We start from the raw sequence: 144,179 nt of genomic DNA on the forward strand, positions 1-144,179 counted from the left end.
GGGAGCTCCCAAGAGGGTACTCTCTCTCTGTGCTTGCCGCCCCATTCACCTGCCCTCTGGGTTGGGCTAACCCGCTATTGTCCTGTTGTTCAGACTGCTAGCTAAGGGACAGCAAGAATGTCCTCATCACTTCCCTCATAATTACTGGAAGAGGAGTTATTGAATGGGATTCCTCCAACTGAAAAATCACTCCAAGAGTTTGCGCCATTGTCCTACCCCTCAGATGCTGTCTTAGTATCTACTGTCTCAGTCTCCGAGCCGATGTCAGAGCTGTCCTCTATAACATGAGTGAGGGTGTAAGCAGCAGTCATCCAACAAGATGCCATCTCTGCTACTGGCTAAACTGTTGCTCTAAAACACTAGCCTACATAGACAGTCACAAAATTGCGGTGTGTGTGTGATACATGCAACAGTAGAGATCACCTTACCTGCGCTTCTTCCCTCAATCAGCACATTCTTTCAAGACACTCAAAAAACACCTTGTCACATATCAATCATCATAGTCTTTAGCACCTCTAGCGCCCAGTCCAACAATCATTATTGGTGCTCCCACTCCCATGTCCTCCTCCTCGGACTCCCGCCCAGCAAAAGTGCGTTTCATCTCTCCATAGCCGCCCCGCACATACATTTAATTTGTATGATAGCGCAGGTAATAGCTGACTTTTCTAATGTACTCAGCTGTTTATATAAAATACAGATTTGCTCTTTGCAGTAGGCATATAAACCTTCTCCGCTACTTTATGGCACCAAAACTGCCACTAGACAAAAGGCTGATCCTTTGCAGCAGAAACATAATCAGAAGATTTACTTGCCTTTTTTACTGCTGCCTAAAAGCTACAGTTGAAATGCGTCAGTTGAAGTATGTGCATTGCCTTGAAGACCTAAGCTGCAACTGCAAGACAACTGGTGGTAAATATATATATATATATATATATATATATATATATATATATAAATATATATTTGTAGATCACTTTTATATGTGGGTTTGGTTTTCCTGGGGGCCTGTTTGGGAAGGCCTTGTTTGAAAGGGAGGAGTCTCCCCTTTCAAATGAGGCCTTCCCGAACATCTGGAAGGCCGTTTGGGGCCGTTTTACCCTTTGGAGCAGGAAGTGGCTGCAAGGCCACTTACTGCTCTGATAGTGAAAACATAACAGTGATATCACAAAGGGGCGGGTGGGGCACCAGGGGAAGACACAGAAGATCTTCTGTGTCTCCCGTGGATTTTTTGGAAAAAGAAAAAATCCACCCCCTCCCTGGTGTCGGCCACTGGTCATGACTTGCACCAGGGAGGTAGTGGACGACGCCCGCACCAAATAGGTTAAGACCGAAGAATCCCTGCTTTGTCACTGCACAATTATAACACTGCATTAATTTTAAGTTCTATTATCAAAATAGTCCAAACAATGGGCGACCTTAAAAAAAGCCCACTTCCAAGTATTTTTCCCCTGTCTACTATCACTTTCTTTAAACATTATGGAGCATATTTATTTACATTTCACACAAACACAGCAAGACAAGTAGCTGTCTTGTGTTGTGTGAAGAGAACAAGTTCCAGACTGATTTGCAAGTGGCTGGGTCCAAACTGGGGTGGCATGGTGAGCAAAATAATTGATGGATTAAACCCAGATCTTTGACTGGGGGTGAATGTTTGATTGGTTCCACATTCCGTACATCGTTTGTGTTTGTTTGAGTTGTGTGAATGGGGCAGAGATAAAAAGCACAATATCTACTAAGATATGGTGCTCTTCAGCTCTGTCATAGTGCATTGCAAACTTGAAGCCACCTAGCACCAATGCAGGCACCCTTGCACAATAGTGCAAGGGTGCCTGCCTTAAAGGCAGGACTAGTTTTGTGCTGCAAAGGACACCTTCTTGCACAAAAACAGTCCTTAAAGGCATTTTCCTCTTTCTATGTGAGCTGCAGAATGAAACATGTGAAAAAAGATTGTAATGAGGAGAAATAAAAATATTTCTCCTCATTACTCCTGCTTCAAGTAGGCATAGCGTTGTGGTGCATTCCCAGGTGTTTAAGTCTTTGAGGATCTGGGAATGCACTAAAATCCATGAGTGGATCCGTTGTAACACCTATGCTCCACCCGTGGAACACTATCCCTTTAAGCTGCCTCACATTACTTTGTATTTCCTATACGTCACAAAGTCATGCAAGGCATGGCTTATTAAATGTCATATAGGCTTTGCGTTGAGGGTGCATCATAAATGTTATGCATACCTGATGCAGAACCCTAGTAAATGTCCCCTATGTGTGAGGGTAAATGAAAACTGAGAATAAACAAAAATACTGGTTGCTGATCTGAGCACAAAGGCATCCTGTGTAACAAAATGAACCACTCTACCATCAGGTGTTCCTTTCAAGTAGTATGCAAGCCACAGTATTCAACTAAAAAATAACAAAATAAATGATTTGTTCTGTACTTATGTAATCAACTCATTCATATTACTTTTGCATCAAAGTATTATACCACGCTTCTGATGAGTTGCATTTTCACCTAAATACATTTGTGTTCATGTGTATACCTAGACCTGATTTTGTGGCCCAAGGGCATTTCGCCATAGGGATTTTAGTATTTTAACCTCTCCACCAGGAATGTTCCAGTGTGGGTCTTCCTTTTTACTCTGTTGTGATTTTGTTTTCAGGGTCAACTTTAGTGTTGGTAGCACTTGGTGCTTACATTTTTTCTCACAAGGCCACCACCCTTTTCCACCACTGGCATGGTTCAAGTCAGCCAGTGGTTCCTCAATTGACTGTCTGGACTATCACTAAATTCAGTTATAATACCTGATCTGATTTGCAGAGTTTAAGGGAACATGAAGATTCTGATGTAGTGTTTCCAAAAAATGTGTAGTAAATAGTTGATTTTATAGCACAAATTTCACTTGCATTTGCTGGAAAGCGATATACTATGAGCTGGCACACATGAAATGCTTTCATTGTATAAAATTAAATGCAAACAGGTTAATAATGCTAAACAAGATCACATAGAGCCAAGCATATTGCAAAGTCACTACAGATTGCACAAACATGAGTGAGTTGTCATTTTATGGGTGATATGTCCTCATTCCACAGTGAAAAGATTAGCAAATTGGCTTAAAAGAGTCAAAGTGTGCGACTCATCTCAGACCTGACCTACAGCACCTGCAGTACTGTTAGTCCTTAGGGTGGTCTTCCCCTATTCTTTTTGCCTCTACTGCTCTATTTTTCTGGACCTATTTCTGTTGGCTGTTGGACCCGGAGCACTTTACCACTGCTAACCAGTGCTAAAAAGCATGTGCACAAACCTTTAAAAATTGTAATATTGGCTTATTCACAATTAGAATACTTAATGTACCTATAAGTCCATAGTAAAGTACACTTCATGTGTTCAGGGTCTGTAAATTAAATGCTACTAGTGGGGCTGTAGCACTGGTTGTGCCACCCACTGAAGTATCTCTTTAAACATAGCCCAGGCCTGCCATTGCAGAGTCTGTGTGTGCTGTTTAAGCTGCCATTTCAACCTGGCAAAATAAATCTGTTGCCAGGTCCAAACCTTCCCCTTGTTATCAACATAAGCACTCCTCGGGGGGGGGCGGGGAACACCCGGAACGGCGACTCCTAAACCACAAAGTCGTGGAAAACGAAAGTGAAACAATGGTTTCATTTTCCATGACTTCCTGGTTTTCGTGCCTTAACCACGCATGTGTGAACCATGTACGTGCGTGGTTAAGGCACAGCAGAAGGGAATCAACGCAGTGAAGGAGGAGGTAAGTTGGGCTGGGACTGGTGCTGTTTTTTTGGGGTGGGTTGGGGTGGGGGTTCAGGCTGATTAGGGTTTAGGGGGGAGGGGGGTCAGAGTTTAGGTTTAGGGGTGGGTTGGGGGTTGGGGTGCTTTAGGTTTTAGGGGGTGGGGACTCAGGGTATTTTTAGTTTTTGCGGGTGGGGTGGGGGCTTGGGGTGATTAGGGTTTGGGGGGTCAGGCTTTAGGTTTAAGGGGTGGGTTGGGGGTTGGGATGCTTTAGGTTTTAGGGGAGAGTGGTTGGGGTTGGGGTAATTTTAGGGGTGGGGGGTCGCAGTAATTTTTAGGGGTGGGGGCTAGGGGTGAAGCATGCTGATCACTAATGCCTTTACCAGGAATGCCTTTACAACAAAACATCATTGTAAAGGCATTCTTGGTAAAGGCATTAGTGATACCAACAAGTTTGTTGTTCCGAACTCGTTGAGCCATGGGTGCTTAAAGGACTCGTGGTTTCAACATATAACCGTCAGGGGGCAGTGTATCTAAAAAGTAGGACATGTGCTGTTACCTTTTGCGTGCCCTGGTAGTGAAGCACTCTAAAATTAGTTTTTCACTACTTCAAGGACTATCTCTCCCATCTGTTAACATTGTAGTTCCCTTATTATTACATCTTATACGTATATCTTCCAAATGAGAAGAGATGACCCCTTAATGTTTGGTGTCACTGGAATCACAATTGAAAATCCTAACTTATGGTGAAAATAGATTTAAATTGTAATTCTGAAAATGCCACTTGTATGAAGATGGTATTTTCTTGCCTTAGCCATTTTGACTCTGATTCACAAATGTAAAAACTAGACCAAAAGTCTAACTTCACTACTTTTAGTATTCACAAAGGGACTTATGGGTCATATCTTTATGACTGCGGAGGGTCTTCACTCAGCTAGAATCTCCACACTTGGTGGAATCTTTGCAGTCTGGTGGAATAAGCGTAATTTCATGCACCAACAGACAATTAATGTCATTTACAACGCATGCACTATAACCATATAAAAGCAGCACACACACAGTTCTCTGGTTTTTCCACACCCACACTTCACCTGCCTGTACTGCATCTTGCCTTACCATCACCATGCTACATATGAGGAGGAAGAAGAACTACACTGAGGAGGAGACCAATATGATTGTATCATTTGTTGTGAGGAACTACAAAAAAACTGCATTGTGTACCCCATACTTCAGCAGTGCAACACAGAAGGTAACTCTATTACAGCAATTGGCTACTGCAGTCAATGCATTGGGGAAGGATGTCTGGTCCATCAAAGACATAAAAAAGAAGTGGCTGGATGATGGGAGGTGGATGAAGGGGAAGCTCAGAAGGATAGAGGTGGTCAGGGCTGTCCATGTGGGACACACTAGAATCTGTCTTTGTATTACCTCACTTGAGAAGAATGCCTTCCTCACCCTGCACCAGCCCCTGCTTGATGGGCTGCCTGTTAATGATGACCCTCTTGTCGTTCCAGGTAATATATGATGATTTACATAATTAATTCAAATGGTAAATGTGTACAATACACAGCAAATGTGACTATGTAAGTCACTTCAAATTTGTGCAAATGTTCATTGTGATTCACACTCTCACTTTGTCTATGTCACTGCAAGTCCCAGAACACTTTGTATTGGAAATATTAACTTTCAAATCTTAATTTGTCTCATTGTGTCTCATTTTACTTATTACACTACAGGTCCCAGAATAATTTGTGACAGAAATGTTAACTTCCAAATCTCAATTAGGGCCAGATGTAGTAAGCCGTTAGCATGTTGCAAACTGCAAAAATCGCAGTTTGCGGCATGCAAACGGCCGAACGCAATGCTCATTCCCAAATTGCGAGTCGGTACCGACTCGCAATTTGGGAATGCGACTCGCAAATAGGAAGGGGTGTTCCATTCCTATTTGCGACTCACATCGCAATTCAGAGTTGCTTTGTGACCGCGAATGCGGTCGCAAACCAATTCGCAGTTACCACCAGTGTCACACTGGTGGTAACTCATTCGCAAAAGGGAAGGGGTCCCCATGGGACCCCTTCCCCTTTGTGAATGTCGACAAAAATATTTATTCAGAGCAGGCAGTGGTCCTATGGACCACTGCCTGCTCTGAAAAAAACTAAACCAAATGGTTTCGGTTTATTTTTCATTTTGCAACTCGTTTTCCTTTAAGGAAAACGGGCTGCAAAAAGAAAAAAAAAACTGCTTTATTTATAAAGCAGTCACAGACATGGAGGTCTGCTGACTACAGCAGGCCACCATCCCTGTGAGTGCAGGGACTTGCTTTGGGGTCGCAAAATGCAACCCACCTCATGAATATTGATGACCCCATAGCGAGTCGCAGAAGGTGTCTGAGACGCCATTCTGCATCCGATTTTGCCACTTGCAAATTGGGAGTCGGTCAGACTCGCAATTTGCAAGTCGCAAAATTGGATTTTCCTACATCTGGCCCTTAGTCTCACTGTGATGAAGCAGAAAAAGAAAGGCTAACCAACATTCATATATCATGTAACAAAATCATATAAGACAATGTGATTTTAGCAAAGAAAAATAATGCATGTAGGAAAATGTGCCCACGAGGTAGTTCGCCATTATTATAAACGACCTTAATTGATCAAGAAGAATCGACAATGTAGTAATCCGTCATAATTGCAGATGTATTCTATGATTTTCTTGTTGAAACTGTTATATGCTTAGCTTAAATTTAGCAGAGGGTTTGGCCTAGTTGCCTGGTCTCCAATTTAACTGCGTGGTTTTCACTTGTATTAACAAAGACATGTTCAAGCTGTATTTTTCCAGTAGAATGACTAAGAGACTTATCTCAAGGTTTCGTGCTAAGCAAGTTTCATCCCCTTTGAAGCAAGGTCAGTTTCTGCAGGTGCAGACAATAAAGATACTGATACAGAAATAATTAGCAAACTTTGTTGCTACTTGCGTTCCAAAACTGCAAGGACACCTTATGCATAAATGAGTACTAAGAGAAAGACACTATTCATTGGTCAAAGAGAAACCACCCAATGGACCCTCCAATGGAAGACCCTGAAGAATTTGGAACGTTTCTTACTTAAACCCACCGGACAAAGAGAAGTCAGCCATTTTCTTTGATGCCATTTTTGAAGCAAGATTCAAGAAGCCATTTTGATGACCCATTGATGCTTTTTCTCTATCCCAGAGAGAGAGACTTTAAGAATTCTCACCCTAGAGACTTTAACTTTAACTTTACCCCGTCATGTCCATGCGATGACTTTTGCCCCATTTTCCTTGTCGCTGCAAGGAAAACTTGCCTTTAACTTTGCCCCCTTGACGTCTGCCCCATGCTGATCGAACCGGTACCTGAAGGACGAAGACTTACCTTGAATGCTGATTGTAATTGGTAATTATAAAAGGATAAAATGTATTTTGCATTGTGTTTTTCCTTCTTAGGTACCAACTGCTTAATTTTGACAGAGCCTAAGCTAGAAGTTTTTCTAAATTTATGTTGACTAAATCCATTTTGCATGAAGCCCCACATGCCAATGCTAATCAGAGGTTAGTTGAGGTATTCATTTGATGCACCATGCTGAATTGAAATCTTGTTATGCTGACGATGTATAAAATTAGTCAAATTCAGTTACTCTTATTAGTGATTTGCATTGCTATAACTGAGTGCATTATAATCCAGGTTTTGCGTAGATTGCATTTCTTCCGTCGCTATGGACAGCTAGTAATGTTCGTGTACGTATATCATTTGATTTTGAGACTTACTTACATTGTATTAGCTTTGTTAATATAGGGAAATAAACTCATTAACTTTTAATAAACAGGTGTGGTTATTCATGAATGAAAGGTCATGGTGTGTCAAATTACTGATTACTATTGATTCCTCATTGTTGTTTGATTACTAATTGAGTATTGGTCATTGATTATAAATGGTTATTGATTTGAGGGATCCGACTATTCTTGGATGAGGAGAACTCAACCCGGTTAAAAGGTTCACCGACCTCCGGCGTGTCCAAGTATAAGTAATTTATGAGGATTGGACGCGCTATCCCTGTGTCTCATTTTGTCTATTGCACTACAAGTAACAGCATCCTTTGTGATGGGAATGTTACCTTTCAAATCCTCATTCTCAAACAATGGCCCATCACTGCTGGTGATTTCATTTTACACTGGCATGTGTCCATAGAAAATGTGCCTGATTTAGTAACCATCACAGTTTTCTTCAAATGCAATTGAGTAAATATGAGAAAAGTTGTATATAATCATCATGTGTTTTTGTATTGTCTGTTGACTTCTTCTTTTTAGTGCCACAGACAACCAGAGTACATTCACCCACTGGAGCAGAGGCCACTGCACTTGCAGGGAGGCAATGTCATGGGGCACATCAATCCATACCACCAGCACAAACTGTTTCATCATTATGCCCTGAAGAAGTTCCATTTACTACATTGTGATGAGGCAAACCATATATTCTTTTTTTACATAGAATCTGTCAACAGCCTCAAACATGTGAACTGAATTAGGATATGTTGTTCATTACATGTCAACTAGAATGTAAACTAAATATACTATCATTTTAGCCCTGTGATATTGCCAGAAAAACATCTACTACAGTAGTCTCTGCTCCAAGTATGGGTATGACATATGGTCAGGCACTACACACAGGGTGGATGGTAGACCCTGGTAAGTACACTTAAAATACTTTATCAAAGGCTCATAAAAATATGATGACATGTCAGCAGTTTGTGGTATGTGTCCAATATCCCTGTTGTCACTTATATTCATAAGCTCAGATGTGGCTGATAAGAGTATATTACTTCATAATATATTGGCTAATGAAAGGATGGCTCTACTTTTATTTGTACTAGAGACAGTATGTACTGAATTGCCTATATTAAGCCACAACTGGGATGAAAGTCTATACCAGTGGTTCCCAACCTGTGGTCCGGAGACAACTTGGGGTCCGCAGAGGCTCCTCTGGGGGTCAGCGACGGCTTAGAAAATTTAATAATATTAACAGATTAATAAAGTGTATGTAAATGAAGTGGCTAAAAGTACAATTGAACATTTTAAGAAGTACTGTTCATGTCAAGGAATTTCAAATTGAATGCTAAAAATGAAATTAGAATCCTCAGATTAATTTTTGGGAACAGTGAAGGGGCATCAATCAGAAAACAGTGATGTGTGACTTTGATTGAATTTAGAAAAGCTCCACCATTTCTATTAAAATTATTTGTATTTATATTTGTTTACAAATTAAACAAAATGTGTCATCATTTGTGTATGTGTTTGATGAATGCTTGTTTCTGTATTGTTTATGTATTGTTTTTCAGTTTCAAATCATCAACAATGTTTAGGCCGGGGTCCCTGGCTTCCAGTAATGACTCCTTGGGGGCTCCCCAGATTCCTATAATGATTCAGTGGGGGTCCCTGGGTTCCAGTAATGATAAAGTGGGGGTCCACTGAAGTCAAAAGATTGGGAACCACTGGAATACCTCTGACATATACATGTAAAATGATTCACACCATCCTTTGTTTTGAAATATGGATATGTATCATACATTACAGCTGCTGTCAGGACATCCTCAGTAATCCAAAGTACCTTACCCAGTGATTTGAGAGACATTCTGGCTGCCACAGTCAGACTTACTACCATCCGTCCATCACGTAAATGTGGCATATAGGGGGTGATTCTAACCTTGGCGGACGGCGGAGGCCGTCCACCAAGGTACCGCCGTGAAATGACCGCACCGCGGTCAAAAGACCGCGGCGGCCATTTAAACATTTCCGAAAGAGCGCCCGCCGGCCCAGAGGAAATGCCCCTGCAACGAGGACGCCGGCTCAGAATTGAGCCGGCGTAGTTGCAGGGGTGCGACGGGTGCAGTTGCACCCGTCGCGTATTTCAGTGTCTGCAAGGCAGACACTGAAATACTTTGCGGTGCCCTCTTACGGGGGCCCCTGCCGTGCCCATGCCATTGGCATGGGCACGGCAGGGGCCCCCAGGGGCCCCGCGGCACCCCCTACCGCCATCCTGTTCATGGCGGGTTTCCCGCCATGAACAGGATGGCGGTAGGGGCTGTCAGAATCCTCATGGCGGCGGAGCGCGCTCCGCCGCCATGAAGGATTCCCCCGAGCAGCGGTAAGTCGGCGGGAGCCCGCCGACTTGCCGCTTCTGACCGCGGCTGAACCGCCGCGGTCAGAATGCTCGTGGGAGCACCGCCAGCCTGTTGGCGGTGCTCCCGTGGTCGGTGGCCCTGGCGGCCACCGGCCGCCAGGGTCAGAATGACCCCCATAGTGTTGTAAACTATTGATCCCCAAATAGTGCACAATAATCAATTCCTTGTGAAAGGATAGTAGCAGATATTGTCACTTTTTTAAGCATCTGATGTTGGTGTATGATATGTTCCTAACATAATCAGTGATATCTGTGTTACTTTTGCATGTTCACATATATTTCATGCCGAACATTAATTCTGGTGTCACATTGTTCTGAAGCTGCTGGATCGAGGACCATTTCTTCTGTCACACACTCAAGAAGCCAGATTCATTGGCTGACATCACAGGATCTCAATACCACACAGAGCTGTGGTTGGAGGTGGTGAGTTTGACTTTGCATTGCAGATTTGCATTGTACGCCTCAATGCTACTGTGTGAGCTGGCATGTGTACATTTACACAAACTAGGTCCCATGCAGATCACCAGATAGCTGCAAAGAATAATTCACCCAATCCTTGTGCTGTAGCACATGATATACAATTGAAAATACTTAGGGGGTCATTCTGACCCTGGCGGTCATGGACCGCCAGGGCCAACGACCGCGGGAGCACCGCCAACAGGCTGGCGGTGCTCCCATGGGCATTCTGACCGCGGCGGTACAGCCGCAGTCAGAAACGGGAAACCGGCGGTGTCCCGCCGGTTTCCCGCTGCCCAAGGGAATCCTCCATGGCGGCGCTGCAGGCAGCGCCGCCATGGGGATTCCGACCCCCTTACCGCCAGCCTGGCTCTGGCGGTTTTGACCGCCAGAACCTGGCTGGCGGTAACGGGTGTTGTGGGCCCCCTAACAGTGCCCCACCAAGATTTTCAGTGTCTGCCAAGCAGACACTGAAAATCGCGACGGGTGCAACTGCACCCATCGCACCCCTTCCACTCCGCCGGCTCCATTCGGAGCCGGCATCCTCATGGAAGGGGGTTTCCCGCTGGGCTGGCGGGCGGCCTTCTGGCAGTCGCCCGCCAGCCCAGCGGGAAACTCAGAATGACCGCCGCGGTCTTTCGACCGCGGTACGGTCTTCTGGTGGTTCCCGCCAGGCGGGCGGCTTCCGCCGCCCGCGGAGGTCAGAATGACCCCCTTAGTATGTTGCAACCTCTGTTTTTCAGGTACTGAGGACAATGAGTCACTTGATAAAGATGAACCATCTACCAATGGAGGGCGGTGGGCTCTACAAGGACAGAAACTAATCATCCTCCAAGCAGTAATGTCAGTGGCCAGCAATGCTGAAGAAGAGGAGATTCAGGAGGAAGAAGATGATGAGGTGCTAATCGTGGAGGAGGACCTGGATTATCAGAAGTGCATTGTTGGCCCACTGGGCAAAACAATGAAGCCTTCATCACGCCCAGTCAGCATTGTGCCTCCCACTTCACCTCTGATGATTGCCCAATCCCAGCAGTCAGCCAAACAGCCATAGCATTCACTTATCCCAACAAAACCATCAACTCTTCACAGTCCTCACATCCAAGCTAGGCTTGTTACTTCTCCTGCACACTCCTCCCATTAAACTGCATTCCTGGCCTTCTCTCAGGCATCTGAGGGACCTAACACCCTGGGTGAGGAGCAGGTATCTCCTAGACATCAATCAGCTCTCCACAGCCTCCCACATGCCACCTCTCCATATGCTCATGGACCCGGTGCTCATATCAGAGGTCGTCCCATGTGGAAGGGGCTGGCAGATGATCATTGTGGCCAGTGGGAGGATGCATGTTTCCAACAACAGACTGATGTGAGGTGGAACTTTTGTGGCATAAGGGCTACTCTGTCAAACAAGTTAGACTCACTACAGGACATTCCTCGGACAATTGAAAGACAGACCCATGTCTTAGACATGATTGATAAATCTTGCCAAGACATGTCAAATAGGCAAAATGTTGTCAGACCAATATTGGGAAAGAGAGTGCAAGATGCCATGTCTTGGCCATGAAGATGATGGAGGGCATGCTGCAACTGTTTAAAAGTTTTCTTTCACAATCAACAAATGAAGGGTACCCAACACACCTAACTCCACTATACCCCAACCAGCTACCAGTACCACAACCTGCAAAAGCACTGCCCTATGTACACAGGCATCACCCCTTGCACATGCCCCCTGCATAATAATACTCCCTCCTGCAACCTCACATCCCCCCTGCCCAGAAATGTCCACCGACCTGCCCAGGCATTGTCAACCCCTATACAGGCACCTTCCGTACCTGTACAGGCACCCTCACCCCCTGTAGTCGCACCTTTCCCACCTGTACAGGCATCCTTACCCTTGCACAGGTACCTCCTCCAACTATACAGACACCCTCACCCCCAGTACAGGCACACTCACAAACTGGACAGATACCCTCACCCCCTGTACAGGCATAATCACCTCCTGTACAGACTTTCTCACCCCCTATACAGGCACACCCACCAACTGTGCAGACACCCTCAGCCTCTGTACAGGCACACCCACCAACTGTACAGGCAGATGTGCCACATTCACCCACACATCTGCAATGACACAGTAAATGCACTTACTCACAGAAATCCTCACCACCACTATTGCAAATTTGCAAAAGAGATTCCTCATGATCACTATAAAATATATATATATACTACAAATATTTGTAACTGAAAATATTTTTTTTTCACATTTCAATACTGAGTAGAATAATAGTTGATGGCCAATTGGTTACTCTGTTTGTATGCTTTATATGCATGATAAATGTGAGTAAGACATTTAGATTTGTAGGACCATCGGTATACCTAGGAATTATACTAAAAACATACCTAAACACTTACCAGTGTTGACTTACATTCTTTGAATCCAGCATATATAATGAAAAACACAAGACAGAGATGATGTTCAAGAAAAATATATATATGATAGCAAATAAATAAAATAAAAAATCTGTCCATTGGAACGAGAAAAGGGAAATCAAAGAAAATCTTATGGCAAATTGGGCAAGGAAACTTGGATGGGGTGGGCAAAATCAATAAAGCACATAAAGAAGTTTCAGGGGACCCATTCTATTTACAATGGGTAAGAAAATTTTCACAGTCCAAGCAATGTCCAGTCATGTGTCATCCTCACTGTTCTCTTTGACCAAAATGTTCAAAACCTCTGCTCTTGTGGACTCACTCTGGCTGGCCAATGCAGGACCAGAAGGCCCATGGGAGCGGTAAGCATGAGGGATAAAAGGGATAGCAGGGGAAACAGAGAGGGAAGATGTACTGGGAGACACTACAACAGTGGTTTTTTCATTGACCCAACACGGCCAATATGGCTTCACCCAATGAAGTGATGAAGGCAGTGAGGTTGGCCATTTTAATGGAATGTGCCTCTCAGAACATACAAAATTCATCCCTGAAATCCTGTAAGATCCAAGAGGGCACATTCTGTTCATCCTAGATGCCCCCATCACTTCCTGTGATACATGGATTGAACATGAGGGGTGCATGGGATGCATGGGTTTAATGTGACGAGTGTGGAGGGTTGGTGGCAGATGTCTCCCTCAGCTCTTACACACAGACACTTGGAGGGGGAGTAGTGTCAGGGGCTGCAACTGTGGGCCCTGATGGAATAGGGGGCCCCAGGAGTTAGGGAAGGATCAGTGGTAGGCACAGATGGTGATGTGGCCAACCCTGGGGACACCATTTCAAAATCCAGGTTCTATGGGTGAGGGGGAGACCCACATTTTTCTCCCCCTGGCTGGTGGTGTCTATCGCAGTACCACCCTTTTAGTGTCTTTACCTGGACTGATGATGTTGCTGGTGTTGGCTTCTGTCCACTAAAACAGAATGCAAACAATTACTTAGTTGGTGTACAATTCATAACAAAGCTCAAGACAACATGAAGCAAGTTCTGACTTTCAACTACTTTTATCTCAATGACCACATATGTGTTTTTTAGACCCAAACGTATGTGTGTTATCACTGTAGTGTCCTGAAATTACTCACTCAATACCAGCTTTCTCAGGTTTGGCCAGTATACTCTTCAGTATTTAGTGACCCTCAACCTCAGTATTAGTGCAATTTGAGTTTCCTAACATTGAAACATAGTTATCTTCCAATGTAAGTTTAAGTGGAGATGGGACACAATCTGGATGGATATATCTACACCTAAAAGTGGTTCCAGGGTTATCCAGTAATGTGCAGTCTCAACAGTCTTACACTTACTATCAGATGTAGCCTGCTGTGTAACATATTAAAACACAACATACATGCACAATTGGGCGTGCATATACAAATGAGGCCTTGGATATGACCTTTACAAAGATGTGAATCAGAATATATGAATATCACTTGACAACATCAGACACTCTACATGGCAAGTGCCACATTTAGCATATCAAGACTGCTCGATTTGTGCTGTACCCTGGTAATCACATGTGCAGAGTTAGTACAGCTGCCCAAATATTAGAAATGACATACATGCCCCTGTTGAGAAGATGTATGGATTTCATCTCCCTTGGATATGTTTGTATCAATTTGTGTGAGAGAAGTGTCACAAAGTCTGTCTTTACTTCATGTTACAAAAATATAATATCCAACCAGGAAAGAATTCCCTGAAAAAGCATAAAGGGTACAGCATCCAACACCCAAAGCCTTCACATATCAACACTGGACATGTCATTCCTTCACCATTGAATACTTATCAGACCCTTAGTTGACTAGTCATGGTGTTGTAAGTGCATTTATTCATTAAAATGCACCTGAAAGTGTAATTTACCTAGTTATATTTAGAAAACTACAAGTCCTATAAAGGCTTCAGAAAAAAGCATTCCAGTTCTCCAAGAAAACAAGGACCTTATAAGTACTGCTGGCATTATACTGATAAGGTAAAAGGTAACAAAAACGCACAAAATAAAATCATGCATGATACAGCATCCAACACCCAAACCACAATTTTCTCTGCGTCTTTCCTTCTGCCTCCTTCTTCGTAGTACGCCCTCTTTACTTCCTGGTTGGCGTGCATGCTCTAGCAAATATCACTCTCCAGAGTGGCCCCGGGTGCTCGCCTGTCGGCCCAACCTCCGTAGTGGAGGTCATAGCAGTGGTGACTCTGTTACACACCCCCATTGTGCCTCCCATTCAAGCAGCCCTAGTAGACGTATCACAGACACGCCATATCAGCCTGTGCGATTCTTTTGCCAGATCCAAGCCTTCCTTTTTAATAAATATGTCATCCCATGAACAGCCCATAAGGAATGGTGTAATGGGTTTAAACATTTGGGCATGTACTTTAAACTTTTACATATCCTGGTAGTGAAAAACTGTTATATTCACTTTTTTCTACTGCAAGGACTATCTCTCCCATAGGTTAACATTGGATCATCGTATTACATTTAATAAGTGATAACTTTCGATTGGGTTCAGACAGGAATTTCAAATTGAGCTCTACAGAATTTTAATTTAAAACCCTCTTTTTCAAAAATGGCAACCTTGGTCAAGTTTTAAAAACAGTGGTAGATGTTTTAAGAGACCTGAATGATCTTGCACATCCCTAGTTTTGGTCCACATGTTTCAGCCATTTGAAATAGGTGCCCACTGGGTTACTCTGACTTTTGTCAGGACTGGTTCTACATGTGCACTAAGCCATCCGGTGCTACTAAAAATGATCATAACTTATGATAAACCGTATCACCTCCTTTTTTGTTGTATGGAATTACAACATGGTAGATCTAAGAGGGCGGACATTGTAGTCACAGTATCATCAAGGTATCTCACCCTTTGTGAACCTCATTCTTTCCTCATGAGCTGCAAATTTGTACATCATGATGTAGTACAGGGTATAAACTATCTACCTCTCAAATCACTTGTTGACTGTATCCTTGCCCTTCATTGTACTCAGTGCTGCACTACCTTCAGCTAGGTTTGTCCTATATGGATGCAACATAAATAAACACATGCATGTACATACATACACACAAAGGAGCCCGACGAGTGAGGACATAAAAGTATGACTTGTACCTTACCTTTCTGAAGATCTTTGTGAATCAGGCCAGTAAATACCACATCTTCCCTCTATACTCAGTTATGTTGCACCTAAATGTAATACAAAATTTTGTGTGACTTTGTAAGTAGTGTCAATTTTCACCTGAATTTGGTTGTGCAGCTAATTGTGATTTTGCTCCTATGTGTGATCTCCATATCAAAGTGTCTCCATTTGCTGAGGCTACTTGACGGATGCTTTTTTTATCTAAATGTGGTGTACACCTATAAGTGGTTTTGCACCTAAGTTTGTTTTTGCGCCTAAATGTGACTCGTGAGTTTTTCCACATTCCTGTTGATATGACACAGAAAGTAATTTTATAAATAAATTTAATTTTTGCTACTACATGTGTTTCAAAACTCCCGGAAGGGCAGAACAAATTCACTCCACTCACAGAGTTGCTGGAATTCGGGAACTCCACACTACATGTGTAACTCAGAGTTCTGATAAACTCCCCCATCTGACGCACCGCAGATTTGTTTTAGAGTTGTGTTGGCATTGACTGGCGAGTGTCACAATACTTTGAGACCACTTGCGAGCACATCCGAGTTTTCAAGCTCACTAGCACAGCTTGCGGCCACAACAGCGCCTTTAACGTTTTACTGGCAAGTGTGACCTACTACCAGCGACTGGGGCTGCACCTGCAATAGATTTTCTATTAAAAAAGTGGCTAAATGTACTTAAAAATACGTGTATATGTGGATATTCTACTCCAACGTTCAAGTTATTTTTTAGTGCAAGAAGCTTTTTTTTTGCTTTTTAAAAATTTTTTAAACAGGAAGTAAGTGTCTCAGAGACTCCACTTACTGGCTACTCCCAGTGCTTTGCCCATCTCCTGGTCACTTTTCAGTTAGATTTTGAGAAGGAATGGTCACTCTCTTTCTCTGATGCATATATACCATGAATTTAAGGACTTTGGGCCAAATGTAAGGAAAGTGATGCTGCATGCGACGCAGCACCACTTTTCTTGCACCCCCACCATGTGTGCGCAGTATTTAAGATATGGTGCACCATGGCGGTAGTTAGACAATAGCATCAAAATGTTTGACGCTATTGTGGCGCTTTGCTACACTAGCATGAAAAGTTTTGACGCTGTGTAGCAAATTGCAAGGAGGCCCATTGAGTTAAATGGGTATGCCATTTTAACCCCTGCTCTGAGCAGGCATTAAAAATGAAAAACTGGTGCAGTGAAAACTTTTAAATTTCATTGTACCATATTTCCGGGCCTTCCAATGGGGAAATGCCCCGCTTGCATACATTTTGCCTGCCACAGGCATAATGTGGCGCAAGTGGTTACAAAGTGGCACAATGCATGCATTGTGCCACTTTGTAAATATGGCACAGGGAAAAGACCACTTTAGCGCCACCTTACCGTAAAAAAAATTATACTAAGGCAGCGCTAAAGTGGCACATGGTGTTCTTAAATCTGCCCCTTTGTTTTTGTGATATCACAAGTAGGTTAAAAACTATTGTAGAAGGGTGTTGTATGTTTGATAGGTCATGCACCAGTATTTTGTTGTACATTTATTTGATTTTTAAATTTCATTGTGGTGGGTGACCCCGAGTTTCAGTAGGGGGCTTAGCTATTTTTTTGCATTTCATTTTTCATCTTTTGCAAAGGAAAAATGTTACACAGTTCAGTACCTATTCTCCATGTTTGTGACATTTGTATTATCAATTTATTTTACCTTGTGGCTGCCAACGGGCCATCCATCCAGTAGCCCCAGTGCTAGTCTTCAGTTCATGAAAGAACTATTACTGTGATATATGTGTTTTCAATTTAAAAAAACATCATTTAGAAGAGGATTGGCATTGAATTAATTGACAAAATGTGAGCTATTATTTGTATTTCGCATTTTGTTTCTGCAAAAAGTGTATACATGAAGCAATATTTGATGCCACAGGAGGATGGGTGTAAAATGTGTATAGCTTGGTTAATGTTTTGTTTGGCTTTGCTGAATTAACGGTAGATCTTTCTTCAGTTGTATAATGCATCCTCTGTCTGGCCGGTGTGTTTCTGAGTGTATTTGCCATAGACCATCATTTATCTTTTTACCCAATGCCATGTGGCCAGGGCTAATTTTTTGTGGTCAGTGTCCATAGGCCTAAATGTGGGTTTTCTTTTCCATGCCTCCTTGTGTGTTGCTTGGCCATGTGGCTGGTGTCCATTTTGTGTGTGCATAGGCTTGCATGTGTTCGTTGTTCTCCAAGCCTCCTTGCTTGCTGTTGTTGTTAGACCATGTGGCCGGCAACCATTTTGTGCAGCCATTCCGTGTGCTTGTGCCATAGGCTTGCATGTGTTCTTTGTTCTCCGAGCTTCCGTGCTTGTTGTTGTCAGTTTAACCATGTGGCCGGAGGCCATTTTGTGTAGCCAGCCAGTGTGCTTTGTCATAGACTTTGTTCTCTATGCCTCCTTGCTTGATATTATTGTTTGATGATGTTGCAGGCAGGCATTTTGTGTGATTAGTCAGTTTGCTTTTAAAATATTCTTCCATGTGTTTTTTGTTCTCCATGCTGCTTTGCATGCTGTTGTTGGCTGACAATGTGGCCAGGGGCCATTTTGTGCAGCCACTCCTTATTTATTCCAGTTTTCAAAGCCATTTTCTAGGGAAAATTGTAGGAGCGGTCTATGGCTTTTTTGTTTCAATACATTTTTAACTTTTCCCTGATTTTAATTTAATGACATGCTTGGGGTCATTGCAGTATATGTGTATTATGTATATGATTATGATGAATAGGTCTATATATAACATGCATCTTTTTGCATTTATCATCTGCACCTCCTTGCCTCCCAGTGGGTTTCTCCTTCTCCCCTAGTACTTCAGCTATTCATTTTCTTTTTTTCCTTTTCTTTTTTTTACATTATTAATTTGAACTTTTTTATTTTTAATTTATTTTCTCTTTTTTGGCTTTTTGCCTCCATCCATCCACCTCCTGACTGCCATAGGCAGACAGCTGCACAACAGTATTATGTTTCTTTGTATATTATTCCATTTCACCATAGGCCCTCCACCTACCATAGTAAGTGCACTGTCTTTTAGGGATTATTACTTTTCCCCTGGACCCTCTTGCCTGGCATAGGAGCACATCATCCTTCCTTTTTTAAGGATTATTACCTTTTCCTGTGCACCTCTCTGACTGCCACAGGTTTCTCCATTGGAATAGATGCACATAAAGCAAAGAGTTACGTCTACATGTTGTTATCTTGATTGGAAATGAAATTTTATTTTATGGTGGTGTGGTTCGACTTCAAAATGACTTAATGTATTGCTGTTAATTATTTAGGATAATAAATTAAGTAGGCAACCTCACTAAAAACAATGCCACATTTCACTAAATGTTTTTCTTGCATGTTTGCTTTTAGGTGCACAAGAGAAGAGACATCACCCTCAGTACTGCCAGACGGAAGGCATGTACAAAGCCATGTGACCAAACAACATGTGATGTCAGTCCTCGAATCTCATCCGCTTGTGCTGTACAGGGCCATTGCTAAATGACAGCTGTAAGATGGCCCCAAAGAAAGGTGCTGCCAAGAGAGGGCTAGTGAGGAGAAGCAGGTTTCCAAATCTATAGTGCAAACTACAACCTTTTTTTTAAAAATGGGTGACTGCTGCACCAGCCTCCAGGGAAGAAGTTGAGACCCTTCTATCAACGGCACTACCGCAACCTAAGACCAAGCCTCCATCTGTCAGCAGCGAAAAAAGCACGTCAATCATGGCGACGCCAATGAGCAGTGACAAATTGGATTTGTCCCTTTTGAAAAGTACTAACCAATCATTGCAGAGCAGACACATTCAGCAATAGTAGATTTTCCTGAATTTGGAGCAGAACAGGAGGCTGAGATTCTTGCTGAGCAAGAACCTCCTCTTTTACGGCCAGATGTACGAAGCCTGCTTGCATTTCTTAATGGTCTGAATAAGTATTTTGGGCCGTTAAGAAATGCAAACGGGGCTTTTAAGTACAAAGCCTTTAAGGATTTTCAAATAAGGATTTCATATTTGCCATTCCTATTCTGATGTACCATGCATTTTCTAAATGTGACTTGGGCATTTAGGAGATGCAATTAACATCGACTTGAAGTCGATGGTAATGAGGTGAAATTTCAAAAAAGAAATGTATTGCATTAGAGCACACACATGGCCCTTAGGTATATATGTGCCCCACAGGTGCACCCCTATTTGTGGGGTGCACCAAGGGAGGCCTTTGCCCATTGCCATCCTTAGTTCTGCCTTTGCTAAATAGCGATTTCCTAATAAGAAATTGCTATTTAGGAAATGCAAAACTGTCCCATTGACTCAAATGCAGTGGGGTTTCTTCATAGTGATTTCCTAATAACGTGTCCTACTTGGTAGGAATTGCTATTAGGAAATGGGTATCTTAGTACATTGCATTTTGCATTTCTTAAATATTGATTCCTATGAAGTCTTTATTTAAGAAATGCAAAATGGTATTCTCGTACATCAGGCCTAAGAAAAATTGACTACCAGATCTCCAGCAAGAAAAGGGTGGAGTACGCCACCATTTTCTCAAGAACCCCTTCTGATGATCTGGACATGGAGTTCACCACTGGCAGAACTAGAAACACACTAGGAGAGGAAAGGAAAAAGAAAAGTTCCTGAAAGCATTACAATTATGGAAGGGGATGAAGAGGATGACGAGCCAGTCAATGTCATGCAATCCTGCCCAGAAGAGAACAACATTACCTCTTCTATTTAACCTGCACAGAGAAATGTGGAACTGGTACCACCACTAGCACCAGCTCTTTTATTTGTAAGACCCACCCAGAGACCTGCATCAATCCCTACCTCAGCAGAAGTATGCACTGCAGAGAGGCAATTAACAATGTACCCCCCTACCTCCAGTTCTTCCTCAGGCATTGGCACTGTCACACTAAGAAAGTTCTCCTTTCCAGTTTGGACATTAACATTGCAATAGGCTCCACTTGCCACAGAAGCATTCGAGGTAAGCCTGGTTCATGCTATGGTACTGGAGGCTAAACAACCCATATTAAAAAACATCATGCAATCCAGTGGGAGGACCTACTTGAAAGAATTGCTGAAAGTGGTGGTGGTGAACCTGGGGAGTACAGGGAATCTGCTTCAATCATGGTGGGAGATGATGTGGGAGAAGAGGGTGACTCCTTTACACAAAGGAGCCCTGTCTGCAGAAGTGTGCCAGTATCATCCACCTCAGCAACATTGAAATGGCACAAGAGTCAGAAGGCGATACTACAGCATAAGCATTCAGTGACTCCCAAAGACGCACATAGAGTCTACCATCTCCTACATTTCAGAAGTCACCTGCATCAGTGGCCCCAAAAAAGAACAAAATCTAAGGCTACTTTTACAGGCATGTTAAGTGAGGAGTTGTCCTATGATGACAATCTCCCAATGGTACGTTTGTACCATGGGAAGTTGGCTATAGTTAGCCTGGACCTCCTCCCTTTATCATTTGTGCAAGGAGTGGGATTTTTGCCCAAAATGAAAGGTTCCCACCTGGACCTATTTTGCTAGAGTTACTGTTCCAGTGCTCCATTAAGATGTACTTCAATTGGTTGGACAAACTTTGCTGTTCACACTATCCACTGACAGATACGTGGACCAGTTGTCAACTGTGTGTTCAACCTGGCCCTTTTTGTAAGGTCATCCCCAAAATGTTTACTTCCTTCCTCCTATTTGTTCTGACCAGTTTATGTTGGTTTTAGGACTCTGGGCACTTTGCCACTGCTAACCAGTGCTAAAGTGCATATGCTCTCTGTCTAAATTGTATTGATGAATGGTTATCCCGATAGGTATAATTGATTTACTAGTAAGTCCCTAGTAAAGTGCATTATAGGTGCAGAGGGCCTGTAAATCAAATGCTATTAGTGGGCCTGCAGCACTGATTGTGCCACCCACATGAGTTTCCCTGTAAACATGGCTCAGACCTGCTACTGCAGTGTCTGTGTATGCAGATTTAAACTGCCAATTCAACCTGGCAAGTGTACCAGTTGCCAGGCCCAAACCTTCCCTTTTTGTACATGTAAGGCACCCCAAAGGTAAGCCCTAGGCAGCCCCATGGGCAGCGTGCAGTGTATTTAAAAGGTAGGACATGTACTGGTGTGTTTTACATGTCCTGATAGTGAAATACTGCCAAAGTTGGTGTTCACTATTGCAAGACTTATTCCTCCCATAGGTTAACATGGGTTCTGCCTTTAAATATCTTTTAAGTGTAGTCTCCAATTGGGAGCAGATAGAGATGTGGAGTTTGGGGTCTATGAACTCACAGTGTAAAAACACATCTTTTGGTAAAATTGGTTTTTAGATTGTCAGTTTGAAAATGCCACTTTTAGAAAGTGGGCATTTTCTTTCTAAACAATTCTGTGCCTCTGCCTGCCTCTGGAATCCATGGCTGGGTCACACTGACAGTTGGGCTGTTCGTGAATTCCCTCTAGACAGTGACACAAAAGGAGCTTGGGAATGTCCTACATATCCTGATAAGCCTCCTGGGCTAGAGTAGGAAGGGAGGAACTGTAACCTGCACCTGAAATTGCTGTGCCTGTCCTCACGCAATGCAGTCTCCGTCTCCCTGCTGTCTGTGTGTGGGGCCAGGCCTGGGCAAAGCAGAATCTTGTCAACAACAGAGAATTTCCTTTAAAGTTTGCCTACTTAAAGGCAGAAATGGGTATAAGTAGTGGACCCAAAACCCCAGACTTTTAGAACACTTCTGGATCAAGAGGAACCTCTGCCAAGGAGAAAATCTGGAGAGCTGGAAAAGGAGTAGGAGCACTGTGCCTTTGTTGTATGTGTGCTTTGCTGAGGTGGCCTGCAGTTGCTGCTTCTGCCTTAGAGAAGGCAAAGTCTGGACTTTGCTGTGTATCCTGCTTGTGAGGTTTCTCCAAGGGCTTGGATTGAGCTTGTCTCTTGTTAAGAATTTTCAGGGACAGCAAAGTCATCACCTACAAGCCTTTGGGTTCACTTGCTGTGGACTCTATCTCGTCAGGTTGTGTCTACTCCAGTTTCTGGGCCTTTGGGAGTGAAAGCTGGTTGAAAACCTAGGAAAATCAAGTGCACTGACTTCGGACGATGCCTGGACTGACGCCACTGCCTGACCCCATGATGCCACCTGCAACCAAATCTGTGGTTGCCACTGGAGAGCGATGACCCTGACTGACATCTCAGGCCTAACACTGCCACAGTCCCACTGACGTCCCATGACTTTGTGAGTCCTGAGTGCAGTGTTACTGACGTCCGTGACACCCGGCTATGCTGTGGTGCCTGAAGTCCCATGGTGTGACCAGAAGGTCGCTTCACCATGCTTGACCTGCCAGACATCAACCCTGCTAGAGCGTAAGGAACCTGTGCTTCGCACCGACACTGTCTCATCTCCACTGCTTCACAGCAAGGAACTGATGCTTCGCACTGATGCCGCCTCACCTCCACTGCTCTGCAGCAAAGAAACCAATGCCGTATCAGATCAAGTGATGTCTCACCTCCCTGACTCTGTGCACCAGCTTGTTTCCTGACTTTCACAAGGTACTATCTCTGGGGGGCCATGTGACTCTGTGACTGGTGCCATTGGCGTTGGATTGTTAGGAATTTCTCCATCATGATGCCATGATAACACTAAATTGAAGCATTTGCGTTTCTAAGTGCCATATTCAAGTTACATTTTTAAAAATGCATAGCTTTGCTCGTGTATGTTGGATTTTTGTTGTTTTGGTCTCAGTTTACTCAGATAAATAGTGGCTATTTGTCTAACCTGATGTTGAGTGATTGTGTGGTGTTTTCACTGTGTTACTGTGTATGTTTGTACATTTACTTTACAGATTGCCCCTGAGATAAGCCTGACTGATTCTGCCAATCTACCAATGGGGTGAGCATGGGTTTACTGAGCTGTGTACCTCCCTTACCTTGACTAAAGTGAGGTTCCCTGCTAGGACAGAGTGCAAACTGACTGCCAACCAGAGACTCCATTTCTTCCACTGTGTATCACTGAACACTAGATCTCTTTTGCGAGGGGTGGGCAGCAGCTTTCTACAGGTCTCAGCACTGAAGATACTCTTAAGGGCAGTTAGCGAAATGCAACAGCAGCCATGTTCGCAGTGCAGAAATCCCATACAGCTGCAAACATATTGAAAGACTTTAACAGCAAGGTGTTCGAATTAATGTGACCCAGAGGTCTCAGAATTGGAATTGTTGACACAGACTATGGCAATGATATAGACAAGAGCATGGCAGTTGTTGGCAGTTTCAGGGTCCTGCGTTGGGCACATTGCATCAACCTGGTTGTTCAGGAATTTCTCAAAAAGAAGACATAGCAACATACTGACCACCTGCAGAAGAATCAGCACTCATTTCAGCCATTCTCTTAAAGCACTAAAGCAATTGAGGATCATTCACCATGCTAACAGGCTACCAGGTAAAGCCCTGATGAAAGAGGTGTCACCACATTAGAAATCAACCTATTACATGTTGGAACGCGTGTTTGAGCACTACATACAGATTGATGACTCTGTCGTTCAAAAGGGAAGGGATTCTATTGGGAAAAGCATGACCTTACACAGATGCTGCTTCCCGTTGAGGTTTTCACACAGGAAGTCACCAAGAAGGAAAGTATGATGGGCCAAGCTATCCTGTTGTTGCATCTGCTACAGCTCCAGTAAAAAAAAGGTATCTTCAAGGTTTCCACTCACAGAAGTGCTGTTCAAAGAGTATATCTGTGCCACACTAATTCATCCAGAGTACTGAGACATTCTGTTCGCTTTCATTCCTTTTTTCTGAAGGGGATGTTTCAAAATACAAGATGTGGATTGTTGAGCAAGCCAGAGACCTAGGAGAAAAACGGCTGAAAATTAGAGACCCACTCTGAAGTTCTGGGGTGGCGCCTTCATCTTCCATAGATGGCAGTCTTATCTCACAGCAGCCAACACCAGCAACAAGAACACTGACAACAACCACAACAGCAGCAGCAGAAGAATTGGCCCCAACCTTTGCATTGGGTTGGTTTGAAGTGGCAGGTCTTAAGTCTAGTGCAGATGCAAATGCAAAAAAAGGTACAGCAAGTGACAACACCAATGACAATTCTGGTGATGTTCCAAGAGTATCTGGATGACCCAAAAGAGGTCTATGTGGATCAAAACCCATTGATTTATTAGTATGCAAAGATGTGCCAGTGGTCAGAGCTCAGCGGGCTGGCATTAAAGTATCTGGTTTGTCCAGTAGCCAGTGTATTTGGTGAGCATGTTTTCAGTGTAACTGGTGCAGTTGTCACAGTGAGAAGGACCAGTCTCTCTCCTCAAAACATGGGGAGATTGACCATGATCAAAATGAACCAATACTTCATACCACTCAATTACACAGGAGGAGGGTGATTGGTGAGACTCAAGTGTGTTGGCTGACCAACTTCTGGGTGAACCATCTGAGTTTTAGGGGAAACTATTCTTCCATGACTCAGTATGCCTTCATAGTACTTTTTAATTATTTATTGTCAAATTTCTTTCTTTACCAAAAAAAAGGCTATAGCAAGTGAAACATTATGTTTCTGTCTGGTTCATGCTGCCCCACCAGTTTTAGGCACATGTACTGCTGAATTGGAGTTGGACCAATGTACGGTGAAAAATACTCCCCATTTCACTTCAGGACATTGGAGGCAATGTGTTCCTCCCTACCATTCCTATCCTTTTTTCCATCACCTAGAAGGGCTGTCCCAAAAGAGCATTGATTTAAAAGGCTGCCAAATTCCAATGTGTCGCTTGCATCAATGAGGAGATACAAATGTGTACCTCCTACTGTGTTTGGGTTGGGAAAGGTAACTATTGCATCAACAAGTGATGATATATTATTGAGTGAATGATTGTGAGTGATGATTGATGATTTATGTTGTGGCAGACAGTGAGGGAGGGTGTTCATTTAATTTGTAAGCATGATTTTCATAAATTGCAATTTTTGAGGCCTGATGGGTGATTATTTTGTCCTGAAGATGATTGGCCCTTTCAAACTTAGCAAATTTTACTTGCAGTGTCCACTCCTTTTTTTCTAGTTCCAGACCAGTCACTTTAGTTAACAAACATAAATCAATAAAAAATACTCCAGTTCTGTTTCTCTACTCGTTCATCAACAGCAGTGGACTAGAGGCCTAGAAAAAAAAAAATTGTACATTTTAGGTTCCAGATACACCTATCCTCATTATTTTTTTACTAAATTCAGCACAACACATCCACAATATAGCACTACAGTTCTATCTTCTTCTACCACTCACTTTTGGGTTTTGTTGGCTAACTATATTAGAAAAGCCAGGGAAGCCAAGCCAAACAAAAACATTTCATAATAGAGGGTCAGAGCTATGATGACTCTGAGTCACTGAAGTGCAATGAAGCGGTGAAATAATTGTTTAATGAAGGACATATGGTGAGTTGGCAAATGCAATGGGACTGTCCTCATACTACTTTCCATCCATGCTGCACTGTCATCGAAACTGCTGGTATGGTACATGTTGGACCTGGCCCTTTTACAGGGTCATTCCCCAGACTTTTTTCTTTTGCCTCCTTATTTTTCTGACCTTTGTTGGCTGACATTTTGACTCAGAGCACTTTTTCACTGCTAACCAGTGCTAAAGTGCATGTGCTCTCTCTTACAAATTTGGTATCATTGGATTCTACCTGATTGGCATATTTAATTTACCTATAAGTCCCTTGTAAAGTGGTATCCCTATACCCAGGGCCTGTAAATTAAATGCTACTAGTGAGCCTGCAGCGCTACATGCGCCACCCACTGAAGTAGCCTGTCAAACCTATCTAAGGCCTGCTAGCGCAGAGCCTGTGTGCGCAGTTTCCTGCCATAGGGACCTGGCATCTAACTTTACTTGCCAGGCCCAGAACTCTCCTTTTACTAAATGTAAGTCACCCCTAAGGTACGCCCTAGCTAGCCCTTTGGGCAGGGTGCCATGTATGTAGAAATCAGGACATGTGCCATGTTGTGTGACCTGTCCTGGTAGTGACAAACAGCCTAACTTGGTATCTCACTGCTATGAGTGCTGCCCTCTCATAGGATTGCCTTGGAAATGCCCTGCCTTAGGTGTAAGGGGTATTGTCTGATTTATGAGGGGTAGCGTAGGCATGTTTGGTATGGTTGTGACAGTGGTAAGAAATGCTGCTTGCTAGTGTAGGTGTAGTTGTTATTACTATCACAGAAATGCCACTTCTAGAAAGTGCGTATTTATCTGTGCTTATAACTTTGGTGTTTTGCAGCTTGTCTCCAATCAACGTCTGGCAGACTGACAGTTGGGGATTTGTGCATACTTCTCAGACAGCCTGAACACAGGGAGGGTGGAGGTGACACAGAGGTGCATATACATATTGTAAAGCCTTCCTGGGCTGAGAGAAGGGAGAGGCGGGGCACACCTGCATTTGTAAAGACTGTGCCCTGGCCTCACACAATAGGGTTGTTAACCCCCCACTGATGTTTGGAGCCTGTGCTGAAAGGAGAGAGGGGGAACTACCAGAACCTCCTCTCCCTACCATTGTGAAACACTGTAAGAACTGACTATAAGTACAGGGGAATTTCCCCCACAATTTGAACATTCTTGGAACCGGAAACTGGACACAGAACGCTGATGAACGAACTCACCAGGAAACCACATTGGACTGCTGCTGTTGTGCTGACCTGTGACCTGCCTGGTCACTAGAAGGAACTGCCACCATCTGCACCCCTTGTGCTGGTCTGTAGTTGGGCCCCCCAGCCCTGTGCTCCTTGGGCTCCTGATTGCTCCCAGGGGCAGGGTGCTGTGCCCCTGACCCCTGCACCGATCTCTTCAGCGTTTTCTTAGCACTTTGGAAAAGCGCTTTTAACTTGAAATAACTGGGAAATCTCACCGCCGCAGCCAGGGCTTTAATTTTGCCCTGAGCGCTCTAAAAGCGCTTTGCCTTTGCCCAGGACACCACCGCAGCCCGGGGCTCAAAACTCCTTTCAGCGCTTTGGAAGCGCTTGATTTATTCCCCCCGAATCACCGCCACAGCCCAGGGACGTTATTTGGTAAAGCGCGAGTGGAGCGCGCTTACCGGTGCCCCCAGGGCATGAGGAAAACCTTCTTCTCTTAGAAAGGAGCGAGCCTGCTCCTATTTGTGCCCCCGGGGTGAGGACCGCTCCGTGGACCACCCCCGGGGCACCGGTAGGCCCTGCCTTGGGCCAGGACGTCGCAGACTGTCGGGGGGAGAGGAGGACGCCTCTCCCTCGCTTGTGGAAGTTCCCGAGGACTTTCCTTCGTTATGCGGGCCAGGCGGTAGCCTCACCGGAGGCTCACCCGGACCGCCGGCTCCTTGGTTGGCCCCCCTCGTGGGCCAGTAGTATTCTGACAGGGGCCCCTTCCCCCGTTAGGGCCATCAGAGGCCCAGGGAGACCCCAGGAGTTCGCGGGTCCCGGGAGGGGCCCGTTTTCAAATCGGAGGGGGTGCGTGGTGCCCCCCTCCTCCCTGAAAGGATTTCCCTGACTCAGGGGCCCCCCTCGTGAGGGCCGGTGAAGGCCTAGGGAGGCCCCCAGTAATCCTGGTCCCCAGAGGGGCCCGTGCACCGGATTGAGGAGGTGTGTGCCACCCTCTTCTCCCAAGGAAATCTGAGGCCCCCGTTTTGCGCATAGGATCGCCAGGGGCCCCATTGTTTGTCATTAGGCACTGGAAGTGCCTCTCCTACCAAAACCCAGGTACCGTTTAGGAAATCTAGGCTCTAGGAGCCTAATACAGACTTGTAGATGCTTGTTATTTCCTAAACTGTTTATTGGTTCTACATATATGTGCTAATGTTCCTTTTGTGGGCATGCCTAGCTGATATGTAATTATATGACTTGTGGTATATTTTCTAAGGTTCCTTTTATGGGTATTTAGGAATTGTTCATGACAAGTGCATATACCTTTTAATATAATTCCTGATTACTGCTTATGTTGCAGAATTCTGAGAACTTACGTGTTCTAATGTGACAACTGCATATTCTTGCAGAGTATTAGTAACTTGTGTAACCTTCTGACAACTGCTAAGTTAGCAGGGTATTACTTACGTGTTATGTTGGTCTAAGTATGTTTGGTGCAATACAGATTAATTTTACATAGCTCAGTGTTGTGTTTACTTTGTGGTTTATTTTTTGCGCCACGTGTGTTGTGTGTTGTGCAAACGCTTTACACATCGCCTCCAGGTTAAGCCTGACTGCTCGTGCCAAGCTACCAAGGGGGTGAGCAGAGGTTATCTTGGACGTGTAACTCCCAGGCCCTGACTAGAGTGGGTAGGTTCTAATGTAGCTACAAGGGTGATTTTGCACCTAAGTTTGATTTTACACTTAAATTTGATTTTGACATTTTTTGTATGATTTACACTGATGTGCAAATTGTACACCAAAGCCTTCATGTACTAAGTTATTTTACAGTTGTTACACCTGCAGTTCATTAAATCTGAGCTTTCTGATGACAAAATTGTATTTTTGAATTCACCAAACCCAGTGTGGGATTTGTTAAAATGCTACCAATTCTTACTAAATGGCACTTTGAGTTTGGGAATAAATACCAAATCAGTTTTTGGAAGGGATGCGTTGAGGCCGTCACTTCCAGATATCAATTCCTTCGGAATGTATTAGTGTTTTACACTGACATTTGGTTGCAAAACATGAATATTTTACCACCCCCTGAAAGGAGGTGGTAAGGCGTTAACAAACTGGAAGAGGGTCGCCAGGAGACTCCTTCCCATTTGTGAATGTTCATAATAACGTTTTTAGGAGCAGGAAGTGGTACATGGAAATACTGCCTGCTTAAAAAAAGGCTGGTGTAATTTGTCATTTTTTTTTTACATGTATCCTTTTCCTTTCAGGAAATCCGGCTGCATTTACAAAAAGAAGACTGCTTTATTTAAAAACAATTAAAGATGTTCATGATAATGAGGTAGATCTAATTGTGAATTGTGGTGTGCATTTACCAAATCCATTTTTGTAGGTTCCTCATAACAATGTAAATTGCAAATCTTTAAATGTTGCAATTTTCATTTTCGTAACAGGAATCTTTGTACATGATGGACCAACTGTTTTACAGTTTGGGATGTAACGTTTGTAATCATAGGCTGAAGATCAAAATAGTGATTCATAGAGGGTTGCAAATTGACCTACTTAATGTGCATCAATTAGGAACAGTCTATAAATGCAGTGTTGGTGGCCTGCAAAAGACAGTAGACCTCTATACCTGACTTTATTTTTCCTAAAAGGAAAACATTTTTAAACAAAGCGTCCATATCCCTTAAAGGAACAGCTGATACTTAAATAATATATTTCCTGCTTGGGAAGGCATGGGGGAACATGCAATTGTCCATGGCAGCAGTGCTTGTTCTCTGCAAGGCTGCCCAACATGATCCTTAAAGGGGATAGCGTCCCTTTTGAGAACGAGATACCACAAGGAATTGGGAGTCAATATTTGATAACTGGTTTACAACTGCACAAACAATTGACACATGTCATTGTGAACCACAGTTAGAAGAAAATGCCCCTTTAGTCACAATTTCTAATTGCTTTATGGAATGACTCACAAAACCCCTTTGACAAGTCGGAAAGTAATTTCTGACCCAAAAAGGGATATTGTAAGTCACAAAAGTTTGTAAATCACAAAATACTGCTCTGCAGTCATAAACCCCTGTAAGTTTTCAAATTGAAGGGTTATGAACTGCAAAACTGTTTCGAATCCCAGGCCTTTAGTTCCTAAATGTGCCACTGCAATCCTTCTTACTTCACATCCAAAGTGGGTTTGCAACTAACTGACCTTTCTCCTCAATGTGATGTCAGCCAAATTTATTGTCTTACTAATGCAGACGGTTTATATATAACGTGAAATCTCAACATCTCACTGAAATACTGTAATTCTCAGGATCATCATCCTGTAGCTGTGTCTATCTTAATCCGGTTCTTAAAATAAATGGCCCATAATATTCAGGTAATCTTATCATGGATACCAAATCTAAAACAAGGAGAGCTCCATACGAGAGCAAACTCTGTTATGCAGGTAAGACACCTCACTGATCCTACTTACACCTGACATATCCAAATTGCTCTAAGATACCACAAACCTTGATAGTCAACCTAAAAACATCACACTTACCCAGCTGTATACGCTATCTGTTCTTGCATTCATATGCATTAATCTGCTCCTTCACACTAATTCACTCTCAGCATTTCATCGATCAGTTCATCTCCAAGTGTCCATCATTCACCATCCTCCATGCAAAAAAATGTGCATTCATCCACACATGTAAGGAGCATTCGCATGTGTACTTGTACAGATGTTTGTTGCTTACTACATGTAAATTTCAGGGGTGTATATTTGGTTCTGGATGTGGTCTGTATCCACTTGGGAGCCTGTATGTATGATTTCTGTTTGTGCGGCAAAACATATCTCAAATCAATATATGGATTTCATTAATGAACAAATAGAATTTAAACAACAAGGACCTATTTGGCTATGCGAATACTTGTTTTGGTAGAGCGAGATCTACAAATGTAGCTATTCCCTGAAGGGTAAACAGTAGCAAATTTCTAATCAGCACTTGAGTGATACACAATGGTGCCATAGATAACTAGGCTGGTGCATCTTTTTTGCAGTCTCAAAAATATTAATTACACTTATGAAATTGGAGAAATTGGCCACTTTTGCATTAAGTGATATTATCAAACTTTACCATGCACAATTTTGCACCGTTTGTTGCTTATGCAGAATGGTACGAATTGTACAGAAAATGTCATTCAGAATTATATTTTCTGTAGAAAGTGTTCCTATATGCTGCGTGATTTTTTTTTAGCATGTGTGCCCTTGTGTGAACCTTTCACACAAGGTACTGGCAAAATATGAGGCATATTTACAAGGGATTGGCGTACGTCAGAGCCATAAGTCTTCTTGCTGTGCTGCCCTGCGTCAATGTGCAAGGGCAGAATGCACCTTATTCACAAAATGTGGTTCATTTCTGTCCTTTCCCCATGCTCTGGCACACAATTGGCTGCCTAACACTAACACAGGCACAATTGCACCATGGTGCAAGTATGCCTGTATTGCATGCAGTATTGGTTTTATGTTGTAGGGGGCACATTCTTGCACAAAAACAATCCTGAAAATATTTCTGCTTCTTAAACCTGCTCTGAGGAGGCGCAAGGATTTGTCACTGCCTCAGGTTGTAAATGCCCATGGAACTCACCCATGGCGCAGAGCAACACAACGCAGACACTTTCTCTTAATCCATATCTATGATGGATGAAAACCAGGTAAAGTGGCTTTTGTGGACTCATAGATATGGTTGAGAGGTTTGCGCTGCCAAACCATAAAAAAAGTGATACTCCTGCAGCACAATACACTAGTAAATATACACCAACATTTCATGCTGCTCATGCAATGTCGCAAAATATACAACAGAGGGGCATATTTACAAGCCCAGTGGTGCAGTGTGGAGCAACAAGTGACCTTGCTGTGCTTTCCTGCGCTACAGGGAAAAGGCAAAAATGCAATGTAAATGGTGCATTTCTGTCCGTTCACACTGTGCTGGTGCTCAAATTGCTGCCTAGTGCCAATGCAGGCACCCTTGCACAAGAATGTCTGCGTTGTCAGCAGGATTGTTTTTGAGCAGGAAGGGACACCTTCAATCAATCAATCAATCATTAGATTTATAAAGCGCGCTATGTACCCATCAGGGTTTCGAGGCACTAGGGGGAGGAGGGGGTAGCTGCTATTGTTCGAAGAGCCATGTATTGAGGAGTCTCCTGAAGGTGAGGAGGTCCTGGGTCTGGCGTAGCGAGGTCGGGAGTGAGTTCCAGGTCTTGGAGGTGAGGTAGGGGAAGGATCTGCCGCCAGAGGTTTTGCGCTGGATTCGGGGGACGATGGCGAGGGCGAGTTTGGCAGAGCATAGTTGGCGTGAGGGAACGTAGAAGTTGAGTCTGGTGTTCAGGTAGGTGGGTCCGGTGTTGTGTAGTGCCTTGTGTGCGTGGGTGAGGAGTTTAAAGGTGATCCTCTTGTCCACGGGAGCCAGTGGAGGTCCTTCAGGTGGTGGGAGATGTGACATCGGCGGGGTATATCGAGGATCAGGCGGGCGGATGCGTTCTGGATGCGTTGGAGTCGTTGGATGTCTTTAGTTGGGATGCCTGTGTGGAGTGCGTTGCCGTAGTCGAGTCTGCTACTGACGAGGGCTTGGGTCACTGTCTTTCTGGTTCCTGTTGGAATCCACTTGAAGATTCTGCGGAGCATGCGGAGGGTGTTGAAACAGGAGGAGGAGACTGCGTTGACCTGTTTGGACATGGTGAGAGCTGAGTCGAGGATGACGCCGAGGTTTCGTGCATGGCTGGCTGGGGTGGGTGCGGGGCCCAGGGTGGTGGGCCACCAAGAGTCGTTCCAGGCCGATGGGGAGCGGCCGAGGATGAGGACTTCCATCTTGTCGGAGTTTAGTTTCAGGCGGCTGTTGCTCATCCACTCGGCGATGGAGTTCAGTCCCTCGTGGAGGTTGGCTTTGGCGGTGTGAGGATTTTTGGTCAGGGAGAGGACGAGCTGGGTGTCGTCGGCGTAGGAGAGGATGCTGAGGTTGTGCTGATGGGCCAGTTGTGCGAGGGGGGCCATGTAGACGTTGAACAGCGTTGGGCTTAGTGAGGATCCTTGGGGGACGCCGCAGATGAAGTTGGTGGCTTCGGAGCGGAAGGGTGAGAGTCGGACTCTCTGGGTTCTGCCGGAGAGAAAAGAGGAGATCCAGTTGATGGCTTTGTCTTGGATACCGGCTTCGTGGAGGCGATTTAGTAGGGTGTGGTGGCAGACTGTGTCGAAGGCAGCAGAGAGGTCCAGGAGGATGAGGGCTGAAGTTTTGCCGTTGTCCATTTGTTGTCTGATGTCATCTGTGGCGGCGAGGAGTGCAGTCTCTGTGCTGTGGTTGCGTCTGAAACCGGATTGGGAAGGGTCTAGGATGGAGTTGTCTTCGAGGTAGTGGGAGAGCTGTGCGTTGACGATCTTCTCGATGACTTTCGCTGGGAAGGGGAGGAGGGAGATCGGACGGACGTTTTTGAGGTCGTTGAGGTCAGCCTTAGGTTTCTTGAGGAGGGGTTGGATTTCTGCGTGCTTCCAGCTGTCCGGTAAGGTAGTGGTGTTGAAGGAAAGGTTGATGATCTTGCGGAGTTTGGGGGCGATGGTGACGTCGGCTTTGTTGAAGACGTGATGTGGGCAGGGGTCTGAGGGAGATCCTGAGTGGATCGGAGTTCATGGTCTTTAGGGTTTAGGCGTCGTCTACGTGGGTCCAAGTGGTGAGGCGGTCGGCGTGGGAGGAGTTGTTGGGGGTGTGGTCGGGCGGAGGTGCGGTGTTGAAGCTGTCGTGGATGTCTGCGATTTTCTGGTAGAAGAAGGTGGAGAGATCGTCGCAGAGTTTCTGGGATGGTGGGACGTTGTTGACGCTGGCGTTGGGGTTGGAGAGCTCCTTCACGATGCAGAGGAGTTCCTTGCAGTCGTGTGCGTTGTTGTTACGGCGTTCTGTGAAGTGGGAGCGTTTGGCGAGTCGGATCAGATGGTGGTGTTCGCCGTTGGCTTCCTTGAGGGTAGCAAGGTAGTCGGGTGTTCGCTCGAGGATCCATTTTTTCTTGATTTTCTGGCAGGTGCTTCTGGAGGTGGTCAGTTCGTCTGTGAACCAGGCTGGTTTTTTCTTTTCTTGGTTGACAGTGGGTCTCTTGAGTGGTGCTAGGATGTTGGCACAGTTGATGATCCATTGTTGGAGGTTGATGGTGGCGGATTCCGGGTCGGTGGGGTCGGGTGGTGGGTTTTTTGCGAGGGTGCTGGCTAGTTGGTCTTTGGTGATTTTTCCCCAGCGGCGGTGAGGCGGTAGTGGGGTGCGGTGGTGTTCGGTGTTTTTCTTGAAGGAAAAATGGACGCAGTGGTGGTCGGTCCAGTGGAGTTCGGAGGTGTGGCTGAATGAGATGTGGTTGCTTGCAGTGAAGAGTGGGTCAAGGGTGTGGCCGGCGATGTGGGTGGGTGTGTTGACCAGTTGGCGGAGTCCGAGGTTGGAGAGGTTGGTGGTCAGTGATGCGGTGTTGGCGTCATTGTTGTTCTCCAGGTGGAAGTTGAGGTCTCCCAGGAGGATGTAGTCTGAAGAGGCGAGGGCGTGGGTGCTTGCGAGGTCGGAGATGGTGTCGCTGAAGGGGGCTCTTGGTCCTGGAGGATGGTATATGAGGGTTCCTCTGAGGGTAGTGTTGGGGTCCGTGTGGATCTGGAAGTGGAGGTGTTCGGCTGTCTTGAGGGTGTCGTCTGTGTGGGTGTGGATCTTGAGGGTGGATTTGTGGGCGATGGCTATTCCTCTGCCGATTCCGTTGGTGCGATCTCTTCTGGTGATCTTGTAGCCGTCAGGGATGGCTACAAAACGATCCTGAGAGGCATTTTCCTCTCTCTATATGTGCTGCAGAACTCATCACAAGTTGAAAGAGGAAACAATGAGGAGAAATAATGATATTTCTCCTTCATATGCCTACCCTGGGTTTGTCGCATTCCCAGGTTTACAGATTCTTGTGAATATGGGAATGTGCCAAAACCCATGAGCATTGCATGGGAACATCCACCGCAAAGCTCATGCTATGCGTCCCTGATGCAGTTCAAGGCAAAGCAATGACTTGCTCTGTGTTGCCTTACACCATATGTACAAGACCATGAAAAGCCATGCAAAGTGGTTTTGTGTGCCTTGTAGATATGAGTCTGCATTATGCACCTCTGGTGCATCACAAAAAGTGATGCACCGGCGGCACACAGGGCTTGTAAATAAACCCCAGAATGTCTAGCAACTTGGCTTTATACAACATTAGACCAGCCAGTGATGCAATGGTGACACAGTGAACTGACAAAGTCAATTTTAAAATAAAAGAGCAACATGTCACATTGGGTTCTGTTTTCTGTACTTTTTAGGATCAAGCCTGCGCTAGCATGTGCTTGCACATGCGTTTCGCTTGCGAGATGCTTTAGTAATTAGAAAAGGGCTCGGAGCCCAGTCCATGTCACGTCAGTGTCTTTCATTGGTTCGTGGGTTTGCCTTTTAAAATCTGCTTGCTTTCATTAGTGAAAGGCATGCAAAAGTCATGCCTTTTTACTGTGGTTAGCCCACCTCGAGCGCAGCGACCAAGTATTGAAAACATACGAGGCTAGCTGTTTTCCGTCCGGTTTGTGGACTACTTTTTATCTTTTTTCGCAGTGCGATCTCGCTTGGCAAAAATCAAGCGCTCTGCATGACATCGACCAAGTTACATAGTTAATTGCACTTTTGCCGGTTACGTAGATAATTGCACTTTTGCCAATAGGATTCCCTATGAGTGAACTGTAGCAGCGCGATCGCGCTCTTTTTTTCCATTTATTGTGGCAAGAAAAGTACGGTTGGGAGTTTGCAACTGCCGATAGCCCTAACTCGGAGAAATATGAGACCCTTTGCATTGCAAATGCTTGTTTTCTTTGTAGTTCTTTATTAAATTTATGAACAATAATATTACTGTGTGGAAGACAGCAAACATTTGTAGCACCATCGTATTGATCAAACAGATGTGCTGTCCGCATCCAACTCATCTATTTCTGATGGTTTTGAAGTCAACTTCAATGTACAGGAAAACCATTATTAACAATGAATCTATAACCCAATTGAGCACAGGGAGTCATTAATTGGATGTACTGTATGTCGCTAAGGGGCATCTCATATCAGTTTTAAAACAAACGAAAAGTTACACTAAAATGTGTTTTTACCCAAATATTTGCTATCAAATTTAGTAGAAGATGATTTGCATGTCTTACATTATTCATATATTTTGAGATACATGGAAACTTCAGAAAAGATGCTAGCAAAGGCTTTTGCTTCCCTGGAATTCAGAAGACTATTAGCAGACTGAGGGCCTGACTGATATCTAGCCCGCCTTATTGCAAGTGCCAGTGAATACAATGCACTTGTATTACAACAGACAGGTCTATCATGTTTGTGACAGTGTCCTATCTGCCATACTTTAAATTAGGCCCTATGTTACTGAAGTCGGCAGAAAACAAGTGCTGTCTTCTCCAGAAACCGCGTGCAACCACCAAAGGAACTGCTGTATGACACAGAAAAGATATGTGCCTGACACCAGCAAACTCTCAAAATGGCCTAAGATACTGCAGTCTGCTACAAAAGTATTTTTGCCTGACTCAAGGGATAGCAGAGGCTATCACAGAATGATGTGTAGCCTGCTGTTAACGTGTACGCTCCAGTTTGAACGTCAGACATGCAATTATGACTCCATCAACTGTGTTAACTATGTGCCCGAACAGAACATTCACTATATACAGTGCTTCAAAACGACACAACATAAATCACTATTAGAACTAATCATTGGGATGCCAATGAACTGGCAGTAAAGTGTCCCTGTTTGTGCTGCTATTCTCAGAGCAGATATGGAACCACAGCATACACTGCCTTGTGATCCAAAGTCATATTGCAGTGATTGGTGGGTGACAGTTCAAGCAAAGCCTCAGGGAAGTGGTTGATGCAGTGCTGGGGATTTTGAAGACTCAATCTGCACTTGGTAAAAGTGAAAAAAGGAGGATTTTATATGGGCCGACGGAGCCAGATAAAATAACTGGTTTGCAAATCCTTCGACAGATGCTTTTCATATCCACATCCCCACATTTGGATTCAGCGAGAGGAAAAATGTGCTGTAGGTAGAACAGTTCACTTCAGAGCTGACTACAATTGTTGAAGCTCTGGGTCCCCTGGCCAAGCTCCAGACCTAAGAGACACTTGAATCTCCAATGGTGGGCAATGATGTGATCATTGTAGTTATCATCTCAAGCAGACAGTGCTTTAGTGGGATGAAAAAGGTGTGGAGTCTGTGAAAGGAATATTGGCAAAGAAGCATGCCACCTGGCCAGTATCTGGGTGCCTCTCTGTAAGCTGATTTTATAGAATCCAGACATGTAACACAACGATGGACAAAACCTAAAGAAATAAGCTTTTTTTTTTTTCAACGCTTGCTAACAGTATCAAATTAATGTGCAGTAACAATGTTTTTGTTGTGAACAATTAGAACTAAACATATTTTATTCTAAAAAACTGAGACTGAATTAAATATTGCTAAGATATATGGAAGGGTAGGTGGTTTTCAATCACTTCTATTCCACTTTATGCTACTTTCTGCAGCTATCTCTCACTTTGTTGCAAGGTTTGCTTCTCCCTCAACATCTTATCTTGCTGACATCCATCACCTGCATATCTCACACATGAACATTTTCATCTTCACACCGCCTTTCACTTTTTCCTTCTGCTTATACTTCAGTTCATTTCCTCACTTCTCCATTTTCCCCACACAAAACCCACTAGGTCAATTTTAAGCACTGAATTGTGTTTCTTTTTGCACTGTGACTAATTTGATAGCTGTGAAACTCTTTCATGTGCGCGTCCATAAAATCACAATTTGCACATATGTGACTGTCGCTCTGGATGTTCTCCAGGGAGGCCAAGGTTCTCCATGCAAATGAGGTCTGCTCATTTTTATGAAACACTGAAAGTAATTGTGAGAAATTCAGATTACATTGACAGTCATCTCTAGAACTCTCAATACTACTCACCATGAATACTAACTTTGTGGGTGGGGGGCAGGTGCCTGACCTCAGCAAACCACGCACTTACCTGGGACTGATCTTCCAACCTGTCAAGGCCCTTTAAAACCTGGCCCTGCTCGTCGAGGCTCCCGCCTCACTCCTTCTGCTGCCTCTCTCTCTTTCATGCACTTTCCAATCCTTCTCTCTCTCATGCCTGTTTTCTGTTTCTGTTCACTTTCTGTGCTCTCCCACTTCAGGGCTTCTCTCTCATTGTTTGCCTCTTTTTGGGCTTTCTTCTCTCTTTTACACTTTAATACCTCTCTCTTCTCGCCTCTCAACAGGCTTTTCCAGCTTTATGCTATCTTTTCTCACTTCTTTGGCTCCTTCTAATATGCCTTTCCTGCCTTTTTCAGCACCTCCCTCCTCCACTTTTTGCTCTTTCTTCTTCCCTTGTCTTCTTTCTGCCTGAAGTAGCTCTGCCCACGACCCCCTGTGCTCCTCTCCCCTTCCAGGACCTACCTGGTGGCAGCTGCTGTGTGACAGTCCATGCCTCGATTGCGCCCAGTGCCATGACCCCTGTTCCGATCAACCCCTAATGCTACACAACACAAACCCTCCAATCACTTGACCTAGTCGCCTAGCCACCCACTGCTGCATCACCACACCCTACTCCACAGTAGGACCGTTCACCTGCATCCACTGCTGCTTTGCCTGTGGTGACTCACCAATACACACTCCCCATGCACCAACCCTCCTACCACCAATTCGGACTGTCACCACACCACACACCACACCAGCATCCCAGCAACATCTTGCATACATGCTTCTCACCATCTTGCTAGCAAACAAGCTTTGTAAACATGCCACTGAAATCTGGGATCCCCTCACTAGACCTCCTCTTCGGTGGCGAAGCATGATAGTGCCCGCATAGATTCTTCATTTTAGGATGAAAATTTTAGCTTGGCATCTTTTTCTAATGGTTACTTTTAACATGGATTTACACTTAAGCGACAATGTACTGGGAAGGCCCTGTACATATTCCTTGTAAGTATTGCTGCCATGTAGTTTGTACACATCGTCCAAAGCTAGGCACACAGAACGTGATGTCTTTGTATTGAGAGAGCGTAGTTTAAATATTACATATTATAGACGTGAAATGCTTATGTCTAACAATGCTGTATTAATAAAATATTCATTGAAGCGTATTCATAAATATGGAGAATTTTCATATGTATAAACTAATGTCGACTGTAAGAAATAATCGTTTATAGTTTGCCTAACTGAGCACATTAACACGTATTAAACTGCATTCATTGGAACCATATATCCTAAGTTAGCGTGAGTCGAGAACTAGCTGTGTAACTCTCATATTAAAGCATATTTTTCTGTTTCTCCAGTGTGCTGACTTGCAAAAGACCATGACCAAGCGATTGTTCTTTTCCCTTATTAGTTTGCAACATCACCCAACTCTCCCATCCGCATGCTAGCAGCTTTTAGGATAGAATTATGCGCTTTGAAACATTATTGGACACTTCCAAGGACAATGGAGCGAGGAGAAGAGAACTTTTGACCTGACGAGTGCCAAGGAGATGAAGTAACCCCGGATATGCCACCTACGAAATACGTCAATTATGATGACCAATTAGAACATGATAAAGTATCCAAATGACAAAATGCATTACTTAATGTATAATTTGATAGGTTGACAATGGTAGGGTGTATTGACTGACCAATAGAATTTTGGGGGAATGAATCACGAAAAAGGGGATAAAAACCCATGACACAGGAAATAGAGCGCATTAGGTAGGGAATGATATCGATTGCATCTCGAAACTCTGTCACTCTATTTGGTGACCTGAGACTTAGAGAAAACCATCTTTGCCCATTAGACTGCCCCTACACTTTTCTCCTTATGAGAAGAGTGTCTTTGTCTTTTAAACTTAGATAGACTGACGGCGATCTAACTGATGTCCTGATGACGAAGACTAATCCTGAATGCTGACCTAATCAGAGGAGGGTAATTATATGTTGCTAATGAAAAATTCTTTATTTGCCTTTTCTTTCTAGGTACCAACTGCTGTATGTTTTGATTAGAGACCTTAGTTAGATGTTTCCAAATTGGTGTTCAAAATAGTTTTGCATGACGCCCAACATGCTAATGCTAATTAGAGGTTAGACGAGGTATCCATTTTGACTGACAAACTGACGTGACTGACATGATGCTATGCTGAACTTGTATCTTAGAACATTCAATGTATTGTGATCTGGTTATACTCATCTGATTATCTATGCTTCTGATTTCTGCACTATTGAAAGCTTACTGTGGCTGTCATCTTGTAATTGTGCATACATGCTTCTTGAATGTGAGAGTGATGCTTTTGCTACTAGATTGTAATCAATAGGGAATAAAACTCATAAAAACTTCATTAAGGTGTGTTTATTCATGACTAAAGGTCATGATTGCGCCGCATGTTTATTAATGCCTAAAGCGAGATATATTTTGGTGTTAAATATTGACAATGTTATTGCCATATTGATTGGTGTTCTGATCAGTTATCTCGTCCTACGGTGTCTCACCACTGGGTCCAAAGATTCATTGGCCTAAAACGAGTCCTGATGTGTATAGATTAACATAGACGGACGCGTTAACAGTTCTGGTAGCAGAGTACGGTTTGGCCCTTGGGGGCCCTAGGACGGAGTTTCATTGCTTAATTTGTTTTCTTGTGATAATGCAATTTGGACAGATGATGAGTTGCTAGATTCGCCATGGGCTTTCCCGGGATCTCGGAGCCTGCCTAAATGAGTTGGGAATGTTCTCGGCGCCATAGTATGTGTGGTTAGGGTCTTTTGCGCTTAATAAATCTTATGCACTTTGCAGGTGATTGTGAATATTTGAGTGGGATTAGGCCAAATTAAGTGTTGTTTAGAAGTAGGCGTACTCCACAGTATGAGAGTAGGGAAGTCGGCGTACTTCATGTGAATGCAGCGCTTGTTGCTCAAAATTATCCACGTGGTTGGTTGTTGTATACGGACCTATTGAGGTCTAAGACTCCGGAGTATGATGTTAAAATGGTTTATGTCGTAATCTGTGCGGTTTAGTAGGTCAATCGGGCGTGGTTGACAAGTCGAGTTTAGAGTTATGATGCATGTGTGTAACCTTCGATGGAGATTTGACAAGTTCTAAAGTGCACTAGAAGGAGTCATTGACAAGTCGAGAGTAGGATTTGCAGGTCAAATTCTGCTTGCGTATGAGGGAACTGAGATGGAGAGAGTAGCGGCCGAGGCTTCAAGGGAAATCTCTGTAAAGTTCTGAAGCGAATGTGTTACCTTTCCTGTAGTAAACCGGCAGATTTGTGTTGTCATTTAAGTGCTAGCAATAATTCGCATTAGTTTGTATGAGTTGTAAGGAGTTAGCGAGGTGTGGACAAGCCGCAAGACTTTGTCAGCTGCAGTGTGTGTGAGTGTGACGTCAGTGGTGCCGCGCTGAGATAGGTCAGATGCCGAGAGGGGTCGCGCACGGATTGGCTGCTGTTCGTGAGAGGCAATGGGTTGAGTAAAGGGTAGGTGAAGAGTGTCCTGGGAACAAAGCCGTTTTCTGGTTAAATATCAAATAAAATGAATTTTGTTAAGGCATTTAAAAGCGCTTTGAAAGGAGATGTGTATATTGTTGCAACTGATGGGGACCAGCTTACACGGTTATGGAGGAAAAGGGTGTTGCACCATGTTTATGGATAAAACAATGGCGCAAATTAACTGAGAAAGAGGGGTGTCTAGCGTTTCCGGAACATGGAACGTTCAATCAAAAGGTGTTAGAAAATCTGAGGTGGATGTTAAGTACGCAGAAACCACCTCCTCGACCAGCACAATATGAGGCTTTGGCAATTTGGGACCTGATGGCTCTTAAACATAGACAAGAAAGATTTCACAGAAGATTGACAAGGGCAGAAAAATCCTATGCAGAGGCCAGGTGGGATAATGAGAACAAAATGTGGAGACGAGGAATAGTGGATGGGTTAAAGCTGTTTCCGGCAATAACCCAGGGAGAGGAGACACAGGGAAAGAAAGCTTCCTGCAAAACTGACAAAGAATTAGGCAAACACAAAGAGAATAAAAGATCCTGGGAAGAGGAGGATGATTCAGATGAAGATACAGAGGCGTTTATGGATAGATTGTTACATGATCGTCCGCCACCATACGCGGTGAACGACAGTGCTCCAAGTACTAGCTTGGATCCTGGGAACCAGACGAAGGAGAAGGGTGTTACTGATACAGTGCAGACTAGCGATACAGCTTTGATACAGAATGGTGTCAGTGTACCCACTGCACCAGACTCGCCGATACAGTTACAGCCTCCACCACAGATAAAAATAATTTATCCCGATGTTCCAGTACTCGAGACTACTACAAACTTGGTGGTGCCGCCAGACCCAATATATACAAAGCCAAGGTTAATACAGATCGAGTCAACTCCACAGTTAGTGTCACAACCGCCACAACTGATACCTGGGTACAACCCAGTAGCGGGCCCTTTGAAAGAACCTGCACCAGGATTATTAGAGCAGACTTATGGTGTTAAAGCTCCAAGAAGCTTGGGAGCAGGCCAGACACCTGCCGCTATATCACTACCCATTACGGTTGGTCCCCCGGTGCCGTTATATGCACAGGAGAAAACAAGGACGTGTGAACAGGGAGTTATGACTCATGAAATGATAAGAGGAGGGCCTATTAGAACTCCACAAATAATGGCCCAGGGAGAACAGGTTTGCGAACAATCAAGACCCTTAATGGACCTCAGTCCAATAGGGGCACCTCTTGAGGCAATGCGACAAGCAGGGTTGGGAGTCCTGACTCCCCAAACTATGAGTACAAATACCTCATACACTCCAATGATACATGCAGGGAACATTTCACTGCAGGGTTTCACAGTACAACAGTTAAATGAGTGGTTAGAGAAAACTTGTACATCACAAAAGACTACAGCGATTACAATCGAACCTGAAAAAGAAAAACAAGATGAATACCTAAATCTAGTACGACTAGGAGCAGAAGTTGCTGAATTGGTGGATGGAACAATGGGAGTAAATAGGTTGGAGTCTTACACTGAGGCAGAATTAAGATACTTATGCTCTAAAATTACCAAAGAGGTAGGCAAAGTACACCAGACAAATACAATATCGACATTGGAAACACGAAACATTTGAAACGAAGTTATAGGTTAGATTTTTACACGAAAGATTTCGTACACATGAGATCCGCAGGCATGAAGACACATTTGAAAGAGTTGCTGCAAAGCGCACAAATTTGGGGAGCACTAGAGAAATGGGAAGGCCGATGGATGAAGAAAAGAGATAAGGGAAAAAGAGATAGTTCGAGATCTAATGAAACAACAATCACACCTAATTTAGATATGGTAAAAATCCTACCTATGAGAGAAACAGCTGGTGGTGTTTTGGTGCATGTGCCTTGGTCCAAGGGAGACATTTTGGTGGTCATTCTGACCTCGGCGGTAAAAGGCGCCTACCGCCGGTCAGAAATCCTCCATAATTCCGCCGCGGTCGCGGTAACCCGCCACGGTCATTCTGACCCGCAGCAGCCAAACCTCCGAAAATCCGACAGCCACAACAGACCGCCAGACCAGCGGTCGGCGGAAAAGTGGAGGTGACCAAACCTCCACCGTCACGCCAACAGAAATACGCCCATGCCATTACGACCCACGAATCCACGCGGCGGTCTTTCAAACGCGGTTTTCCATTGGCGGTACACACCGCCGCGGTCAGAATACACACAAACGAACAAAACTCAGCCACATTGGCCGATTTGAATTCCACACACCTGATACACATACACACACCACTCCCACACACACAATACAATATAAAACACACACCCACATCACCCACAAACCCCTACGACAAAAAATTCAGAAAGAAGCACTGAGAGACACATCAGCGATCACAGAATACCATCACACAGAGGCACACTACACCATCACCCACACAATATCCACACACAAAACAACACACACCACCACACTCAACACACTTAACTACACATACTCCACCCCACACATCATACACACCACTCCATGGCACCCCAAAGACACCCCCGCTTCTCAGACGAAGAACTCAGGGTCATGGTGGAGGAAATCGTTCGGGTAGAGCCCCAGCTCTTCGGCACACAGGTCCAATACACCAGCATTTCCCGGAGGACGGAGCTATGGCAGAGGATTGTCGACAGGGTCAACGCTGTGGGACAGCACCCCAGAAATCGGGAAGACATCAGGAAGCGATGGAACGACCTACGGGGGAAGGTGCGTTCCATGGTATCCAGGCACAACATCGCCGTGCAGAAGACTGGCGGAGGACCCCCACCTCAACCCCACAATTTACAACATGGGAGGAGGAAGTCTTGAACATCCTGCATCCTGACGGCCTCGCAGGAGTCGGCGGAGGAATGGACACTGGTAAGGTGAAGCTTCACTACTGCTTCCCCCCCACCTGCATGCCAAATCATACCCCAACCCTCACCCCCATCTTCGAACCCCACCCTCACCCCCACCCCCATCCTCACCCCCACCCTCACCCTCACCCCCACCACCATCCTCACCCCCACCACCATCCTCACCCCCACCACCATCCTCACCCCCACCCCCAGCACACCTATTCCCTGCCAATGTCTCACCATCACAACCCACACATCCCAAAACCTAGGCCTGCATGCGTCCACTAAGCATGGACACCCATCACCAAAGCATGCCCAATGCATATACACATCCCCCCCACAAGCCACCCTCACCAAAGCCCCCACACACGAATGCCAGCACTTGGGGACACGGGAACCCACAGATACACCCATATGCCACACATTGAAACTATAACCATACCTCTATACCCCTGCAGGACCCGACCGTCAACACACCGCCACGGAGGGCCCAGAATTCTCCACACCCCCCACCCAAGAGGCCGTCAGCGATGACAGCAGCTCTGTCGACCTGGACACTGATGACCAGCCCGGACCATCGGGGACCTCTGGACAGTCGGTTCCCCTCACACAGGCACAGGCCACTACAGACCCAAACCCCTCTGGGAACACCAGCACAGCTCCCACCCAGCGGGCCCATGCCTCTGTCTCCAGGGCGCGTCAATCTGCGGTGTGTCTACCACTACAGGGCACCCAGGATAACCCACCACCCCAACAACAACAGGGACCTGGGGGCAGTGGTAGTGGGCACACCGGCCAGGGGGCAGAGGCCCAGGGAAACAGGGCAACTCGGAGGGCAGCTGTGCGACAGGGGGGGGACGGGCCCAGGGAACCCACTCTCCACGAGGCCCTCACCACCATCATGGGAGCATACAACCGCTCCCAGGAGACGATGGCGACGGTACTGGCCCGGTTCCAGGAGATCCAGGTACTGCAGGAGGAACACTATCGGGGGTACAGGGAGGACATCAGAGCCCTCACCTCCACCCTGGTTACCATGGTAGGGCTGCTGCAGGACCTCATCAACACCAGGACGGACACTCAACAACAACAAAGGGCCCCTGCCACTAGCCTGGACCAAGAACAGCCAACCACCTCCGCCGGCGCTAGTGGACAGGAGGCCCCCGCACAACAGCAGCCCACCAGACCCCCACCTCCTGCAGGAGAAGAACCACCCCGCAAGAGGGCCCTGAGATCTCGCAAGAAGACAGAGTAGGATGTCAAGACCCCTGCCAGCAAAGGATACCACCTGATGTCATCCCACTGTCCCACATTGTCACCCTGTCCATCCTTGAACTGCCCATGCTCCATCTCTCCACAGGCCTCTGGACAATGCACCTGTGTGACTGTTACTCTGGACTCTGCCATGGACATTCCTTCACCATAGCCCCCACCCACTTGAAACCACCCATCCCATTTTGAGCACTGAAATAAACACCTATTTTACACAAAACTATCTGGAGTCTGGCTGTGATTTCAAAATATTGTAATTGACATGACAGTGCAAATATGTCCTTGTACATAGTGAAGTCAACAAACAGCTGCCACAAAGCTGTAGTCCATGGGGAAACGAAGCACAGGACTCGTAGTGGGGACCCCAGATCTGAAATAGGGAGGGAAAAGCCACAACTCAGTCATCATACACTGGGGCAAATAGACAGGCAGCAGAGATGCAGGAGAGTAGTTCACATTTACTAAGTTATGTTTGAATTGTTACCTGTGTCCTATTGGAAGTACTGTTCAATGATTCTGTCCCTGTTGTCTGTTTCAGCCCTGTCGTCTTCCTCCTCGTCACTCTCCACAGGTTCCACAGCTGCCACAACGCCACCGTCTCGACCATCCTCCTGCAGGAAAGGCACCTGGCGGCGCAAAGCCAGGTTGTGAAGCATGCAGCAGGCCACGATGATGTGACACACCTTCTTAGGTGAGTACATTAGGGATCCACCTGTCATATGCAGGCACCGAAACCTGGCCTTTAGGAGGCCAAAGGTGCGTTCGATCACCCTCCTAGTACACCCATGGGCCTCATTGTACCGTTCCTCTGCCCTGGTCCGGGGATTCCTTACTGGGGTCAGTAGCCACGACAGGTTGGGGTACCCAGAGTCCCCCAATAGCCATACACGGTGTCTCTCTAGCTGTTCCATCACGTAAGGGATGCTGCTATTCCTCAGGATGTAGGCGTCATGCACTGACCCTGGGAATTTGGCATTTACATGCGAGATCTACTGGTCAGCCAAACACACCACCTGGATGTTCATGGAATGGTAACTTTTTCTGTTCCTGTACACCTGCTCCCTGTCTCTTGGCGGAACCAAAGCCACATGGGTCCCATCAATGGCACCAATGACGTTGGGAATATGTCCAAGGGCGTAGAAATCACCCTTCACTGTAGCCAATTCGCCCACCTCAGGGAAAATGATGTAGCTCCTCACGTATTTCATCAGGGCAGACAACACTCTGGATAACACCTTCGAAAACATGGGCTGAGACATCCCAGAAGCAATTCCCACTGTTGTCTGAAATGACCCACTTGCCAGGAAATGGAGTACTGACAGGACCTGCACCAGAGGGGGAATCCCTGTGGGTTGGCGGATGGGGGACATCAGGTCGGGCTCCAGCTGGGCACACAGTTCATGTATAGTGGCACGGTCAAGCCGGTAGGTCAGGATAATGTGGCGTTCTTCCATTGTCGACAGGTCCACCAGCGGTCGGTACACGCGAGGATTCATCCGTCTCCTCGCCAAACCCAGCGGACGGTGCCTAGGAAGGACAACATGGAGCACAGAGTCAAGCAACCCACAGATACGTACTCACAGCTTGCACAGTAAACGATTCTCTATGCAGTGAATGGCGTGTCTGAGTGGCTATGCAAGGCCTAGGCCTGTGTGACGCAGTTGAAATTGAGCCATGTGGACCCTCGAAATGGCGGCTGCCTGACCTGTGAAGTGTGACAATGGGATGTGAGGTCAATGCGCTGGCGTGGCACACCGCGGCGGTCGGCGGTCGAAGACCGCGGCGCGAAGCCGCATTGGTTAACATTGAAGCCTATGGGTTTCAGGAGCCAATGGCGAAGGGCGCCGGCGGTGGCGGTACGCACCGCCGCGGTACGCACCGCCGCGGACGTGACCGCCATTTCCTATCTACTTATCCACTTGCGACTTGAACTTTCACAGGAGAGGACCTATACTGCAAGTGTTGCTGTGACCTCGGTCTGGAAGGGACAATGGCTGCTGCGACTGGGGAAAGGGCCCCTGCCTTCACTGGAGAGGAGTTGGAGAAACTTGTGGATGGGGTCCTCCCCCAGTATGCGCTACTCTACGGTCCTCCAGACCAACAAGTGAGTTTAATTCAATATGGATTTGGGGCCACTGGCTGGCTTGGGGGCCTGGCGGGGGGCCTGGCGGGGATGGGGGGCATGTTGGGGCTGGCGGGGGGCCTGGCGGGGGGCCTGGCGGGGATGGGGGGCATGTTGGGCCTGGCGGGGGGCCTGGCGGGGATGGGGGGCATGTTGGGCCTGGCGGGGGGCCTGGCGGGGGGCCTGGCGGGGATGGGGGGCATGTTGGGCCTGGCGGGGGGCCTGGCGGGGATGGGGGGCATGTTGGGCCTGGCGGGGGGCCTGGCGGGGATGGGGGGCATGTTGGGCCTGGCGGGGGGCCTGGCGGGGATGGGGGGCATGTTGGGCCTGGCGGGGGGCCTGGCGGGGGGCCTGGCGGGGATGGGGGGCATGTTGGGCCTGGCGGGGGGCCTGGCGGGGATGGGGGGCATGTTGGGCCTGGCGGGGGGCCTGGCGGGGTGCCTGGCGGGGATGGGGGGCATGTTGGGCCTGGCGGGGGGCCTGGCGGGGGGCCTGGCGGGGGGCCTGGCGGGGATGGGGGGCATGTTGGGCCTGGCGGGGGGCCTGGCGGTGGGCCTGGCAGGGATGGGGGGCATGTTGGGCCTGGCGGGGGGCCTGGCGGGGATGGGGGGCATGTTGGGCCTGGCGGGGGGCCTGGCGGGGGGCCTGGCGGGGATGGGGGGCGTTGGGCCACTGGCAACGAAAATGCAGACAAACTTGAACGTGGTATTTCTCCCTCCCTGTACGTGTCACATAGGTCCGCGCCCATGAGAAGATCGGGATTTGGCGTGCCATCGCCAAGGAAGTCCGGACCCTGGGGGTCCACCATCGACGGGGCACCCACTGCCGCAAGAGGTGGGAGGACATCCGCCGCGGGACCAAGAAGACCGCCGAGTCTCTGCTGGGGATGGCCTCCCAACGTAGGCTGGGTGCCTGCCGTCAACTGACCCCCCTGATGTTCCGGATCCTGGCGGTGGCCTACCCTGATTTGGATGGGCGCGTGAGGGCAGCACAGCAGACACAAGGGGGTGAGTACAAGCATTATCTACTCTGTTGTCGCGCAGTGGAGGTGTCTGGGTGGGGGAGGAGGGCTGTGGGTCCCCCTAGGCCAGGGCGATATCTGTAGGCTGGGAACCCCCGTAAGCCCCTGTGTCCCCAGCCACCACCCTCAGTAGTGTGTCAGTACAGCCATCCCTGGGCCGTGTCATCCATGGGTGCAGTTGTCAACTCTAGGCGTGTAGGGCATGTTCCACGGAATGCGTAGCGGACCCCAAGTGCGCAACTTAGTGCAGGGGGCATCTGTGTCTGTCATGTCCGCTAACTGTACTGGTGATCCATGTACTCAAAATCTCTTTATTTCTCTCTCCCCCCCCCTTTTTGTTTGTCTTTCTGTGCTTGTGTGCATCAGCATCATCAGGCGGAGGAGAAGTGGCATCGGGGCAGAAGGGAGATGCATCTCACATGGCCCAGGAGGGCCATGCCACAGAGTCTGACTGGACCAGTGAGACGGAGGGCGAGGGGAGCTCCACAACGGGGACGACTGGACCCTGCAGCGACACGGACACGTCCTCGGAAGGGAGCTCCCTTGCGGGGGTGGCACCATCCGTGCCCCCCGCCATTACAGGTACAGCCGCCACCCAGCGCACCATCTCCGCCCTCCCAGCAGCCCCTCAGCGTTCGCCCCGTGCCCGCTCTGCCAGGAAGCCGGGCATCTCCTTCGCCCCAGGCACCTCAGGCCCTGCCCCTGTTACCCCCGCTGCCCTCAGTGAGGAGGTCATTGACCTCCTCCGAACGCTCATTGTTGGGCAGACTACCCTTTTGAATGCCATCCAGGGGGTGGAGAGGGAGGTTCATCGCAGCAATGCGTACCTGGAGGGCATTCATTCGGGTCAGGCTGCCCATCAGCGATCGTTCCAGGCTCTGGCCTCAGCATTGACGGCAGCCATTGTCCCTGTCTCCTGCCTCCCTCTACTAACTCCCTCCTCCCAGTCTCCTGTTCCTCTGCCTGTCCCACCCACACCATCAGACCAGCCTGCACACACCTCAACACCCAAGAGCAGCTCATCCAAACATAAGCACCACAGATCACGCAGACATTCACACAAGCAACATTCCGATGCAGACATGCCAACAGTCACTACCACCTCTGTGACTCCCACCTCCTCGTCTCCCTCCTCCCTCCCTGTGACGTCTACACTCACACCTTCATTCACCTCACCATCAGCCAGTGTTTCCATCACCAGCATACCCTCCACTCCAGTCCGCACACGTGCAGTCACCACCCCCACTGCCATTTACACGTCCCCTGTGTCCTCTCCCACTGTGTCTGTCACCCCCTCTTCCACACCACACAAACGCAGCCACCCACCCACCCAACAGCCATCCACCTCACGACAGCCTCCCGCTCCTGCACCTGCACCCAAAGACAGCAAACTTGTCTCGCCTACAACCACATCCTCTCCCTCCACTCCCATACCCACTGTGCCTACCACTCTCCATTGTCCCAAGAAAATCTATCTCTCTACTGCTACCTTCTTTCCTGACCCTGAGCCCCCCCCTCCTTCTCGTCGGGGTAAAAAGAGCACCTCAGCCACCACCAGCCCTGCAGCCCCCTTGACAAGGGTGCAGGGGTATTGGAGCCCACCAGCCCGCAGGTCTGGATCTTCGCCCAGCAGCAAGGGGACAGCCAGCCCACCCCCTGGGAAGAGGAGCAGAAGGCGGAAGGGCCGCCGCCGGAGCCCGGATTCGATATCCCCCCAGGACACTAGCCAGCCACCGTCAACAGCCACAGCTCCAAAGGGAGGAAAGGGCCACAGACTCCCGACTAAGGAGGGCAAGGGCAGCAAGGCGGAGAAGTCAGGCAGCAGGCCTGCTGCCCATGGAGGACCCGTCACAGCTGCCCAGGAGGAGCCCGCAACCCCCATAGCCGCTGCCCCGGGAGGAACCGGCACAGCTGCCCCGGGAGAGCCCACCACCCCCATAGCCGCTGCCCAGGGAGGACCCAGCCCAGCTGGCCAGGAGGGCCCCACCACCCACAGCCCAGGTGGGCATTGAAGGAGCACCATCCCCGCTGCCCAGGAGGGCACCACCAGGCAATGAGCAGTTGGCCATAGAATGGCCGCCGTCTCCAGCACCGCTCCGCTGGGGACCGCCGTCTCAAGAACCGCTGAACTGGGCCCTTCAAGGCAAGAACCGCTGAACTGGGCCCCGCCGTCTCCAGCACCGCTCCGCTGGGGACCGCCGTCTCAAGAACCGCTGAACTGGGTCCTTCAAGGCAAGAACCGCTGAACTGGGCCCCGCCGTCTCCAGCACCGCTCCGCTGGGGACCGCCGTCTCAAGAACCGCTGAACTGGGCCCTTCAAGGCAAGAACCGCTGAACTGGGCCCTTCAAGGCAAGAACCGCTGAACTGGGCCCTTCAAGGCAAGAACCGCTGAACTGGGCCCCGCCGTCTCCAGCACCGCTCCGCTGGGGACCGCCGTCTCAAGAACAGCTGAACTGGGCCCTTCAAGGCAAGAACCGCTGAACTGGGCCCTTCAAGGCAAGAACCGCTGAACTGGGCCCTTCAAGGCAAGAACCGCTGAACTGGGCCCCGCCGTCTCCAGCACCGCTCCGCTGGGGACCGCCATCTCAAGAACCGCTGAACTGGGCCCTTCAAGGCAAGAACCGCTGAACTGGGCCCCGCCGTCTCCAGCACCGCTCCGCTGGGGACCGCCGTCTCAAGAACCGCTGAACTGGGCCCTTCAAGGCAAGAACCGCTGAACTGGGCCCCGCCGTCTCCAGCACCGCTCCGCTGGGGACCGCCGTCTCAAGAACCGCTGAACTGGGCCCTTCAAGGCAAGAACCGCTGAACTGGGCCCTTCCAGGCAGGAACCGCTGGCCCTTTGGCAGACGTGGCAGGGCAGGATCTGTCTCGGGCAGGGCTGCAGGATGTCCTCTGGCCAACATGCCTCCTCCAGTGGCAGTGGAGTCTGTTATGGACTGTTTGGACTGTGGCTTTGCTCTCCCCAGGATGGCCCAGTGGGCAGGCCACCCACTGTATGGACTGTTTGGACTGTGGCTTTGCTCTCCCCAGGATGGCCCAGTGGGCAGGCCACCCACTGTATGGACTGTTTGGACTGTGGCTTTGCTCTCCCCAGGATGGCCCAGTGGGCAGGCCACCCACTGTATGGACTGTATGGACTGTGGCTTTGCTCTCCCCAGGATGGCCCAGTGGGCAGGCCACCCACTGTATGGACTGTTTGGACTGTGGCTTTGCTCTCCCCAGGATGGCCCAGTGGGCAGGCCACCCACTGTATGGACTGTATGGACTGTGGCTTTGCTCTCCCCAGGATGGCCCAGTGGGCAGGCCACCCACTGTATGGACTGTTTGGACTGTGGCTTTGCTCTCCCCAGGATGGCCCAGTGGGCAGGCCACCCACTGTATGGACTGTTTGGACTGTGGCTTTGCTCTCCCCAGGATGGCCCAGTGGGCAGGCCACACACTGTATGGACTGTTTGGACTGTGGCTTTGCTCTCCCCAGGATGGGCCAGTGGTCATGGAGTCCCCTCGTGGATCTGGCGTCGTGTACTCAAGTGGCTGAGGTGCCCCCCCTTCCCTTCCCCCTGAGGTGCCTGTCCTTTTTTCTTTCTGATGCCCCTGCAGTGTTCTCTCCGTGGAGTTCTTGTCGTGGGACTGGGCCTTGCCCCTTTGCTCAGGACCCCTGTGGTCCACGGACAGTGGTTGGACTACATTTAGTAGCTGTATATATTTTGTACATAGTTTATTTATTTATTTGGATTACTGCTGTCCATTTTTCAATATATCTGCCCGTTTGAGATCTCTTCTTTTGGTCTTTGCATTATTTCGGAAGGGGGGGGTTTGTGGGTTGTGACAGTGATCTGTGGGAATGCATTGATGTGTGTGTTGTAGTGGGTGTGGGTGGGTGGGTGTGTGCCGGTAATCTTTTCCCTCCCCTGTGTCGTAGGTGCAGTACTCACCGATGTCTTCCGCGCCACCGGGCGTGCTCCTGGTACAGGAGCAGGTATAGGAGTGCGGGGATGACCTGCAACTCGGGTTCCATACTGCCGGAATCTCGCGTGGTGTATGTGGAGGTGAGCGTTTTCCCGTTCGTAGTCTGTTTCCGCGTGTTTTTATCGGCGGTGCTCCCGCCCCGGAAAAGGTGGCGGATTGGTGGGTCGTGATAGGGTGGGCGGTACATTGTCTGCCGCCTGGCTGTTGGCGGGGACCGCCGTTCTGTTTGTTTGTTCCGCCGTGGCGGGCGGAGTGTTAATGCGGCGGGCTGTGTTGGCGGTTCCCGCCAGGGTCAGAATTGCATATTTTGGATCGCCGGCCTGTTGGCGGGTTGGCCGCCGCTTTATCACCGACCGCCAGGGTCAGAATGAGGGCCTTTGTCTTTTACGAATGACTATCCTAGGTTAAGGGAAAAACCGATCGAGTGGTATCAACAGACAGATAGATTCGTGAAGCTTGCAAAATGTCTCTGGGAAGATTTAAATACATTGTTTGAGATTATTGTTCCGCCAGACTTGTGGCTTGAGTGCAAGAGAGGGGTAGATTGGCCCACAAAGGAACCGGCAAGGGATAAAGTGACTGGAGCAGGTGATGAAATATTATCAGAAAGTAATTGAGTTTTTGAAACAAAAGGTGTCGCCGAAGGTGACTGATTGGCAGAAAATCGACCGGACCTCTCAAGAGGTTAAAGAGTCAATACATGCGTATTATGAAAGGTTGTTGAAAGCATTCAAACATTACAGTGGTACTGAAACAATTGAACCGAAGGACATGAACCATCTTGTGTTCAGATTCGTCGAAGGGCTGAGACCGGAGGTGAGCCAATTGATTAAAAGTCATTTGATTTGTTGGCAAGCTAAACCGATTGATGAAGTATTACAGTACGCAAAATACTGTAGTGACGAAATTGAGTTGAAGCAGAAAAAGTTGAAGGAGAAAGTGATGGTGATGCAGATAAGGGCTGCACAGGCTGGAATACAGGGAAATGGTGTTCAGCAAATGATACAGCAACAACCACAATTGAATGGTGTGTTTCAGGCACAGCTGAGAGGTAGAGGTCGAGGGTTTGTGAACCGTGGTTTGGACATGAATAATGTTGTTATTCAAAATGATGGTCAAGGAGTGAAAAAGATGTCACCATGTCATGCGTGCGGGGGCGTGGGACATTGGAAACGGGATTGTCCGAATATAATGCAGGATGGTACGGTTCAGCAGAGTATTAATGCCAGTACACTACAAAATTCACGAGGTCCAAGAATGAGACACCAGAATCAGAACTATCAAAATAATTTGGTGCAAATGTCAGGGGTGCAACCCATGCAGCAAATGCAGATGCTGCGTTTCCAAACAGTGTCAGTACAACCAATACGACAGCAGATCCCTATGGTGCCTAGACAGCAAAGGCAGTTACCCCTAGCTCCGATGGGACAGCAACAGGTGACGCTTCCTCAGCAGGTCACAGGTCAGGTAACAAATCAAAACAACACTGTACAACAATTCCCATTACGAGGTGAAAATGATATGAATGAGGATTGGTCAGATGACAGCTCAGACAGTGAAGAGTGCAGACTCGCAGCATCCCTAGAGGTAGACCAGAGAGGCCCATATGTGGAGGGAAAAGTAATGGGCTATAACCGCTCTACGGTTCGCAGTGCAGAGGTACCAAGATTATCTCTCTCGGGGCACACCATACGAGTGCTTGGTGTGGCTAACCAGTACCTGACAAATCCAATCACTGACCCAGTGCAGGTTGAAATCGGAAATTTCCAGGGCCTGCATAGATTTGTTGTATGTGATTCAAGTCCAGTATCCTTATTAGGAAGAGACTTATTGTGCAAAACCAAATGTTCAATTACCTGTTCCAATGGTGGAATAGAGGTTCAGACAAACAGTGATGATGAGGCAGATGAGGGTCAACTCATAGAAGAAGGAGGAGAGAAGAATGAAGATTACCCTCTAATTACTTTATTCCCAGTGTTTACCCTGATCGATCTACCTGCTGACCTGCAAGGATCGGTAACAGAGAAAGTATGGGATTTGACTGGAAAGGAAGTTGGATTAATCAAGGGAGTAGGTCCAGTCAAAGTGCAGCTAAAGCAGGATGCAGTGTTCCCACAAGTACCACAATATCACATGACTCAGGATGTCCTTATTGAAGTGGCACAGATAATTGCGGATTTTCTCAGACAGGGAGTTCTGAAAGAGGTCCGGAGCAGCCCATGTAACTCTCCTATTATGGGTTTGAGAAAACCCTGTGGGAAAGTTCGAATTGTGCAGGATTTGAGAAAAATAAATGAAATTGTGATAAAATGCTGCCCTGTGGTTCCCAACCCAGCGGTAATAATGTTCCAGGTTCCTTGTGATGCTGAATGGTTTACCGTAGTAGACCTATCACAAGCGTTTTTCTCGATACCACTTCACGAAGACAGCCAGTTTTTGTTCAGTTTCAAATTCCTGGATAAGGTATACAGTTGGTGCAGAATTCCTCAGGGATTTTCTGAGTCACCATCCATCTTCAATCAGATATTGAAGAAGGATCTGGAACCTCTCGTGTTGCCTTACAATTCGACTCTTATACAGTACATTGATGATTTGTTGATTGCATCCAAAACCAGAGACAGCTGCAAATATGATACCATTGCATTATTGAATCATTTAGTGAAAAACGGACATAAGGTGTCACCTAAAAAGCTGCAGTACTGTCAAAAAGAAGTGAAGTATTTGGGGCATCTGATTGAAAAAGGGTCCCGAAGAATATCAAAAGAGAGAATAACAGCTGTTTTACAAATGAATCCTCCAACAACAAAGAGAGATGTCAGGATGTTCTTGGGAACGGCTACTGTCGCCAGTGGATACCCAACTTCTCGATTATTTCAAAACCACTAATAAAACTAACAGGAAAAGAAGTTAAGGATGAACGAACACAATCACATTAACAAAAGAAGAGCTTGAGTCATTTTTAGAGCTGAAAGAGTGCATGTGCAGGGCTCCAGCATTAGGAATGCCTGATTATGAGAAACCATTTCTGTTGTTCTGTCATGAACGTGATGCTTGTTCTTTGTCTGTTTTAACACAGGTCCATGGAGATGCAAATCGCCCTGTAGCATATTTTTCAGCTACTTTGGACCCTGTCGCAGCAGCCTTACCAGGTTGTTTGCGAGCAGTCGCAGCAGTTGGTCAAAGCCTTTCACAATGTGAGGGCATAGTCATGAGATACCCGTTTACAGTTTTGGTTCCACATTCTGTTGAAATTCTGCTGACACGAACTAAGACACAACATATGACAAATGCACGACTTACCAAATATGAGATGATTATTCTGGGGTCACCCAATGTTACGTTGAAAAGGTGCACTGTGCTGAACCCGGCAACTCTACTTCCCAATGAGAAAACAGAAATAAAAGATGGGGAAGAGTTTGAGCATGATTGTCTGGAGGTGACTGAGCTTAGTACCAAACCTCGCTCAGATATACAGGATACCCAGTTAAAGGAAAACAATTGCATTATGTTCGTTGATGGGTCCTGCTTAAGAGATTCAACAGGAACCTTGAGAGCTGGTTATGCAGTATGTACCATATCTGGCATAGTAGAAGCCTCCTGGCTCGAGAAAGTGTTTTCTGCACAGGTGGCAGAATTAATAGCTCTCACAAAAGCCTGCCATGCTGCTGTAAATCTGAAAGTCACAATCTATACAGACAGCAGATACGGATTTGGAATTGTACACGATTTTGGTCAACTCTGGTTACAGAGAGGGTTTATGACGTCCTCTGGTTCACCAGTGAAAAATGGAGAACAAATAAGAGATTTGTTACATGCGATTCAGTTGCCTCTTGAAATTGCCGTGGTGAAGTGCAGTGCTCACACCAGATCACAAGATTTTGTGTCAATGGGGAATGGTTATGCAGACCAAGTTGCCAGATTTTGTGCATTAAACTGTATATCCTTTAAAGAGCAGTGGGAACTGTTACCACAACCTGAGAATGACACAACCTTAAGCCTAGCATTACAAGTGGTTGATACCTTAGACGAATTATAAACATTACAAAGCCACGTTGGTAAAGAAGAAAAACGTTCCTGGCAGAAAATGCAGTGTGTACAAAGAGCAGATGATATTTGGGTGTCAGAAGAGGGAAAACTGGTTTTGCCAAACAGTCTTCTGTCACAATTTGCCCGACTGTACCATGGACAGGCACATTTAGGAAGAGATGCCATGATCAGATCCTTTAAGATCGATTGGTTCAATCCAAAATTCAGATATGCCGCAGAAATTACTTGTCACAGGTGCGTCATTTGTCAACAGATGAACGCTGGAAAAGGAACCGTGGTAACTTTGAGCCACATTGGGAGAGCTGGTGGTCCATTTAATAAGATACAAATGGATTTCATTGAAATGCCTGCTTGCGGAGGTTTGAGGTACGTGTTGGTGATTTTGTGTGTTTTTAGTCATTGGATTGAGGCATATCCCACACGTAGGAATGACAGTCTTACGGTTGCAAAACTACTACTCAGAGAATTAATACCCAGGTTCGGGTTTCCGGTTTCTATAGAATCAGATAGGGGAAGACACTTCGACAATGAGGTGATTAAACTTCTGTGTGCCGCACTCAACATTGAACAAAAGCTGCATTGTAGCTATCGCCCTGAAGCCTCAGGACTAGTCGAGCAGATGAATGGTACTCTGAAATCAAGAATAGCAAACATGAAGTGGCCAGATGCATTACCTCTAGTGCTGATGTCTATGAGAAACACGCCAGATAAGAAAACAGGATTGTCCCCACATGAAATCCTCATGGCAGAGCAATGAGGTTACAAGCAGTACCTGCAAACGCACTAGTGAATATTACAGATGATATGGTGTTGGATTACTGCAAAAGTTTGGCTCACGTGATTCTCTCTTTCTCTCACCAGGTGGAAGCTAACACGTTACCACCAATCGGCGAACCAGGACACTCTCTGCAAGCTGGAGATTGGTTGGTTGTCAAGAAACACGTGAGGAAATCGTGTCTTGAGCCGCATTGGAAAGGGCCATATCAAGTAATACTAACAACAACTACTGCTGTAAAGTGTGCCGGGGTTCCCAACTGGATACATGCCAGCCATACAAAAAGGGTAACGTGTCCTGTTGAAGAGGAACTTGAAAATTCCGGTACAGCAACTTTAAGAGAAGAAGTCTCAGAGTCAGAGATCAGTCAAGAAAGATCTGAGACTGCAAGAGAGTCCGCCGAGAACAGCCGTGTCCCTCAAACTATCAGTGAGTTCGAGAGAGGTGACAGAGTGCCAATCTCAGTGGAGGCAGCAGGAGAACAAAGACAAGAAGAGGTTCTCCCAGAAGCAGACGATTACAATTCAGAGTCTAAATACAGTGTCGAACAAGAAGGAGAAAGAGACGAAGAAGTGGTAAATTTGAATCAGAACGAATCAGAATCTCCCGAACAAATCCCAAGCCTATCAGGAGAAAACACCATATCACCAGAGGAGGGTGCTGTCCAAATTACTGAAGGGAAACGCCGAAGTAAGACGAACAGAGGTGACCATTGGCCAGACAAATCACACTTTAGAATAAGAGAAATAGCAAATGAAACAATAATAGAGGAAAGCGATACCTCACGAGCAGACGATCTGAGTGAAGGAGAACAGCAAGGAGAACGAAAATTAAAAAGAAAAAGAATAGCAAACAGAAGATATACCGGTCCTGAATGGGCATATGCTACAACCTCTGAATGGCAACAAGAATTCTTAGCGTTCTGTTTTGATCGAGAAATACCAGGCCAGTACTATGGTACCTGAAGAATATACAACAAGAAAGCTGAGATAAAGATTGAAATTGTGAAAGCTGAAAAATAATAATAAAAAAAAAATCTTAAGAAAAAAAAAACTACCGGAAAGTGACATTAAACCTGGATTTGACTTATAGAAACCTGATTACGACAAGCTGCTAACCTGAATTGACGAAAAGGGTCCTGGAGTGAGTGAAGACGCTGTAAATTACGCAGAAAGAGTTTGCTGCTCAGAGTTGATTGTTGATCTGCTATTCTGATTCTATACAAACATGGCTTATAGTAACAAAGGAAGTAAAGTGTGTGGTTGGTTAGGACTTATGATAGGTGTCGTATGTGCAATAATGATTGTGGGAGTGATTGTGGGAATGCCGTGGAGAGAGAGTGAAACCATTAATGCAACTTTAAAACCTGAGACTACTACTACAACTAATAAACTATCACCATGGGAGAAATTTGAGCAAGACGCAAGACATCTGCATGAGGGAACTAATACAAAAGGGGAACTTTCTACTAATGTTTTCTATCGCTTACGAAATGAGTATGTGGAAACTATGGATGCGAAAGGCTGTTATGTATGTACTAAAATTCCTTCATCTGTGCAGGAGGGAGTTACTTATCATAGCCTCCCTCTTACGTATGGGATCAGCTGTAGCTTGCTACTAACAAGATTTTATGATCAAGAGCATGTGCAATATTTTTATTCAAATTTAGATGTTGTGTTTTCTTTTGTGCCTGTTATTGAATTCTTAAATAAGCTAGCTAAAGAGCATGATATAAAATTAGTTAGAGGATTCTTTGAGCCAACACTAACATTTGGAACTGCTTATGCACATCGCAAGAATTTAACATGCTTACTGTCTCCTGTGGAGAAAAGCTTTTTAGATCATACAGATGATAGATGCAAAGCATTAAAAGAAAAATTAGAAAAAGGTTTAGAAAAACGCACTTATGCAAATGATTACGCTTATACTGCAATTAAAACACAAGGCAAGTTAGCTATAGATGCATTACACGTAGGTAGACACTGTATATATAGACCAAAATCTGATCAAGATAATTTGTTTGTGGGAACGAGTGAATGTAGGCATGTGTTTCTGTTTCAGAGCAATGGACCTTTATGTTAAATGGACAAGACCCAGCGATTCCTGGAATCTACTACATCTGTGGGTTAAATGCATATTACCGTCTCCCTAGGGGATGGTATGGGACATGTTATTTGGGAATAGTATTCCCAAAGATTTACCAGATTGATGACTTAAAACAACTACCTAAAACGTCTGAATTACAACATGCCAGACAAAAACGAGAATCAGTGGCGGCTGTCATTGGTGACATATTTGGAGCTATAATCCCTTCAGTAGGGGTTATCCTAAATTCTATGAAAATTCAAAAGTTGTCTACTATTGTGGACAACATGCTGACAAATTTTACAGGAGCCACACTCCTGATGGATACTGAACTTGCTGCAGAAAGAGCTATGACTCTTCAAAACCGGCTTGCTTTAGACATTCTTTTAGCAAAGAGTGGAGGTGTGTGCAAAATGCTTAATGAACGTCATTGCTGCTCATACATACCTGATAACAGTAAGAAAATTAGAAACATGCTTACTAACCTGACTAGAGATAGTACAGATTTGAAGGATCTAAAAGAAACTGGTGTTTGGGAGAAATTTGGGAAAGGAATTGCCCGAGTGGGAAGCTGGTTTACCAACATTTGGAATGGGGTACTTGCAAAAATTATGATGGGATTATTAATTGTTCTGTTTTGTTTATTGGGATTTTGGGGAACATGCAAAATTAATGACAAAGTGAAAAGAAATTGGACTAAAAGAACCAAGAGAAATGAGGAAAGTGAAAGAGAGAAAATGTTCAATGAAATATGGGAAAGTTCACATAAAGGAAAAGATGTTGAAATGCGTATTATGCGCAAGGTGAAAAATTAAGACTAAAGATTGTGTGATAACGAGCGTCATCAGAGGAGGGACTGAGAGAGCGTAGTTTAAATATTACATATTATAGACGTGAAATGCTTATGTCTAACAATGCTGTATTAATAAAATATTAATTGAAGCGTATTCATAAATATGGAGAATTTTCATATGTATAAACTAATGTCGACTGTAAGAAATAATCGTTTATAGTTTGCCTTACTGAGCACATTAACACGTATAAAACTGCATTCATTGGAACCATATATCCTAAGTTAGCGTGAGTCGAGAACTAGCTGTGTAACTCTCATATTAAAGCATATTTTTCTGTTTCTCCAGTGTGCTGACTTGCAAAAGACCACGACCAAGCGATTGTTCTTTTCCCTTATTAGTTTGCAACATCACCCAACTCTCCCATCCGCATGCTAGCAGCTTTTAGGATAGAATTATGCGCTTTGAAACATTATTGGACACTTCCAAGGACGATGGAGCGAGGAGAAGAGAACTTTTGACCTTACGAGTGCCAAGGAGATGAAGTAACCCCGGATATGCCACCTACGAAATACGTCAATTATGATGACCAATTAGAACATGATAAAGTAACCAAAGGACAAAATGCATTACTTAATGTATAATTTGATAGGTTGACAATGGTAGGGTGTATTGACTGACCAATAGAATTTTGGGGGAATGAATCACGAAAAAGGGGATAAAAACCCATGACACAGGAAATAGAGCGCATTAGGTAGGGAATGATATTGATTGCATCTCAAAACTCTGTCACTGTATTTGGTGACCTGAGACTTAGAGAAAACCATCTTTGCCCATTAGACTGCCCCTACACTTTTCTCCTTATGAGAAGAGTGTCTTTGTCTTTTAAACTTAGATAGACTGACGGCGATCTAACTGATGTCCTGAAGACGAAGACTAATCCTGAATGCTGACCTAATCAGAGGAGGGTAATTATATGTTGCTAATGAAAAATTCTTTATTTGCCTTTTCTTTCTAGGTACCAACTGCTGTATGTTTTGATTAGAGACCTTAGTTAGATGTTTCCAAATTGGTGTTCAAAATTGTTTTGCATGATGCCCAACATGCTAATGCTAATTAGAGGTTAGACGAGGTATCCATTTTGACTGACAAACTGACGTGACTGACATGATGCTATGCTGAACTTGTATCTTAGAACATTCAATGTATTGTGATCTGGTTATACTCATCTCATTATCTATGCTTCTGATTTCTGCACTATTGAAAGCTTACTGTGGCTGTCATCTTGTAATTGTGCTTATATGCTTCTTGACTTTGAGATTGATGCCTTTGCTACTAGATTGTAATCAATAGGGAATAAAACTCATAAAAACTTCATTAAGGTGTGGTTATTCATGACTAAAGGTCATGATTGCGCCGCATGTTTATTAATGCCTAAAGCGAGATATATTTTGGTGTTAAATATTGACAATGTTATTGCCATATTGATTGGTGTTCTGATCAGTTATCTCGTCCTACGGTGTCTCACCACTGGGTCCAAAGATTCATTGGCCTAAAACGAGTCCTGATGTGTATAGATTAACATAGACGGGCGCGTTAACAGTTCCCTGATTGTCAGTAGAAGACAGATCCAAAATTCCAGACATATCAATTCATCACACCTCTCAAACAGTGCAATATGAACAGTAATCTCATTATAAAAACTGCCCCTGGGCTATATTTGGCAGAGGAGCAGTTCTTCTGGTATTATCATAGAATGCAGTGCACTGCGACTGAGATGCAGCCCAGGTTGACTCTCACCTCCACCCTGCAAGAAAAGATAATCTACACTACATTAACCTGCACTACACCAGACTGGCTCCCTGTCTTTCTGGTACATCTTACACAGGTATGGGGGGTTAGGCTATCCCAACGGATATGACCGAGGGTACTCCCACTATGCCCTTGACAGTATAGGTAGTAACAGATAGGAGTTTACCAAGACAGCAACATTATTGTGGTTGAACGATTTATATTTTCCCCATTCTTAAAATGCTGTTCCCATGCTTTGTGTCATCTGCCTGATAATTGCATCTCATGCTTTCAATGCAAGAATATGATTGTTGCAATAAATGTTTGAAAATACTTGTCCATATCTTTCTTGAGCCTTACCTTGGACTTGCAAAGTGACAATGAATGGGTAGATCTATTTCCATGATTTCATAATGAATCCAACTAGTCATGTTCCAGGCTGCAGATACCATTTGGTAACCTGGTAAATTTAGTGGTTCAAATGGGGCACTGTGAGCTAGCTATGAATTGTGTCAACATTTCCTCATAGTATAAACAGACTGAGCACCTATTTCCTGAAGTTTATCATGACCTGTTACACAGTCATATGTAATTTGTGGGAACCGTATAACGCTTCCTTACAGAAACCTGGCTCAGCTCAGTGTTGACTCCCGACATCGCCGTTGAACACCAAGACTGTCTTCACAAACCAGGAAGAGGACTCACAGTTATTTACAAGGGCACCATCAAATGCACCACATCCATGGACATCTATATTCCTTTCATAGATACCATGCAATTCTGCCTGCAAACCGGCAACAGCTTTGCCGTTAAAGGAACCCTAGCATACATACCACCTGGGTCACTAACTTACTACAGCAACCTCACCAAAGACTTTATCACGCCATTCACCATCAACTCCAAGACTTCATACTACTCAGGGATTTCAATTCCCACCTTGAGGAGCTGACCTCTTCGAGAGCCTGAACAACATTGGGCTCTACCAGCTCATTGAAGACACTACATTCATCGTAGGATACACTCTGGATCCCCCACTTCGCCATCTGCAACAAAATCAATTTTGCCTCACAGCTCACATGGACCAAGCACTCCAGCAGACACATACAAGTCTCCACCACAAGCCAATGCACCCATCACCATTAACCTGCCCAGCTAGACCTGGAACACAATACCATAGATGAACTGACACAATAGTCTTGAAACAGATTAACCCAACACTACAAACAATGTAGACAAGAACATCACCATCTTCAACCAATAAATTAAGAACTGTGCAGACTCAGTCACACTCACCAAAAACAAAGAAGATCCAACAAACAGGCTAGCTGGTTTACAGCTGACCTCTGTGAATCCAAACATCACCAAAACAGCTACAAAGAAAATGGAGATCCAACCACAATGCTAACTACAGAATCACTTACATGGCTGCACTAAGGCACTACCACTATCTCCTGAGAAATACAAAGATAAGAGCCCTAACCAAAAGTACAGTAGCAAGCTGCAAAGATATTTTCTCCAGTGTCAAGGAGTTTACGAATGCAGAGACCATAGCCAGCATCATCACACAGTCACAGGAACTCTAGGCTAATCTATCCAACCTGTTTCACAGAAAAATCAAAAACTATTTACAGTAACTTCGAACAACAACCCAACGCTTAGGATTTCATTACCCACCTGTCCATTGCCAATGAAGACACACAGAACTAGCTGGAAAACACTCACGTCGGGAAAACACAATAGCAGTAATGAAAATAGTCCATTAGGGGATCCTGAATTCCACAATATGGGAGGACCACAGATCAGCAAAATCCTCACCCACATCACTAACTCCTCCATCAAATCAACCACTTTCCCTGAAGACTGTAAGCATGCAGCAGTCAATGCCCTCCTCAAAAAAACATCTGCTGACCCCAGCGTGCTTAGCAACTTCTGACTCATCTCTCTGCCCTTGTACCCAGCCAAAGTGATAGATAAGGCAATCAACAACCAACTCGCCAACCACCTCAAACTCCACAATCTACTCGACCGCACCAAAGCAGTTTTTCGAAGCAACCACCGAACTGAAACAGCACTCATCTCAGCCACGGACAAAGTACAATACTGGATAATGGAGAAGCTTCTCATCACATTTTAGAATCATCAGTAGACTACATGACAAAGTCATCCAAGGACTCGCCTTCAACTGGATGTGCTCTTTCCTCACAGGCAGAACACAATCAGACTACCATCATACACATGGGAAACCAAGAGCCTGATCTGTGGAGTCCCTAAGGATTTGTCACTCAGCCCAACCCTGTTCAACATTTACATGACTCTGCTCACCAACATCATCAGAACACATGGCATTTCCATCATTTCTTATGCCAATGACATCCAACTCATCTTATCGCTGTCTGACTTCTACGACTACATCCGCAACGTAGCAGACTGAATGAAAGCCAAGTGCCTGAAACTCAATTTGAAACAGATGAAAATGGTGATCTCCAGGAACAAGAACTAATCCTGGGACTCCATCTTTTGGCCACCAGAAATCAGACCCACATCTATCAACCACACAATAAAACCTGGGAGTCGTCCTCAATGACAAACTCAACATGATAGCACAGGTCAATGCAGTCAGCTCCTCCTGCTTCCATATACTCTGCATGCCTTGCAAGATCTTCAAAGGCATACCATGGAATACCAGATGTACTGTCATACAAGCCCTCATCGCAAGCAGGCCAGACTATGGCAACGCACTTTACACTGGCCTCTCCAACTCCTCCCTCACCAAATCCAGACCATCCAGAACACTGCATCAAGACTCATCCTAGACCCCCAATGAGACACCCACATAACACTAACACTACATCTCAGAGAGCTCCAAGTAAGTGGTTTGAATTCAAACTCCTCATGCATGCATATAAAGGTACTGCACAAGGTAGGATCAACATACCTTAATAACAGCCTTCACTTCCACCAACCAATCAGACACTTGCACACAGCCTCACTCTCACTTGTACATCCCCCCCCATATCCACAAAAGCAGAACAAGAGGTCTAGGATTCTCCTACATTACACCAAAAACTGCAATGATCTCCTGCTGCATATCAGAGCCTCCTCCTCGCTTTTTGAACTCTGCAGGGAGCTGAAGACCTGACTCTTCAACTTAATCTTCAGCGGGTGCTAACTAGAGGGGGTGGAACTCATGGAGCTTAAGTCCATGGAATTCTGCAGAGTTACATAAAAACATTGCGAGATTCCATGGAGTTTCATGAGTGGGTGGGCACTTTGCACTGCTTATGCAGTATTTCAGCACCTGGAGCTTGTTCTGTACTGTAAAATCTATGCAAATGGCACCATGTGGTGCTCCAGAGGGCAATGCTTCTTTCTGCTGTGATAGTAGATTTTCTACTCGAGCAGCAGCTTTGTCAGCACGAATGGTCATGACCTGCTTCAACCACCTGTGTTGAGAAATCTCAGTGGGAGGCATTCTAACGCCTGAAAATCATGCTAGGCAACGGAAATCTTCACTCATACTTGCTCATGTGGTGAGCCTCACATGAGAAAAAACTCAACCACATGGTGGTTGGTGGAGTTTTGCTGGAAATCCACGCTGAAACTGGAGCACAGAGTGGGCAAAACTTGTAGTGAATCCTAGTTCGTTTTAATGGGATAACAGGAGTTAACTTAGCCTCTGGCTTGTAGACTTGTGCCCCCGCCACCTAGTGACTTTTAAACCTACTTAGCTTGCTCTGTCTTAGCCCATTTAATTAATTATTTCTTCTAAGATGGCTGCCTTGTTTTAGAGTTAGGCCACTTGTTATGGGTAATATTATCAGTGTCACCGTGCCAAGGCGTCAAGATCAAGCACCAAAGACAAACAAACAGTAGGTGTTCACACTTAGGGATTTTTCCTCTCTATACCTTTGAGGGATTGTTGATATTAATTGCCGTCCCAAGCATGTCTGTTATCTATTGTTTAGGAACATACCTACGTCAGGGAACCTTGTAGATCTGTATAAATACATAACACTTTAGACAGATAATCAGAGGGATTCCGACCAGAGGGCATCGCCACCATCGCTGATACCGATGCTGCAGTCATCTTGACGCTGACCCAGTCTTCGTGTCCCTGTGGAGTCTGAGATAGAGACCTCATTCCAAGGTAACGAGGGTTGGGGGCTCCTCTCATGGACATGACATTGGCCGATTAGGTTTAACAAACCCAGATCTCCTCTAGGTAGGAGGTTAGGCCTTTCACATTAGGGTATTAGGGCATATTACATCTCATACACTATATCATTTCTAGGTATTGCAAGATGGTGGGGGTCTTTGTAATAATGACTCTTGTCTTCACAATTCTGTTTCTTGCATTATTCATTAACCTAATTATTGCAGCCCATGCAACTTATCGCAAATTGCAGTTATGTTAAATAAAAACTATTGTAACTCTACTGTATCTGTGTCATTGCCTGTGTTTGTATGAGACATGATATATCTGTGAGAAAAGGGTAAATCTCAGTTTAACCACAACACTCCCATAGAAATCTTATTCTCGAGTCCATGCGTAACGGCTGCCACAAATCACCTTTTACTATTGTGTTTCTGGTGAGGTGCTGCTAGTGAGCCGGTAAGGTTGGGACAACAGTTGCGACTTTTTGCAGGAAAGACGTAGTCGCTTACAAACAAAAGTACTGTCATCCCTAAACCAGCAGTCTTGCCCAGAGCAAGAGTCCAAACTACGACAAGGCGCCACCAACGATGGTGTTTGGGCACTAATTTACGGATACCCTGACTATCACTGCCTCACAGACAGCAGGTACCCTAAGTACCATTATACGGAGACGTCCGTGGTCTGTGGGAGAATCCTCCTCAGCTGAAACAGTATCACCTGATTGAGCTGTAGGTTGTTCGAGCTCGAACTAATAAAAGGAAATTACTTCCCCTATCTGGTGTTCCATTTCTCTAAACAAATATGGCTGATGCCATAGACATTCCTGAAAATGCTAAACATGCACTAACACAACATTTATTAACGCATGGCCTTACAGATGAGGCCGGGGATGTTACTCTGATAATAGAAGCTAATGAAGCATACCAAACAGAAACATTTTACTGTTGGGTCACCTTTCCTGAGGTTAACGAAAGAACGCACACATTTCACACATATGAAGTTGCGAACGTACCTTTACGGTACCAAGCATACCAGTATCATGAAATATCGCTCACATTCAAAGAGCATCAGAACTGGTTCGAAGGCGCCCTACCACATGTAATACAAAGAGTAAGGTTAGGTCCCTTAAGCAATGATGGACCTACGAGGCCTATGTTTGCCACATACACACCTCACCCAGGCTTACAAAATATGCTGATAGCAGATTTACGAGTTTTATATAATGAATTAGTGGCATTATATAGACGATTAGTCCAGTTCGTAATGAGAACATTGAACACAACACCAGCACGTCCAGCACCGCCAGTAGCTGGTGGTTATCAATTGGCTACTGGGATTAATACACAAACAGTGCATACTATTATAGGTAAAGTGCCCACGGAATGGGAAAAAATACCGTTCTGGATTACCCAGAAAATGAATCAGCTGGAAGCTATGTTTCCCCATACGGGACCACAGGAAAAACATAGATTGCTCACTATGTGCTTGCCTTTTGGGATGGTTCCCTCAGTAGATGACTGTGCCACATGGGGTACAGTCTTCACTGCCATATATACTACCACACATGGTACCCCGAGACTTGCCAACTTGCCGGAAGTGTTAAAACAAATACAAAATGAGCATGGGGCTGCACCAGCCCTGGGTTTGGGGATGAAATTAATGCGTAACTTTGACGCTGTATCGTCAATAATACTCAGTAATATTAAGGGGGAAGCGGTAGCACTGGCAATTCGCCAGCGTCTCCGGGAAACTCCACACCAGTAACAAGAGAGACAGCTACCAAAAATAATTTCCTATACCTATACTAGTATAGGACGGGATAGTTTGGGAGCCAAACCTAAAAAATTAGAAATACAAGGTACCATCCACAAGGAGGTTACAAAGTAAGCACAAGAGGGCTCAAAGAAGCACTGGGACAAACAAAAAGATTTCAAAGAATTAAGAAATAAGAGAGCTGATTCTCCACACCCGGAGAACTCCGAAAGGAGATATAGGGTCTGATTACAACTTTGGCGGAGGGTGTTAATCCGTCACAAATGTGACGGATATACCACCCGCCATATTACAAGTCCATTATATCCTATGGAACTCGTAATACGGTGGGCAGGATATCCGTCACATTTGGGACGAATTAACACCCTCCGCCAAAGTTGTAATCAGGCCCATAATCTCAGAAATAGGGAGAACATTAAAACTCCAGACAGATATACTGATTCACGTCCCTCTCGTTCCTTTCAGGACACACCGGATAGACGTAGCGAGAACGGGGGCCGTCAAGATCGACATCCGGAATACGTGAAAGAGAAGAAAGACTCACACCAGTCTACTATTAAAAAAGAAGAAAAGACTCCTCAACAAAAGCCACAGTTTAAAAAGAAAAAGGTGGCGGCTCTGACAGTTAAAAATGCCATTAAAATTGAGAACGCTGTTGAGGAACAAGACGTGGGCAGTGACTCTGTTAGACAGTGCAGCAGAAGTCACAATATGTCGCCTGAGTCTGAAAGATCATCTGGATGCGACAGCAACTAGCGATTACATTGCGGGTGAAACAGCGGATGGCTGCGTTCTTCCCCACGATAGGGTGTATGATTTAAAAATTCAGATAGAGGGAGATGTGGAGAGCACTATTAGTGTGATATTTTGGGATGAACTTACTAGTGATATCCTATTGGCCGAAAAAGATTGGCCACCTGAACACGTCCGCAAGCTCCAGCATGGGGAAGATGTCATTTTGCCTTCTTTCTCCGATCTTGTTCCAGAAGCAGATAAAGAAGCCTGTGCTTCTGAATGGGCTTTAGTGCAGGCACCTGCACTATATCGCAATCATGCAGGTTGGGACAAGAAGTCTCCTTGTCATATTATTCCCGTTAGGTCTACACCCCAACCGCAGCCACAATACCTTGTTAAACATGAAGCAAAAGCTCTGGTGAAGGAGATCCTCTCACAACTTGAGTACCAGGGAGTAATTGAGCCCTGTACATCTTCAATGAATAATCCGTTATTCCCCGTTGCAAAACCAGACCATTCATATATAGAATAGTGGTTGATTATAGACACTTAAATAGTCATACACGCATGTTTGCAATACAAAATTCATACAGCACAGCACTGATAAACAATATAGTGCAGAAAAAATATAAAACAACATTGGACATATCTAATGGATTCTTCTGCCAGAATTTAGCACATGAAAGTAGGGACCTAAGTGCATTTTCATTTGGTTCTCAGAAACACTTTTGTCGTTTACCTCAAGGCTATAAAAATAGCCCAGGCCTGTTTTCAGCCCGTGTAACATCAATATTACATGATATTGATTCTGAGGCATTGTCCTATGTGGATGACATATCTCACAGACGACGTCCTCAACATTCATCTTGCGAGGGTCGATCGGATCATATTGGGGTTTGCAGACCTCGGTTATAAATTAAATTTTAAGAAAAGCAAGATAGCCTTTCTTAGTGTATTATTCCTGGGGGATGAGCTATCAAACGAGGGGAAGAGCCTGTCCCCGCACTATCTGGAGAAATGGCAGAATATACATTCCCGATTATGCAGAACGCATCAAGCCACTATATGACCTAGTTCAGCCCAATTTTTCTAGCAGACGCTGGACGATTGAACACACACATATCCTTAGGGACATGCAACAAGACATGCTGGAAGCTAAACACTTACACACACGTGACAATAAAACAAACTTGGTCATCAGAATAATTGCTGGTGCCCTTGGATTTACTTATGTCACCTTTAATGAGGATGACACGGTACCCATAGCATATAAATCACATTTATACTCAAATGCTGAACAGCGTTTTGCACCTACAGAAAAAATTCTAACGGCTGTTCAGATGGCTGTCATAAAGGAGAGGCCACATGCCCAGGGGAAACGTATGATTGTTGTCTCCCCGGTGCCAGCCTTAGAGGCTGTCACCAAAGCAAGCATTCCTAACGCAAAAGCATTACATCCGCGTTGGATCCAATGGGCAACGTCTCTGACCGCCACTGATGTCGATTATATATTTGATCCAAAACTTCAGACACAGGAATTCCTCCAGTATGAACAAGAGTACCCCGCTCCTCTAACTATCTTGCCACTAGACAGCTACCACACTGTCATATATACTGACGGTTCAGCACAACAGGCTGTAGGTACTAAACATCAAGACTCGGCAGCTTGCGCAGCCGTGAACGGAGTGATGGAAGATGGAGTTTTCCACCATCACAATACCTACACGCAGACCTTAGGGGACTGCACAGCCCAGTTGGCTGAGCTTACAGCTCTTATTCTAGCGCTCGAACATACTGAGACAGGATGCCAGACTTTGATAGTCTGTGACTCATATTACTGCGTCCAGTCGTACAAAGAATATCTCAATCATTGGAAACTGAACGGGTTTAGAGATTCTAAAGGGAACACCATTAAACACAGGACATTGTGGGGGAGGGTGGCTGATCTTAAGGATAAGCTACCATGTGTCCATGTAGTGCATACATTGGGACACCAACGTGTAGGAGTACACGTTACCGGTAATACATTGGCTGATGAAGCGGCCAAAGCATCAGTAGCCACGGCTTCTGTGGCTGCAGTGACTCGTTCTTGGATGAGAAATACTGATTGCCGTTAAAGCTTCGGCTGCAGGCAAGCCCCTTCCAAAAGGATACCCTACAAACTATACTTACCATATCAGTGCACAGAATGTTGCTTACACAACGATTCCTGGGGTTGGAGATCGAGTGATCCCCAATGAAGACCAGAGATTAGATCTAATTAAAGCAGCTCATGAGGGTGTAGCTTCTGCACATGCTGGTATACAGGCCACAATAACACTCCTATAGCAACGCTACTGGTGGCCTGGTCTATGCAGACGAACAAAGCAGTATGTCCTTTGTTTTGACATTTGCCAGCAGATCAAGGGCTCTAATATCAAATGCCCACCGCAGACATCCCTCTTAGTGTCCAACAAGCCACTATAGTGTGTGTACCTGGACCATTGTGGTCCCTTACAGCCTGATGGTGCATACAAATACATTTTAGTAGCTGTCGATTCCTGTTCTAGATTCCTGTGGGTATGGCCACAGCAGTCAGCTGACGCCCGGACTGCTACAAAAGATTTGCTGATCTTTATCAGTACATATGCGGTTGCAGCATTCCTTTTGGACCAGGGCCCTGCATTTGCCTCTAAGGCGTTCAGGGACACCATTGGGACAATGGGTGTTGAACTCCATTACTCCTCATCATACCATCCCAAGGGAAATTCTGTCGTGAAGAGGCGGAATCATGATCTAAAGCAGTCCTTAACAGCTCGAGTATTAGGTTCAGGCCGCAGTTGGTTGCATCACCTATATGGGGTCCAGAGAGCACTGAATAATCTGCCAAGACGGTCCTTGGGGGGACGCTCTCCATATGACGTCCTCTTTGGGATACCTATGTATGTCCCAGAACTTGATGCCCCTGGTTTGGTGGCAGCAGAAACCCCATTTGACATAGAAGAATGTCTCACTGTTTTACAGGAGCTTCAACAATTTTGTGATGATAAATCATCTGCAAGTGCTGCTACTTTAGGAATAAGGGATTTGGCGAAAACTTCAACTGGCTGGATTACTAAAGTTGGGGATCTGGTTCGTGAGAAGATCGCTGTGAAGAAGGAGTTCGGTCCATCATACAGAGCACCTGTACCAGTCTTGGGAATACAAGGCACCAGGACTGTCCTCTTACCACCGCTGTCTGGTTCTAAGACGAACAGATTCATCTCCATTGATGACATCAAATTACACCATGTGGCCGATCCTTCAGAGTAGACCAGGAGGTCCCTTGGGTGGTTCCCGATCCCCTCTCACTACCCAAGAGGACATCCATCTACATAATAGGATGAACATCACTACTACAGACTATGCAACAATGTCAACTGCTGTTCCAGACACCTCCTTGACCATGGGGAGGGCGGAAAATGAACTATTGTTGGTTCCAGTCACATCTTCAGTGACCACCCCACTTCAAGATTTAGCTGTATTTTACAGGAAAACTTCAACGACTGATGACATTGTCTACCAAGAGCCTCCATGTGCAGTGGGTCAGAGTACACCGGCTCCTGTGTTTGCAGAGACTACCTCTGACTATTTCATGGACATTGATGATTTTTCTTCAGATGCATCCACTACTGTGATTGACAATGTTTCAAAGAGTGGTAAGCTGTATTGATGGCTTAAAAAGAACTATTTAAAATACCCATGGAACTACTTGTGGTTCTGTTTGACATTTTTTGCATTATTTTTATGGATTGGTTTTGTGACTGTTTTCTTTTTGCTTATAAATGGTCACTATATTGCTGATCGCTCCTCCGTGGAGCCTGTTGATGAAGTTTTAACACCACATCATTCTTCACATAAGGTCAACAGAGATTTGTCCCCTGTAAATATTACAGCATTACCGATTACTGATGGGATTGTGTGGGACAAATTTCCATTCGATACATACGGGCCTACAGAAATTATTCAAATACCATACGTGTTCAAAATTTCAATGACTGATGTAATTACACCTGATGTTGTTTCTGATGATTAGGATGTCCAAACAGCTGATTCCATGCTAACTGAAATGAAGGACTATTCCGCTTTTGAAAGTGATGATGTATATGATTATACAATGAATTATGGGGAAATGTTCTGCTATAACAATTGGGGACATCACTACCTACACCGTGCCACTAGACACAGGCCAGTGTTGAACTACACACAGTGGGAACATTGTTCTAACCCACGGGTGGGGAGTCCAAAGTATTATAGCGATAAATTTACATACTTTTCTGGGCATGATACAAGAAAAGCGGAGTCGTATTATTTTAAATTACCTCCAGCACAAATTAGGAAAATTTTGCTAACTGATACAAAACCGATTTATTCAGATCCCTTTGTTTCCCGGCTCGCAATCGAGGGTTATGAATACTGGAAGAAGACTATTGACTTAAAAAGTGTATGGGGAACACAAGATTGGCAAATACAGGGTGGGGAGGCTTTATTTCGAGCATGCCTGATTCCTGTGCAAATGATTTTCTTAAATGACACTATTCAGCAGACATCCTGTCTGGGGTTCGCAAAAATTAAATATCTGAACACGCCTAGTATCCCTACTCCGGCAAGGTTTAAAGATTGGCAACACTTCCTTAATATCACAGAGGAAAGGCTAGACGCAATGGTTAAGGCTGGTACCTATAGTTCTTCACTTTCCAGTCCCAGCGGGTGGTTAATATGGCCTACCGACACTAATGAGTGTCAAGCGCATTTTTTGAACTCTTCAGGGGTTTTTTCAATTAACAGGCCAGACCCTCGCTTCATATCGGGTCAACATACAGGCATAGTTACAACATACAGTGTGGGTAAGCTGTTCCAGCAATGGGTACAAATGAACACGTTAGCTGCAGTTAAGAAACACCTGAATACTCTTTCTGAAAATATAGAATTGCAGGATTTTCTGCTAAGTCCTAGGAAACAGCGCTCGAAAAGGTTTTTATATGCTATGTACACTGAAATTTGGAAACTTTCCCAGATTGAGGCTGCTGCGCGTTTAAGGCAACTAGATAAAGAGAATATAGAAAAAACTTTAGCTGTTGTCGACATTGGCATGAATACACTGTCTAACAGGATGTATTCACTATTGAATATAGTGTTGTCTGCAATTGATATCACTCAGACAGATTTGTCCCGGTTATACCATGGGCAAACACAGCTACGTTCTATCATGCAGCTAGGTTGGACATTACAGACACTGAAAAGTGGCCACATTCCATGGAAGTATATTAATGGGAGTGAATTCTTCACTGCTTTAAATTTTTCCAGGGAAAAAGCGACAATGGCTAAGAGGGAGGCTAGTTTCACCCTGCTTCAAGTAGAGAAGTTGAATAAGTTGCCCTTCACTGTAGAAGAGAGTCCTTCAACTATCTGGCTCTTACATGACATTATTAATTTACCGATTTCGACCTTTCGTTTCTCGAGCTGCCTAAAACATCTTGCAGTGGGAAGATATGAGCAACTAGGAGATAGCTTTATTAAGGAAGAGTGGGAGTTGCCCTTTGACTATAGATGTCTGAACGGCGAGAAGGAAGTATTTCTTAGCGGAAGCGATTGTGAGACTGCTGTTCGTCATTCTATGATATGCAAGCAGGTGTCTCTTCACGGTCTTTGCAATGCGGGGGTCGCAAATCTGGCCTGTTTTCTGAAGGGTACTCCTGTCCCTTCGATTCGCCCGGTATTTCATGTTCTTTCCAATGGAAGTTATGTGGTACTGAACGATCAAAGTTGTTGCGGCATGCGACCTGGAATTGCCTACGCAATCTCGGTCACGAAGGTCGTTACGTGTTGTGGACATGTTTTGTTTTCCCCCACACAAGAGATAAAAGTATGTGACATGTGGCCCCACATAGATACTATTAATGTGAACTATGACAAGCTGAGTAGGCTAAAGGTGCTATTGTTTCAAAAACGGGTCGCCTTGACATCCGCAAAAGAGGCGTATGCTCTCCAGATGGCAAGATCATCAGCCGAGATACAATCCCTTTTAAGTACCAATTTCCCCAAACACTTTGGAGAACTTGTATCCAGAATATTCAATGCTTCGAGCACCACTGGGATTGTTCATTTCTTTAAAGGCTGTCGGGTCTGGTTTCGTTTCCATCTTCCAGACTGTCTTCGGAGTCATCCCATCAGCCATCCATTCTCTCTTTTCAAGTGTGTTTGGTGGCTTTCTGATTATTTTGGCTTTGATTGGCGGACTACTACTGCTATTTCTTCTGATTCCCAGTGGTTGTTTCTTTCCAGCAACGCAGAGCAATGGAGCCGCTCCCACCAACTCCACTGTGCCGTGAGCGCATGGTTCGGATCTTCGGTGCACCCTTGCTGGTGGAACTGGAGCTTGACTGGTCGTTGTCATTTCAGCCCCTTCTCTGGTGCTTACAACCAGTTTTCCGCTGCATATGGTGTCTCTTTGAACATCTGCCTATGGTCTGTCTTGCTGTTGCACCGACATCTCCTGTGGACCACGAACTGCTGATGTCCCCAATGAGGATTCATACACGGTCATGCCCCTTGAGACTGAGGTTGCTCCGTGAGGCCACCTATGAGCCTTCCGTTGTGAGATCTACAATGGATGAGGACACTGCAACGGATAACGATACACCAGGAAATACGGCTCACTTCTGCTCTGTGGATCCGTTTGTCCGCCCAGCACTCGACTTAACATTGGACGATGTGGACTCATTTTTGAGGTCGTTGGTTGGTGACTTCGATGACATTCTTCAAGATCATGCGTATAACAAATAATTTGATGAATTGACTTGACATTCCCGATTCCAAATTATGCATTTAAATTGACATTTGCTGTTGCACGCTGTACTTGTCATAGTTGACATTAACATCTCTGTATGTATTTTAACAGATTTGTTTTAACATATTTTTAACACATGCTAAAGCTTTTTTAGCTTGTTTTTTGCTTTTAGCTTTTAGTTCAGATGCAAGTTTTAGCATTTGGGTTCCTGTACCTTCATCATGCCTGTTACGGCAATGGGGAGGGTGTAGTGAATCCTAGTTCGTTTTAATGGGATAACAGGAGTTAGCTTAGCCTCTGGCTTGTAGACTCGTGCCCCTGTCACCTAGTGACTTTTAACCTACTTAGCTTGCTCTGTCTTAGCCCATTTACTTATTTATTTCTTCTAAGATGGCTGCCTTGTTTATAGTTAGGCCACTTGTTATGGGTAATATTATCAGTGTCACCGCGCCAAGGTGTCAAGATCAAGCACCAAAGACAAACAAACAGTAGGTGTTCAAACTTAGGGATTTTCCCTCTCTATACTTTCGAGGGATTGTTGATATTAATTGCTGTCCCAAGCATGTCTGTTATCTATTGTTTAGGAACACACCTACGTCAGGGGACCTTGTAGATCTGTATAAATACATCACACTTTAGACAGATAATCAGAGGGATTCTGACCAGAGGGCATCACCACCATCGCTGATACCGATGCTGCAGTCGTCTTGATGCTGACCCAGTCTTTGTGTCCCTGCAGAGTCTGAGCTAGAGACCTCATTCCAAGGTAACGAGGGTTGGGGGCTCCTCTCATGGACATGGCATTGGCAGATTAGGTTTAACAAACCCAGCTCTCCTCTAGGTAGGAGGTTAGGCCTTTCACATTAGGGTATTAGGGCATATTACATCTTATATATCATTTCTAGGTATTGCAAGATGGTGGGGGTCTTTGTAATAATGACTCTCGTCTTCACAATTCTGTTTCTTGCATTATTCATTATCCTAATCATTGCAGCCCATGCAACTTATCGCAAATTGCAGTTATGTTAAATAAAAACTATTGTAACTCTACTGCATCTGTGTCATTGCCTGTGTTTGTATGAGACATGATATATCTGTGAGAAAAGGGTAAATCTCTGTTTAACCACGACACTCCCTGAGAAATCTTATTCTCGAGTTTATGCGTAATGGCTGCCACAAATCACCTTTTACTATTGTGTTTCTGGTGAGGTGCTGCTAGTGAGCCGGTAAGGTTGGGACAACAGTTGCAACTTGTTGTAGGAAAGACGTAGTCGCTTACAAACAAAAGTACTGTCATCCCTAAACCAGCAGTCTTGCCCAGAGCAAGAGTCCAAACTACGACAAACTCTGCAAAGTCTGCCAGAGAAGTGGAATATTTCACCCACCCCCAGCGATAAGCCACTGTATGCAAATCTACTCAACATAGCACTCACAACTAGAACTAACCCATATGAAAAGAGGCGACTCAGCTCACATAAAGGAGTCATGTATTCCATGAAAAAAATAATGGAAACACAGCATATGGACAAAAAAACAAACACTCTTCATGAACGCAGGATAAATGAAATGCAAAGATGGTATTGCCGTTATAGATTACCTCAAGACTTTCTCCAGTCATTTTTGGGAACTCAAGCAATGGTTTTGTCTGTAAATGACATGAATATAGGAATCAATAGAAAACCATTTCAAAGACAGTTTTTAATTACTGCCGCATCAAAAACCTGGCAGGACATAACACAATTAAAGCACTGCAGGTTGCACACTCATGTGGAGTGAGTGATGGACAGGGGCTCAACTAGATTTGTGCCTTCCATTCTGCCTGTGCATCACACACATCTTCATAGATCAGTCTGTCATCCAAAGTCCTAAATTAGAGGTGGACGAGCCACTAGATGCTTGAGCCAGATGCCTGGCTCTTGGTCATCTCAAGCTCATCTTGGATTCTTGAGCCTAAAACGAGCGAGCCATTCATGTAGTTTCTGCCTGACCGCACGTTCTAACCTTATGTGACAATAAATAATGATGAGGGAGTGATGTTTCTCTCAGTGAGAGAAAGTGATGCCCATCTAGTAGCTGAATTGTGAAGTATGAAACCAGAATATCTGGGATCAATCCTGCTTCCCTGCTAAATCAATTTGTGTGACCCAGGCAAGTAATCTTTTTCCCCTGGCCTCATTTTTCTACATTATCATAGATGAGAGTACCCTCAAACTTGTGAGGTTAGGAAGTGTGCTGTACAAAAACTTCCTGTGTTTGATATAACAGACCATAATGTTGCTCCATACATAATAAGACTCTAGGGCACATACAGGATACATGACCATGACTACATGACCATTATCACTTAAAGTACGTTGTTCTCATGACAAATAGAGTTGGTACTTGAAGAATAAAATACACAGCTTCACACAACCATTATATTAGATGCAACTGTCATTTACAACACTTACAGATGTAGTGATGTGAGATGAGATGCAATATAACAATCACCGGCAAAGCCAAACGGGTTTGCCCATATGAGAGCCATTGGCTTGGCTGATGTCTTTTAGCCATGTTGTACAGCAGCGTGCAGTGGAGTCGAGTAGAAAGGAGTGAAGGGAAGTGGAGTGACATGGTGTAAAGCGGTGTGGAGTGTCATAGAGTGGAGTAAATTGGCCTCGACTGGCATAGAGTGTTGTAGAGAGAAGTGCATAGATTGAAGTGCCACAGAGTGGAGTGGCATAGAGTAGAGTGGTGCAGAGTAGAGTGCAGTGAAGTAGAGTGCAGTGGCACAGAGTGGTGCATATTAGAGTAGAGTGGTATGGGGTGCAGTGGCATAGAGTGAAGTGGTGTAGAGTGGAGTGCAGTGTCAAAGAGTAGAGTGCAGTGGCGTAGAGTAAAGTGACATGCAGTACAGAGTAGGTGGCAGGAGTGGAAAAGAGGTAATATGGAAGAGGGCAGTGGGAGGGAATAGAACATACATGGACTGGGATAATGGAGACGGACTGAAAACACAAGTACTCATTTGGAGTTATTTAACGCAGAAAAAGAAGTTGCTCCAAAAAGAAGAAAGAGTGGATGGGCACAAGAACTTGGTCTATGATCCAGGGGAGGGCCAAACACAAGAGGATGCCATGACACCTGCATGCCATTGCAAATGGGAGCAAAGCAAATGGGAGTGACACTGAAGCTATGGGGTGGCTGTAACTAGGGATGGGCAGAATTGGCAGAGCTTCACTCCATAGAATTCTGTGGAATCACATTAAATTTCTGCAAGATTCAGTGGGATTCCGTGAAGGGGAAGAGTTGGCACCCCAATGTGGTCTGCATACCCCTCAAAGTCCTTAAGGGCACCAAGGGTTATCCTTTCCAGTGCATACTATGTAAGGGCACCGAAGGGTATGCACTGCGGGCCCCAGTGTTTGCTGTGACAAATTAAGCACTGGTTTACATGCAAGAAATTGAAACCTTGCATCCCACAAACAGACTTGCACCTGGAGATTGTAAACTTAGAGACCCATTTAGAAATATACATTTTGAAAGTTTATATCCACATTTACCTTTTTACACCAGTCTGAAATGCAATAGCTGATTCGTGGCAGATAAGCCCATTAACATGTGTAGTGGTCTCTGCCACTCTGGATAGCTCGTTGAAGAGGAGAAAGGGGACTTTAAAAATATATATATATCACATGACTTTCACAATGTAAACCTGCACGAGAGGTTTTACTCGTAACATCTGTGAATAGGAAAAAACAGTAAATCTGTATCTACATGTAGATAAATCAATGGGCCCACATTTAGTACTTTTTTGTAATCAGTCCCCCCAACAGTTCTTGGAGGCCTCCTTAAATTGGCCATCACATACTTCAGAGCAACCCTATATCTGGCAGCTAGATTTTTCACAGGAGCCAAAAACATTTAGACAGCTTACCCTTATATAAAGAGAAGCGTATTGGCTCTCAGTGGAAAACCGGTTTAGATACAAATGTACTTGCATAGCTCCTGAAGCTAGCCATGCAAGCCTGTCTTCGAAAGATGAACTCAACATCACCCGAGGTCAGAGATCTACAATAATTGAAGCCTGTATACCTCTAGAAATAGGTGTAGAGAATAAAATGAAAACGTTTAACCTCCCCTTTTCGTCTTTGGAACCCAGATGGTGAAACCGCATGAAAGTACATGTACTACTGATCTCAGGCCTCCTAGCCTTCAAAAAGAACTTGAAAGCATACCTCTTCAACCTTTGGCTTTCAAACTAAATTCTACCCTCTTTCTGTTATCCTATGCAACTGACCTGTCAGGAAATGTTGATAGTGATGTAAAATATATTACTTCGAACTAGTTCCCTGTAAAGCGCTCCAATAACCTGTTGTTATCGAAGAGTAGGGATGTTTTAAAGAAAATAAATATTCCGTAGCATAGAGCAATGTTTGCATTACATTAAAGTGAATGCATGTTTTGTTTTAAATGTATATACAGAACAATTGGAAAACATAAAAAAAGCGCAGTGTGCATTTGCTCGACCTTAGCCATGATCATAATGTGTGTATGAATAAGCACATTAGTGTTCCATTAACATAGAAACACAGAAACAATATTTATTTCTTCCTTGGGAAACAGACATTTCCAATGCACAAATGTCGAAGGAATCTATGCATGCTGTGCAGTCATCTCAAAAACCTGCATAATCTGATTATGGGAAAATCTGCAGCACCGTACAGCCCACATACCGCTGGGAACAATTCTGCTAATAAATTACAGGGGTTAGAAACCCACACTGAAAAACTAATTATTAATCTAAAAGCGGACAAATAAGCCTCAGTCTTCATAGTATGGATGTATCTTTAATACGTGATGTAATTTGCAAATGCAAAATAAACATTGGACGTGAAGAGGAAGGGAATCTGAATGTTTTATTGTAGCAAGAAAACCTTTTATGTTTTACATCACAATAAAAACCCTCACTGTGAAACATTTTGAAATCATAGAGAAACTAAATGCACTGTGGTTGTCAAGTGTTAGAAATACTTAAAGACAATCATAAAATAAAAGAAGCATTGGCAACACAACACGGCTGGCTTATACATCACGACACGTCTAAGGTCATTATGGGTTTAGGCACTTAATAGATTCTCACAAATGTACTACCTCACTCATCCTTGCAATCGTGAATTCATTCATCTAACCACTGACTCATTATTGTTTCAATCACACATACAACACAATAAATCACACAAACAAACTCTGCAACCTATGCAAGATAAATGAAAAGGTCAAAAGTAGAGTAATGATAAACGTACTGTTGTCTCAACATGGTGGGCATGTGCTTGCAATAACAAATAAAAATAAGTATAGAAACAAGTGTCTTTCTTGCTGTGGCATTGTACATAGTATAATTGTTTTAAAGTTCCAGCATGACTGCCACATTTAGAACTAATGTTTTGGATATCTTGGAAGGGTAGAACAATGTAGTAACTTTGCATATTTGCAAGAAAGCAAATTATGCAAATTTCGCACACATCTAAATTATAGAGCACATCTTCGGTCACCTGTGTTTGTCACAGAGGTCTCCAAGACCACAATCTTTGCCTACTAGCTAATCTGAAGATTTCATGAAACAAACTATGGCTCTACAGGTTGTAATTCCAAGTGATAACAATCGACCTTTGACTGTATCACGTGTTTTCATAATAAATACTCCAGTTCTACTGCCTTTAATGTAACATTTCAGAATAAAGAGATCAGGCCTTAATCCTTGATCAGTGGCTTGTCACAATAACCAACACAGTTCTGCTGTATTAAGCATAAGCTTTCCCACAAGAGAAAAAGTGCAATACAAGCATTTATTTCAGTGGAAGTACTCAACTGCTGCCCAATCAAATGCTATACTCAAAGTGGCCAACATGTGGGTAGAGCCTAAGCCATTCTCTCTTAACTATTTCTCGAGCCACTTTCTCCGTAGTACTTATTGAAGCTTTTTATCTCTTGACCATGCAATATCTGGTGCCAGATGTGCTGTCAGGTCAGATCCAAAACTGTTGAATAGTTCATATCTACAATACTTATGTTTTTACTTATGTATTTGTTTAATGTTTTACTTAGCGCAGAGCACTGACAGGGATAACAGCTTTGTATATAAAAGAACCAGAAGCATAGTGTGCAGAAACTAACCTGGCTACAGGCATGAATACAGTGCAAACGACCGCATCCACCACCAACCCTATCATCCCTTTCTGGGACTTTTGTGACAACCTTTAGAAGTTCTTACACAGCATAATTGTAACTATCTACAACTACTTTTGCCCTCAACCAAACCCAAGCAGTCTCACATCCAGCCTACAGCCAGAAGGCTCAGGAAATGCAATGAATAGTTGAAAATCAATCACTGAGGTAGAAAAGGTAAACATGATGAGAACTATCCATTCTTGGACATAATAAGAAAAGACTGTAATTTCAGCATGACATAATCAGAGACACTACACTTTTTTTCTTGTGATATAAGAAATAAGTACATAACACTGACCCACTTAAAAAGAAGAAAAAAAACAACTCAAGCAACTTCTGCTTGTTGCTGTCCGGAATTGCACAACACAATCTGAAACATTATTTGAACAATTACCCTACACAATAGTGTATTTTTCGAGGCTCACATTGGTACTACAGTAGAAAAGCCATTGGACTTTTGATACTTTGGGAAACAAGGGATTCTCATTCACAATACATGCCCTCTAAGAAAAATAAACAGTTAAATCACAGTGTACAGTAGATTGCGGAGACAGTGGGGAGAGAAGACTTGTAAAGGAATTTGATGGTAGGTGGAAATGAGCAGGAGCAAGAAGAGCAGTACAACATTCATATTAACTAAAAGCGTGTCTTCGCAACAATGTGGCAAAATTAAATCACATAAATAAACACACTTCGGTAGGCCATTTTAAACTTGTTTCATGCACAATCTTATTAATTCAGCATTGCGTCTATTTTTCATCCTAAAATCATTGATACTTAACATTAATTGTTACCCAAAATTATGCATTACAATAACTTCCACCCCAGTGTGAATGTCGGACTACCATGCTGGGTGAACTGTATTAGAAATGGGGTCTTTGGTTGGCAGTCAGGCTACCCCCTGTCCAAGCAAGGACCCTCACTCTAGTCAGGGTAGCATGGCACGAGCAGGCAGGCTTCTCTTCGGAGATAATGTGTTAAGTATTTGTACAAGTACAAACACAAACAGTAATACAGTGAACCACTACAAAATTACACAGGTTTAGAAAAATAGTTATTATTTTATCTAAATAAACAAGGCCAAATACAACAAAAATACACAATACACAGTTAAAAATATGAGTTTAGCACTTAAATACACAAAAATAGTGCCTAGAGACAGAAATGCTGCAAGTTGGTATTGAGCGGCATCGGGCCGGAGTCATTTCCTACAATGGGACGCCAATGGTGCCGTTTACGGAGTTGTTCAACCCCCACTTACAGTACCTTAGCAAACAAATAAAAACAGGCCGGTGTACGGAGTCGGGGAGCGAGGCGCTGCTGGATGCGATGCGGCGTCAGTTCTGGGCATATGGGGCAGAAGGGCAGAGGTGTAGCTCAGCAGCGTCGGGTCCTTACTGCAGAGCAGTGGAGGTGAAGCGGCTTTGGTTGCGAAGTTGGCCCCTTGGTTCCAGCAGGCACAAGCCCGGTGTAGTCACGATGCTGCGGGGCCACTGCATGGGGTTGCGATGAAGTCACAGGGCCGCAGATGCTGCAATGACATTGGATGTCACGGATGTTGGACTTACGACACTCAAAGTCAGCAAAGTCAGGCGGGATCAGCAGCTGCAGCAACGTGAAGCCTACAGGATCATCGGGTCATCGCACTTCTGCGAGGTCTGCGGCCTAGGGGCAGGTGGTGTCACGTTTCCAGACAGCAGTGTCCTTTACAAACTCGTACGGTGGTGTCCGGCATTGTTAGACAGGTTCTTCTCCAAAAATTCACTTCCAGGAGCCCAGGAACTTGAATGGCACCCTCTAGCAAGCTAGAGTCCACAGCAGGCAGAGTCAGAACTGGATGGTGAAGCCTTTGCTATCCCTGAGGCTTTAAAACTGGAGGCAAGCTCTACTCCAAGCCCTTGGAGATATCTCTCAAGCAGGAATGCAAAACAAAGTCCAGTCTGAGGTTCCTCTTGAATCCTTGAAGTATTCTGATTTGCAGGGGTGTTGGGTCGAATACTTACACCCCTTTCTGCCTTAGAAGTTGGTAAATTTCAAAGCAAAGTCTCTCTTATTTGAAAGATCCAGCCCTGCCCAGGCCAGGCCCCACACACACATCAGGGGATTGGGGACTGTATTTTGTGAGGGAAGGCACAGCCCTTTCAGGTGTGAATGACCACTCCTCCCTCCCCTCCTAGCACAGATGGCTCATCAAAATATGCAGGCTACACCCCTGCTCCCTTTGCCTCACAGTCTAAAGGAGAGGTGCAAACAGCCCGACTGTCAAACTGACCCAGACAGGGACTCCACTAACAGTCAGAGTCACAGAATGGTTTACGCAAGAAAATGCCTACTTTCTGAAAGTGGCATTTTCAAACTCACAATCTAAGAAACAACTTCACTAAAATATGTATTTTAAAATTGTGAGCTCAGAGACCGCAAACTCCATATTTCTATATGCTCTCAAAGGGAATATGCACTTTAATAATATTTAAAGGCATCTCCCATGTTAACCTGTGAGAGAGATAGGCCTCACACAGTGAAAACTGAATTTGGCTGTATTTCACTGTAAGGACATGTAAAACACATAAGTACATGTTCCACCTTTAACATACACTGCACCCTGCCCATTGAGCTACATTTGGCCTCCCTTAAGGGTGATATACATGTATAAAGAGGGAAGGTTTAGGCCTGGAAAGTGGGTGCACTTGCCAAATCGGAGTGGCAGTTCTGAGTCATGTTTACAGGGCTACTAATGTGGGTGGCACAACCAGTGCTGCAGGCCCACTAGTAGTATTTGCATTACAGGCCCGGGGAACCACTAGGGCACTTTACTAGGGACTTACTAGTAAATCATATATGCCAATCATGTATAGCCAATTATACATACATTTTACACAGGAGCACCTGCACTTTAGCACTGGTCAGCAGTGGAAAGTGCCCAGAGTATCAAAAACAGTAAAAACAGAGTCCTGCACACATCAACAACCTGGGAAACAGACTCAAAAAGTTAGGGGATACCACGCCAAGGATGACAAGTTTAACAAACTGTTTATCATATATATATTTATTTGTTAGTCGACTTTAGTTATAAATTATTTAATGTTCTTTTCATATTGGAGGTTTGAAAGATTTGTTGTGTTCTCAGGTTTCCCTGTGTCGAAGGGGGGTATTGTAACACATCGTGAAGGTGAATCTTGTTCACTCTTGTTAGTTAAGCAGATGGTTTCCTTCCTCCTGAGCGTCATATTCTAATCATTTAATAATAAATGCATTTGTAACTTATTTTTGCAGGTTAAGTAGGTTGAATGTGTATGTTTAAACGTAAATAAATCTGCAACTTATTCATGTATGTTATGCAAGTTGAATGTGTCTCACACTGCCTATAAAAATACGCCGAGGATGATTTTTATGAATCAGGTGCAAATATATCTCATATTCCGGGAGAGGTGTCAAGAAAATCATATGCGACCGCAAAATGCTGTCGGGCAAATGGGTGATTCATTTTCTAATGACAAATCAAGCTTCACAATCTAATCACTGACTTTGGGCATTGATGGGCGTCATTTATTTAAACTGTAAATGCAATTTATGAACTTGAAAGTGCATTTAAGCTGTTAACTAACATTTGTCACAGATCAAGAAGTTTCTCTGGTGAATAAATTAGGAACTTGTAAGAGTGGGCAAGATAGGAACTGGCATCGATAGCAAACTGGTTACTGGCATTGTGCATCAACCGGAAACTGGGAAGCACGAGCAAATTGGGAATTTGACATTTGGTTGCAAAGCGGGTAGCGTGCTCAAACTGTGAACTGGCTATTCCCTACTAGCTTGTGCAATCTGAATTGACAATTATTGACAATCTGGAAATCATGCACTAATTTTAAACTTGACATCGTGTGCACAGTTTTAGACCGGATTGGTGGTGGGTGCCTAGAAAGTTACACGTTTAAATGGATAACTGTTGAATGGGAAACTTGGCGTCAGTGTCATGATGCGTATCTTAGCTTACAGGTTTTATCTTCTAGCGAAATGTGTGGAATTCTGGTGAATTTCTTATGCTTAGTACTTACCGCAAGGAAGTCCATGGGTGTATAGGTCTAAATTTCACCAAGGTTATCTAAATATTTGTATATGGACAAACTAATGATGTGTATTTTAATTTTTTATTATCTATTTTTTTATTATTTTATCTATTTATTGTGTTCACATACATAGATGTGTTTTAGATGTGTTTTATTTGATACTTTTATGACTTGTTGAAAGTCGAATAAAGTTTGTTTGATGATGATGATGATGAAAGGGAAAGTGTCTACTGTGCACACATTGGCGAACTGCATGTGCGTTTAAATGAACACTAGCAACTTTTAGCAAACTAATAAATTGCAAAGTTTTGTAAGATTGGAACTATTCTTACTGCTTGGGAATATCCAGGTCCAAACTGATGTCTAACAGTGTCTTATGTAAAATCTTTTTAATTGGTTTTAGAAATAAAGGTTCACAACAAAATGTTAGTTTACAGAGTAATACATTTCGGGGGAACTATTATGCAATTTCAGGAAGAGAGACCTAGCTGAATATAGGAGGACAGCGATCCTACAAATGGATTTACATCTACCAGTGTTAGAGAATGTCTGTAACTGGGAACTAGCAGATATGTGTTCAGTGGCAACTAGTAATTCGTCAGTATATGTTACTCCTCTGACCTCCTGGTCAGCATCTGTTCAGCCTTTCCTGTGCTGCTGCTGCCTCTGCAGGGTTTCAAACAGAAAGCCTGCCTTTTCGAGGCCCACCTCCACCCACCCGCAGGCTCCTGCCTTCGCCTCATTCCTGGTGGCTTAGTGGCCATCTGCATGTAAGTTTCTCGCTGTCTCTCTTTACATCGGCTTTTTACTTCTGCTTATTTTTCTGTCACCTTTATTTCATTTTTTTTTTTTCTTTCTTGTCTCTTTCTCTCTCCTTTCACTCTCCCTGCATTTCCCGCACTGCTGCTGCCCCTGCAGCCCTGCTCCGTCCCTCCCAGCAAAGCGTTTTCCCACCCTCCCAGCTGACCGGACCCCCTGCCTCCCTCCCCTTCTAATGATGGCTGCTGCGCACTGAGAGGGCAACTCCTCTGACGTCCTGGTCAGTGTCTGTTGACCCTCCTCTGTGCAACTCCACCTACTGCAGCTGCTGCCTCTACTGCATTTTGAACTGAGAGCCTGTCTGACTCTCAGTTCGAGGTCCACCTCCACCCACAGGATCCCCCCTGTGCCTCATCCCCGGTGGCCTAGTGGTCATCTGCATATAAGTAATAAGTATAATGGGGTGTAGTAACAGGGGACTAATGGCGCTCAGGATACTAATTGGGCAAATATATAATTAGGGGTTGCCTACACAAGGGAAAACACCCATCCCTCGAAGGTTCAAAATAAACCCAACAATACTTGACACAATGTGAGGACCCCCTCACCCAAAATTGTCTATTCACAAATCAAGCAAGTCAAAACCCAAGTGAGTAAAGTTCAAGAAAACGCAATCTATAAATTTCACGCCAATCTTTATAAAGTCCAATCCAATCCAGAAGTTTATTGGATCATATCTTCAAATTTACAGCATCATCCATGGAAATACACTCCGAGCCAACACGTGTTTCGTCATGGGAAAGTCCTCTAGTCCCCAACGACTTCTTCAGGGCTCTACATTAGAAGTAAATAATTTATATTAGAAACCAAAATGCTCAAACTGCATAATGAAAAAATATAATATATAAAGGTCACCTTTATGGTAAAAGAAAAACAGATCCCCAAGTTGCGCGAGAGGAAAAGTGATTTCATTAGTTGTGAAAAAAAACCAAATTGTATAGTTCAAAAAAAGCACACCCACATCAATGATCCACAAAGTCACCACGTGAAGACAAAACAAGTGCTACCAATCACCAAATATACTGCATATTCACAAGCAATTACAAAAACATATGTCATTGTAGCCCACTCCTTCGTTCACCAATAAGAAAACTATGCACTACTAGCAAAACACCCAATGGAAACTCACCAAACATTAAATCAAGTGAAATATTAGTGAAAGTCCACAAATAATCTGTACTGAAAATATATTACCTCCTAATCATACTTTATATACTCCCAATTCCAAATAATTTATAGTTACTTCAAAAGGTAGGTATTGTTCCTAATAGAACTGCTCTGTGCAAAAAAACATACCTATTTAAACAAGGAAGAGCACATCATTCAATAAAGTATATAACGAATAATCCCAAATCCGATTGTATACCCATGAATTGAAATTATATATCTTACATCAAGTTCCTTGATTATTGTATGGTCAGTATTTGAAAAGCCGTTTCCATTCAAAGCTATAAAACAAATAGAAATGTCGAATCTATAATCCATGTTAATCAATACTCTAACGTTCAAAAGCCAAAACAGTCCATAAACATTGTCCTGTACGTCCTTACCTATTATAATGCAACCGATCCAGATATGGCGTTTAACCGCTATGAAAAAGCCATGTTGCGAGTACGCACAAGCGCGCCTCGCCTGACCGGAAGTTAAATACATCTCCGGGAGCACGAGATCACCTCGCGTGATCGACATAAAAAACGGACTGTAGTCCGTTGCTACGGCAAAACGACGTGCAGTGCCACAATGCAAGTGCGTAAATCACCAATTTCACGCACGAAGGCTATATAAAGTTTCCGGACATCTAATAACAGTATACCCTCTAACACCAAAGACTGAAGGTCATTTGTAAGTAAAAGACGAGACTATACAATGCCGGTGCATCTTAAAACAACCGTGTTGTAAATGAGAAAGATGCTCATATCTTGTGTGCATAAGTGTACAACACCCAAATAATACAAACTAATTAGCACTTACTGTTACAATTGACAATTACTCCTTAACTTGAAAAGGAAACAACTAACATGAAATACCAACCCCTATTAAGCACATTACCTGTTCTAGGCTATTTCATCAAATAGCGAAGTGAGTTCTAAAGCAACTGTATACATTAGCACATGTCGTCGTCCTTATTATAATCAGGGCACCCAACTAGAAACCAAGTGATCAAGAGAAATCAACAAGTTGAAAGAAGGAAAATAGAAATAAAATAATTCATAGTCAATTAAACTGTGAAACCCTTAAATTCCCATATATTATCAACTGATATAGTAGTATTTTGGTTTGAGAATTTTAGTTGATAATTACATTATTTGTATACATAAATTAAAGTATGAAACAATCGTATCCATGTATTTTAAACATAAAATTGACTTGTGATTATCACATTTGTGTTATCATCGATCACCCAAAAAGAACTCCAACTCCCTGTCAGAGTTAAGGCCCGATTCCACAGCCTTTAATCTCATTATCCATGTTGCCTCTTTCCTACGTAGCATTAGTTCTCTATTACCCCCTCTCAGATTGCGGGGAACATGTTCTAGTCCCAAAAATTCAAAATTCTCATGAATTGATTGTGAGTTACAGGATAGAATATGAGCAGCTATTGGATATCTTGCATCACCATTTTTAAGCATCCTAATATGTTCTCCAATTCTAGCCTTTAGTGGGCGTTTTGTACTTCCTACATAAATACGAGTACATTTGCAACGTATTATGTAAACAACATGAGTGGTGTTACAGTTAATCATAGTACAAATTTTGTACGTTGAAAATGTACTCGTATTTATGTAGGAAGTACAATACGCCCACTAAAGGCTAGAATTGGAGAACATATTAGGATGCTTAAAAATGGTGATGCAAGATATCCAATAGTTGCTCATATTCTATCCTGTAACTCACAATCAATTCATAAGAATTTTGAATTTTTTGGACTAGAACATGTTCCCCACAATCCGAGAGGGGGTAATAGAGAACTAATGCTACGTAGGAAAGAGGCAACATGGATAATGAGATTAAAGGCTGTGGAATCGGGCCTTAACTCTGACAGGGAGTTGGAGTTCTTTTTGGGTGATCGATGATAACACAAATGTGATAATCACAAGTCAATTTTATGTTTAAAATACATGGATACGATTGTTTCATACTTTAATTTATGTATACAAATAATGTAATTATCAACCAAAATTCTCAAACCAAAATACTACTATATCAGTTGATAATATATGGGAATTTAAGGGTTTCACAGTTTAATTGACTATGAATTATTTTATTTCTATTTTCCTTCTTTCAACTTGTTGATTTCTCTTGATCACTTGGTTTCTAGTTGGGTGCCCTGATTATAATAAGGACGACGACATGTGATAATGTATACAGTTGCTTTAGAACTCACTTCGCTATTTGATGAAATAGCCTAGAACAGGTAATGTGCTTAATAGGGGTTGGTATTTCATGTTACTTGTTTCCTTTTCAAGTTAAGGAGTAATTGTCAATTGTAACAGTAAGTGCTAATTAGTTTGTATTATTTGGGTGTTGTACACTTGTGCACACAAGATATGAGCATCTTTCTCATTTACAACATGGTTGTTTTAAGATGCACCGGCATTGTATAGTCTCGTCTTTTACTTACAAATGTCCTTCAGTCTTTGGTGTTAGAGGGTATACTGTTATTAGATGTCCGGAAACTTTATATAGCCTTCGTGCGTGAAATTGATGATTTACGCACTTGCATTGTGGCACTGCACGTCGTTTTGCTGTAGCAACGGACTACAGTCCGTTTTTTATGTCGATCACGCGAGGTGATCTCGCGCTCCCGGAGATGTATTTAACTTCCGGTGAGGCGAGGCGCGCTTGTGCGTACTCGCAACATGGGGTTTTCATAGCGGTTAAACGCCGTATCTGGATCGGTTGCATTATAATAGTTAAGGACGTAGAGGACAATGTTTATGGACTGTTTTGGCTTTTGAACGTTAGAGTATTGATTAACATGGATTATAGATTCGACATTTCTATTTGTTTTATAGCTTTGAATGGAAACGGCTTTTCAAATACTGAGCATACAATAATCAAGGAACTTGATGTAAGATATATAATTTCAGTTCATGGGTATACAATCGGATTTGGGATTATTCGTTATATACTTTATTGAATGATGTGCTCTTCCTTGTTTAAATAGGTATGTTTTTTTGCACAGAGCAGTTATATTAGGAACAATACCTACCTTTTGAAGTAACTATAAATTATTTGAAATTGGGAGTATATAAGGTATGATTAGGAGGTAATATATTTTCAGTACAGATTATTTGTGGACTTTCACTAATATTTCACTTGATTTAATGTTTGGTGAGTTTCCATTGGGTGTTTTGATAGTAGTGCAGAGTTTTCTTATTGGTGAACGAAGGAGTGGGCTACAATGACATAAGTTTTTGTAATTGCTTGTGAATATGCAGTATATTTGGTGATTGGTAGCACTTGTTTTATCTTCACGTGGTGACTTTGTGGATCATTGATGTGGGTGTGCTTTTTTTTAACTATACAATTTGGGGTTTTTTCACAACTATTGGAATCACTTTTCCTCTCGCGCAACTTGGGGATCTGTTTTTCTTTTACCATAAAGGGGACCTTTATATATTATATTTTTTCATTATGCAGTTTGAGCATTTTGGTTTCTAATATAAATTATTTACTTCTAATGTAGAGCCCTGAAGAAGTCGTTGGGGACTAGAGGACTTTCCCATGACGAAACACGTGTTGGCTCGGAGTGTATTTCCATGGATGATGCTGTAAATTTGAAGATATGATCCAATAAACTTCTGGATTGGATTGGACTTTATAAAGATTGGCGTGAAATTTATAGATTGCGTTCTCTTGAACTTCACTCACTTGGGTTTTGACTTGCTTGATTTGTGAATAGACAATTTTGGGTGAGGGGGGCCTCACATTGTGTCAAATCGGCATATAAGTATCTTGCTGTCTCTCTTTACTTTGGCTTTTTACTTCTGCTTATTTTTCTGTCATTTTCATTTCATTTTTCTTTTCTTTCTTCCTTGTCTTTTTCTCTCCCCTTTCACTCTCCGTGCGTTTCCAGTGCCGCTGCTGCCCCTGCAGCTCTGCCGCTTCCCACCCTGCAAAGCGCTTTCCTGCCCTCCTGCTTCCCAGCTGACCGGACCCCCGCTTCCCTCGCCTTCTTAATGGTGCCCGCTGCGCACCGTGCCCAGCTCCATGAAGCCTGATTCTCCAACCTTCCATTGATACAACACAAAGACCCTCCACGTGCTGAACACAGCCTGCTGTCCGGCATCACCCAGAGACACCCATGGACCATTCTCCTGCCTCCACTGCCACTTCCACCGCACCATCACCCTACAACAAATACTAGACCCTCCTGCAGCAGATCCAACGAACACCAACCCGGAGCATCTTAGCTGCATCCTCCTCAACATTCGCTCCCTCTACAAACATGCCATAGAACTCTGGACATACTGGACTCCACCTACCTGGACATCACCTTCTTCTCTGAAACTTGGACAATCCAAGCATCTGCACCGAACATGGTCATCGCCATCCCCAGCGACTACAAACTGCTCTGGAAAGACCAGCCTTCTTGCTCAGGCAATGGCCTGGCCATCGTACACAAATCCTCCCTGCACTGGACAACCAACCCAAAAGAACACTCCCCCCTCATGGTGCACCTCCCTTTCCAGATACAAGCCACACCCAAGTCAGCCTTCCAAGGCACCCTCATATACAGGCCACCTGGCACCTGTCCAGCCTTTAGTGACTCCATCATGGCCATCACTTCTCCTCATGCTCTTGCCTCCTCGAACTACTTCCTTTTCAGTGACCTCAACTATGAAATTGACAACAGCAATGACACCAACACCGCTTCCCTGCTTGACAACCTCACCACAGTAGGACTAAAGCAAGTGGTCATCTCACCAACACACATCGCAGGACACACACTCAACACCATTTTTCTACCAGCAACAATATCACCATGGACAACACCTCCACACTTCACTGGACTGACCATCACCGCCCCCATTTCACCATCACCTCACGACCATCCACCTCCGTGCACTCCAAGCCCCAAACAGAAAATGGAACTGGATCACAGAGGAACAGCTCTCCAACACTCTTAGCAAGTCTCCCCCAACCCTCACCACAGACACAAATATCTCATCACGGAGCTCCACCAATGAATCTCCAAATGAACCAACACCCTATCACCTCTCCATAAGACTTCAGCTAAACACCACTGCAAGATAGCCAGCTGGTTCTCCACTGCACCCCAGGACTCCAGACTCATCTGTATGGTGCTAGAGAAAATATGGAGGAACAGCAAGTCCCCGAAAGACTTTGAGGTTTTCAAAGCTGCCACCAAATCCCACTACCACCTCATCAGAGTCAACAGGAAAGCTGCCTTGCAGGAGCACATCAGTGCCACTGCTCACAACACCAAAGAGCTCTTTACTGTGGTCAGAGAGCTTGCCAATCCCCAATCAGAAACAGCAAGCTTTCCTCCATCTCAAGTCCTCTGCGACAGGCTAGCCACCTTCTTCTACAGGAAAATCAAAGACCTATACAACAGCTTCAGATCCCAAGACCCCTGAGCCCTCCAACAACTCCCCAGATCCATCCCATCAAACCACCACAGACCCTGCACCACTGGACCACCCTCACTACAGACAAGACCAGCACCATCATGAGCAGCATCCACTCCAAGCCCCTACGAAAACCTGTCCTTACCACATTTTCAACAAGACCAATACATCCATCGCTCCTGAGCTCCAACACACCCTCAACTGTTCCATAGAGACAGCCACCTTCACAGATGACTCAAAACATGCTGAGATACACCTGTTGTTGAAGAAACGCATGGCTGACCCCTGAACCTCAAGAATTACTGCCTCATCTATCTATTGCGTTTCCCAGCCAAGGTCATCGAAAAGGCCATCAAAGGTCAGCTCTGTAAGCACATTGAGGACAACAACATCCTTGAGACCTCCCAGTCAGGCTTCAGGAGCAATCACAGCATGGAGACCGCCCTCCTGACCACCATAGATGACATCTGCTGGCTCTGTGACCATGGCCATACAGCAGCCCTCATCCTACTAGACCTATCGGCCGCCTTTGACAGTCTCACACCTCAACCTCTGCTCCAGGCTCCATGCAGCTGACATCCATGAAAAGGCCCTACAATGGATATACTCCTTCCTTTTGGGCCAAATACAGAGTCAGACTCCCGCCTTACCTTTCTGAACCTATGGAGATCAGTTGCAGAGTTTCACAGGGCTCCTCAATGAGCCCCACCCTCTTCAACATCCACGTGGCCCTCTTGCATCCATCATCAGGGACCACAAACTGAACATCATCACCTACTCCAAAGATACCCAGCCGATCATCTCACTGACCGAAAACCCCACTACTGCCAAGAAAAATGTCCACAAGGAGATTAAAGCTGTTGCCATCTGGATGAAGGACAGCTGCCTTCATCTCAAATTGTACAAGACCGAGATCCTCATTCTGGAACCATCCACCCTCTGCACCCCCACCCCAAAAAACCACACACGCAACCTCAGCGTCATCCTTGACTTATCCCTCACCATGACCTGCCAAGTCAACTAAGTTGCATCCTCCTGCTTTCACACGCTGACTTCTACAGAAGATCTACAAATGAATCCCAAAGGACTGCCGACAAACTGTAACCTATGACCTGGTCACCTGCAGACTCGACTATGGCAACGCTCTCTATGGGAGCACCACCCAGAAGAACCTCAAAAATTTACCGCACATCCAAAACACCTTCTCAAGACTCATCCTGGACATTCCCCAATGCAAACATATCTCCATTCACCTAAGAGACCTCCACTGGCTCCCTACCAAGAAGAGAATTAACTTCACCTCCTTGTCCAGGCTTACAAGGCCCTCCATGACCTAGGACCCGCCTACCTCAACTACCGCATCACATTCCACTCCCCCACCATACCTCTCCACTAAACTCAACAAGCACTAGCCACAGTACCCCACATACAGAAGACCTCGGCTGGTGGGAGATCCTTCGCCTACCTCGTGGCAAAGAGCTGGAACACCCTGCCCTGCACCTCAGGCAGTCACTATCGCTACCCCAATTCAGAAAGGACCTTAAAACCTGCCTCTTCAACCTAAGCTCAGAGAACAAACCCCCTTAGCGCCTTGAGACCCTTACGAGTGAGTAGTTGTGCTTTATAAACCCTGGTTTGATTTGATTTGATAACTTACTTGGAACATGCAATTCTTAAGAGAGTACTCGTGTTCCCTGTCTGCTTGTTCTTCCCATACTTCCTTTGGTTTTCCCTTTTATTGTGCTTCATCATACTTTAATGGGCAATTTTTTTTTTTCAATGATCTAATGTGGTGGAGCTCACATTGCCTAGTCTTGTTGTACAAAACAATGTATGCATCAAACGTACCTGTATACTTACCTGACTTAACACTGGTTGCATTTATTAATTAGAATTGAACATGCAATAGTTTGACTATTTGAAACTGGCAAGGATGTGCTTACTGGACAAGAAAAATGTGTATATACTACCATGGACATTTGAATGATGGATATTTCGGGTCCAGGCACCTGGGTGCTCACTTTTAACTAGTCATATTGTCCTATTGGAAACTGGCTATTCAGTTATTGGAAATAATGAATCAAATATGATGACTGGAAAGTGTTTTGGAAACTTACTAGGAAATGGCTATCACATGCCTGTTGGCAAAATATTGTGCAGGTGGCATTGAAGGGATCTCATTTAGGTCCTCCAGTGAGGATCTCCTGGAAAATGGAAAGTCTGGGAGATACAGTTAGAACTTCATCTCTTCCTATATTACCCCTCTGCCTGATCTTCACTCAAGGATGTAGTATGGGGAAAGAAAATACCATAGCTGCTCCTCATGGAAGTGATGTGGTGTCAAGACTAGACAGTATGCCAATTTGTAAACAGAGGGCATCAAGGAAATCTCATCATTGCCTAATGGGCAATAAGAGTAAAATTGGCACTGAGCAATTATGAACAAACTAGAAACTGTCTTTAGTAACAGTGATAACCTGGCACTTGCAATCATGTAAAATTAATTTGTGTATAGGTAAATTTGCTCAAATTTGAAAATGTGTACAAACTGGCAAATGTGTGCACATTAGCAAGTAGCAAATGTGTGCTATCAGGAAACTAACAATGTGTACTAATTAGCGTTCGGAAAAACTATGGGCCAGATTTACAAGGCTCTAGTGCACCTGGTGTCATTAGAAGGAGGCACATGAAAAGTGACGCATCACAGCTGATGCACCATTGTCTTGTAAATCTGGCCTTATGTGTATGTGTGAGTGAGTAAGTGAATGAGTGAGTGAATGTGTATTTATGTGTGTGAGAGATAGGGAACTGGAATGAGTTTACTAACATAAATAGGTACGTATTTGTAAATCTAGAGATGGCGGTAAGCAGTTAAAAACTTATGTTAGACCTGACAGCTTTAGAGTGGTCACCCCAAACTTTTTGCCTACCTCCCTCCACTTTTTGGACACTGTTTTTGCTGGTGTTAGGACTCTGCGCACTTTACCACTGCTAACCAGTGCTAAAGTGCATATGCTCTCTCACGGAAAACATGGTGACATTGGTTCATACCAAATTGGCTTATTTAATCTACTTGTGAGTCCCCAGTAAAGTGCACTATATGTGCCCATGGCCTGTAAATTAAATGCTACTAGTGGGCCTGTAGCACTGATTGTGCCACCCACATAAGTAGCCCCTTAACCATGCCTCAGGCCTGCCATTGCAAGGCCTGTGTGTGCAGTTTTACTGCCTCTTCAACTTGACATTTAAAAGTACTTGCCAAGAGTTAAACTCCCCTTTTTCTACATATGTCACCCCTAAGGTAGGCCCTAGGTAACCCATAGGGCAGGGTGCTATGTAGGTAAAAGGCAGGACATATACCTATGTAGTTTATATGTCCTAGTAGTGTAGAACGCCTAAATTCACTTTACACTGCTGTGATCCCTGCTCCTTTCATAAGCTAACATTAGGGCTACCCTCATATACTGTTTGAGTGGTAGATTATGATCTGAAAGGAGTAACAAGGTCATATTTAGTATGGCCAGAATGGTAATACAAAATCCTGCTGACTGGTGAAGTTGAATTTAATATTACTATTTTAGAAATGCCACTTTTAGAAAGTGAGCATTTCTCTGCACTTAATCCTTCTGTGCCTTACAATCCACATCTGGCTAAGTTAGTTGACAGCTCCCTTGTGCATTTCATTCAGACAACCCCAAACACAGGATGCTCAGTCACACCTGCACACATCTGCATACTGTCAGCTAAACCGGATCCTCTGGGTTTGCGCCTGTTCCCAATATGTCCACCTCTTGGCAGCTCCAAACTCTACTAGCCTTTATAGCACAGAGTTAAAGAATGGCCAAGCAGGGGATGGGGTTTAGGTTGGGAACAGCGGGGAAGGAGACCAGTGGAAGCAAGAGTTAAGAACACAATAGCCAGGCCATTAACATTAATCTTCATGAGCTTTGTTTTAACTCTTTATGCTCTAATAACATGAGAGATCAAGAACTTTTCAATAACGTGACCTTTTTATAAACATATACTCTGAGCTTTGTTTTAACTCTTTATGCTCTAATAACATGAGAGATCAAGAACTTTTCAATAACGTGACCTTTTTATAAACATATACTCTGAACATTGAACTTTCTCAAGTTAATCCTTAGAATAGCAATTACATCACAATAAGAGTCAATGAGTACATTCGTTCCCAAATAATTAACTGCTATAGGATTCATTAATTATACTGTGGAATAGGCAAAGTGACTAAACTTGTTTTGTCTAGAAAGATCACACTCTGTTTGATCTAAGTTTTAAGATTCAATTGCCCAGAAATTATTGCCCACCTTATTGCCAGACTGCGCATCAAGACTCAAGTACCTGGAATGATTGCGCGCTCTGTCGATCTGAACTGCAAGGGATTAATTGCCAAGAATGAATATCACACACTGTTGCTGATTCAACAATCAAGATTCAAATGTCTTGAAATGATCACGCAAGATCAGCAAGATAATGAGGAGAGGGCCAGGAAATGTCCAAGTAGGCCTCCGGAACAGGAGCCCTAGAAAATGCTGCTGCTCTGCACCGGGACCTCTGAATAGTGAGCACGTGGAGCTGGGCTGGGTTACTTAAATGGAACCAAGACCCACCAACCTGCCACTCCCAGTCACACCCAGCCAGGCTGCAGGAAAGGCTTGAAAATGAACAATACATTGCAAACAGTATTAAAGACATTTCAAGATAAATACCTGCAACGCAAAAAGTTAATATGCAATCTCAGCACACAATGCATGAATTATTACATTGCATAAGGTTTGTCATTTTACATTATGTTGCCCGTAGAGCGCACACTGTCCTGGTGTTGACACATACTGAATGGGTCTTCCTGTGCTGGGAGGGTGGAGGGCCTGGCACTTACATTTGAAATTACAGTGGCCATGCCCTCACGCAATGGACTGCCAAACCCCCTACTGGGACCCTGGAAGACAGGATGTAAATGAAAGGGGACCTTGTGCACTTCTAAGCCACTCTTTGAAATCTCCCCCACTTCAAAGGTGCGATTTGGGTATTTAAACAGGGCCTCTGACCCTACCAACTCAGACACTTCTGGACAAGATACCACTGGTGAAGAAACTCTCAACCAGACCCTGCAACCTGCCATTAGGAACTGCCTGGCTGCCCAAAGGACACCCCTGACTTGTTTTCTGCAAAGGACTGCTGCCCTGCTGCCTTGCTGCCCTCTGCCTTTGCTGAGAAGTACTTTCCAAGGATTGAATAGAGCTTGCCTCCTGTTCCTTGAGGTCTCAGGACCAAAAAGACTTTGTACTGCAAAGAACTCCTTGTGCAGTGAAAATTCAACGCACAACCTGCCAGAAACGATGCACAGCCTGCATCGCGGTGAGTGAATCAATGCACGCCGAACCAGAATTACGCAGCCCTGCTCCCCGAGAGATCGACGCAGCGCCATCATTGTGACCGGAACTTTGACGCATGACCCACTGGATTGATGCATAGCCAAGCAGGAACGACGCAGCCCGACTTTCTACGAGAAGAGTCGACGAAGTGCATGCTGTGCAACAGAAATTTCCCTTCATCACCCACTGAATTGACTCAGCTCCTGTGAGTTTGTCCTGCATGCCCAGGATTTCTTTGCATCATCCCTGGGGCATCAGAAAAACCCTGCAACCTGAAGAGAATCCACGTCGGCGCACCAGAATTCGACACAAAGCCTTCCCTGTGTGGAAAATTATTGACGCATCGTCTGTGTGCGCCCAGAGAAACCAACACACACCTCCTCGTTTTCCACGCATCTCCTCCTCTGCAGTCCCATGTGGAGAATTTGAAAGCCAACCAGGTACTTTGTGCTTGCAAGAGACACTTGTTGCTTTTTAAAGACTAAAGACTCCTTTTATCATTCCCTAAGTGATATTTTAACATGTACCTTAATTGTTTTGACCTGCATTTCACAAGATAAATATTATATATTTTTCTAAACACTGTGTGGTGTATTTTTGTGGTGTTATACTGTGTTTTGCATGATTTATCGGACAAATACCTTACACATTGCATTCTAAATTAAGATTGACTGCTCAGTCCCAAGCTACAAGAGGGTGGGCACAGGATAATTTGGATTGTGTGTCACTTATCCTAACTAGAGTTGGGGTCCTTGCTTAGACAGGGGGTAACCTGATTGCCAACCAAAGACCCCATTTCTAACAACTTATAACTGACACGTGCTGAAACTGGGAACCAGCAAATGAGTCTAAGTAGGGAGCAGTCAATGGTTTGCTGAATGGGGAGTGACAATTGAAAATTTGCATTATGTGAAAATCTGGAACTGGAAATTGTCAGTCTATGACTCAGGACTTCTAACTGTATGTAAATTGTACCTGGAAAAAGGGAACTAACATGTCTGAATCAAGCCATATATGTACTGAATCACCTAAAAAGCAAATTCACATGCATACTTTTAAAATCTGAAAGTGCAGTGTATAGGTCTGTAGTATAAAGCTACCTTTATATACATTGGTTTATCCCACATAAAAATGGCCTACATTGCCATACCTATGCGTCAATCTAAGTTCAGCATGACACCTTGCCATACCAAAGCATTAGCTATTGTTTACCAAAAATTATATAATCATCCATGTCACATGTTGGAAAATCACTACATGTACTGGGCAAAAAGCCATGTTAAATTATGTGACCAAATCAAAGGCTGTGTCAATGTCATGTAGGCAAGCAAGGACATCATAGGTGTCAAAAGGACAAATGCATGTGTGAGTGTCAAACATGTTGCCTCTGTCACAACTAACCTAGGGCTGAATATATGCCAGAGATTCTGATCATAAATTTGTAACTTTGCACATATAGTGAGTGCAAATATAAAAGAGCTGTTAAGAACATTTCAAAGTACTTACGATAGAAACCTAGGGCCAGATGTAGCAAAAATCCAAATTGCGACTTGCAATTTGCGAGTTCCTGTGACTCGCAAATTGCAAGTCGCAATTTGGTATGCTGAAAGGTGTCTCAGACACCTTCTGCAACTCGCAATGGGGTCGCAAAGACCCACCTCATTAATATTAATGAGGTGGGTCGCAGTTTGCGACCCCATTGCGAGTATGGGCACTCACGGGGATGGTGGCCTGCTGGAGACAGCAGACCACAATGTCTGTGACTGCTTTTTAATAAAGCAGGTTTTTTTTTTTCTAAGTGCAGCCCGTTTTCCTGAAAGGAAAACGAGCTGCACTTTGAAAAAAAAAAAAAAAAACGTTAGTTTCGGATTTTTTCAGGGCAGGTAGTGGTCCATTGGACCACTGCCTGCTCTGAAAAAATATTTTTTTGTCCAGTCACAAAGGGGAAGGGGTCCCATGTGGACCCCTTCCCGTTTGCGACTGGGTTACCATCCACTTCAAGTGGATGGTAGCTGCGATTCCATTTGCGACCGCTTTCGCAGTCGCAAATGGAATTGCATAGCATTGCGAGTAGCAAATAGGAAGGGAACACCCCTTCCTATTTGCGAGTCAGAAATGCATTTTGCAAGTCGGATCCGACTCGCAAAATGCATTTCTACATAGCAAAGAGGCATTTGCGTCTCGCAAACGGTGATTTTCGCTATTTGCGAGGCGCAATCTCTTTGCTACATCTGGCCCCTACTGCCTATACATGACAGTCAGCTTGTAGAAGTGTTCTATGTCTCAGGACATGGACAATATGTTTAATTACACATAGAACTTCAAGATACATGTGTACAGCAATGGTCAACAGTATCTAACACATATATGTTAAAAGTGAATACCAGCATACATAACACACATGGTCAGTTATGTCTAAGTAACAATGACCCTCATTACAACATTGGCGGGTAGTGGAGGCCGCCCGCCAAGGTTGGACCGCAATCCCGCTGGCTGCATTACGACATCCCCGCTGGGCCGGCGGGGATGTCGGCCGTAACATTGGAGCCGGCTCCTAATGAAGCTGGTGGTGTTGTAGTGCAGCTGCATCCATCGTGCTTTTCACTGTCTGCTGTGCCTGGGGGCACATAACACCATGCATTTGACAGCTTTCCTGGGCAGATTGATGACAATACCACATCTGGCCACATTTGACAAAATATACATTTACCAAGCTATGCACAGCAATGTAAGGTTTCTCATGGGCCTGTAACAAGACACAATGAAATGATGTGTAGCACTAACAAGACAAGACATGGGAGATGATTACCAACCATCACATCAGGAATACCGAGATGGTTAATGTGTGAAGTGCCCATGTCAGATGTCAAGCACAAATGTATGTGTACATACACACTCTCATTGAACATGGTGCAATGGAGGTGTTGGGTCTGAAACTTCCCCTGCAAAGTACAAGCAATGTATCTGTGCCCTGAATGCCCAACTGTTGTATAGTTGTGTAGATCACTAAGGCCCTCATTACAACATTGGCGGGCGGCGGAGGCTGCCCGCCAATATTTTACCGCCATCAGACCCCCAATGCGGCCTGAAATCCGCCGGGCATAATTTGAAATCCCTGCTGGGCCGGCGGGTGGAAACAGAGTTTCAATCCACTGCCCATAATTCGGGCAGTGGATTGCGCGATGGGGCTGTGCATGGGGGCCCCTGCATGGCCCCCATGTCACCCATTCCGCCAGCTGTTCCATGGCAGTATTTACCGCCATGGAACGGCTGGCAGATGGGGACTCCTAATCGCAAAGGGCAGTGCTGCTTGCAGCGCTGCCCTGGCGGATTACAACCGCCCAGACCGCCATGGCGGTATCCTGGTGGTCCCGGCAGTATGACCGTGGTGAGACCGCCACGGTCATAATGCAGGCTTTAGTACTGCCAGCCTGTTGGCAGTACTAACGCCACTTTTGCCCTGGCGGTCAAAGACCGCCAGGGTTGTAATGAGGCCCTAAATCTGGTATATATTCAAAGGAGAATATGGAACATGCGTGTGTGCCTTGACAAGAGGGCCACCCAAGCAATTGCCATCAAAGTAGATGTACCTTACTGCCTTTGCCAGGAGTAACACAGAAATAAACTGGGAGTTCCAGCATGCTGTGTCATGAACAGTAGTAGTATAAATAACCAATCAGCCCTGGTTCACGTCAGTGAGGACTACTGGCTCACACACCTCTTAAGAGGTCTGTTGCTGTGTGTTACACTCACCCAGCCCAACATCATGTTGATCAGGAAATGTGAGCCTCTTAAAACCATGTACAAAATGCATATGCCTGTGCAAGACATACACAACACATAGTTTGAAATGTGAAACAGTGTGAACATGGTTGTTTGTCTGATGGTAGTGTGTGTTCAACAGGAGTTCAAAGGGAGTGTTCAACAAAACAGTGTGCAAAGACTGAGGGCCATATTCACAAAAAGGAAAACTTAAACTTTCAGTTTAAACTTGGAGCAAAAGTCTAAGTTTACAACTTTTGGTATATATAAAAGGCATTTATGAGTGGTATCTTTATGTTCGCAATCAGGGCAGAGTCTCCACAATTGGGGTGAAATCCCCACACTCATGGCAGAGTCTCCTCACTCAGGGCAAATTCTTGTCACTCGGGGCAGAAGGAGTTATCTTTCATCCTGATACCCCTTTCTCACTGCCTACCTTGGCCCCACCCTGCTCCAGATGAAACTCCTTATCCCAACAGCAAATCCCAGCTTTGCTGCACACATAAAAGCAGAGATGCCAAAAACAAACACTTTCAGGCCTTATAACAGCTTGCTGAATTTGTTTCTTGGTAAGCTCCTTGCTATGCGACAGGACAATTTGAGGAGAAGTAGGAGGAGGAGAGTAAATATTTTTTTATTTTTTCAATATACACAACCATAATACAACACTAATCCTCATGCCACATACAACACTCCCGACAGACTCCGAATGTACAATTTCATACATCATGTTCTGTACAGATGCAAGAGGGACATGTACAAATATTACCTAATTTTCCTCCTCAGGTGATGCTTTATATGCACTCTCTCCTCATCTCCTCAGACTATACAGATGTGAAACCACTGTGCAATAGGGTGCACATACATACATGAGTCATCATTTTGGCTCCTGAAGTCAAGACTCAGATATTTTAAACATGCAGGGGGGGGTGCTGATGTACTCCCCTCAAGTTGCGTGCTAGATAATAGTAGCATTAACATAGCATTAAATCTTGGCATACACACACCTCTGGACCCTCATCTAGGTCTGAATCTGGGTAACTGGGCCACTGTACAAAACAGAGGGCAGGGTATGCAGGCAGGAATTGCTGCAATGAGATTTGCCAGAGCAGACATCCTGCCCCAAGGGAAGAGACTCCCTCACAACTGGTGGGCCTGCACATGAGTCAGAGGCCCTTTATGAACCAGGCCCCTTATATGTGTGTATGTTACAAATCATATGGCAGTGTGACCATGTATCTGCCATATATACACTATGGTACAAGTGGAGCAGCGTAAAGATATGTATGGTCCATGCTTTTAGCTGCAATGTTTGGCAGCTGCTCATGTGATGTCCGACTCCAGGCCTGTGGTTAATTATAGTGGAAACTGTGACTTGGGGTCCTGTTCGAAGTCCCAGAATTCATTCTGATGATCAGGACTGGATCAGCACATCATGAATGGACCTGGGAAACTTGGCAGGACTGTGTGATTAGAAACCGTCCCCCTCATCCATCGGACTAACTCCTACTGATCCCATTCAAAAACGGCTAGGCAGTTTGTATTGTGTGTAATGCAGAATGCATCATAGATGCAGGTCTAATCTACCCCTATGATGGTATGTCACTGTCTCATGCTAACTTAAAAGGTACCTTGTGAGATGTGTGACATGAATTGGCTGCCACTCTGTGGCTAGTAATGTTGTACTAACACACACACACCCTGTTCTAATGGCACATCTAAGCCCATCGCAGGTAGAAAGACACACTACCCTGCAGCACACAGCAAATAAACGCCAGTGGCCTTATTCTACAAAGTGGCCCAGGAGTGCACCAGGCATGTGTGCCCATTCTGCGCACCCTCAGGGCACCTCTTTATTACAGAAAGGACCACAGATGCTTGTGCTGCCCTTTCTGTAATACAGATAGTGCTGCCGTAGATATAGCGCCTGCACTAGCACCAGTGGGTTTCCCCTCATTTGCATGGGGGTGTAGCTCCATGCAAATGAGGAAATCTATTTGTCTCTGCACCCAGAGGCAAAGAAGCTGTCCGGTGGTGCACTCGCAGTGTGCAACATGAAAGGTGGGGCACTCTCAGTGTGCCCCCTGATGGCAGCCACCTGGAGAGGAGAAAGGGGATCCTACGGACTGCCCGGACATCCTCTGGTAGGCAGGTGCAGTCATTTATTCCACCCGCCTGCAAGGGCATCTCTAGTCCCCCTTAAACGTCATGAGGTTTGCCGCCTGCACAGTGCTACAAGGAGTTGCTGCTTTAAAGTGGCGCAGTTTTTCATTTGACTGTGCTGCCCTCAGGGCAGAGTGAATTTGCTTCTGCCCTGGGTGCAGTGCATTCAATGTAAAAGGGTGCGCTTTCTCTGTTTGCTCAAGGCACACCTGTTTTAAAGTCCCCTGTAGTGCAAACAGAATAAGTGTGTCCTATGTGTTATAGGGCCACAGGACTCATTTTGTGCTGCAGCACTCATCTGTTCTTCTGGGCCCACATAACGCACAACTACCTATCAAGCACCCCTTCTGTTAGTACGGTCTTATTAGTATCACAGAATGTGTGGGTGCCTTGTCCTCAGGTCCCTCAGCCATGTTTGGTGAGGTGGGGTGGGTTCAACAGTGCAGCAGGATGGCAAAGTTTCCTGATTGGATGTGAAGCTGGCTCAGCATTACTATAAAATGGATGCCTGCCCCTCCATGTATTGAAGGGTGTTGGAAGTGCTCTGTACTTATGAAGACGAAATCCAGAAACACAAGTATGGGCATGATTCATAATGGTCCCCCGCACTTGGAATTCTCCTTGTGGAGATTCTGTCCCAAGTGACAATGACTTCCCAATGACTGAGATGCCTCCACCACAAGCGTGAAGGCCACTTGTGAATCAGGCCCTATGTGTCTAGGGATACTTTGATGAAACACTACATTCTACTTTGATGTAAGTGCAAAATGTGGACTGCATGTACCATATTGCAAGGGGGCAAACTCTGCTGTGATGTAGTGTGTACCTAAACACTCTTCCCTTACTGAACTGAACTTCCCTCCCTTCTTTCAAATTTCTTCTGATTTTCTACATATTACACCTTGTTTTCCATCCTGAGTGCAGAGTCTATGCCACAGGTGCGGAGAGTAGGCTCCAGGTATGGAAACCAATATTTTCTTACAGGAAATGACAAAGAGGAAATACAATGCTGAAGTTACAGGTAGCCATTTTATGGTTATTCTGAGTCATCCTCCACTCTAAATATGATCCTCACCATCCTGCTGCTTTGTTCATCCAAGCTGCTCCTAACATTGTTGAGTGACTTGATGAGAAGGCAACCCCTTTCAGTGAAGGTGATTTGAGCAAATTAGCAGATGATGGATAAGTACCATCAGCTTTATTGGGGTCCAGAGGACTAGCTGAGCAGTGCAATGGACTCTGGGCTGACATTGTGGAGAGCTACAGTGCAGTGGATGTCTACCACTGGCAGGCCAGAACAAGCTGCAAGCCCTGGGAGGACCTGAAATGCTGGGCCTGTATCAAGGCCCAGGAATTATTGGGCCAATCCTCTCAGCCCCAAGTGAACTGGCCATGCCTTATGCTACCGTACAGGAGGGTCATGAGGGCAGCCTGGCCAACCCTTCATGCCCAGCTGGAAGAGTATGAGTAGCAGAGACCTGGTAAGTGCATGTCAAGCATTATGGGGGTCATTACAACCCTGGCGGAAGGTGTAAAAGGTGGGGTAATACCGCAAACAGGCCGGCAGAAAAAAAAAGGGAATTATGACCCTGGCGGTAACCGCCAACAAAGACAGCCACTTTAACTCTTCGCCCGCCACGACGGTACAGACAGTGTGGCGATCACCGCCAACAGACAGGCGGGAGAGAAAGTACCGCCCACACTATTACAACACACCAATCCGCCACCTTTTCCGGGGCGGATTCACCGTGGATAAAAACACGGCGGAAACAGCCTTTGCTATGTAAAAACGCTCACCTCAACACACTCCACGAGGAACGACGACTCCATGGACCCAGAACTCCAAATACTACCTGCCCTTGTCTTTCTGCTCCTGTATGAACAACAGCGACGTAGGCACAGAACATACCGGTGAGTACTGGATCTATGACACGGGGAGGGGGAGGCAAAAGTTAGGGGGACACCCACCAAACACCCCCACCCTCGCATATTACAACATACACACCAATGCAGTCACAAAAAGAACAGTAACAACCCACAATCCCCTCGGAAGAATGCAAAGACAAAGCGAGATCCGTTCAAATATTGTAATGTGCCAATATACATGTCATATAAAAATATACTGAATCATATCTCGAAATCTGTCATATTTATATATACAATATAAGAAGTAGTGCAGATATGTACACAACAATGTCCGTGCACCAACAGTCCAAAAATGCATGGGCGAGGCCCACAATAGATACCTGACCAAAATCCGAGAGAACACTGCCGGGGCATCAGATTGAAACACTACAGGCACCTCAGGGGGAAGGGAAGGGGGGGCACCTCAGCCACATGACTGCAAAGCCAGATCCACGACGGGGCTCCATGCCCTTGATGTATCCTGGGGAGTGCAAAGCCACAGTCTCTCAAGTCTCTACAGTGGGTGGGTTGCCCACTGTGCCATCCTGGGGAGTGCAAAACCACAGTCTCTCAAGTCTCTACAGTGGGTGGGTTGCCCACTGTGCCATCCTGGGGAGTGCAAAGCCACAGTCTCTCAAGTCTCTACAGTGGGTGGCTTGCCCACTGAACAATCCTGGGGAGTGCAAAGCCACAGTCTCTCAAGTCTCTACAGTGGGTGGGTTGCCCACTGTGCCATCCTGGGGAGTGCAAAGCCACAGTCTCTCAAGTCTCTACAGAGGGTGGGTTGCCCACTGTGCCATCCTGGGGAGTGAAAAGCCACAGTCTCTCAAGTCTCTCCAGTGGGTGGGTTGCCCACTGTGCCATCCTGGGGAGTGCAAAGCCACAGTCTCTCAAGTCTCTACAGTGGGTGGCTTGCCCACTGAACAATCCTGGGGAGTTCAAAGCCACAGTCTCTCAAGTCTCTACAGTGGGTGGTTTGCCCACTGTTCAATCCTGGGGAGTGCAAAGCCACAGTCTCTCAAGTCTCTACAGTGGGTGGGTTGCCCACTGTGCCATCCTGGGGAGTGCAAAGCCACAGTCTCTCAAGTCTCTACAGTGGGTGGCTTGCCCACTGAACAATCCTGGGGAGTGCAAAGCCACAGTCTCTCAAGTCTCTACAGTGGGTGGTTTGCCCACTGTTCAATCCTGGGGAGTGCAAAGCCACAGTCTCTCAAGTCTCTACAGTGGGTAGGTTGACCACTGTTCAATCCTGGGGAGTGCAAAGCCACAGTCTCTCAAGTATTTACAGTGGGTGGGTTGCCCACTGGACCATCCTGGGGAGTGCAAAGCCACATTGACACAAGTAGATGCAGTTCTCAACTGGTACTGGGTGGGACTGGTGGCCAGACTGGATGAGTCTCCCCGTGAAAGTTCCTGTCCTATCACTGTCCCAGCTGCACATGGGAGAAGGATGCCTGATGTGGCGGCATATTCATACCCACACGGTGTTTGCCCTGATCAGCGGTCTTCACCATGGCGGTCTTGGCCTTGTTCAGCGGTGCTTTGCCATGGCTGGCTATGGACTGTTCAGCGGTCTTCAACATGGCGGTCTTGGCCTTGTTCAGCGGTGCTTTGCCATGGCTGGCTATGGACTGTTCAGCGGTAGCATGAGATGGCGGTTCAGATACTGACATTGGTGTGTGGCATGACGAACTCCACACTGGACACTGGGGTGTGGCATGATGAACTCCACACTGGACATTGGGGTGTGGCATGACGAACTCCACACTGGACATTGGGGTGTGGCATGACGTTCAATCATCGCCCAGCGGGGCTGTGGGATCCTGGTCCCTCCTGGGCACTGACTCTGGCGGTGGTCTCCTGACCAGTAACGATACTCGGGCCCTCCTGGGCACTGACTCTGGGGGTGGTCTCCCGACCAGTACCGATACTCGGGCCCTCCAAGGCACTGTGACTCTGGCGGTGGCGGTGGTCTCCTGACCAGTAACGATACTTGAGCCCTCCTGGGCTGTGACTCTGGCGGTGGTCTCTGGACCAGTGCAGTACTTGGGCCCTCCTGGGCTGTGACTCTGGCGGTGGTCTCTGGACCAGTGACGATACTCGGGCCCTCCTAGGTACTGACTCTGGCGGTGGTCTCCTGACCAGTAACGATACTTGGGCCCTCCTGGGCAATGACTCTGGCGGTGGTCTCCTGACCAGTAACGATACTTGGGCCCTCCTGGGCAATGACTCTGGCGGTGGTCTCCTGACCAGTAACGACGGTGCTGGCGGTTGTGTCTGGACTGCCGGAAATGATGGCGCACTTCTCCGCTGTGACACTCACAACAGGCTGGGCAGACTTCCTCGGAACCTTCCCCACCTTCTTTTGAGTTACAGCTGACTCACCAATCGCCTTGGATCCCATTTCACTTGTTGTCCCACCAGGAGTCTTGACACGGTCCCGTCGTCCACTCTCCAATTTCGGTGCCTTTACAGGGGGTGGGCTGACAGTGCCTTGGCTCCGGGTCCTACTGCCTGCCCTGGTGGACGGTGCACTCCAAAAACCTGGAACACGCACCACTGGTACTGGAGGCTTTTTGGCTGAGACGCTACGACAGGACTGATGAACTGGAGGGGGGGGGTGGGGCCAAACAGGTCAATTTGACAGAGGGACAGTTTCTGACGGACACTGGGATGGGTAGTTGGAAGGGGTCTGGGAGTGGAGGTAGAGGAGGTGGTTGTAGGAGGTGTCACTTTAGGTGTTTTGGGTGCAGGTGCAGGTACTGGAGGCTGTCGTGAGGTGGATGGATGTTGGGTGAGTGATTGCCGGCGTTTGTGTACTTTGGGAGGGGGCGTCACAGACACACTGGGAGAGGACACAGGGGACGTGTAAATGGCAGTGGAGGTGGTGAGTGCAGGTGGGCGGCTTGTGGTGCTGGGTGTCCTGGTGCGAGCCCTAGTGCCTGTAGATGTGGTGCATGCAGGTGTGTGTGTGTAGACGAGACTGGGAGGAAGGAGGGAGAAGAGGAGGAGGGGGACACAGTGGAGACAGTGGATGTTGCTGTGTCTGTATGGGTGTGATGCTTGTGTGAGTGCCTGTGGTGTGTGTGGTGCCTATGTTTGCTTGAGCTACTTGTGTATGTTGACTTGTGTGCCTGCTGGTCTGTAGGTGTGCTTGGGATGGGCTGGGGTACAGGGGATTGGGTCTGGGTGGAGGAGGTTGGAGGGGGGAGGCTGGACACAGGGACAATGGCTGCCATCAGTGCTGAAGCCAGAGATTGCAGGGTTCGCTGAAGGACAGCCTGACCAGAATGAATGCCTTCCAGGAATGCATTACGTGTTTCAACTCTTGTTCTACACCCTGGATGACATTCACAATGGTAGACTGCCCAACAGTGAGTGACCTGAGGAGGTCAATGGCCTCCTCACTGAGGGCAGCAGGGGTGACTGGTGCAGGGCCTGAGGTGCCTGGGGCGAAGGTGATGCCCACCCTCCTGGGTGAGCGGGCACGGGACACACGCTGAGGGGCTGCTGGGAGGGCGGTGATGGTAGGGGAGGTGGCGGCTGTACCTGTAGAAGTGGGGCGCACAGATGGTGCCGCCACCACAGGGGAGCTCCCATCGGCGGACGAGTCCGTGTCGCTGAATGGTGATCTGGTGGCCGACGTGAAGTTCCCCTCACCCTCCGTCCCACTAGTGAATTCAGAGTCTGTGGTGTGGCCCTCCATGGCCATGTGGGATGCAGCTCCCTCGTGCTCCGGTGCCACTGTACCTCCGCCTGTTGATGCTGATGTACAAAAGGACAGGGAGAGCAGGAAAAGGGGGGAGACAGAAGAAAGAGAGTTTTAGTGCATGGCATACCGCTACCGCTGGCGGACAAGACAGACCAGCAGCCCCATGCATTACGCCGTGCTCCTGACCTCTGCACATGCTATTTCTGGGAAATGGCCTACATGGCAATGGTAGTAATCTGCCCACATGGATGGCAAAGGGGCATCTATACATCAACTTCCCTCTGTTTTGAGCTGGGGTAGAGATGCCACATGGCCTACATAACGGAGGGGCCTTGCCTACCTAACTCGCCCTGGCCTAGGGGCACCCACAACCCACTACCCCCACCCAGACACCTCCACTGCACGCAAAGTCCATATGATGAGGTGGTACTCACCCCCTTGTGTCTGCTGTGATGTCCTCAAGCGCCCATCCAACTCCGAGTAGGCTACCGCCAGGATCCGGAACATCAGGGGGGTCATGGTGCGACGGGCACCCCTCCCACGTTGGGAGGCCATCCCCAGCTGAGCCTCCGCCGTCTTCATGCTGCAGCAGCGAATGTCCTCCCATCTCTTACGGCAGTGGGTGTCCCGTCTCTGGTGGGCCCCCAGGGTCCGGACTTCCTTGGCGATGGCACGCCAAATGTCCCTCTTCTGGTGGGCGCTGACCTACATGACATGCACAAGGAAAGAGGACAGTCATTACCTACTTCACTGTCGTTGTGATTGGCCCCCTCCCAACTCTATCCCTGTGGCCCATTCATCCCCATGCATAACTGTTCTATGTACTCTGCCCCCTTCCCTCATCCACCCAGCCCTCTCCACCCAAGCCTAGCCCATCCAACGTGCTCCCTGTGTACTAACCTGTTGGTCTGGAGGACCGTAGAGTAGCGTGTACTGGGGGAGGACCCCATCCACAAGTTTCTTCAACTCCTGTGCAGTGAAGGCAGGGGCCCTTTCCCCAGACGCAGCAGCCATCGTCGCTTCCAGACCGAGGTCACAGCAGCACTAGCAGTGTAGGTCCTCTCCTGTCGAAGGTCAGGTATCTAGTGATTGAAGAGATAGAAAATGGTGGTGACGTCCGCGGCGATGACGTCCGCTGCGGTGCGCATCATCACCGGCGGCGCACCTGTTCATTGGCTCCTGAGACCCATAGTTAACCAATGCAGCATTGCGCCGCGCTCTACGACCGCCTACCGCGACGGTGTCCAACGCCAGCGCAGTTACCCCACAATCCCATTGTCCCAGTTTAGAGGTCAGGCAGCCGCCATTTCAGGGGCCCACATGGCTTCAATTACTACTGCGTCACACATACCGAGGCCTACACTCAAAACCTTTCCCGGATGGGTTAATTGTCTGTTGTAGTCTTGTGTGTGACTGTGGGTACATACCTGGAGGAATGGTGACAGTTTCTTCCCTGTTGTCCTTCTTAGGCACCGTCAGTTGGGACATATTGGAAGTTGGCGGAATCCGCCGGTGTACCGACCGCTGGTGGACCTGTTGACAATGGAAGAGCGACATGTCATCGTGACCTACCGGTTTGACCGTGCCACAATCCAGGAACTATGTACCCAGTTGGAGCCAGACCTGATGTCACCAATCCGCCATCCGACTGGAATCCCCCCTGACGTGCAGGTGCTGTCAGTGCTCCATTTCCTTGCAAGTGGCTCTTTTTAGACAACAGTGGCCATGGCATCAGGGATGTCCCAGCCTATGTTTTCCAACGTTTTGTCCAGAGTGTTGTCTGCCCTGCTGAAACACGTAAGGAGATACATCATTTTCCCTGAGATGGAGGATTTGCCTACAGTGAAAGGTGATTTCTATGCCCTTGGACATATCCCCAACGTCATAGGTGCCATTGATGGGACCCATGTAGCTCTGGTCCCCCCCCCGCAGGAATGAACAGGTGTACAGGAACAGGAAGAGTTATCATTCTATGAATGTACAGATGGTCTGTTTGGCAGACCAGTACATCTCGCAGGTAAATGCTATGTTCCCTGGCTCAGTGCATGACGCCTACATCCTGCGGAATAGTAGCATCCCTGATATGATGGGTCAACTCCAGAGGCACAGTGTATGGCTATTGGGGGACTCTGGTTACCCCAACCTGTCCTGGCTATTGACCCCAGTGAGGAATCCCAGGACCAGGGCAGAGGAACGGTAAAATGATGCCCATGGGTGGATTAGGAGGGTAATCGAACTCACCTTCGGCCTTCATAAGGCCAGGTTCAGGTGCCTCCATATGACTGGTGGATCCCTATTCTACTCACCGAAGAAGGTGTGCGACATCATCATCGCCTGCTCCATGCTCCATAACTTGGCATTGCGACGCCAGGTGCCTTTTCTGCAGGAGGATGATCCAGATGACGGTGTTGTTGCAGCGGGGTAGCCTGTGGAGCCTGTGGACCGTGATGAGGAGGAAGCTGATGAAGATGAAAACGACAACAGGGAGTCAGTCATACAGCAATATTTTCAGTGAGACACAGGTGAGTACATTTTCATGTTTCACATATTATTTCACACGTCTACCTCTATCCTGTACCTACATTTCACTCCCTATTTGTTAACTGAGTTGTCCCCTTCCATTTCAGTTTCACTATTGTGGTAACCTACGTGTCAACAGCTTGCACCCTTGAAAGACTTGTGATGTGTGACATTGGTATGTTGACCTTCCAATGGGTAACCTTTTTTAACACTGTAATTGACAATACAAAGTTCACAATCATTGACTGACTCCAGTTTTATTAGTGTTTCAAGGGTGTTTATTTAAGTGCATAACAATGAAGGGGGGTTGTGAAATGGGGATGGGTGATGGTGGAGGAATGTCCATGGCAGAGTCCAGTCTATTAGTCTCACAGGTACATTGCACATCTGGCCATTGGAAGTGGAGCTGGGGCAGTTCCGATTTGGACAGGGTAACAAAGTGGGACAGTGGGAGGACGATCAGGGTGGTCTTATTTCTTGGCGGGGGTCTTGCCATCTTGCTCTGTCCTGTTCCTGGATCTCAGGGCCCGCTTACGTGGTGGTGGTCCATCTGCAGGGGATGGGGTGCTGGTGTGTTGGTCCTGTGGCGGTGCCTCCTGTCCACTAGCGCCAGCGGAGGTGGTGGGCATTTCATCGTCGTGGCTAGTGTCAGGGGCCCCTGGGAGTGCCACGGTGTCCCTCAAGGTCTTTTGAATGTCCGTCAGCACCCCTACAATGGTGCCCAAGGCGGAGCCGATGGTCCTGAGCTCCTCCCTGAACCCCAAATACTGTTCTTCCTGCAGACGCAGGGTCTCCTGCAACTTGTCCAGTACCGTTGCCATCGTCTCCTGGGAGTGGTGGTATGCTCCCATGATGGAGGAGAGGGCCTCGTTGAGAGTAGGTTCCCTTGGCCTGTCCTCCCTCTGTCGCACAGCAGCCCTCCCAGTTCCCCTGTGTTCCTGTGCCTCCGTCCCCTAGACCGTGTGCCCACTACCACTGCCCCCAGGTCCCTGTTGTTGTTGGGGTGGTGGGTTCACCTGGGTGCCCTGTAGTGGTGGACACACCGCTGATTGACCTGTCCTGGGTAGGGAGGTTTGGGCCCGCTGGGTGGGTGCTGTGCTGGTGTTCCCAGAGGGTGGCAGTTCGGTGTTGGGCTGTGGCTGGGCAAGGGGAACCGACTGTCCTGAGTCGACTGTCCTGAGGCCCACGATGGTCCGGGCTGGTCATCAAGATCCAGTGGGGCAGAGCTGCTGTCGTCACTGTGGGCCTCTTCTGGGGGTGGAGTGGTGTTGTCTGGACCCTCTGGTGTGGTGACGTTCCTTCGGGTTCCTGCGGGGGTATGAGTACATGATTATTGCTTGTGTGTGTTTCATGATGTGCAATGTTTGGGTGTGCGTGTACCCCAGTGCAGGCATTCCTGTGTGGGTGCTTGTGTGGTGATAGTTGGGGGGTGTTGTGGGTCTGTGCAGTGGACATGCTTTAGTGATGGGTATCCATGCTTAGTTAGGTCATGCAGGTTTTGGGGTTGGGATGGGTGGTTGGTGTCATGGGTAGATAGGTGAGGATTTGGAGTGATAGGGGAGGGTGTGAGGGTGGGGGTGTGTGATAGCATGCAGGTAGGGTGGGGGATATGATAGTTGAAATTTGACTTACCAGTGTCCGATCCTCCAACGACTCCTGCGAGGCCCTCAGGATGCAAGATGGACAAGACTTGCTCCTCCCATGTTGTTAGTTGTGGGGGAGGAGGTGGGGGTCCGCCGCCAGTCCGCTGTACCGCGATGTTGTGCCTGGATACCGTGGAACGCACCTTCCACCGTAGGTCGTTCCACCTCTTCCTGATGTCCTCCCTATTTCTTGGGTGCTGTCCCACAGCGTTGACCCTGTCGACTATTCTTTGCCATAGCTCCATCTTCCTGGCTATTGATGTGTGCTGTACCTGTGAGCCAAATAGCTGTGGCTCTACCCGTAGGATTTCCTCCACCATGACCCTTAGCTCCTCCTCGGAGAAGTGGGGGTGTCTTTGGCGTGCCATGGGGTGGTGTGTGTGCTGTGTGGGGTGGTGTATGTGTTGATGAGTGTGGTGAGTGTAGTGGTATGTGGTGTTTTGTGCGTGGGTGTTGTGTGGGTGATGGTGTAGTGTGCCTCTGTGTGATGGGGTTCTCTATTCTGTGCTGTCTCTCTCTGGCCTTCTTTCAGAAATTGTGGTTGTAAGGGTTTGTGTGTGATGTGGGTGTGTGTTTTATATAGTATTGGGTGTATGGGAGTGGTGTTTGTATGTGTATCATGTGTGTGTATTTGTAATTGTCCAATGTGGCGGTGTTTTGGAGCTGTGTGTGTATTTTGAGCGCAGCGGTGTGTACCGCCAATGGAATACCGCGGTTGAAAGACCGCCGCGTGGATTCGTGAGTCGTAATAGCATGGGCGTGTTTCTGTTGGCGTGGAGGTGGAGGATTTGTTTCCGCCAGTTTATCGCTGACATTTGGTGTGGCGGTGTTGTGTGGGTGTCTGAATTTTGGCGGATTCCGAGATGTGTGTCATAATAGATGTGGCGGTCTACCGCGGCCGCGGCGGTGTATTGGCGGTCTTCTGCACGGCGGTAAGTGCCTTATACCGCCAAGGTCGTAATGACCCCCTATGTGTCTGGTAGTGTGATGCGACTGGTGACAGAGGTGTACCATCATGTGTCTCATGTCACCACTGACGTAATCTGAGCAATTGCTGCAGTATTGACAAGGCCATTTACAATGCCTCGTTGGAGCACATTGAATACACTAACCAGAGAGTATCCTGGGAATTTTAGTGTTCTGAACACAACTGGGAAAAATACCCTTAAAGTTAAATTTGAATGAATAAATGCACTTCCATCATCATGACTGGTGAAACAAGGGCCTTATAACTGCTGTGTGCAATAGGAAAGGATGGGGCCAGATAATGTCCAGATAATGTCCAGTGTGGAGATGAGAAGCCTTTTGGTGTTGGATGCTGTATCATGCATGCCTTTCGTGAGTTTTGCATGTCTCCTTTCACGTAATCTGAGCGACTGCTGCAGTAGCCATAAGGCCAATGCCTCATTGGAGCACATTGGATGCACTAACCAGAGTGCATCCTGGGACTTGAAGTGTTCTGAAACACAACTGGGGAAATGACCCTCACAGTTGCATTTGAATGAATAAATGCATTGCCAACACCATGACTGGTGACCCAAGGACTTTCACAGCGATAGTACATATACACTTAGGGGGTCATTACGAACCCCGGTGGTTCAGACCGCCATGCCGGTGGCAGCGGCAAAGACCGCTACCGGCACGGCGGTCTGAACTGCCATATAATGCACACAGGGAGGGCCACCTGTCGGCGGCCCTCCTCCACTGCCAGGTTGCTACCGACAAGCAGCGTTGCCCTTCGGATAATGATCTCTTTTTCCACCAGCCTTTCCCTGGTGGGTTTCCCCACCAAGGAAAGGCTGGCAGAAGGGGCACCCTGGGGGCCCCTGCAATGCCCATGCACTTGGCACCCGTGCAGTGCCCCATCGCGCAGGTCACTGCCCGATTTACAGCCAGCGATCTGCACAACGGGTGCTGCTGCACCTGCCGCACACCAACATTGGCTGAGACTCAATTTGGAGCCGCTGACAATGTTACGGCCCTTTTCCCTGCTGGGCCGGTGAGTGGAAACACTGTTTCAGCCTGCCGGCACAGCGGGGAAATCATTATTCGGCCAGCGGGGGGGGAGGTAGTCACTCTGGCAGTCTTCTATTGACAGCCAGCACGGATCTCAGCGGTTTTTACCGCCAAGATCACAATGAGGGCCTAAGGCTCCAAGACACATCTAATTGGTTAGTGAGAACAAAGTCTGCACTTGCTTCATGTACTTACATGCTTGGTTATGAGGTGTGCACCAATTACAAATGTTTTGACTTCTATTTCAGTGGACCCGGCTGGCCAGGAATACCTGGACCAGAGGCAGAGCAGGGAAACCTCGGGACAGTGGCAACACAACCTCTTTCCTCCAGTGAAGAGGAGCTGGAGGGGGGACCCGGAACATCATCATCAGGCAAGAGTAGTGAGCCCACCTGGACAGAGCCTACAACAACTGCAACAGACTGGATGGGATTGAAGACACTGTAAGGGAGGGGAACATATCTGGACACCTCTGGTCAGGGGTGGAAGAATTTGACTCTCCCCCTGAAACACAAGAACTGGACACAACTGAGGTGGCCCCAGAGTAGGCCCTATGACCACCTGGGCCTACCATTGACCCCTCCCTACCTCTTGAGGGCCCCATTTCATTGGGGCCCCCAACTGCAACACCTGCCAGTAGTCCACCTCCAAGTGACTGCCCAGAAGACCCAAGGGAAAGCTCAACCCGACACCCCACACTGCTCATGTACAACCCAAACCCCTCCTTGTATTGTCACTTCTGTGGGTGCACATTGTTCACCTTGTACCCCTCATAGTCCTTGTACCCCTCATGTTTCTCACCCCCATGGGTGTCTGGTCCTACACCAGCTAGCCAAGAGGAGGCCACGGAAGTGGATAATCACCTCATCGTACAAAAGAAGGATGACCAGGATGACCAATGAATGAACTATGTATGGACTGTGAGCAATTTGTGTCTCCCTTGTATGTGGACTGGTTTCCCTGACATTTCCTGACTTGTTTAATTTATTTTGTCCACGCAAAGCCACTTTGCCTGGATTTGAATCACCGCATTGACATGAAGTAAGGCAAGGCTGTGCAAATTGCTGTATTGCCTTGCTCTGCACTCGGGTGGCATTCCATGGTCATTGCAGGGGGTGTTCCCACAAAACACCCATGGATTTTGACACTTCTCCAAACTTACAAAACAATGTAAACTTGGGGATGTGCCAAAACCTTACACCTCCTGAGATGAGGCATAACAACTTGTAACATAAATACTTGCTGTGTTGCCCTATGCCAAGCCCCCATTAATGAGGGTCAATATGAGCACTTAGGTGTGTACTGTACACATACATTTTGAGTTAACGTTTCACTAGTCAACATGTTATAAAGTTATAACATGGTATAACATGGTATACTGTTATGAGCCAAATGTAAGCATATGGAGATGAGAGACAACAGTGATATTAGAAACTGTTAGAAATGGGGTCTTTGGTTGACAGTCAGGTTACCCCCTGTTCAAGCAAGGACCCTCATTCTAGTCATGGTAAAAGAGAATCACCCTCAGCTAACCCCTGCTTACCCCCTTGGTAGCTTGGCAGAGCACTAGGTTTAACTTCAGAGTGCTGGGTGTAAAGTATTTGTACAACACACACATTAACTTCATGAAAACACTACAAAATGACACAACACCAGTAGAAGAATAGGAAATATTTATCTAAACAAAACAAGACCAAAAAGACAAAAATCCGACATACACAAGTCAAGTTATGAATTTTTAAAGATTAAAAAAATAGCGCTTAGAAACAAAAATGCTTCGATGAGATGTTAACACGGCGTGGTGACGGAGTCGTTCCCAACAAGCCGACACCAGCGGTGCCAGACACGGAGTCGTGTAGACCCACAAGTATAGTACCTTTGGTGAAGAGTGAGAACAAGCCGATGCGCGAAGTCGGGGATCGCGGCGTCTGTGCGAAACGTTGAATCCGTGCACTTCGAGCAGCGTCGGTCACAATGTGGTGCGGCGACTTCCACGGAGTCACGGACTTCAGCTGGGCTGCTGCGGCGTCGGGCCTGCGAAGAGCGTCGCGTTCCAGCGAAGGTCACGGCGTCAGGTGCAGGCGGCGTTACCGGATTCAGCAGCGGCGTCGGTCCGAAGTCGTCCGAAGTCGTTTTCCTTGGATTCCACCAGCTTTCCTTTCAAGGGCCCAGGGACTGGATAGGGCACCACTTGTCAGAGCAGGAGTCTCTCCAGAGACTCCAGGTGCTGGCAGAGAGAAGTATTTGCTGTCCCTGAGACTTCAAACAACAGGAGGCAAGCTCTAAATCAAGCCCTTGGAGATTTCTTCACAAGATGGAAGGCACACAAAGTCCAGTCTTTGCCCTCTTACTCTGGCAGAAGCAGCACTGCAGGAAAGCTCCACAAAGCAAAGTCAAAGGCAGGGCAGCACTTCTTCCTCAGCTATCAGCTCTTCTCCAGGCAGAGGTTCCTCTTGGTTCCAGAAGTGTTTCTGAAGTCTGTAGATTTGGGTGCCCTTCTTATACCCATTTTAGTCTTTGAAGTCACCTTTCTTCAAAGGAGACTCACACCTACTTGTGAAATCCTGCCCTGCCCAGGCAAGGCCTCAGACACACACCAGGGGGTTGGAGCCGGCATTGTCAGAGGCAGGTACAGTCCTTTCAGATGAGAGTGACCACTCCACCCCTCCCTCCTAGCAGAGATGGCTAATCAGGAAATGCAGGTTACACCCCAGCCCCCTTTGTGTCACTGTCTGGTGCAAGGTGAAAAACAACCCAACTGTCAAACTGACCAGACAGGGAATCCACAAACATGGCAGAGTCACAGAATGGTTTAAGAAAGAAAATGCTCACTTTCTAAAAGTGGCATTTTCAAACGCACAATCTTAAAATCAACTTTACTAAAAATGTATTTTTTAATTGTGAGTTCAGGGACCCCAAACTCCACATGTCCATCTTCTCTCTACGGGAATCTACACTTTAATCATATTTAAAGGTAGCCCCCATATTATCCTATGAGAGAGACAGGCCTTGCAACAGTGAAAAACGAAATTGGCAGTATTTCACTGTTACGACATATAAACCACATTACTATACGTCCTACCTTATCCATCCACTGCACCCTGCCCTTGGGGCTACCTATGGCCTACCTTAGGGGTGCCTTACATGTAAGAAAAGGGAAGGTTTAGGCCTGGCAAGTGGGTACACTTGCCAAGTCGAATTTACAGTGTAAAAATACACTTACAGACACTGCAGTGGCAGGTCTGAGACATGATTACAGGGTTACTTGTGTGGGTGGCACAACCAATGCTGCAGGCCCACTAGTAATATTTGATTTACAGGCCCTGGGCACCTCTAGTGCACTTTACTAGGGACTTAACAGTAAAACAAATATGCCAATCATGGAGAACCAATTACGTACACATTTTAAACAGGAGCACTTGCACTTTAGCACTGGTTAGCAGTGGTAAAGTGTCCAGAGTAACAAAAACAGTAAAATCAGAGTCCAGCACACATCAACAATCTGGGGAACAGAGGCAAAAAGTTAAGGGAGACCACGCCAAGGATGAAAAGTCTAACAGAAACACATCATATACTGCTGACATTTAATCCACAGTTTAGGAGCATGAGCATTTGGTAAAGTAATTTTTAAGTATACTGACCAGGCTCCTGCATCTTCTAGGTGTTTGGTGCCTGACCAGATGTCACACCCATAACTGAAGCAGAGATCATTGCAGGCTGTGTATTTCTGGACAACATTACAGGACCTACAATGATATGTGTGTCTTCAGTTTACATTCTAGTTGGGATGTGATCCACAACATTCCCGGGTTCACAGGTTTGGGACCGTTGATGGATTCTATGTATATATTCTGAGATATCTATGAGCTAACTGATCACAATGTAGGAACGTCTCCTGACAATATTTACAAACCAGTTTGTGTTGGTGGTATGGATTATATGCTCCATGACATTGCCTCCCTGATGGTGCAGGGACCTGTGCTCCAGTGTGTGACTGTACTCCAGCTGTATGTGGCAATAAAAGGGAAAGGGTACTAGACTTAACCCAGAAATGGTGAATGTGTGCAACCTGACAAATATGTACACAATTACATCTACATGCAAACAGTACAGTACGTGAATGAGGCACATTATCTATTGCCATTTACCAGTGGTAATTGAATGAAGCAGCATTGAAGGGCCACTGTTACGGACTGAGTAATTGGAAGTTGCCATTTCCATGACATAGGAATCTGAAACTTGTAGTGCAGTGGACTAAATGAGACACATGGGTCGGAGTTGCCATGCAGTTTGCACATACTTAGGACAACATCCATGGTCACATTTGTAGTGTATTGAAGACACAGGGCCATATTTATACTTTTTGACGCAAAACTGCGCTAACGCAGTTTTGCGTCAAAAAAATTAGCGCCGGCTAACGCCATTCTGAAGCGCCATGCGGGCGCCGTATTTATTCAATGACGTTAGCCGCCGGCGCTGTCTGGTGTGTGTTAAAAAAAACAACGTACACCAGGCAGCGCCAGCGTAGGGGGAAAATGGCGCATGGGCGTCCACAAATGGTGCAAGTCAGGCTGAGGCAAAAAAATCGCCACAACCCGATTTGCGCCATTTTTTTACGACGCCCATCCCCCATTGAAATGACTCCTGTCTTAGCAAAGACAGGAGTCATGCCCCCTTGCCCAATGGCCATGCCCAGGGGACTTCTGTCCCCTGGGCATGGTCATTGGGCATAGTGGCATGTAGGGGGGCACAAATCAGGCCCCCCTATGCCACAAAAAAAATAAAAAAAAATACTTACCTGGACTTACCTTAATGTCCCTGGGGTGGGTCCCTCCATCCTTGGGTGTCCTCCTGGGGTGGGCAAGGGTGGCAGGGGGTGTCCCTGGGGGCAGGGGAGGGCACCTCTGGGTTCATTTTGAGCCCACAGGTCCCTTAACGCCTGCCCTGACCCAGGCGCTAAAATCCGGCGCTAATGCGGGTTTTTTAGACCCGCCCACTCCCGGGCATCATTTTTGCCCGGGAGTATAAATACGACGCATATGCATCGGAGTCATTTTTTAAGACGGGAACGCCTACCTTGCATATCATTAACGCAAGGAAGGTGTTCACGCAAAAAAATGACGCTAACTCCATGAACTTTGGCGCTAGACGCGTCTAACGCCAAAGTATAAATATGGAGTTCGTTTTGCGTCGAATTTGCATTAAAAAAAAACACACAAATTCGGCGCAAACGGAGTATAAATATGCCCCCCAGTGTTTGAAAAATTTCAGCCCTCCGTCCATCATCTTGTTGTGTTGAAAAGGCCTCTTTTTGACATGGTTAGCCCTCACCTTTTGCCTGATGTTTGATATAGAATAGAAGTTGTAGCGCCCAGGGCTCCTGCTAACCAGGATCCCTGGGCCAGGGCTCTTTCTAAAAAACTGTTGTGATGCATTGGCACAATTGAATACACCCTTAACTACCACTATAATTCCCTGGTAAATGGGTACATAGGTACCCAGGGCATGGGGTACTATGGCTAGGGCCCTGAGGGCAGCAGCACTGATTGTGCCACCCTCTAGGGCCATGCATCCAGATGCACCCAGCACTACCACGTGCTGGATACTGGTCAACACAGGTTTCCCAGCTACATGATGGCCACTCTGAACCCTGGGTTGGTCGGTATCAAACAGCTCAGAATGATAAATCCAAACTAGTACCAGTATTGGATTTCTCCCTAGATGTACCCAGGGGTCATCTTAGAGGTGTCCCCTGCAAAACCTAATTACCCTGTGTTGGAAAATGGGTTATTGGTAGGGCAGGTAGGTACCTACACCTAGCAACAAGCCACCAACCTCCACATAGGTACAGTTAGGTCTCAGTAAATTAATCCCAGCTCAACCCTTGGTAGCTTGGCAACGAGCGTCAAGGCTTAACTTAGGAGACAAAGTGTAAAGCATTCAAATATCACAAAACAGTAATTAAATAAAACACAGGAAACAGTTTAAAAATCCAAAACCAATTTATAAAAATAGTTTATATTTTTATCTTTAAAATGACACAAAAACGTTTAAAATCGGTTCAGGGGAACCGGAGATATGAATTTTTAAAGAATTATTACTTTTCTAGCGCTTAGAAACAAAAAGCGCCAATCGGGTCATCTGGTTGCACCTCGACCGGGGCAAAGTCAAACTTTCAGGCCGACCGCGATGGAGCCCTGCTCGGCTACAGGTCGCGGGAGGCCTCGGTTAAAAAGTTACCTTCTGACTTAGTCTTTATTTTGAAGTTTTTCTTCACCGGGACGAACCTGCCAGTTGAATCCGACCTCCTGGAGCCCTTGTCCGGATACGCGATGTGGGTTTCCTCGGTGGAGACTTTTACCTTCGGACTTAGTCGTTTTTTCGAGATGAAAATCCTTCGACCGGGGTAAACCTGGATCTTGATCCGACGTCCATTGAGCCCTTCTCGGATACGATGGCTGGGAGGTCCCGGCCAACTTTTTACGTTCGGACTTAGTCTCTTTTTTGGATGTTTTTCTTTACCGGGACGAACCACGTCAGGCCGGGTCGCGGTTGAGTCAAGCCGGCTAGAATTTCCGTGGCGGGTCGGTCCCTCTCTGGAGCTTTTTTCCAAAAATTCTCAAATCTTTTCCAAACTTCTGGGGCTTCACCCAGATGTTCTTTTAAGGTTCTTTTGGGGTCCACAGCTCACCCCAAGGGTCCAGAAGTTCTGTGATGGTCCTTGGGGGGTGCGGACTTCAACTCCCAGAATGCACCTGGCGCAAACTCCTTTTTGGCCACTGGACAGTGGTCAGCTGGTCGCTTTCTTCAGGAGTTGGTGCAGGGGACTCTGGTTAGCAATTTTTCACCTGTAGCAAACAGGGAGTCCCTCCTTGAACCAGTTGAAGCCAGGCAAAGTCCTTCTTGTGGTGAAGCCCAAGTGTGCAGCTGGTGCAGTCCTTCTGAGTGCAGGTTCCAGGTGCAGGCCAGGGGTCCAGCAGGGCAGTCCTTCTTCTTCTTTAGTTCCTTTCTTGTTGAATTCTGGAGGGGATCTGAGGCGTGGGTGCAGGTCTGCCAGTTTTATCCTTGCTCCTGGGTGAAAAGCAGGGGGGCCCTGGTTCTCCAATCAGGTACAGGGTCGTCCCCCTGTGATGACCACTTCCTGGGAAGTGTGGCAACAATCCATCCCAAAAGGCAACAGTCTCCAAAAATCCAACATGGCTGAATCTGATTTTTGGAGGTTACATCTGGCTGAGCCCACCCACTGGTGTGGCTAAAAATCATAAACACACCCCTCTCCTGCCCTCTCCTAATCTAATCAAGGGGGCACCTAGTTGTCTGGGGTTGCAGGATGTGGGGGTGTTGCTGGGTGCTCCAGATGTCCTTCTCTGCCTTTGAAGACCAGTTTGGCAGCCCTCCCCCTTCCTGCCTCACCATCTGCTGAGGGGAGATTCTCTCCCCCAAGCACATTCCTTTGTGTGAAGCCAGGCCACTTCACACCTAATCAAGGCAGCCTGGCAGAAGCTGCTGCAGGCTGTCCAATCAGAGCACAGCAGCAAAAACAATGCAGAGCTGAAATTGGCAACTTTTTAGGTAAAGTCTAAACTTTTTACCTGAACAAGTTATATTAAATCCAACAACTGGAAGTTGTGGGATTTATTACAGCAATTAATTTGATACCAAATTCTTGGTATGTAACATTTAAGGAGACTTTAAAATTTAAAATAAAGTCTGCCCATTCTAGCCTATGAAGGCCATTTACTTCAATGAGGGAAAAACGAATTTGGCTGTTTTTACCTCACCAGGGCTTATAAATCTATTTTTATAAAGTCCCTGCTTATAGTTACATGGCACCCAGCCCTAGGGGCACATAGGGCACACCTTAGGGGTGACTTATATGTAAAAATAAGGTAGTTTAAGACTTTGGAAGTACCTTTAATTCCAAAGTCGAATTTGCATATAACTTTAATTTAAAGGCAGCCAGCAAGGCAGGCCTGCCTTTAAAATGACACTGGGCACCTCAGCAGTGCACCTAGGTGTGCACCACCTATGCTGTGGTCCCTAAACCTACATGCCCTACCATATACTAGGGACTTATAGGTAGGTTGACTTAGCCAATTATAATTAGCCTAATTTGCATATCCATTTTACACAGAGCACAGGCCCTGGGACTGGTTAGCAGTACCCAGGGCACCATCAGAGTCAGGAAAACACCAGCATAAAGTGGAAAATGGGGCAAAAAGTTAGGGGGCCTCTGCAATCAGCCCTGTTTTCTCACACCCTGGCATGGTTGTTGACTGGTTTGTTTTTATGCAGCCTGCCACCTTCAGGCAGCCAATATACAAACCTTGGAGGAGATACCTCACTCTCTGGTTTGTAAAACAATGCCATTCCTGGGTGGAGGAGCTAACACCCCCTCCCTCAGGAATGTGCACTGCCCTGTTGGTGATCTTCAAAGGGTTTACCACCCTGAAACTAGACCCCCGAAGCCTGCAGCAGATGTCCTCCCCCTTTGCGATTTGGGGATCAGGACTGCCCGTTGGAGTAAGTCATATAACTCCGATATGATGTGTTTATCTGATTTCCTGGTCAAACAAGCATTTTTCATATTGTGTGAGGGGGCGACTATCATTCTCCCTATTCGAGGGGTGTGACAACCAGTGCTGAATCTGGAGGTAATGCATTCCCTCCATCTGCGGAAGAGACTGGGACCTTCTAAGGGCTTCGAATGAAACTATGCCCCTCTCGTCGAACAAATGTCTGATGGAGCGAAGGCTGGAGGCCATCCAGTCCCAGAAGGCATTCCAGTCCAGGCCTGCATAGAAATCTGGGTTCCCCACTATAGACGTCAAGGGGGGCGGAAAAGAGGTCAGACCGCCTAATCGGACCGTCTGGTCCCACATCCTCATTGTGGCTCTGGTAACAGGGGATGAGTACAAATCCCATGGCTTATGGTGGCACGGAAGGAATGGAATTCCCCACAAAGAAGCATCTGCCATCGCACGGTCCATGAACAGCCAGCGCTTGTCTGATTCTGGTCTGGACCACTCCACCAGGTACCTTAGCTGCGTGGCCCTAGAGTACTGCCAAATATCTAGTATTCCCAGGCCTCTCCTGCCAGGGCCTGACACCCCAGGAGGCCAGCCATTCTAGGCATCTTACCCCACCTTATAAAGCAGTTGATTTTGCTCTGCAGCGCCTGTAAGGTGTCGGACGGTGGCTCTGCTGGTAGCGTTTAAAAAAAGAAAGAGTGCCCTAGGGAGGACCGACATTTTGACGGCTGCTATTCTACCAGTCCACGAAATTAGATAGTGTCTCCACTTTGCAAGGCCAGCCCTGACCCCTGCAGGAGAAGCCGGTAGTTCCCAGAAGCAGTCTCGTACACCGCTCCGGCTATCTGGAGACCCAGGAAAGGGACAGACTTCTCCTGCCACCTAAAGGGATAGCACTGTGCTTATTCATTCATTGTCTCCCTCGGGAGCGCAAGGCTGAGCGCCTGGGACTTCAATAGATTTACCCAGAAGCCCGACACCACACCGAAAGCCTCCTACTCCTCCAGGAAGACCGGGAGGGCTCTCAACGGATCGTCAGGAGTCACCACAATGTCGTCTGTATAAAGCACAATAGTGTACTCTTCCCATCCAAATCTGACCCCTGTAATCTCCGGTCTATCCCTCACTCTCTGCATGAAAGGTTCCATATATAGAGCAAAGAGAAGGGGGACAGCGGGCAACCCCGGCGAGTCCCGCAACCCATCGAGAAGGGGGCAGATGTCACCCCGTTGACCCTGACCGAGGCCCACGGCTGGCTGTAGGCATCAGCTATCCAGGCCCAAAACCGGGGCCCCAGGTCAAAGTGTCCAAATATTGCATGGAGGTTTTTCTATTGGACACGGTCGAATGCCTTCTCGGCATCTATGCTGAGCATCATTGAGTTCCGCCCTGCACGCTGTGCCTTGTCCAGTGTGCAGTAGGCGCTTTGTGTTGTCTCTACATTGTCGCCCGGTATGAAGCCTGCCTTTTCGGGGTCTACCAGACCAGGCATCAGCGGGTTCAGGCGGGCCGCAAGGACACCCATAAGGAGCTTGAAATCAGCATTTAGTAAAGATATAGGTCTGTAGGAGCCACACTCCTCTGGGTCTTTCCCGGGTTTCGGAATAACCACTATGGCCACGTCCATCATAGATGGTGGCATGTCCCCCGGACCCTTGATGTTGTTAAAGGGTCGGGTCAGGATTGGCGCCAAGCTAGAGCAGAATGTTTTGTAGAAGGATCACAGAAAGGCATCTGGCCCCGGGGACCTCCAGGCCTCAAGTTGAGCTATTGGCGAGATGACCTCCTCCAGCCTGATGGGGGCCTCGAGAGGGGCCGCCTCAGCTGGCATCAGTTTAGTCGTGCGGGCCTGTTCAAGATATCGGAGCGAGGGCCCCGGGTCAGCCTGCTGGGATGAGTACAGGGCCTGGTAGAAGCTACGGAAGGCCGAGACGTTCTGTGCATCGCTTGTGGCCACCGATGCCTCCAGAAGCCTAATCGATGTCACTGCCGCTGACTGGCTCTGGGCCCTAAGTCTAGCAGCCAGAATACAGCAGCATCTGTTGCCACCCACATAATAGGATTGCCGCAGTCGGAGAGCCGCGTATTCCGCCCTGTCCGTGTAAAGCCCCGCCAGCTGTAGCCGAACTGCACTGAGTTGTCTCCAGACCCTCGAGGCCCCCGTCCTCCTATGTATCTTTTCAAGCTCCATCACCTGCTGCTGTAGGTGTACTCTTTTCTCACGTCTGAGTTTATTATCCGCTGAGGAGATCCCTATAAACTCTCCTCTGATCACCGCTTTCAGTGCATCCCACATAAGGGGTAGTGGGGTGTCAGCTGTATCATTAAATTCCAAGTAATTGGAAATAGTTTTGGAAATCTGAGCAACTACCTCCAGCCTCATCAGGATTATGGACCTCAAATGCCAAGGATGGGGCTCTGCATACCTGAGGGGAGCTTTGAGTGTGAGGATCACCGCTGAGTGATCCGACAGTGTGCAAGGTTCTATCTCTATGTCCCCATCCTCTGTTCAATTTCCTTGGAGCCCAAGAAAAAGTCAATGCGTGCGTAGGTCTTGTGGGCGTGTGAGTAAAAGCTATAGTCTCAGGTGTTAGGGTGTCTGCCCCTCCAAAGATCCCTAAGCCCCCACCCCTCTAAGCTCTCCAACCCCCTTGCATGCATGGGCCCTGTCCCTCCGTACTGTGAGGCAGAGCTGTCCCACTCACTGTGTAAGACTATGTTGAAGTCGCCCCCTATAGGCACCTGCCTATCGTCGGTAGTCCTTACCTCTGCGAGGTCCCCAAGAATGAACCCTTCCTGACCTTTGTTGGGAGCATAGATAGACACTATCACCATCTGGGTCCCCCCAATGTGAATTCTATAAGTCAGGAGTCATCCCCGTATCCCAGCAATCCTGTCTCCAACCCTCCCCAGAAAAGAGCGCGACACCAGGAGCACAACCCTTGCCACCTTTCTCCCACCGGATGAGAAGTGTTGTGTGGGAAAGGCTCTAGACCGCATTCTATGCTTGTCCAAAGAGACTAAGCGGGTCTCCTGAAGGAGAGATATGTCCACACCCAAGTGTTCTAGGTATGAGAGGATCACTCTGCACTTGATTGGATTATTCAACCCCTTAACATTAAGTGACAATTTTTACTGACATGGGGATGGTGTGAGTGGAGCAATGTCGATTGGTGCGTCCCAGAGTGAGTCCCGTTGTGCCCAGCCTGATGCTTGGGGGTCTTAGTCTGAATCTGCATGGCTACTGCTACTGTTTAAGAACGTTGTGCTCCCGTCCCCTCATAGAAAAAAACAGAAGATATTGAAACAACATGGTCAAACAACCCCATAAAGGGGAGCAGAGTAGACCGGCACAGTCCGGAGGTCGAACCTCAGTCCAAGAAGCCTGCGCCGTAGTCAATCTGGTGTTCGTTGGGCATCGCCCAACCCCCTCCCCCGCCTAATACTATTACCCTGGCTTTTAGGCCCACAGTCTTCACCCCTTGTCCTTAGTGGCTGTCTTCCTGCCCCCGCTAAGGGACTCTAGGACCGCTCTCCTTTCGGACACCATGGTCTCCTTGTCTGGCCTGGATCCGTCATGTAATACAGTCTGCCAATGTGCTCATCTCCTACTTCTGCGTTCCGATGTGGGTGAGCCCTGGCTCCTGCCCAGGAGGTCTGCCATCTGAATGACATTGTAGGCCTCCTTCAGTGAACGCAATTGGTGCAGTTTAGCCTCCCATCCAAATATTAGCCAAAAGAGATGCCCCCAAGAGTAGGAAACGTTTTTGTCTCGTAGATGGGAGGTTATTGGTCGAAACTCTCACTGCTTCTGGAGGGTGATGGCAGCCAAACCCTCGTAAAGGAGCAGAGTATGGCCCCAAAATTTTAGGGAATGTTGCTTCCTTGCCGCTCTAAGTATGCGTTCCTTCAGAGGAAACTCGTGGATACAGGCCGGAATATCGGCCAGTGGAATGTGAGAGGGCCTTGGAGGGCCCACCCTGTTGACCCTATCTATGCGCACTTCCCTCTCAGTGGGTTCCCTCAGGACTTGATGGAATAGGGCCTGCACATATGATAGTATGTCCTCCTCTTCGGCCTTGGTTGGTGCCCCTCAGATGCAGATGTTATTCCTCCTCAACCAGTTCTCAAGGTCTTCTGCATATGCCTGGAGCTCTGTTTGTTGGTCCTGTAGCTAAAGAAATTCCTGTTGTAGCTGCTCGATCTTCTCACCTCTGGCATTTTCATGCTCTTCCAGGGACGCCACTCTTTTGCCTACCTCTCTTCAAGTCCTGCGAGAGGTCCCTCTTTTCGTCTCGGAGCGATGCAAAGAAGCCTTCTCAAAAGCACCTAGTAATGGGTGCCCCTGCATCCTCCCCTGCCTCCTCCTCTCTCTGCTTTCCAGTCCCAGGGTCATCCCCCTCGTTTTTGCCAACTGGCAGCTTGGTTAGCATGTCCTTGAGGAATCAGTTTTTTTTCCCTGGCATTCCCATCATTGTCCTACACCCCGTTGGCGTGGCCCGTCAGGATTCGCGCTGTTCTCCTCTTAGCATGGTGTGTGCTGATTCCAGAAGACTCTCTCTCACAGCTCCTGCGGATTGTGGCCTTGCTTCATTCGGCACCCGGGGCCAGGCCGGTGCCACCTCAACCAGATCTGCTTTTCCTGGGTGGCTCCCCACGTGGGCCCCCCACCGATGGCCCCATCCAGTTCTCTTCTGGCCCCTCATTCCAGGGTCCAGCCCCCAACCAGCTGCCAGTCGTCAGGGAAGGCTCTCCCCTCCAGCTCCCCCCAAGCAGGAGACAGTAGCAGAGTCCTCACGGGCAGGTAGTCTCGGGCCGTTCTCTCACCGTGTCTCCACGTTGTCAAGCGTCTCGCACTGAATCCGGACCACCCTTCCTCACACTACAGGGGCCCCTCTTCTGATGTGGATCCCCGGGCTCTCCCCGCCGACAGATCCTGTCTGCCCAGCAGGCAGTTCGCATTACCTTGCTGGCATTCTCTGCCTCCCGGCCAGGCCCCGGATCCACCACCACTCCTGGTGATGGCTCTAGACCAAGTTGGCCGCTGTCCACCGCTCCTTCCACCGGTACCCCCAACAGGCCCTGCTACAGCCTTTGCTCGTGTCTTGGTCCCGGCGTGCAAGTTCCCCGGCGCCCCCTTCGTCTGCACCTCTTCTGGTTTCCCAGATGCCTGGCTCAACCTCCCTGTCTCTCCGGCCAGCCGTGGACCTCCATCAACCGGTCCACTCCTCCGGGGGCCGGCTCGCTCAAGCCACTGGATCCTGCGGCTCTACTATCGGGCGATGGGCACTGCCATTTTGTGTCGGACTGGGTCCGCGGCCCTCACACTATGTGCTCCAGGGGCCAGGCGGGGCCCACCTCATGCGCCCCGTGGCTGGCAGGCTGTGTCCTTGCTGCTGGGGGTGCTGTGGCCGTGCTGATGGTGCCCCCCAGGGGCTGCAGGGGAGGGATACCCCAAAGAGAGGGGACAGAGAAGTGCAATCATGCGACCTATCCGTCCACCATCTTGGCTCTGCCCCCGAAACCCAAGTTTAGGGACTTCAGGAACACCCAGGACCTCCTGCTAGAGTGCCCCTGTTGTCCTGTAATTGACCTTCAAAAAGACCTACCTCCAAATCCAAAGGGTATCCTTGCACGCAGTCTCTGGCTCACCGATTCGCTCTGCATCCAGCTGCCCTGTTGCCTGCAACAAAGAACCAGCTGTTGCCCAAGGGTCCCTCACTCCCTTGCAACCTCGAAACTCCAAGGGAACCCCAAGGATACCACCTTTACCTTAACCACAGCAGACCTTTTCCAAGTGGTCCCTTTTAGTTGCCCTGCACCAACTCCAAAAGACTTTCCACCGTTGCTTCTACCGGAACCTGGAGCCGCCCGAACTTTTCCAGCTGGTACAGCATGCCCACCAACGACCTCAACCAACCTGCAAAAATGGAACTTCGTAAAGCAACTGTGTGATTTTATATGAATTTTTAAAGGTGTCTTCCTATCGATCCCTATGGTGCATAATTACAGCACAGAAAGACTGCATTTATTAAAACTTCAAAAATCCATATCTTCAAAAGTACTTAACCAATTTTGATAATCTTGGTCTTAACATTTATATAAAAATCTCTGAAGTATTTTTGTAAATTGGTCTCAAGTTATTCCTTTGAATGTGTGAGTTGCATGAGTTGAAACTGTAAGTACAACAAATGCTTTGCACTTCTCCAAGATTGGCTTGATTGCTCGACCAAGCTACCTCAAAAATTAGAGCATTAGGTGATCTAGTGTTTAAACCAACGTGTGGTTGCCTGGACCCCCTGCACAGTGTGCCTAGTTTTGCACGAGTCACAAAGTGACAAGGGTATGCCAGTCATGGGTCTCCTGCTCAAAGTGCCATTGGATTCAAGCTAACCTGGCTGATGATGTGTGATATCCAGAAACCAGTCCCAGGACACTTGTTTCTGGTCCACGGTGAACCTGGCCTGCCAGTTTGGGCTGGACTGTTTCCATTGGGGACAGGGTCAAGACTGATTTGTATATGGCTGGGTCCAAACTAGGACTGCATGGTGATTAGAAGAATGATGGGTTTAACCCAGATCTGTGACTGAGGGTTAGTGTTTGAAAAGTTTCAGCACTTTATCCATCATCTTTTTGTGTTGCTATGTTTGCCCCAAGTGACAAGGGTATATCTAGATGTGGGTCCCCCTTCTCAAGCTAACCTAGATGATGAGGGGTGATACCCTGGAACCAGTCCCAGTATGTTTGTTTCCGGCCCAGGGAAGACATGGTCTGGCAATTCGGGCTGAACTGTTCCCATGGGAAACAGGGTCAAGACTGATCAGCCTATGGCTGGGTCCCAACTGGGGTTGATTGGTGAGCTAAAGAATAATGGATTTAAGCAGGATCTGTGACTGAGGGTTAGTGTTTGAAAAGTGTCAGCACCCCATCCATCATCTTGTTGTGTTGCCACATATGTTTATAACCAACTCCACTTGCATGACGCAATTTCCTATTTAAACTTCATCATGAGTGTGACTCGCTGTTATGACTGATATGGTTGTAATCATATTATGACTACATTTCCATTTTGTACACAAGCACTGACCGCACTTGGCTCAGTTATCCTTGTTGTATTAAGATATGTCTTTGTAATGCAGGTATATTGTCCAGATCTCTATCTCAAAATTTGGTGTAGGTCTTGAGTGCCACTTATGATTTTATGACAATGGCAGCCTATTTTAGGAAACATCATGTACCTTTACAGCTTGAGATAGTATGTGTTTCTTTGAACTCCTCAGATAACATCAGAGCTGACTAAACAAGGACCTTTAAATTGAGACGGGACTGCTATAGTCTACCATATCTCCAAAACCTACCAGAAGATAGGTATCCTAAACGGAGGAAAGTGGACAGACACCACACAATTAACTGCTCCAACACATTTGAAGGGTGTCCGATGGCTGCAGCAGGAGGTCCATACACAGGCCTCAGCAGGATCATCAACTGAATCTCAGCAGGCAGCCACAAAGGACAGAAGACCCAGCCATGCCAGAGTTGGGAATGGCAAATAGATAGTGGTCAAACAGATGCAAAAACTAAAGAGACGGATGCATGCCATTCAGCAGGAACAGGCCAGCATCAGAGAAGTTTTGTTGACATTAGAGGAGGCCATGGAAAGGATTACCACCCAAATGTGAGTCTCTCTCTTTGGACATTCCATTTCCCAGTTGCTATTATGTTGGATGATTGTTTGTTGTTAGTAGGTATAGTTTTAGTTAAGGTTTAGTATAGTTGTAGGTTTAGTGTAGGTAAGTGTTAGGTAAATAGTATCCTTTGTAGGTATTGTAGCTAGTTGATTTTAAGTGTGTTATTTAATAGTAGTTTTTTGAGCGGGAGAAAGGTTGATGTTAAGTGTGTAAAAAAAATACAAAAACCCCAAATGCCAAAAGTTATATATCTATATAGAATTAAATGTGTACTTAGTACATGTATAGGGTGTTGTTAATGTTTGCATTGTACCACTCTGTGTGTATTAAGGGGGCCGTTGGATTGATGTTTAAACTGTCATGTGATATAATGCTTAAAATAGATCTGGGTAAGTGAAGATAGTATTGGCTAGTGTTAAGGTTAGGTAGTGTAGGCTAAGTAGGTGCAGGTAGTTTTAATGTTGATTTTTAATCATTAAAATATTTTCTATGTTCACTAGTTCATTATCATTTAGGGCAAGATGTACGTAGGTAATCATTTGAAATTACCACATAGCAAATTTTTGCGATAGTTTGTACTAATGTGTTTTCTACACATTTTATGATTCCCAGTGGGTCACAAACAGACCTACCTCATGAATATAAATGAGAAAGTTCTAGGTTTCAGACCCATTGGGAAACGCTAAAATCACAAGTCTGGTGGCCTGCTAGGGTCAGCAGACCACCATGTTTCTGATTGCTTTTCAATAGAACAACCTTTTTTTAAAGTAGAATGGGAAGCATTTTTTAAAATTGAACAGTTTTCTTTTCATTTTTTAAGAGAAGACAGTGGTCCGTGAGACCATTGTTTGCTCTTAAAAAATGTTTTACAAACATTCACAAAGGGGAAGGGGTCCTTTGGGGATCACTTCCCATTTTCAAATGGGTTACTACCAACTTGAAGTAGGCAATAAAATGTGAGGTTTCTATTGGCCAGTAGGGCTATTTAAGCCTAGGGCTTAGGGCACTTCTCAGCCCAGGCATCAAGGCTAAAAGCTGAGTGGACAAGAGCAGTTTCCTGTTTGGGCCTGTTCCAGACTGGTCAGGCCTAGGGCCAGAAATGCTTCCAAATTTTCAATTTACTAGAAAGGACCTTACTCCCTACACATCCTTCAAGGTGCAAACACAACATCAGCAAAGACATCCAACTCATGCACCACAAAGTGACCTCATACAGATTGCAATGTCTTATCAACCAACGCAAAACCCAACATGACATACTTATATACATGTCCACCAGAACTATAACAGTAAGACACCTTCATTCTCACACCATTCTCACACCAAACACTACTTTGTCCATTTCAACTGACACATCCTGCCATCACCCACACAACACAAAACCACATTATACATTACTTTCAGTCATCCAGATGCACACTCCCCCTTCATACAAACCAACAGCATGCTTCTGCTAGACCCCCTTTTAACAGAACAATACCTAAACCCAGACCTTCTACAAACAACCTCCTCCTCTCTTCACCAATTACGCACAGCCATTCAATCCTTACACTCCACTCTACCACATGCTACCTCTTTCAGTGATCAAAACCAACACAAACACCCCTAACCCTCATCCATTCCCTCTTATACATTCTTCTCCAAAACACATCAACACCCCCTGTAATATTCTAATACCACTCACCAGCACTAACCCACATACAAATCCTTCAAAGAAAACCACAACATCAATAACTCCTCTGGGAGAACATGGGGCTGATTGCAGAGGCCCCCTGACTTTAAGCCCCCATTTTTCACTTTTTGCTGGTGTTTTCCTGACTCTAATGGTGCCCTGGGTACTGCTAACCAATCCCAGAGCCTGTGCTCTGTATAAAATTAGTATGCAAATTAGGCTAATTATAATTGGCTAAGTCAACCTACCTAAAAGTCCCTAGTATATTGTAGGGCATGTAGGTTTAGGGACCCCAGCATAGATGATGCATCCATAGGTACACTCCTGAGGTGCCCAGGGTCATTTTAAATGCAAGCATGCCTTGCTGGCTACTTTCAAACAAAAGTTATATGCATATTTGACTTTGGAATTAAAAGTTCTTCCAAAGTCTTAAACCACCATATTGTTACATATACGTCACCCCTAAGATGTGCCCTATGTGCCCCTAGGGTTGGGTGCCATGTAACTATAAGCAGGGATCTTATGAAAATTGGTTTATAAGCCCTGGTGAGGGGAAATAGCCACATTCGTTTTCCCTCACTGTAGTGAATGGCCTCCATATAATGGGGAGGCTTTATTTTTAATTAACAAAGTCCCCATAAGTGACATATACCTTGAGTTTGGTATCAAATTAATTGTTATAATGAATCCCACAATGTGCCATTGTTGGATTGTTGGATTAAATATAACTAGTTCAGGGAAAGAGTTTTAAAACTCTACCTGAAAGTTGCTAACTTCAGCTCTGTAGTGCTCTTCACAGATTGGACAGCCTCTGGAAGCCTGGCCAGGCTTCCTTGATGAGGTGTGAAGTGGCCTGGGCTTAACCCAAAGGATGTACCTGGTGGAGGAGATCTGCCTCAGCAAATGGTCAAACAGGCTGTGGAGGACATTTGGAGCAGCTCAGGCCCTCCCTCACAACCTACCACCCCAGACAGTCAGGTGCCCTCTTGATTAGATTAGGAGAGGGCAGGAGAGAGGTGTGTTTAGGATTTTAAGCCCCACCAGTGGGTGGACTCAGCCAGATTCAACATCCAAAAATCACTTTCAGTCATGTTAGATTTGCAAAGAATATTGCTCCTTGGGATTGATTTTTGCCACACTTCACAGGAAATGGTCATGAATGGGGGAAGGAGCCTGTCCGTGATTGGATAACCAGGACCCACCTGCTTTCCACCCAGCAACAAGGATAAGTATGGCAGAGCTGCACCCACACCTTGGATCCCTACAAGGAACAAGGCAAAGAAGAAGGACTGCCCTTCTGGACCTCTGATTTGCACCTGAACACTGCACTCTAAAGGGCTGCACAAGCTGCACACTTGGGCTTTGCCATTAAAAGGACTTTTCCTGTCTTCTACTGCTTCAAGAAGGGACCCCCTGTTTTCTACAGGTACAAACAAGTGGCCCAGAGTCCCCTACATCACGTCCTGCAAGCAGAGCCCAGCTGACCAGCGTCCAGTGGCCATTTGAGGATTCTGACCAGGTGCATTCTGATAATTGTAGTCCCAACTCCCAAGGAGCAACTCAGGGCTTCCAGAACCTTGGATCAAGTGGTGGACCCTTCAGGACCCAAAAAGGACATCTGGAGTAAGATCCAGAAGTTTGGAGATTATGGGAGTTGTAGTGTCCGACCCCATGAGGCAAACCAGAGCCTCTAAACCCTTTGATGGTTCTGTGAACCACTTTCCTGAATCAAGAAACACTTCTGAAAGTAAGTATAACAGTGTTTCCTTATGAATGGCCTGAACTCTGGACTTCTTCCCTGTTGAGTGTGACCTTTCTTTTAACTCTTTGAATGCTAGTTGCTTCTATGCACTAGAAAACATGAATTATTTACAAATTCATATCTCTAATTCCCCTTATCCAAGTTTAATCATTTTGGTGTCATTTTAAAGATAAACATATAATCTATTGTTATAAATTGTGTTTGATTTTTGCTGTGTTTTGTGTTTTACCTATTCACTGTTCTGTGATTTTTAAATGTTTTACACGGGAAACATCCTGAACAACTAGGTCTAAACCACTACTTGCCTGAACCACTACTGCTAAACAACTAAAAAGACTCTACAACTAAGTACTGAACAACTACTGTCTAAACAACAATTGTGCCTGAATAACAATTGCCTGAACAACTAATTTTAAGGTAAAGTTTTCCTTTTGGTTTTTATGGTTTATTAGTTGTTTAGAATATATATATATTAGTTGTTCAGGCAATTGTTATTCAGACACAATAGTTGTTCAGACAGTAGTTGTTCAGTACTTAGTTGTAGAGACTTTTTAGTTGTTTAGCAGTAGTGGTTTAGGCTATAGTTGTTTAGGACCTAGTTGTTCTGTCACATATTCGTTTTACACATTTGTCTCCTAAGTTAAGCCTTGTCACTCGTTGGCAAGCTGCCAAGGGTTGAGCTGGGTTTAATTTATTGAGACCTAACTGGACATACTTGGTCTATTGCTAGGTGTAGGTACTTACCTGCCCTTACCAATAATCCACTTTCCAATATCCTCTCACTATTTCACAAAACAAAACAAACCACACACATCAGTAAATCAAAATTTCATCAACTTTATAATACTTTCCATCACACCCACTCCCACCCTCATGACTACACAAATAAAACAAATCCTGTCCAATATTTACTCCTAAATTCTCACTCTTCACAAACATCCACCACAAGCACCCCAACACAGCAGACACATTGGACTCCTATCTAAAACAGAAGAAAACCATCAGCACCAACCTGTTTCTTAAAATCCCCTCCAAGAGTAAACCAAGCCAGCCTCTGCACTCCTTCAAACAAATGTTACAAGGTGAATTTATGGATTTGGTGAAAACAAGCAGGCCTACCAGCTGCCCTTCTGACCCTTCTCCACCTCACATCTTCAAGAACATTATTTTATCTACTTCTGCTGCCACACCTGTAAGAAGAATGATCAAAACTTTTTAAATACAGCAACTTTTCCTGAAGACCTGAAAAAGGCATTCATATGTCCGTTATTAAAGAAAACAAATTTAGACCCACAGGACCCCAACAACTACAGACCAATTACAAATTGACCTTTCTTGGGCAAACTGATAGAAAGAGCAGCTTTCTTCCAGATGTCACAATTCACTGAAGAAAATTCCATGCTATCAGACTACTAACTGGATTCCGCCCAGGAAGATGCACTGAATCGGCAGACATAGCTATCTGGGATGATCTTAAAAACACAGTTGACTGCAATGGAGTTGCTGCACTACTTCTCTTGGACCTCTCAGCTGCCCTTAATACTGTTGACCATGACACCCTAATTCAAAGACTCCACAAAGCCGGCATGGAAGGGACGATCTCGACTGGATTACATCCTGCCTTCAAAACAGAACTAATATTATCTATTCTCTCTCCTTGTCATCCAAACCTTACCTCACAAAAGCTGGGGTCCCCCAAACATACAAGTGATAGTAGCTTGGCAGCTGAGTTCTGAATCTGTATGTTTTTTCATAATAGATATAGATGATCCATGTTAGAGGCCATTGGCATAATCTGCTTGAACAGAGAAGGATGTACCACCTATTGTTTTTTTCTCGTATGATGGTGTTTTAAAGGCAAGGTGCTAATCCTGAGAGGACATTTCTTTGTTGAATATATTTGGTTATTTTGTTTCTGATGAAAAGTGGTCTTGTTCCATGTATAGCTTTGTTGGTGATACAAAGCAGCTTGAAGGTGGATCTTCTGGCAATGAGTAACCAGTGTAGTGCTCTCAAGGCAGGGGAGATGTGGGCTTGTGGCTCACGATTAGCACCTTGCGTTTAAAAACCATCATACGAGAAAAAAACAATAGGTGGTACATCCTTCTCTGTTCTAGCAGCCAAACTATAAAATTCAGAACCCTCAAACAAAAGATCTACAGATAACTATCTTGTCTTCAGAACACTACCCAAGAGTTGGCTCTTTCCTTCATAACCACCATATTCAAACAGCAATGGACTGCATATGCCTGTGTTGATAAATATTCATAATCTGATTATGTGCATATTTTAGATATATATGGTTCTTTAAGAAATATGTAGAGTTACTATTTCATACTAATAAAGTATACACATATTCTTTAAGCCTGTTTAATAAATTTATATTTACTCACAGTTAAATATATATATGTGTGTTTATGTGTGTGTGCATGTGTGTATATATGTGTGTTTTTGTATGTGTGTTATTCTATGTTTAACATGTTCATAGGTCTTTGCATAGCTCCTAGATGGGTTGTTGTATTGGATGCTTGTGAATCCCTGCTTTCTTTTTTATCTCACAGTAAGAAAATGTTATCTTAGCTATGTGCCAGCCAGCATTACGCTATTGAAAAATTGAGGAAAGATAAATGAAGATAAAAGAAAAGTACACTTATTAATTAACATCAGACATTACAAATCTTGAAAGTCTGTGTTTTTATAATACTATTTGGCTTCTCATGTTATTATACCCAATATTATATTCCTTGCACATTTATTCCCTTACTATGTATTTGCATATCTGTCTATCTATTGCTCTAGTCCTACTATACTAAAGACAAATAAATAAAAATAAATCTATAAATAAAATTCAAAACATAAATGATTAAATTTCATAATTAAAAAATAATAATATTAAAGTGAAAAATACATACATATATATATAAATAAAATAAATAAATTACAAATAATATACATTTTACTCTCTCATAGCTTTACTCTGTTTCCCTATTACTCAATGTCTCTATCAATCTATCCTCTGTCCCCACTTTGACTCATCCCAAACCCATTCTACTACTTTCATCGCCAAAATACTCTCCCTAAGCTCTTCCGTCTTCTACCACATCTAGGTCACCCCAAACCTCAGTTTACTACCATGATCTTCCAACAACGTTCTAAATTCTCCCTCATTTATCTCACATTTGACTCATTCAAAACCCCTCCTCCTACTATGATCTCCCTAACCCCTTTCCACAGACTCTTCCCTTCTCCATCTCTCCTTTACTCATCCAAAACCTCACCCTATTACTATAAACTCTCAATTAGCACTTCTGGGTTCTTACCTCCTCTATCCCTCCATTACTCTAGTCAATCCAAGTAACAAACTGACATATTCTCTGCTCAAATTAACTCATAATAATACTAATACCATACTCACATTTCCCTATACTAATCCACCACTAATTCCTCCTGGGTTCCGGAGTAGCGTGCTACTCGTCAAAAAGCACTTTGATGCCTCATCGTAGTAAGCACTATATAAATATAATTACAGTTACAATTTAAATCTTTTGTAGCCACATTTCAGGTACAAAACATTCCTACATATCACTGCAATTTGGTGTTAGGAAGAGTCCCTAAACATGTCTCTTCCTAATACCGAATCACAAACCCACTTTGTGATTCAGTAATAGGTTACCAATTCGCGAAGAGGAATTTGCACATTTAAAACAGTCTTTTTGCATCCACTAATGGGCTGATTCTGCGAATCAGCACTATACATGCCCTATCACTTTCACATAGGGTGCTACAGTAGGAGACTACTTGTGTTAAATCACCAGCTGAGCCCCACCTACTGTGTCTAAGGTATGGATAATGGCCCATACATGACTCAAATGTGAGGTAGACTATCAATTGTTCATAGGCCTCAGACAAAGCTATGTGTATCTTCAAAAACCACATGCCAATTGCTACATCATGTACTCAACTCAACTAAATATTAAGGCCCGATGTATAAAGCTTTTTTGTGGTTGAAAATGGGCTGCATAATATTATGATGCCACTGTGATACGTATTGCACATTTATTGATTATTATTACAATTATATCAATAGTGTGTAGCAGAGACATTTTCATTTTAGCCTAGATGTTTTTTAAATAATGAATGAGATATTTTTATTGTTTTCTTGACCTTCAGTAAAGATTATACTAATGCTCCTGGGCTAGTCCGAAAAGGTGTGGTCTTAGTTCCTCTAAGTACACTAGTTGTGTTGTCACCTGGGCTCTCATTATCCTAATGAGACTGCTGGATTTGGGCCGCAGCATCGCCTGAGTTGAGGGGAACTGAGTCCAGTCCAGTGACAACTGTTGGCATAATCCATTTTTGGCCAGCTAACAGCACCTCCTCTTTGACTAAGAGCAGGGATGATGATTTGTGACAACCTGGCACATGACAAGATGACTTCTCAGGGAAATCGTGGTGAATCAGATCTCATTCTTTCTCTCAGTTACATTAGTCTCAAACATGCAAAGACAAACAGAGGAAGAAAACAGATTGGTAAGATTTATTGAAACAACTGCGTCTTAGATAGAACGGCAGGAATTGCAATAATTAGAATGCTGAAACATAATAGAAGCAAAATGGTGACAAGAAAAGTGAAACACAGGACAAGTCCCACCGTACTGTCACTATGCTTAATATATGCAGTTTCTAACTAAGCTATGTTAGAGCACAGCATGATAAGCCCTAATCTGCCCTTTAGGATTCCTCCCTGGGAAGGCATCATCCCCAATACCTGAGCAGGGAATCCTGTTGGCTATAGGGACACCATCTCCATTTAGACCAGGCAACCGGTAGTCTCAGCAAGCAGCTTTATCAAAGTTAATTAACAAGCGGTTGTGGTAATCTGGCTAGAATCTCCCTCTAATGTGCATGGGCAGAGAAGTCTTTTCATAATAAAACACCTTATGTTCTGAGAAAATGTCCTCACGTAAGGATGTGTGTGTTTCTACAAACATAGGAGACACAGTGAACCTTATCTCGCTGCAAGCCGTGAGGAAAGCACAAAGTGAAAAGAATGTCTTGCTAAGAACAGCAATGCTTTCCTAGTAAAATAAACCAACACCACAAATGTGGCCTATGCTGAAATAATAAAAATGAAGCAAAATAAAATGTAACTGGTCTAAAGGGCACAAGCGCAGATCGATTTGCTAAAGTAACGTGCCAAGAGACATCACTAACATGGATATACAACACCCTACCCTTTGCGGTTTGGAAGTGGTTAAGAAGATTAATATTAAAAATATAAAAACAACTAAAATGCTGGTCTCTAAAACATATATACATAAATGTCAATGACAAGCTAAAACACACTTGAGCATGCAAAATTTTGAAAGGAGTAAATTTAAAATGGTAGAAGTGGCACCAATAAAACTAAATTTAAAAATCAATATTATTTTTAAAATCTCCAATTGCAACCAGGACAATTGAAACTAGGAAAGGTTCCACTTTGGAAGGTGGTAATGTGACCAAATGGTTGCCAAGGAAAACCAAAAAGCACTCATGTTCCAAAGCCTGAGCTCCAGCTGAGGCAGCAGCATTCCGTGTTGTGCCCAATGTCGAGTCAAGAGCTGCCTGATCCAGGAAGGGCAGCTCATAGATGGCTAGACAGAGCGAACACACCCTCAACGCACATGTCTGGTAATGAGCCTTCAGTGAGAACACCAAAAGATTTGCATCCAATTAAAATAAGTGCCAAGTAAAAAGACAACCCTTCAGTGCACATTCGAAAAGTCACCAGAGGCATCAAAACACTGACTGCACACAATCCAAAACCAGTCTAAATGATAGAGACCAGTGGTACTCCAGTTCTTCCAGGAGTGATGCTCTAAAATACTGCATCATGCGTTCACAACACAGTTGCGCTGGTGAAAGTGCTTTCAGTCCTCATTGTTGTGAAGGGACAGCCATTGCGAATAAAAAATAGCAACAATAAGATGTCACCTATTATAGCCAACATAATTGGAAATCACCCTAAAATACCTGAAAATATTGAGTGTATGGCTGAAGGTATTAAGCCAAATTTAGAAGAGAAAGTGTGAACAAAACCAGAATCAATAGCCCTAAAGAAATATGCAATCCCAGTAGCATTGGATGTGTTAAATATTCGTCTCACAAGTTCACCAAAGTGTCCTGGAAAGTTTGTATTTAAAAAGGACTGTGTTTTTCCAGATGACCTTGCCACTTGGAGCACATAGGTCTCGCATGCAGATGTCAGTGCCACATGTTTTTGAAACAATAAAGGGGGTCATTACAACATTGGCGGTAAAAGGCGCTTACCGCCGTGCACAAGACCGCCAATACACCGCTGCGGCCGCGGAATTCCGCCACAGCTATTATGACACACATCTTGGAATACGCCGAAATTCAGACACCCACAAAACACCGCCACACCAAAGGTCAGTGATAAACTGGTGGAAACAAATCCTCCACCTCCACGACAACAGAAACACGCCCATGCTATTACGACCCACGAATTCACGCAGCAGTCTTTCACCCGCGGTATTCCATTGGCGGTACACACCGCTGCGCTCAAAATACACACACATCTCCAAAACACCGCCACATTGGACAATTACAAATACACACACCTGAGATACATACAAGCACCACTCCCACATACCCAATACAATATAAAACACACATCCACATCACCCACAAACCCCTACTACCAAAAAGTAGAGACAAAGGCGACAGAGAGAGAGCACAGAATAGACAACCCCACTACACAGAGGCACACAACACCATCACCCACACAACATCCACGCACAAAGCAACACACACAACTACACTCACCACAACCATCACCACATACACCACCCCACACATCACCCACACCACCCCATGGCACGTCAAAGACACCCCCGCTTCTCCGAGGAGGAGTTGAGGGTCATGGTGGAGGAAATCGTCCGGGTAGAGCCACAGCTATTTGGCTCACAGGTACAGCACACATCACTAGCCAGGAAGATGGAGTTATGGCGCAGAATAGTGGACAGGGTCAACGCCGTGGGACAGCACCCAAGAAATAGGGAGGACATCAGGAAGAGGTGGAACGACCTACGGGGGAAGGTGCGTTCAACGGTCTCCAGGTACAACATCACGGTACAGCGGACTGGCGGCAGACACCCACCTCCTCCCCCACAACTAACAACATGGGAGGAGCAAGTCTTGACCATCTTGCATCCTGAGGGCCTTGCAGGAGTCGGTGGAGGATGGGACACTGGTAAGTCAAATCTTAACTATCATATCCCCCACCCTACCTGCATGCTATCACACCCCCCCTCCCTCACACTCTCCCCTATCACTACAACTTCTCACTAATGTAGCCATGACACCAACCACCCATCCCAACACCAAGCCCTGCATGACACAACT

This window comes from Pleurodeles waltl, chromosome 9, assembly GCF_031143425.1.
Source record: "Pleurodeles waltl isolate 20211129_DDA chromosome 9, aPleWal1.hap1.20221129, whole genome shotgun sequence".
NCBI classification, from domain to species: Eukaryota; Metazoa; Chordata; class Amphibia; order Caudata; family Salamandridae; genus Pleurodeles; species Pleurodeles waltl.